This window comes from Ammospiza caudacuta, chromosome 12 (assembly GCF_027887145.1).
Source record: "Ammospiza caudacuta isolate bAmmCau1 chromosome 12, bAmmCau1.pri, whole genome shotgun sequence".
Taxonomy (NCBI): Eukaryota; Metazoa; Chordata; class Aves; order Passeriformes; family Passerellidae; genus Ammospiza; species Ammospiza caudacuta.
The window spans coordinates 4,172,217-4,316,395 of NC_080604.1; the positions used below are offsets into that span (position 1 = coordinate 4,172,217).

General features: G+C 38.7%; 2 protein-coding genes across 2 annotated transcripts; both read right to left on the reverse strand.

Moving 5' to 3' along the window:
- Window positions 1-3,351: 3,351 nt before the first annotated feature.
- On the reverse strand, window positions 3,352-98,131 carry ATG7 (autophagy related 7). The gene is given in 24 exon segments (XM_058812902.1): window positions 3,352-3,603; window positions 62,206-62,328; window positions 78,420-78,500; window positions 79,679-79,754; window positions 80,504-80,619; window positions 81,564-81,770; window positions 85,235-85,429; window positions 88,199-88,357; window positions 89,142-89,162; window positions 89,164-89,250; window positions 89,252-89,291; window positions 90,592-90,653; window positions 90,655-90,683; window positions 91,834-91,955; window positions 92,831-92,891; window positions 92,894-92,918; window positions 93,406-93,452; window positions 93,455-93,554; window positions 94,090-94,206; window positions 94,658-94,735; window positions 95,530-95,647; window positions 96,411-96,465; window positions 96,995-97,192; window positions 98,099-98,131. Coding segments are annotated over 23 exon segments (2,130 nt in total). The 5' UTR covers window positions 97,173-97,192; window positions 98,099-98,131; the 3' UTR covers window positions 3,352-3,570.
- Window positions 98,132-100,823: 2,692 nt separating this feature from the next.
- HRH1 (histamine receptor H1) lies at window positions 100,824-105,545 on the reverse strand. Its single transcript, XM_058813015.1, has 2 exons — window positions 105,395-105,545; window positions 100,824-103,920 (listed from the first exon to the last, which is right to left on the reverse strand). Exon 2 carries the CDS (start codon window positions 103,861-103,863, stop codon window positions 102,415-102,417), a length of 1,449 nt encoding a protein of 482 aa, XP_058668998.1. The 5' UTR covers window positions 103,864-103,920; window positions 105,395-105,545; the 3' UTR covers window positions 100,824-102,414.
- Window positions 105,546-144,179: the final 38,634 nt, after the last annotated feature.

The window sequence follows — 144,179 nt, forward strand, 5'->3', positions numbered from 1 at the left end:
GAGGAAAAATCTCCTTGGTTCTTGGGAATGGACCTCCTGTGGTTCCTTCTCAACCAACCTGTCTGGGCCACCATGGACATTCCTCCCTGGATCTCAGTGGGATTTGCAAATATTTGGGCAAATATCCCAGAGCTGAAGGCTCCAGCCTCAGAGTGGCCACAGCTGTGGTGGCACCAGGACAGTCCCAGGTGTCCCTGAGGGAATCCATCCCCCAGAATCTCACACTCCTCCCTCTGATGGATGTGGTTCCCAAATCCTACACCCCAGGCAGCAGAACACACTGCAGGGGTGATGGAGGAGCAAAATCCCAGCTGGCACAAGCGGGAAATGACAACAGGAGCTGCCATTCATTCCATCAGTTCCTTTAATGCTCAAGTACAAAAGTGCTGTCAGAGCTCTCCACTGAGACCTAATTTAACACAATTAATGTCTCCAGATGAGGCAAGGGGGTGTCACAGCTGCAGGCTGCCATAAAATGCCAGTAAATTCCTATTAGATAATGAGGAATGTGAGCAGGATCCTCTGAGGGCTCCCATTCCCTCCTCCCAACAGGTTGGGTCAACACCTGGAAAGCCCTGGCTGGGCTCTCCAATGGGAGTTCAGGTTCTTCACTGTTTATTGTTTATATTTACTGTTTAAAAGGAATCATAAACAACATTTTGTGAACTGTTGACTGGCACCAATGGAGAGAATTCAGTATTTTTCTCTTCCCTGTGCCATAGTGGAGCACAAATAACATTAAAATCCCAGGAAAGGGATAGTTTATCTTGTCCCAGTAAAAAGCAAGCACTGGAGTGGGCTCTGTGCAGAAATCCTGCAGCCAGTGATTACAAGGCAGCAAATAAATGTGTTTATCTGTTGTTAGTATTTGAATGTACATTCATTCATGCATTGGAATGGATTCTCACTCAGTAAATGCCCAGAAATTCAGAAAAAAGCAGTGATTTACAACAGCCTGCTTTGGAGAATCCATCCCTGCTAATGTGGGGGAAATCTGCCTCTGGAAATGGAGATGGACTGGGAATGGAGAGAAAAGGAAAGGAAATTTCAGGAAATTTCAGGGAAGGGAAGGGAAGGGAAGGGAAGGGAAGGGAAGGGAAGGGAAGGGAAGGGAAGGGAAGGGAAGGGAAGGGAAGGGAAGGGAAGGGAAGGAAAGGAAAGGAAAGGAAAGGAAAGGAAAGGAAAGGAAAGGAAAGGAAAGGAAAGGAAAGGAAAGGAAAGGAAAGGAAAGGAAAGGAAAGGAAAGGAAAGGAAAGGAAAGGAAAGGAAAGGAAAGGAAAGGAAAGGAAAGGAAAGGAAAGGAAAGGAAAGGAAAGGAAAAAGGAAAAGGTAAAGAAAAAGAAAAAAGAAAAGGAGAAAAGGAGAAAAGGAAAGAGAAAAGAAAGGACACCAAAACCCATCAAACCCCAGAGTTCAAATGTTACAAGACCACAGACATAGAAACTTTTCTGCCTCTTTTCCAGTGAGGAAACAATCCCAGCAGCTCTGCTGGAACAAGAACAATTCTGGGCCACAAGGAGAACAAAAACAACATTTCAGTGAGACAAGGGCAGATATTCCAAGGCAGAGTGAGGAGTTTCTGACATCAGGGCAGGACAGAGGCCAGGCAGTGGCAGAGGGAGGGAAGGACACCTGGCACTGACCCTGAACCTCCCTGCACAGACACCTCCCAGGCTGAGTTTGGCTCTCCAAACCATCATTAATGTTTACCAGGCCCAGAAAGATGTGCAGCTTTCAAGTCTCAGATAACCCCAAAGTGCAAAGCCATTCACACTCCACGCTCAGCAGCTCTCAAAGATAAAAAAAGCAGATTATTCCCTTTAAACTCTCCTGGCACCAGCTCATGGCTCCAGCTGGACTATGGCATGGCTAAAACCATGGCTGCAAAACCATGTTTAAAAAAAAAAAGCTTTAACATTGCACATTTCAGGGTTTCAGTGTCAGTCTTCAGTGCCTGACCACCAAGAGATGATTCGCTCTGATTACCAGCTCAGATTTACCAAATATCTTGCATTCATATATATTTTTTATATTTTCACTTTTATATTTCACCAGACATTCCCCTAGGTAAGAAATCATGTAAATATAATGATTACGATAATAAATAAATAGAAATAATAGCTATTTTAGATAATAATGTCTATTTTAGACAATAATTGTTATTTTAGACAATAATAACTATTTTAGACAATAATTGCTATTTTAGACAATAATAACTATTTTAGACAATAATGGCTATTTTAGACACTTGGTGCAAACCTCAGCAGGTTTCAATAAATAATTTCTGATGAGAAGATGGGAGTTGCATATTCTTGACCTGACTGAACTTGTTTTGACTGGGAAATTCTCTACAAAATAAAAATATTCACAGCTTATGTTAAGGAAGGAACTAAAATAATTGGATTGACCAACTAATTTTGATAATATATCTGGGAAATAGAGGCTGCTTGGCAGATAAAGTGATTTGCATTTCTTCTAAGTGAGTTAACTCATAAACCCCACAATATAAAGCTATGAAAGGGATTTCAATTTCCTTCTAAAACCTATTCCAAGTTAAGCCCAATAGATTCACTTTCAATTTTGCAGTAAAATGTGCTTTGAGATTTCAAAACTCCATTTTTCTCAAGCTGTTTTTAAAACTCCAGGATTCTCAAACTCCTGTTTTTGCTTATGGAGCCAGTTGAAAAAATTCAACCAACCAAAAAGGAGAAGAGAATTTCTCTTTTTGAACACCTGCAGGGTTCTGCATGAGCACACCCAAGAACAGCAAAGTCAGGGAACAAATTTCTCTTTTCACTGAAGCATTTGACTGAATCAGTGACCCACCACCTCCTAAAGTGATTTTTTACCATAGAACAGAGATTTCTCTGAGCTTCAGGGGAGCCTAAGCATTATATAAATGTATTTTGGTCTTTCCTGGGCAAAAATCAGCCAAACTGCTTTGTTCCCACAGCATGAAAAGATGGGATCTTCACAGGGAATCACAACAACTCCATGGACACATCCAGAACAACTGCACCTGAAATTCGTGTTTGCAAATAATTCCTGTGGTGGAGGCAGCAGGTTCAGCTCCTTCCCCACTCCTCCCCACCTTTAAACACTGAATTTAACTCCCAAGAGCAGAAATCTTCACAAATTCCCACTGAAGTGGCCCAAATCTGAGAGAGATGAAACAAGCCATTCAGAAATGCTGCTTGGACATGGCCACTGAGAAGCAAAATAAAACCTGGCCCAAACAAACCACCCAAAGTTACTTAAGCAGCATTTTTTAGATGTAAGCCATATTTAGAAGCTTAAAAAAAAAAAACCAAACCAATAAAAAAAAAGAGAGACCAGGTTTAAACACAAGGCCATTGCTGCAGTTATTTACACAATAAAAATGAAAACATGGTGAGCTCTGTCCATAAGAGAAGAGCTGCTGTTGCAGAGGAGTTATTCGTGGCAGGACGTGGGCTCTGTTTGTTTGTCTTTCCAGCAGCCAGGAGGGGAAAGCAATCATTAACTCCTCCAAGCACAGATAAAAGGCAGGGCTGCACCCCAGAGCATCCTCCTCCTCCTCAGCACCTGATTTCAAACTGTTTCATCATCGCTCATGTCCCAGATCTGCAACAAAAAAAGGAATTTTAGGTTGTGCACTTGAAATATGCTCTTAAAATGCTCTGGAAAATTCACATTTCTGTTTAAAAGCAATAATAAATAGCATTTTATGAACTGCTGACTAGCACCAATGGAGCATTACAGAAAATTCAGTATTTTTCTCTCAACAACCGTATACCAACAAGTATTTGTCATCTTGGGGATATTTTTAACACTTACTTTTCAGCATTTGTCACTTTGGTTATTTGGTATTTATTATCATTTACAGACAAGAAATCAATTTGGTTATTTTCTATTTATTGTCATTTACAGATAATAAATGTGGCTATTTGCAAATTTATTATCATTTATAGTGAGTTTTCTTTTTTTGGTAATCTTGGGGGGTATTTTTAACATCTATTTTTCAGCATTTGTCACTTTGGCTATTTGGTATTTATTACCATTTACAGGCAATAAATCAATGTGGCTATTTGCGATTTATTATCATTTACAGATAAATCAATGTGGCTGTTGCTATCTATTATCATTCAAAGTAAGGGTTTTTTATAATCTTGGGGGTATTTTTAACATTTACTTTTCAGCATTTGTCACTGGCTATTTGGTATTTATCATCATTTACAGATAATAAATCAATGTGGCTATTTGCTATTCATTGTCATTTAGAGATAATCAATAAATAAATTTGATATTTATTATCATTTATAGTAAGTTTTTTTTGTAATCTTGGGGGTATTTTTAACATCTACTTTTCAGCATTTTTCACTTTGGTTTTTTGGTATTTATTATCATTTACAGAAAAGAAATTAATTTGGTTATTTATTATTTATTGCCATTTACAGATAACAAATAAATTGGCTATTTGCACTTTATTACCATTTAAAGATTATAAATCAATGTGGCTCTTTGCTATTTATTATCATTTAAAGTAAGGGTTTTTTTGTAATCTTTGGGGGTATTTTTAACACCTCCTTTTCAATGTTTGTCACTTTGGCTATTTGGTATCTATTACCACTTACAGTTAACAAATCAATGTGGCTATTTGCTATTTATTATCATTTACAGATAAATCAATGTGGCTGTTGCTATCTATTATCATTCAAAGTAAGGGTTTTTTTATAATCTTGGGGGTATTTTTAACATCTACTTTTCAGCATTTGTCACTTTGGTTATTTGGTATTTATTATCATTTAAAGATAATAAATAAATATGCCTATTTTCTATTTATTACCATTTACAGATTTTACAGATAATAAATCAATGTGGCTATTTGCAATTTATTATCATATACAGAAAAGAAATCAATTTGGTTATTTGTTATTTATTGTCATTTACAGATAATAAATGCGGCTATTTGGCATTTATTATAATTTACAGTTTGGCATTGGCACACACTTCATGTGAATAATCACTTCCAATAAAAAGCTTATTTTACTAAACACTGCAGAGAAATTCGAGACATTGATAAAGAATTAATTGGTCATTTTCCACTTAGATATTAGATCTCACAAATAGCATCTGAAGGACAAGGAATTATGTGGAAATTTGGACTTTTTTACTGCTTAAAAAAGAATTAAACTACACCTTTTTTTTCTGCTATATAATATTATTGTACTTTTATTTTCTGACTTGCCCTTGGCCAGTAAATGGTTCTAGAGTGGGGAAAAATGAACATTTCCCCAGAATATCCAGGTGTCCTGTGAACACACTGAGGTGCAGTGGTGGAAATTCCCAGCAGGGATTTGCAGAGCTCTCTGGGGGGAGAAAATATTCTCATTAAATCTTCCAAGCTTTTCCTTCCTGAGCAACAGGGATGCTCCTAAAACACCTTTTCTGATATTTATTCTGATATTTGTTCTGATATTTATTCTGATATTTATTCTGATATTTCTCAGAGGTTCAGCTCATGGCAAAGCCCCTCTTTGCACCTGGCAGGGTTTAAGCTCAGGATTGACTTGGTACTGAGCCTTGTGCTGGATTTAATCCCACCAACAGCGAGTTCATAAAGCTGCATCTGTGGCTGGGAGCATTTCAAACTTGCCCAAACGATCTGCAACACTTGTGGAGTGCTGCAGATGACACATGACAAGTGGTTTGGAGCAGAAACACAAAAATGCCATTTTTGCAGAGCACACAGCCCCCAGAAATCCCCGAGCAAAGGAGCAGCAGCGTTCCTGTGCCCCGGGGGAAATCAAACACAACTCGTGCGCTGGCATGCAGTGGCCAGCTGAGTTAATCTCTCATTTTACATCCTGGCCACTAAAATCCATCCAGCCCCCCTGGCAGCAGCTCCTTGGGCTGTAAATTCTTCAGGGCACAAAGCAGGGTTTGACATGCACCCAGTGCCTGGACAATGGGGCACTGTTCTCACTGCAGTGGGCAGACAAATAAAAAATACAAATAACCCCTTTTCTACACAGGCAACAATTGACCTACAGCTTTAATAAACCCTCAGAGGGAAAAAAAAAATGGACTACTTCTGGAATTTAAAAACGTTCTGAAAAATCACTTCCAATCCAGCTGGGGAAAGAAATAAAATCAAAGGAAAACTCTAATGGCAAGGTTTTGTCTGTTCCTAGAAGAGGCACGAAATGGTGGTGTAAATCCTTATGGAAAATGCCAAGGAACAGTTTGCTTACAAAAAGAAAAAAAAGAGTTTTCATCCTGCCCTAGATGAGCAGCTCGGAGCCTGCCAAGGCAAACACAAATGTCCAGCTCGCCAGTCAGGGTCAAGGATGTGGAAAATAAATACAAAAACCCAAATCTTTAAATAGAGTTTAGGGATGATTCAAGGCAGAGAAAAGCAGAAATCCCAAGCTCAGACAGTCCCCCTAGCCCAGAGCCTGAAAAGAAAGCAGGACTGACAAGGAAACTCCCTCCTATCCAAAGCTCAGCTCTCTCTGAACAAAAAGGAGGCTTTGAACAAAAAATATTCACAAAAACACTGAAAATGAGGTTACCAGGTACTTAACCAACACTCAAACATCCTGGGTTGAGAAGGATGATTTTTAAATGCTTGAAAGTATTTTCTCTCCAGAACAGAGTTTTATAAGCAGTTTACACTTCATGCAATCCCAGAACCATTAAACCATAGAATGCCTTGGGTTGAAAGGGACTTAAAGCTGATTTTTATTCCATGGGCAGGGACAACTTCCACTATCCCAAATTGCTCCAACCCAAATCCAACCTGGCCTTGGACACTTTCAAAATTCCAGCACAGCATTTTCTATGATTTAGAAACAAGCAGGGTTTTTAATGAAAAGAGAACGCATTCAATTAAATTCATTTGTATTTTACTGAATATGAATATGAATATGAATATTTAATTAAGTAGATATAAATAATATACATAATATATCATATATCATATATCATATATCATATATCATATATCATATATCATATATCATATATTATATATTATATAGTATATAGTATATAGTATATAGTATATAATATATAGTACATATATTATATATTATATATTATATAATATTATATATTATATTATATTTTATTGACATAAAATATAAAATATAAATATATGATATATTTAAATATAAGTATAAATATATTTAATTAATTAAATAAAATCAATTTAATTTATATTTAATATCAATTCGATATATCTAACAAATAGATACAGAGATATCTTAACAAATTACACGCAGAGGGAAGAAGAAAACCCAAAACAAAAGAGGAAAATTCAATGCAGAAGTTAACAATTGCAAATTGACTTTAAGAAAACAAACTCCATGGGATTGTGCAAAGGAAATTGTGTGTAACACTGACAGCAGAATCATCACAGGCTCCTGACTAAGAGCAATAAATGTTTTCAAAAATGATGTGTAAACTTTAATAGGTGATGACTGTGCAAACTCTGGGGATGACTTCAAAAGAGTGAACCTTGTAAGAGAGGAAATAAAATACAGAAAGGCAAGAAAGACACTGTGTGAAATGACTGTCAAAAGAGTCTGGTTTGGATCTGAATGATGTGAATTTGGATTTTTTCATGTCTCCTCTGTCCTGCAGCACACCTGCTCTTATGTGTACTATCAAAAAATGGATAGTACAGATATAAAGGCAAACCCAAACCCAGCTCCAGAGCCACAATTCCCACTGATTTTCCACACCTCCAGACTGCACTTTCAATAAATCCAATGGAATTTGAAGTCTTGCATGTCCTGCCTAGCACAGCAACACCTGCAAACTGAATTTCCACAACAGCAGCTCCAAAACTGGTGCTCAACCACCCAGGCTTTGCATCTCCCAGTTAAGTTCCTTTTAAGAGAGGAAATCAAATACAGAAAGCCAAGAAAGACATTGTATGAAATGACTGTCAAAAGAGTCTGCTTTCCAAAGCAAGCTGTAAATTTGGATTTTTTTTCATGTCTCCTCTGTCCTGCAGCACACCTGCTCTTCTGTGTACTATCAAAAAATGGATAGTACAGATAGAAAGGCAAACCCAAACCCAGCTCCAGGCAAAGAGAGAAGTCAGGGAATGAGGAGATCATGGAGGAGCTGCCAGCCCCACCCAGCCTGCACAAACTTGGGCACATGAGCTGAATTCACCTCCTCCTTCCAATACCTGCTCTTCCGTTCAAGCTTCTGAAATTTCACATGCAAATTCTGGATGTTCAGGAGAAGGGAAGAATTCCCACATACGTTTCCTTGCAAGTCCAGCTATTATTTTTGTCAATAATAGGAAGAATGAGGAAGGAGAAAGCCACAATTCCGACTGATTTTCCACAGCTCCAGACTGCACTTCCAATAAATCCAATGGGATTGGGAGTCTTGCATGTCCTGCCTAGCACAGAACACCTGAAAACTGAATTTCCACAACAACAGCTCCAGAACTGGTGCTCACCCAGGCAGGCTTTGCATCTTCCAATTAACATCTGTGATTCAACCAGATAATGATTGTTTATCTTCTGAATAAACTTGCAAGAATAGAAATGGACCTTGAGGGGATTCTGAGGAGTTTCTTGCCTCCAAAGTGCCAACCAAGCAAGCAAACCCCACACGTGCTGTTTTCTACACACAAGTGAGGTTAATTTACAGACACATGGAGCAAAACATGGTGCTCAGGAGGACCTGGAGGAGATTTTTTTTTATGCAAACCACAGGGTTTGCTGTGCTGTGAATGCTTCACATATGGTGGGGAGTAAGGAGTAAAATTCTAAAGGCTGAAAATGAAATGTGCCATCAATCAAAGAGCACAGCTGAGGCTCACATGAGGCTTCACTGAGCAACCATCAAATCTCACTCTGTGATTTAGAAACAATCAGGGTTTTTAATGAATAGACAACACGTTCAAGCAACTTGTTGCTGCTTTACAGCAGTAAAATGTGAGTTTTTTGATAGCTATGAGGTAAATCATGTTCTTTACCACACAGAGGATACATCAGGATTCTGGCAGCCTAAATCCCTTTGCAGTGGATATCTGGCACCAGTGGGTCCTTGCTGGATGCATTGTGCAGCTGCAGGCAGCCAGAGGAGAAGCCCTAAAATGGGAAAATAACAAAGCCTGGCTGGGTGACACCAGTTTGGGGCTGTGCTTGTGGAAGTTCAGTTTGCAGGTTCCAGGTGTTCTGTGCTGGGGAGGAAATGCAGGACTCAGCTCCACTGCATTTATTGAGAGAGCAGTCTGGAAAATCAATCAATCTGTGGGAATTGGGGGCTTTCCCCTCCTCATTCTTCCTATTATTTATTATTCCATATATTCCTGTTATTATTTATTTATCTATTTGTGTGCACATGTGGCTGAATGTGCTGAGGTGCCCTGGCCAGGCTGCACCTACCCCTGTACAGTTCCACTGGATTTATTGAAAGTGCAGTCTGGAAGATCAATCAATCAATCTGTGGGAATTGGGGGCTTTCCCCTCCTCATTCTTCCTATTATTTATTATTCTAGATATTCCTGTTATTATTTATTTATTTATTATTTCTTTATTTGTGTGGACATGTGGCTGAATGTGCTGTGATACCCCGGCCAGGTTGCACCACCCGCTGTGGGACTCAGTTCCAGTGATTTATTGGAAGTGCAGTCTGGAAAATCAATCAATAAGTCAATCAATCAATCTGTGGGAATTGGGGGCTTTTCCCTCCTCATTCTTCCTATCATTTATTATTCTAGATATTACTGTTATTTATTTATTTATTTATTTATTTATTTATTTATTTTATTTTATTTATTTGTGTGGACATGTGGCTGGATTATTTATTTATTTATTCATTTATCTATCTATCTATTTGTGTGCACATGTGGCTGAATGTGCTGAGGTGCCCTGGCCAGGCTGCACCTACCCCTGTACAGTTCCACTGGATTTATTGAAAGTGCAGTCTGGAAGATCAATCAGTCAATCTGTGGGAATTGGGGGCTTTCCCCTCCTCATTCTTCCTATTATTTATTATTCTAGATATTCCTGTTATTTATTATTTATTTATTTGTTCATTTATTTATTTATTTATGTGGACATGTGACTGGACTATTTATTTATTTATTTACTTACTTATTTGTGTGGACATGTGGCTGAATTAACTAATTAATTAATTAATGTGGACACGTGGCTGAATTATTTATTTATTTATTTATTTATTTATTTGGACATGTGGCTATTTATTTGTTTATTTATTTGTTTATTTACTTATTTATTTGTGTGGACACATGGCTGAATGTGCTGAGGTGCCCTGGCCAGGCTGCACCACCCTCTGTGGGACCTCAGGAACAGCACCCAAAACCAAAGTACACCCTGAATTTATTAAATCCCTGCAAGCCCCAGCCTGCAGCCCGTGCAGACACACTGAGGGGGTGATTACAAAGCCCAGCACCCTCCTCTCATCCCTCCCTCTGCACAGGGATCCCTTCCCTCATTTCCCTCAAACCCAGCACATTTTGAGTTTTCCCCACTCAGCAATTCCCTCCCCATCCCCCTTTCCCACACGAAAGAAGCCCCAAAATCTCCCACTAAGGGGGGATTTTGCTTTGCTCAGACTGAGCAGGGCACTCCTCACTGTCCAAGATCCAGGAATAAATAATAACAATAAATAAATAAATAATAAATTTAAAATAAAGAAATAAATCATTAAGAAATATCAGGAATATATAGAATAATAAATTATAGGAAGTGCTCAGGGCACTTCTCACTGTACAAGATCCAAGAATTATCAATAATAATAATAATAATAATAATAATAATGGAAGGAAGGAAGGAAGGAAGGAAGGAAGGAAGGAAGGAAGGAAGGAAGGAAGGAAGGAAGGAAGGAAGGAAGGAAGGAAGGAAGGAAGGAAGGGAGAGAGGAAGGGAGGAAGAGAGGAAGGGAGAAAGAAAGAAAGGGAGAAAGAGAGAGAGAGAAGAAAGAAAGAAAGAAGGAAAGAAAGAAAGAAAGAAAGAAAGAAAGAAAGAAAGAAAGAAAGAAAGAAAGAAAGAAAGAAAGAAAGAAAGAAAGAAAGAAAGAAAGAAAGAAAGAAAGAAAGAAAGAAAGAAAGAAAGAAAGAAAGAAAGAAAGAAAGAAAGAAAGAAAGAAAGAGAAAGAAAGAAAGAAAGAAAGAAAGAAAGAAAGAAAGAAAGAAAGAAAGAAAGAAAGAAAGAAAGAAAGAAAGAAAGAAAGAAAGAAAGAAAAGAAAAGAAAGAAAAGAAAGAAAGAAAAGAAAAGAAAAGAAAGAAAAGAAGGAAGATATAACAGGAATATATGGAATAATAAATAATAGGAAGAATGAGGAGGGGAAAGCCCCCAATTCCCACAGATTGATTGATTTTCCAGACTGCTCTCAATAAATGCAGTGGAGCTGAGTCCTGCATTTCCTCCCCAGCACAGAACACCTGGAACCTGCAAACTGAACTTCCACAAGCACAGCCCCAAACTGGTGTCACCCAGCCAGGCTTTGTTATTTTCCCATTTTAGGGCTTCTCCTCTGGCTGCCTGCAGCTGCACAATGCATCCAGCAAGGACCCACTTGTGCTCCAAGACCTCATCCTACAGTCATTCCCCCAATTTTTTTTTTAAATAAAGACCTTCTAACTTCCTCTAATTCAGCCATACCCAGAATCAGGCCACAATCTGAATATTTACCTATCACATATTTCATCCTGACACATCGATTCCAAACTTAAACATACAGAAATTAACCTAAAAAAATAAAAATCAAATCCAAGGCTTACAAAAACTGCATTTCTTTCTTCAAGCTCTTTATTTAAGCAGCAGGTGCAGCAAAGGATGGATAATTTCTCCCTGCACACAGTGGCCCCATCCTGGTTGACAAATCCCTGGCCTCCCTTGTACCCCCACAAATTCCATTTTTCTGTCTCTGCTCCCCAGCCTTCCCTTCACTATCTTGCAATAAAATCAAGTCCATCAACCTTGCACATTATTTTTTTTGTTGTTTTTCAGTGTTGGTGGCCCTGACTGCTGCTTATTTTGCCATTCCAACCTTTCCAAAATTCTGTATTTTCAGCCCACAGCCCCAGCTTGCAAGGTCAGGGTGATGGGGATTCTCATTTCAATCTCAGCAAACAAACTCTTCTACAGGTTCCTCTTGTATAAATCTTTTTTTAAATACAACACTTAAAAGCACAGAATTTAGGTTGGAAGGGACCTTAGAGCCTAAACATCTTGTAGAACTGGCACCTGAAGGGCTTTGAAAGCTGTTTTTAAGAGCAGAACAGAAAAAGGCAATTAAACAGCACAGAAAATATTTATTTACAAATAAACCTTTAGCTAGAAGTTATTCTTAATATCCTCAGTTCCAAGCAGTAGCACCAAGCACTAATTCATCCCTCCTGGGTTCAGAGCAGTTTTCCCAGGTATTCACAGAAAAGGACATGAAAACATTCACAAAAAGGTTTTTTTTTGGTCACCACTAACAATTAATGAAACAATACAAAAAAAGAGAAACAAACAAAAATGCACACGGGGGTTTTTCTGGTATAAAAGTGCCCCAGACAGATTTCCTTCCATTGTTCCTTTTTTATGAGGGAAGAAAAGTCCCAAAGCACAGCAGCAGCAAACACAAACCCCATTTCTCTCCTGTTTTTGGGCTAAAAAGGGTATTTTTTAGGGCACAGCACTGGAACTGCTGCAAAGCCTCCAAGGGGAGACTTTTAAATTCCTTTCTTTGATAAGCATATCAAATCTTATTTAATTTCTATTACCAAGCCTTTTCTTCAGGCTCTTAAAAACTGCAAACAAGTGGGAAAATAAACAAACAAATAAATAAACACACCCCAAGCACGTTTGATGATGCCATTATTCTGTTTTGGGTGGGATTTTTAATTTCATTTTGCTACCACCAACAGGCAGCTGTCCAAGGAGAAGGTGTGCTTGAAGGAAGCCACAATTAATGGAAATTCTGTCAAAGGGATTATTAACTCTGGTAGCAAGCCTTTGACAGAAATGAAAATAAAATTGTAGTGTTGAATAGTGTATGTTTGAATTCTTCTATCACCTTCCCCCTTTGATGTGCCCAGGTTTGACATTAAAAATAAAACTCTAAGTTTATCATATTTATAAGATCTGCAGAAAAATTGATAGTACAGATATAAAGGCAAATTTCCTTTCAAAGCTTGTATAGGAAATGTGGATTGGGCACATAAAGGGATCTCAGAATAATCTCGGAATCCATTTCTACACCTGAATTTCTACACCTACATTTGAATTTGCTGTAAATCCAGAATTTGCCATGTCCCACTGCATCATTTTAACCCCCAGGTGATGCAGAACTGCTGTCAGAAGCCTCTAAATGAGCTTTCAGGCGATAAAAACCAAACATTTGGTAATTCCTGATTAAAAAGGAGCAGCAGATTAACTCCACAACTGAGCTGCAGGAATGAAATATGCACAAATAATGAGGAGATTTTAAAAGATGGGACTCAAGGGACACTCAGTGCTCCAAGGGGCTCAGAATCCCTGAGCTCCAGGACTCCTCTGGAAATCATTTTTGTCCACCCTTCACCCAAAGCAGGGCCCAGAGCCTCAGGGAGTTCAGCTCCTGTCACAGAGCCACACCAAATTCCAGAATGGTTTGTCCAATTTGGAGTTTTAACAATTCTGACATTTCCCAGCTCCTCCAAGAACCCTGACATGAGATTAAATCGTCTCTTGAAACAAGGATCATCCTGGTTAAATTAGCCCACAGCTGCCAGAAATTTATAAATATTTATTTTATCATCATCATCCTCACCATCCTCATCCTCACAATGCTTCTTCACAGCCCCTGACAGAGCAACACCCTCCTGCCAAGATCAATCTTCCCAAGAGCTTAAAGATGCTGAAATCTGGAATTCTGTTCACCTCAGAGCAGCTAATTCTCATTTATTCCAGGAATTTCATGGAATTAGGATTTTGGGTGGGAGAAGGAACTTGGATTGACATTTTAAAATCAGATCATGAGGGGACACTGCCCCTGAGAACTAAGCAAAAAACTCCAACTCCTTGGATTTGATTTTTTTTTTTAGGGTAATTTCTGTATGTTTAAGTTTGGAATTGATGTGTCAGGATGAAATATGTGATAGGTGAATATTCAGATTGTGGCCTGATTCTGCAATTCTGTTCACCTCAGAGCAGCCAATTCTCATTTATTCCAGGCAGGGCACACTGTGGGAGGAACCATCCTTCAGCCTTCATGGAATTGAGATTTTGGGGTGGGAGAGGAACTTGGATTGACATTTGTAAATCAGATCATGAAGGGGACACTGCCCCTGAGAAGTGGGCAAAAAACTCCAACTCCTTGAATTTGATTTTGATTTATTATTTGATATAATATATATTATAAATAACTTTTTTGGATCAAATCCTCCTTGGATTTGATTTTTTTTTTAGGTTAATTTCTGTATGTTTAAGTTTGGAATTGATGTGTCAGGATGAAATATGTGATAGGTGAACATTCAGATTGTGGCCTGATTCTGCAATTCTGTTCACCTCAGAGCAGCCAATTCTCATTTATTCCAGGCAGGGCACACTGTGGGAGGAACCATCCTTCAGCCTTCATGGAATTGAGATTTTGGGTGACAGAAAGAACTTGGATTGACATTTGTAAATCAGATCATGAGGGGACACTGCCCCTGAGAAGTGGGCAAAAAACTCCTCCTCCTTGGGTTTGATTTTTTAATTTATTTTTAGGTTAATTTCTGTATGTTTAAGTTTGGAATTGATATGTCAAGATGAAATATGTGATAGGTGAATATTCAGATTGTGGCCTGATTCTGGGTATAGCTGAATTAGAGGAAGTTAGAAGGTCTTTTAAAAAAAATTCTACAAGGGGAATAAAAAAATCACAGAAATGCTGGAGGGTTTAGTAACTGGTTGGAGAGCACAGATCATTTTCAGATGAGCAGAGATTCCCATATCAATAAAAAGAATTATTGGAAGGTCACCTAACCCAGACTGAGACAAGTTTCAGCATTTCAAGTTTGATCAATCCCACTCTACCCTCAGCAAACACAAGCAAAATATACATTATTCTAAATAATTCCAAACTCAACAACAGGGATCCTTTTCAGCTCAATTCCCACGATCAGAAAATAACATTTGGCAGGAAAAACGAGCACATGTCCCACATGCAGTTATGTCACTTAAAATGAGAATTTTGTGCACAGCTTTAGCATCACCCAACTCCCCCTCATGCACCGAGGAACAGAAAACTTGAAATGCACTCAAAATATGAATCCATGAAAAGCTGGATTTACCCAGTGACCTCACTAATCCCATCATTGCTTCCATGGAGATCCATGTGTGTGTACACAACATTTCTGTCTTGTGGGGGAGGCAGAAGGAGGCAGGGAAAGCTTCCTCCTCTCTCCTCTTTTACAGGAGGAATGCTCCTTATACAGTTAGAAACTGAAATAATTTCTGAAAATATGAATTGAGGGAATTAAATAACACAGTTTGCAGTGTTAAATGCTCAGAGGATAGTGGATTATCAGATTTATTTCATGTCGTATACTGCAGAAATTAGGGGAGATAAATCCATTTGTTTTAAAATCTTACTTGCCAGTTTCCCTCCTGATTTTTCCTGTCAATTTTCCCATCAGCTTTATCCAAATAAATACTACCCAGAAAACTGCAAGTTGCTGGGATAAAAGCTCAAAGAGGAAAAAACCCAGTAATTAAAGGTAAGGTAATGATGTTCTAGAAATAGAACAGGCAGATCAGGTTTCTGGGTTGGTTTGGTTACAAATGGACAGAAAAACCTGAAAACCAGAAGGTGCCTCAGCAGTGAGAGACTTCTGTAAGCACCTGCCCTGCTCTGGAAACATTTGCTAGGCTCTTGCAATAAATTATCAATATATTATCAATAAAATAACAATAAATTATCAATAAAATAACAATGAATGAATGATAACAATAAATTATCAATAATTGATAATTTATTGTTAATTTATTGTTATTTATTGATAACAATCAATTATCCATAAATTAACAATAAATTAACAGTAAACAACACAGGAAGCCTCAACTTCACTCAGAACCTTATGTACTGATTAAAAACCGTATTTCCAACCCAGGTTCTGCTGCAAACCTGTGTCCAAGTGTCAGATTTATCCCTGTGGCACTTCAATTAACACAGAAATGGAACAAACCAGAACTTTGATGAGACTGCGCAGAGATTTTGGGCCTGGAGGCTCTTGCAGGGATCTGGATTCTGCAATTCCCTTCAGAATTGCTTTTGATTTTCTGACCACAGAATTTCAACATCGGCTGGACTGACAGACTGTCTGCAAGCAGTTGTGTCCCAGCTATCAACTTTTGCTTAATTTGAATTTTTCTCTGGAGCTGCTGTGACCAAGTGGGTGCCCTCCTGCTCTGCTGCTGGTTTTTCATTCCCAGGAGCAGAACAATGTTCTCCCAAGCTCCTGAAGGAGGGAGCTGGTCCCTCAGCTGATGGAGACATGGTGGAAGTTGTGGGGAGCAAAGGATGGACATTGGATGACCATGGGTGGTCATTGGTGGCTGTGGTCACCAAGGATGGACACAGACGACCACAGATGACCACAGATGACCACAGATGACCATGGATGACCAGAGATGTCCATGTATGACCATGGAAGGATTGGCATTAGACGACCATGGGTGGTCATTGGTGGCTGTCATCACCAAGGATGGACACTGATGACCACAGATGACCATGGATGACCACAGATGGCCATGGAAGGATGAAGGATGGGCACTGGATGACCATGGGTGGTCACTGGTGGCTGTGGTCACCAAGGATGGACACAGATGACCACAGATGACCATGGAAGGATGAAGGATGGGCACTGGATGACCATGGGTGGTCATTGGTGGCTGTGGACACCAAGGATGGACACAGATGACCACAGGATGACTCCTCCCAAAGCTGCTGGAAGAGTCCATCACCACCCCAACCATTTGGTGTCTCTGAGGGCACTGAACTGTTCAGTGACCCCAAACCAAGCCCACCCTGCTGCACCTCCTCAGCTGTGCTCAGAGGGACAAACACAGCCCCTGGAGAGTGACCCAGCTCCAAAGCAGCCCTGTGATTCCAGGTTTGTCCTGCCCAGCTCAGCAGAGCCCAGCTGCAGCCCAGGAGCTCTGGGGCTGTCCCAGATGTGCCCCAGCAGAGCTCCCAGCTGCTTGCAGGGTTAACAGCTTGTTCTGGCTCACAATTCCCCCATCTGGGGTGCCTTTGATCTTCTGGCCTGCTCTGATTGCAGCTCCAGGAGTTTCTGGGATCACAGAGAACTCCTGAGTCCAGCTGAGAGGGACAGAGTGAAAAGCCACTGAAAATCTGATTGCAGGCAGCAAACAGAGTGAGAGTGGTTTCACAATACAGAATACAGAACTGGGATGTTCAATGGATTGGCCATAAATTGATCCTGAAACAAACAACAGGTCTCCTGTACTATGAGGACAAACTTCACTTCTTCAAGGCACCAAAACTACATTACCCTAAATATCTCATTTTTGTCACTTCACCTCTCCTTCCCCTGCAAAGAAAAATCTGGCAGACTCTTATGAGGTTTTTCTGAATAATTTTGAACAATTAAAGAGTTTGCATTTAAACAGAAAATGGTCAAACACTGCAGGGCCCTTAGGGCTATCCCTCTCTTGCTGGGATTCCCAGGTGATTCCAGGCTCCATCAGCACTCAGCAGGGACGTGTCCCAGAGCACCCACCCAGAACGGCCATTCCTGCTCCATTTGGTGCCAGGAGGAGCAGGCTCCAGCAGCTTTTGGAACATAGAATATGCCAGGAGTGACACCTTCAGAGGTGCCAAAAAAAATTTATATATATAAAACTAAAAATTTATATATTATAAAATATCTATTATAGAAATTATATATTTTATAGTATTATAATTATGATATATTTATATTTTATATTATAGAAATAATAAATTTATACATCTATCTATCTGTATCTATCTATATATCTATACATATCTATCTCTATCTCTATCTCTATCTCTATCTCTATCTATATCTATATCTATATATATACCTCCCCTATATCTCTATTTATATCTATATGTATGCATGTATGTATGTATGTATGTATGTATGTATGTATGTATCTATCTATCTATCTATCTATCTATCTATCTATCTAAAATGTACATCTATATATACTCCCCCCAACCTAAAAGCAGGTTTATACTCTTTTATAAACATTTAAAATTATATTACACTTCTGCAATCACAGAATCCCAGAACAGTTCGGGTTGAGAGGAACCTTAAATCCCACCCAGTGCCACCCCTGCCATGGGCAGGGACACCTCCACTGTCCCAGGCTGCTCCAAGCCCTGTCCAGCCTGGCCTGGGACCCTGCCAGGGATCCCAAGTTCAGCTCCAGAACCTCCTCATTCGCACCCTGATTCCACACCAAATCCCCACATCCCTTTTCCTGGCTCAATGGAACATCCTTGCAAAATGCCAGGGCTGCATTCAACAGTTGTGTAATGCGGAGACTTCAAAAAAACCCCGACCCCAACCCAAACAGCCCCATAAAGGACATGGAACACAGAGCAAAGATTTCCCAGGAGCAGGATTCCACCCAAACATCCTCACTGGGAGCTCAGAAGTTCTTTGTTCTCAAAACTGTATAAATTTTTTATATTTCAACTACAACCTGAGGTTTTGATTTCCTCCACACCAGGCATGGCTGCTTTCCCCCATTTCATTTTTCATTCTGGGCAGCAGAAGATCTTTTCTAATGAGCTAAATCTGAATTAGGGACAATCTTCTGTGCCCCTCTGCACAACATTTAATACAGTTTAGTTGCATTGTGAAGATGAAGCAAAATTTGCCTTCATCTTTAAAGTTACGACCTGTTTCTTTCACAGATAAAAGTTTGTAATGGCCAACATCTAGCACAGACAACCTTGATAAATCATTCCAGACACACACACAGAGAATAAACTTGTTTACAGGGGTGATTTTTACAAATCACAGCTCTATCAGTGCACTTTTTAAGATAAAGCAAGCTTTAAAAATCTTCTTGCTCACACATAATTCACCTAAAGGAATAACTTCCTTTTAAAAAGCAATTTCTTCCTTCTCTAAGACAAACTATCAATGTAACATTTATATATATATATATATATGCATATATATATATATATAAATATTATATATTTAACATATATATATAAAGAGTCTGCAGTGTTTGACCATTTTCTGTTTGAATTCAAACTCTTTATATATATATATATTATATATATAAATAAAAATAAGGTTATTAAACAAGTTAAGCTGTGCTGCCATTATGATGTCAAAAAATTTAATCTTCCAGTGAGTTTAGCATCTCAGCTGAATCTTTTTTATTTTAAAGCTTATTTCTTGCTGGCAGAGGGGGATTGCTATAGGCAAGAGGGGTGGCATTTGTTTTTCATGTGCAGCTCCAGCTGAAAAACCTACACAGCAAATTTAAATATTTAACCAAATGCTGTCTAATTATTTCAATAAATAAATAATCTATAATTAGTACAAACCCATGCTATGTAATTCTCGTTTTGAAAGTCGAGGAGATGTTTTTTTAGTTCATAAGGTTTCTGAAGGATGAAATGAAGCTGTCCTAGTGTGGTGTACTCATTCCCCACTGATCTGATCCTTAAGCATTGTTCAGAGTGAGCTTGGTGATGTAAGGCAGGAGCTGCTCATGGAAATTTCTGTATCTCTTTGTGCAGCCCCACTAAAATCCCAAGAACAACAGCAAAAGTTCCACCACATTAACCAGCAACACAAAACCCACCCAGCCCTTAACAATCCTATCTCAGGTTTGCATCTGCACGCTTCATTTTCTGGGATGAAGAGCAGCCAGGATTTCAGACTGGCTCAGAAATCTCCTCCAATTACCAGAGACAAGGAGGGATGTGAGGGCACAAAGCCCTTCCCAAAATCCCTTTTATCACTATCATCACCATCCCTGTGTGTGTCCAGCTCTGGGTCCTCCAAACCCCATCCTCAGTGCCAGGGCAGCAGGTGATCACTCATCCACCATGGAAAACCTCATTTTGGAGGATTTTCACTTCATTAACAACACCCATTTTACAATGGAAATATATCCCTGAGATACTCAATTATACAATTATGCATTCTCGTTTCTTTCCTACTCTCTGCCCATTAAAAACAACCTCAAAATTTTAGGCTGGAGAAAATGAGAACTTCACTGAAATTGAAGCAGAAATAACCAAGGCAAATAATAAAAACATCATAATTACAAGGTATAATAATCCCTAAAACTAATACTAGATAAACCTTATTTCTGGCTGAGCTTTAATTAGTGATTTCCCTGCTCCGTCTCTTATTCATTGTGCAAAAGCTGCCCCTGGGGATGTCCCTGCAGAGCTCCAGACTCACACTCAGGAGTCTCCACAATAAATAAAAACCTGAGCAGAGCTTCTCAGGGTTTTCCTGTGAGTCATGGTGTCACCAAAGCTGCTGTGGCCAGGAATAAACAGCACTGCATTTTCTGGCTTTGTTCTCACAAAAAGCAAGACCTGCTTCCAGGGAACCCAAAAATCTTGAGGCTGGCAGTGCAGACTGAAGTGTTGCTTGAAAAATTAAAAGTTCCTGAGCAAACCCCCCAGTGAAGAGCCCACGAACAGCTCAAACATCTGTGCACAAAGTGAAAAACTCCTCTCCCAGTTGGGAGCAAGCTGGAACTTGCGTGAGCCCTGCAAACTCCTTAATTGTTGGGAGCAGACAAAGTCTGTTTAGTCATGTCTGCTCAGGGGGAAGGGTATTACAACACATCTGCACTGCCTCTCTCCACACAGGTCAGAGCTGGTTTTCCACCCTTTTATTTCCATCTCAGAACCCCCTCAGCCAGGCTGTGCCCAGGAGCTCCCAAATGAGCAGGGAAAGGACAATCCCCACATGGCTGCAGGGATGTTGTGGAAGAAACAGCTTGTGGCTTTAAAGGTGAAGGCAAAGTTTGCTTCATCTTCACAATTCTATGTTAAATGTTGTTCAGAAGGGCAGAGAAGATTGTCTCTAATTCAGATTTAGCTCATTAGAAAATATCTACTGCTACCCATAATAAAAAATGAAATGGGGAAAAGCAGCCATGCTTGATGTGGAGGAAATCAAAACTTCAGGTTTTAGTTGAAATATAAAAATCTTTACAATGCAACTAAACTATATGTATTTGCCTGTGCCAGGTGTTGGTCACTACAAACTTTTATCTGTGGAAGAAACAGCTCATGACTTTAAAGATGAAGGCAAATTTTGCTTCATCTTTAAACTCTATTAAATGTTGTGCAGAGGGGCAGAGAAGAATGTCTCTAATTCAGATTTAACTCATTAGTAAATATCTTCTGCTACCTATAATGAAAAATGAAATGGGGAAAGCAGCCATGCCTGATGTGGAGGAAATCAAAACGCCAGGTTTTAGTTGCAATATGAAAATTCTATATAATTCTGAGAACAAAGAACTTCAGTGCAATAATGATGATTTTATTTATCACACCAGAAGGGAAATATCAGAGGTACACATGACTTTAAAGATGAAGGCAAACTTTGCTTCATCTTCACAATTCTATATTAAATGTTGTGCAGAGGAGCAGAGAAGAATGTCTCTAATTCAGATTTAGCTCATTAGTAAATATCTTCTGCTACCTATAATAAAAAATGAAATGGGGAAAAGCAGCCATTCCTCATGTGGAGGAAATCAAAACCTCAGCTTTCAGTTGCAAAATAAAAATTTTATACAGTTCTGAGGACAAAGAACTTCAGTAGAATAATGATTATTTTATTTATCACACCAGAAGAGAAATATCAGTGGTACATAACAGCTCTTAAATAACTTCTGTGCTAAAGTAGTAGCACTTGATAGGTTAATGCAGAAGGGGGGTCTGAAAATACAAAATTGACTTTTCTGAGCTCCCAGTGAGGATGATTGGGTGGAATCCTGCTCCTGGGAAAAGTGTGCTTTGTGTTGCACATCCTTTATGGGGCTGTTTGGGTTTAGGAATCCTTGGAGCCATCTCCAAACTGAGCTGCAGTGCCCACTGAGGGCCACAGACCAAACTGGGGCAGGAATTCTAACTGCTGTCTCCATTGCCAAGGGGATGGAGCAGGTAGCAGGATTCTTTCTAAAATATTCTAGCAAGGTTTTTATCCATGTTCCCAACCAGCCAACAGCTCTTCCTGCTCCACAAAGCTGGGTTCATGTCCCAAAAGCAGCAAAATATTTAATATTAGCACATTACACACATTATTTGGGTGCTAATTAGCAGATTACACACATTATTTGGGTGCTAATACATTAGCTCACAAATCTTACTGGTTTGGATCTCTCTGTCTCATTGGGAGCACGAGATGACCAAAGGTGGACTGATTCTGTTGGAGTTTTTAAATTTACATGGAAATTTCCATTCTTCCCTTCAGCTTAATTTTGCATTCTGGAGAATTTTAAGCTTTGCATGTGATAAAGACACAATTTATTTTACCAAATTATTAATTAATATATAAAAATACATTTAATAAATAGTTTAAACTTCATCCCTTCTGAACAAAAGCTTTGTCTAGGCTTCATGTCTCAATAAAGAACTAAGCAGGATTTATTTTTCACATACAGAAAACCCTAAAAGATCAGGTTCAATAACATAAATTATTTATCTCCATCAATGCCTCCAAGTTCTAATCTGGGCCAGTGATAACATCAGTGCCATTGCTTTGGAGACAATTGCTGTTTGCTTTATTTAGAGCAGCCAATCCAAAAGGGATTTATCTCCAGCCTAGAACTTTTCCCACACCAAGGAGAAATGAAATTCATGTGGAGCCCAAGTTCAGAGCTGGGCAGGCACATCCCATTATCTCATTGGGGGAAATCTGATTTTTCAGTTCTGGCACTGCTGCTAACAAAAGGAAGGAGTCAAACCCCAACAAATCACTCAAAAGGCAGCACAAGTAACAAGTTATTAGAATTATAAAAGTTCATGCAAAGATGAAAAGTGCCATAAAAACTTATGGAAAATTATGCAGTGAGTCAAGGGCTACTAAAAACAATGGGATAAGTGTTGCATTTCTATTTCTCCATGTTTGTAACAGAGCTCAAAGGACATCAGACCAGCAGAACAATGGGATATAATTGTGTTCCTTGACTTATTCACAATTATTATGTACTAATAAAGGGAATTTTTGTTACTCTGAAAATATGGTGGTGTCACTTTGATTTACAATCCATAAAAAAGGGAAATTAGAAGCATCTCCAGAAAGGGCAGCACCTAAACGGATGAAATCATGGAGCAGTGAGACAGGAGGATAAACATGTTTAGGTTGTCTGCTTATTGCTGACAGCTCTCTGAGAAAATGAGTTCAAGGAGATTTATTGGAAGTGTTTCATAGAAACTGAGATGAAAGATTTATTGGCTGGGTTCTAAAATCACTGCAGAGTGGAAGCATCCTGCAGGGGAAGGAAGGTGCCAGCACTGGGGAACAGAGCTCAAGAGGAGACTAAAATAAAATAAAATAAAATAAAATAAAATAAAATAAAATAAAATAAAATAAAATAAAATAAAATAAAATAAAATAAATAATTTTTGAGACAAGTTGAGAGTTTGGTCATGAGATGCACAGATCAAAACATGGAGGAGCCTGTGGTGATTGACAGCATAAAGGACAAAGGGGCTGGAATGAAAAAATCCCTTGTGCAAAATCTGGACCAGAATCTTTGAGAAATACTGGAATATGTGGGAATATTAAGATTTTTGAAGTTTAAGAAGCAGATTAAACAAAATAAGTGAGTTTTAAATATTGGGATGTGTGGCAATATAATGACTTTTGAAGTTTAAGAATCAGATTGAACAAAATAAGTCAATCTTAAATATTGTGATATGTGGAAACATGATTTTTGAAGTATAAGAACTGGATTGAACAAAATAACTGAGTTTTAAATATTGTGATATATGGGAATACTATCATTTTTGAAGTTTAAGAACTGGATTGAACAAAATAACAGTTTTAAATATCGGGATGTATGGAAATATAATGATTTTTGAAGTTTAAGAAACTAGATCAAACAAATAAGTCAATCTGAAACATCATGATATATTTGGAGTATTATGATTATTGAAGTTTAAGAACTGGATTGAACAAACTAAGTGAATCTCAAATACTGCGATATGTGGGAATATTATGATTTTTGAAGTTTAAGAAACTAGATTAGACAAAATAAGTCAATCTGAAATATTGCGATATATGGGGAATATTATGATTTTTGAAGTTTAAGAACCAGATTGAACAAAATAAGTGAATCTCAAATACTGTGATATGTGGGCATATTATGACTTTTGAAATTTAAGAACCAGACTCAATAAAATGAAGGAATCTTAAATACTGTGATATATGGGCATAATGATTTTTGAAGTTTAAGAGCCCAATTGAACAAAATAAGTGAGTTTAAAATATTGTGATATACGGGAATATAATGATTATTGAAGTTTAAGAACCAGACTAAGCAGGATGGGTTAATTCTGACAGCTCTAACAAAGCAGATCACAATTGCTGTGTTCAAGGACTGGTGGCCACGAGCTCATCCCCTCCCCAATGCAATAAGTAAGTTTTAAATATTGTGATATGTGGGAATATAATGATTTTTGAAGTTTAAGAACTGGATTGAGCAAAATAAGTGAGTTAAAAATATTGTGATATATGGGAATAGAATGATTTTTGAAGAATCAGATTAAACAAAATAAGTGAATCTCAGATATTGTGGTATGTAGGAATATTATGATTTTTTGAAGTATAAGAACTGGATTGAACAAACTAAGTGAATCTCAAATATTGTGATATGTGGGAATATAATGATTTTTGAAGTTTAAGAACCAGAATAAATGAGATTGGTTAATTCTGACAGCTCTAACAAAGTAGATCACAATTTTTGTGTTCAAGGACTGGTGGCCATGTGCCCATCCCCACCCCAATGTAATAAGTGAGTTTTAAATATCGGGATGTATGGGAAAATTATGGTTTTTGAAGTTTAAGAAACTAGATTAAACAAAATAAGTCAATATGAAACATTGTCATATATGGGGAATATAACAAGATTTGAAGTTTAAGAACTGGATTGAACAAACTAAGTGAATCTCAAAAATTGTGATTTGTGGGAATATTATGATTATTGAAGTTTAAGAACCAGATTAAAGGAGCTGGGTCAATTCTGACAGCTCCAACAAAGCAGATCACAATTGTTGTGTACAAGGACTGGTAGCCATGATCCTGCCCCACCCCAATGTAGTAAGTGAGTTTTAAATACTAGAATATATGGGAATATTATGATTTTTGAAGTTTAAGAAACTAGATTAAACAAAAGAAGTCAATCTAAAACACTGTGATATATGGGGAATATAATGATTTTTGAAGTTTAAGAACCAGACTGAACAAAATAAGGGAATCTTAAATACTGTGATATATGGGAATATTATGATTTTTGAAGTTTAAGAACCAGATTGAACAAACTAAGTGAATCACAAATATTGTGATATGTGGGAATATAATGATTTTTGAAGTTTAAGAACCAGATTAAATGAGCTGGGTCAATTCTGACAGCTCCAACAAAGCAGATAGCAATTGTTGTGTACAAGGACTGGTGGCCACAAGCTCATCCCCACCCCAGTGTAGTAAGTGAGTTTTAAATACTGGGATATACGGGAATATAATGATTTTTGAAGTTAAAAATCAGATTGAACAAAATAAGTGAATCCTAAATATTGTGATATGTGGGAACATTATGAGTTTTGAAGTATAAGAACGCAATTGAATAAAATAAGTGAGTTTTAAATATTGGGATGTATGGGAATATAATGATTTTTGAAGTTTAAGAAACGAGATTAAACAAAATAAGTCAATCTGAAACATTGTGATATATGGGGAATGTTATGATTATTGACGTTTAAGAATCAGATTAAACAAAAGTGAGTTTTAAATATTGTGATATGTGGGAATACAATGATTTTTGAAGTTTAAGAACCAGATTGAACAAACTAAGTGAATCACAAATATTGTGATATGTGGGAATATTATGATTATTGAAGTTTAAGAACCAGATTAAATGAGCTGGGTCAATTCTGACAGCTCCAACAAAGCAGATAGCAATTGTTGTGTTCAAGGACTGGTGGCCACGAGCCTGCCCCACCCCAGTGGAGCTCAGCTGCCCAAGCAGGGCAGCTTTTATCACTTGTGACTGATCAAAACCTGCTCCAGACTGCTATTCCCAAAGGGCTGCACAATGGGAATTCCAGCCTCCTGCTGAACCTCGTCCTCCCAAATTGCTTTGTCTGTTTTGGCCCCAGGCTGTGTATTAGAAATGATAAAAGTGCTTCTCTCCAAAAGCTCCGGTGCCAGTGTCAACATGACAGAGTGCTCGTGGCTACGAGGGGGAGAAGGAGGAAGGAGAGGGGCAGGAGGGAACTCTGCGCTCATGCTGGGCAAGTAGGAACAGAATTTCCCTCCCTGGCTGGAGCCCAGGCTGATCCCACCGTATTTTTAACCTTCTCCAAGTCGGCTCGACTGGAAGAGCTGCTCTGGCAGCAGCTGCAAATCAAACTTGTTGTAATTATTCTTACAACACAAAAAATTAAGGAACGTCCCTGGAAACGGTTCTGTGCCTTTGATATGTGCTCAGCGCTCTTTTAATCAGGGTTTGCCTCCTTCGGAGACGCTGGAAAGGAACAGCCGACCAAGAAATAAAGAGCAATTCTTGAAAAGAAGCCAAAATGCAATGTTTTATGCTGACCTACACACTGGGGTTTTTTCCCCCCCTCAATGAGTGAACAGAAGTTCAGTTTCAGGAGGAGAATGAATACCTTTTTGACAGCACATAAATTAGAATTTGGGACAGACAGACACACAACCCCAGCACGCTGTAGTGGCTTGTCACAGTGCTCAAAAATCACAGAATATTCTGAGTTGGAAGGGACCCACAGGAACATCCAAATTACACCCAAATAAGACTTCTCAAATATAATAATAATAAAAATCATGACCAAGATCATCAATTTTCAAGTATAATTAAAATCATGACCAAGATCACAGAATCATAAAGTGCCTGGGTTGGATGCACACAAATGTTTCACCAAGAGCCAGAATAGAAAGTCTGAACAGTCACTTATTTAATGCTGAAAAATTATCCCTCTACCTAAGGAGAAATATTTATAATTGCAGACATTATAAGGACATACAGGATGTTTTTGAGGAATTTGCAAAATTCAAAGGGAGTTCACAACACTGCAAGGCCAATTTGAATTTTTAACTGTTTGGACTCACGCTGTTATTAATTTTTATGAGCAGAAAACACTCTAATAACAAACACAGTCAAAACATCCTGCAGACAAATGCAGGTAAGATTCAATTTACAATAATACACTCTTAATTTACATGATGTGCACATCCCTGTGGAACATGGCAAAACTTTCCACAGAGCACAAAGCCCAAAACCAGACTGTGAATGCAAACCCAGCAAGTTACCTAGGTTATTTCCTTTAAAATTCAAACAAAATGCAGGATTCTTACCTTGGATTTTTGTTTATGTACAGTAAGCTCCCACAGATTTTATTTATAAACTCTTGCTTGGAATTTTCAATTATTTTATTCTCTACTGCTTCTCCTTTTATGGCCATCTGTTTCTTCCCATATTCTGCCCCAAGGCACATCAGCTGTCTCCACAGCTGAATGAAATCCCCATCTCTGGCTCAAAGGAAAACTTTTTATTTTTTGTTTATTTGTTGAACTAGAAAGAAGCCACCCATCAAAAGGAGAAACCTTTACCTATGAGTTGGGTCTTGGGATGCTGCACACATCCTCCCCACAAATCTCTGTATATTCTGACTTGGAAATGCAAGAAAATAAGCAGGTTATTCATTGTGGGAGACATAATTATTGTTACTAATGTTACAACTGCTCCTAAATGTTTTATAATAGAATTAATTTGTGAAAATTTTCTCTTCAATCCATGATTCTCAAATGGATCATTTCTTCCATGTAATAACTGAGTAGTGAACAGCAATGTGCAGAAGGAAAAATAATGATCTCAATCAGTGCAACTTAAAATAAAACAAAACCTGGTGCCTGGCTTGGCACAATGCAAGAAAATTCAGTTTAAATTAGAAAATTATAAATGGGCATGGCTGCCATCACTGACTCAGAAGAGAAAGTGAGATACAGTGAGACACAGGAGAGGGGATGTGCAGAATTTGGAAGGAGGAAGTTAACAAAGAGCTATATTTAGGCTTTTTATCTAAAATTTTCCAGAAAATGTTTTACAGCCAAGAGTCTCAAGATGAAAGAAAAGCTGCTTGGAACAAGAGAAGCATCCAGCTATGAACAGCAAAAGAGTTTCCATCAAACCATCCACAAATCCAGATCAGCCCAAATCCATCAATTCCCACCAAACCAGCCCAAAATCCACCCACTCCCACCAGATCAACCCAAAGCCACCAATTCCTACCAAACCAGCCCAAAGTCACCAATCCCCACCAAACCAGCCCAAATCCACCAATTCCCACCAGATCAGCCCAAATCCATCAATCCCCACCAGATCAGCCCAAATCCACCAAACCAGCCCAAAGTCAAAGTCACCAATCCTCGCCAAACCAGCCTAAAGTCACCAATCCCCACCAAACCAGCCCAAAGTCACCAATCCCCACCAAACCAGCCCAAATCCACCAATCCCCACCAAACCAGCCCAAAGTCACCAATCCCCACCAAACCAGCCCAAAGTCACCAATCCCCACCAAACCAGCCCAAATCCACCAATCCCCACCAGATCTCAGAGCCCACGCTCCTCATTTTGCCCTGACCACTCAATCCCCTCCAGCCCCTGCTGAATTTGAGCCCCCAGACCCTCCCTGGAGGGCCTGGGAAATGGGAGATGGAGTGGAAGGTGACCCAAAACAGAATCCCACAGCAGTCTCAAAAGGCAATGGGGATGGCTGAGGATGGAGCTGTGTGCTCAAGCAGAGCAAAGGAGTGAGCTCAGCCACCCCAGCTTTTGCAGCTTTTTCTTGGCACATAAATATTCTACACCAAGAGATTGTTCTGCTTTTCCAGCTACTCAGTGCCCCTAGGACAAGGTGTTTCCTTCTCTACTACAAGATTATTTCCCTCCCTACTACAAGGCATTTCCTTCTCTACTACAAGGTTATTTCCTTCCCTACTAGAAGGTATTTCCTTCCATAACACAAGGTTATTTTGCTCCCTACTACAAGGAGATTTCCTTCCCTACTAAAAGGGATTTCCCTCCCTACTACAAGGCAATTCATTCTCTAATAGAAGGCATTTCCTTCCTGAAAACAAGGGATTTCCCTCCCTACTACAAGGTTATTCCCTTCCTTGCTACAAGCTATTTCCTTCCCTAATACAAGATTATTTCCTCCCCTACTACAAGCTATTTCCCTCCGTAGTACAAGGCACTTCCTTCTCTACTACAAGGTTATTTCCCTCCCTACTACAAAGTTATTTCCTTCCCTACTATAAGGCATTTCCCTCCCTACTACATGATTATTTCCCTTCCTTATTACAAGGTTATTTCCCTCCCTACTACAAGGGATTTTTCTCCCTACTACAAAGTATTTCCTTCCCTACTACAAGGTTGTTTCCCTCCTTACTTCAAGGCATTTCCTTCCCTACTACAAAGTTATTTCCTTCCCTACTAAAAGGTATTTTCCCCTCCCTACTACAAGGCATTTCCTTCTCGAATACAAGGTATTTCACTCCCTACTACAAGGTTATTTCCTTCCCTACTACAAGGTTATTTCCTTCCCTTCTACAAGGTATTTCCTTCTCTAATACAAGACTATTTCCCTCCCAAGTACAAGGCATTTTCTTCCCTAATACAAGGGATTTCCCTCCCTACTACAAGGTATTTTTCCTTCCCTACTACAATGTATTTCCTTCTCTACTACAAGGTATTTTTCCCTCCCTACTACAAGTTTATTTCTCTCCCTATTACAAGCTATTTCCCTCCCTAGTACAAGGCATTTCCTTCTCTACTACTAGGTTATTTCCTTCCCTCATACAAGGGATTTCCCTCCCTACTACAAGGCATTTCTTTCTCTACTACAAGGTTATTTCCTTACCTTCTATTAGAAGGTATTTCCTTCCCTACTACAAGGCATTTCCTCCCCTACTAAAAGGGATTTTTCCTCCCTACTACAAGGTTATTTCCTTCCCTAATACAAGGTATCCCCTTCCCTACTACAAGGTTATTTTCTTCTCTAATGGAAGGTATTTCCCTCCCTACTAGAAGGTTATTTCCCTCCCTACTCCAAGGTGTATCCTTCCCTGCCAGCCCTGCTGTAGCACACCCATTTCTCCAGGTCACCAGCTCCAGCTGAAAAATCAGATTAACATGGATTGGAGCAAGCAGTCATGTGGACAAGGGTCACTGAAGGAGTTTTCTTGCTCAGTGCAAGCTGTTACACCCTGACTGCTCAACAACACATCTAAAGAGAGAAAACATCTTTAAAACCAGGCTCAAACCAGGCTAGGCCAGGCTCCACGTGCCTTCAGAGACTGGAACACTGAGGAATCACTCAGGTCCTGATTCCTGCCTATGAAAGAAACCCTGCCCAGAACTTCAACAATCACAATATTCCCACATATCACAATATTTCAGATTCATTTCTTTTGTTTAATCTGGTTCTTAGACTTCAAAAATCCTAATATTCCCACATATCACACAACTCCTCCTGCTCAGGAGATAAAAATCACTCTGTGTCTTTGGGGACTGAGATCTTCATTCTGCTCCCTTTGAAGTCAGCCAGAGTTTTGGCATTTATCTCCCCGATGAAGGATGGGATCCCAAAGTGTTTGTTCAGCCCTTCTGGAAGGATGCCAGCCTTCATAAAATCCATTGAAATGCATTTTAAAGACATGGCCAATCCAAATATTTATTTGCAGCCTCCCAGACACATCCCAGTATCTGGCATTTCTCTTGCAGCTGAAATGCAGGCTGCTGCTGCTTGGCAGAGGCACTGACATGCTCCCCACATCTCATGAGCCAAAATTCCTGTTCCTGCAAGCATTCAAAGCAGGAGCTTGTAAAGACTCAGCAGCACTGAAATGCTGCTCGTGTTCCCATCTTCACTCACAGAACAGTGCCTTTGATAATTCTGGCCCAGCAAGATTTTAATCCTACTGTTGGAAGAAGTTCATGAACTTAGCAAGGTTTTGCCCTGGAGGAAGAATCCTCCTCAAGATAAGCTATGATATTTATTTTTCCAAAAATTGCTTCTGTTGCTCCAATGAAAAACAAGAAGGCACCAAAAAAAGCTCAGGGTGTTATTAGCAATACTTTCTAAGAGTCCTGGGAACTAATTAGGATGGAAAACAATTTTTTCCATGGTGTGCTGGTTACCACCATGCCCTTATATTTTCACCACGTATTAGAACAATTTGTTTTTTCCCAGGTTGTTTTAGAATCACAGATGGAATTAGAAGCTCTTTCCAGGGGAAAGAGAAAAGGCAGCAACCATTTTCCACACCTGCACAGTCTGATGCATTTGCAGAGTGCACAGGTGAAAAGATCAAATAAAAGCAAATCCTCAGCACAAGCACTCAAGGCTTCTGAGAGGTCCTGCATGAACACATTTTGAAAAGACTGACCTCCAGCATTCCTTTTTTTGTAATTTTGCTTTTTTCTTTCTGGATTATTAACATGCATTGATTCTCCAGAATTGCTATTCCTGTAGTCTTTTGAAAGCTCCACGATTTCTATAATTTCCTCACCTTGCTGTCTCCATTATAGGCACAAAGTTCAGCACATATTCTTCATATTTATACTTAATTCATCTTTAAAACTTTCATTATGTCAAGAATTATTTGAGTTTTGCATAGAATTATAGAAAGAAATTAAGTTAGGGACACCTGGAGGTGATTTATTGTATGGGAAACTCATCCCATGGAAAAATCTCCCCTGGGATAATGTCACTGTCTTCACCTTTTTGCTTCCCCACCTCTTTTTCTGCTTAGAAAGACAGAAATGTTGGGTTCCAGGTGCAGTGTCTTAATTACAGAATTATTTTTAATTAATTTAAATTAGATAAAGGTGTGAAAGTGTGGAATAAAATGACTTTTAACCCAAACCCATTCCTCAGGATCCTATAAATTATCCTCAGAGTGAAGACCCCTCTGCTTGCACTGGAATTTTAAAATCAAAATCTCACCACACTCCTGGGGACAAAACTCAAAAGTTCTGCTTTGTAAAATCACAAATATTTATGACTAAAGAATAAATATTTATCACTCTGACAGCAGAGTGATTTTCCTTCAGCCTCACACAAACAAGCCTGTCCTGTAAATTGCCCCTTTTCTTTAAGTTTAACCTCAATCAGAAACCAGGTTTCAACACCAAGTCAAGGACATGACTTCCCTCTAAACAATATCATACAAACCCTAGAGTAAAGGAAACAATGCACAGGTGTAACCTTGCTTTTTTAACTATGAGAAAAAATTCAGTCAAACCAAACACTTTGGAGGTTGTTTTATTTAGTGAAGACTAACAAGTTCAAACAAGCTAAAGACACCTCTCAATTTAGGATTATTTTCCTCCTGGCAAAAAAAGGAAAAAAAAGAGTATTTTTACAGTCAAATGATATTAGATTTTTTTTTCTTTAAATATTAAAATATCCCCCTCAATTATTGAAATCCCTCAGAAGACAGCTTGGACACAATAAAGAACCATTTCCCGACTGCTATATATTTTCTATTCAAGACAACTAAAACTAAGATAGCATGACAGCAGAAATACTTCCAAAATCCAGCACTTTTCAGAGAAACTTTTCCCTGTTAAATTTCAAACCACCACACACAACAGAAGCTTGAGTTTCCATGTTCAAATATATTCTAATACACTCAATTTTGGTCAGCATCTTACACAACCCAGAGCCACAGAGGTATCTCTAGAAAATAAACCCAAGAATTCCATCTCTATCCCACATCCCAAGGCCCACATGCCACAACTCCAGTTCTGAGTCACAGGTAGCTGGAAAATTGACTAAAAAGTCAAAATAGAGTAGAATAAGCCTGGGTCAGGTCCTGGCAGCTTAGAATTGCACCAGGACCCTCCAACTATGTGGAGGAGGAGAGGAAGAGGAGAAGGGGGAGAAAAAGAAGGAAGAGGAGGAAGAGAAGGAAGAGAAAAAAAGAGAAGGAAGGAAGAAGAGGAGGAGGAAGAAGAGAAGAAAGGAAAAAGAGAAGGAAGAAGAGGAAGGAGGAGGAGAAGAAGCAAGAGAAGAATGAAGAGAAGGAAGGAGGAGGAGAAGGGACAAGAAGAGGGAAGAGCAGGGAGAGAAGGAGGAGGAGGAAGAGAAGGAAGAGACTGAAGAGAAGGAAGAGGAGGAGAAGGAAGAGAAAGAAGGAGGAGGAGGAAGAAGAAGAGGGAAGAGGGGGAAGAAAAGGAGGGAGAGGAGGAGGAAGAAGAGGGAAGCATTTACTCCTCATCCGCTCCTTGGGGAACACAGGCAGATGGATCTGCAGGAAGTTTCCATCACTGAACTGAATTTGCTGTTCAATCATCCCAGCACTGCACTGAGTTTATTCTGCAGCCTGTGCCCTTGCTGGGTTGGGGCTGTAATTTTGCTTTCCTGTGGTTCTCCCTGGAAATAGGAGAGGGCTGCTGTGGCATTCACACTTTCTGATAAAATCCCTTCACTCAGGATTTTTCTCCTGGGAAGCTGAGAAGCCTCAGAGAAAAGGAAAACAATTCTTATCTCATTTGCTTCTCCTGTGTTGTGCTCATGTGGAATGTGTTTGGAGATTGTTCACCCACAGGTGATTGTTCCATTGGATTCTGCTGGGAGTTGTTTTCACTCTTTGGTCAATCAGGGCCAAGCTGTGTCAGGACTCTGGAGAGAGTCACAAGTTTTCATTATTATAATTTTAGCTTTCTGTAAGTATCCTTTCTGTATATTTAGCATAGTTTAGTATAGTATTCTTTAAAATAACAGAGTATATAATACATAATATCACAATATATAATATATATTATATAAATATACTAATATATAACATTATATCTTATATCTTATATATATATTATATATATGTAATGTAATGTAATATATCATAAAATAATAAATTAGCCTTCCAAGAACATGGAGTCAGATTCATCATTCCTCCCCTCATCTGGGGGAACACAAATCCACCAGGCTGCTGCAGTGTGAGGAGCTGGAAATGATCACCCAGACTCCTCCTCTGCTGCTCTACCCAAATATTTGCTGAGTACCCCAAAGGCTGAATCCCCGTGCAGAGGGTGAGCCAAGCTCCAGCTCTCAGCTTTGGGATATTTGCCTGACATTTCTACATTCACAATTTTAATCACTATTTAAATCGGGGTAAGAGGCTCCACAGACACGAAACTCCAGCAGTTTGGCTGCAGAATGAACAACAAAATCTCCCCTGGAATAACGGCAGCAGGAATGTCACTGGGAGCACAGCTCAGGAGCTGAGTGCACACAAGAGGCTCAGTCCAAATCTGCAATTAGGGTTGTTTTTATCCCATAAAAACCCCAAAATATCTGAAGATGAGTATTTTAATGCATGGGAATTTTAATACATTTGACTGTTGAATGGATAAAAATCTATTTCAGCCACTTCCAACAGAGTTTTTATACTTTGATTTTTCAATTCCTTTCCGTAGCAACCAAGATAAATAACAAAGTGAATTTGTCACCTCCATCTTCACTGCTAGAGTGGCTTCTTTTCTCTCCTGTGCCAGATTTCCCTAAAGAAAAGCATTTCTCAGTGAACCGAAGGAGAAGTTTGGAATATTGGAGTCCCAGTTGCTGAAAATACAACTTTTTCTTTAATTTTTTCCTCCTTGGAGAGGGGAATGTGAGAAACCACGGGCACTCCAGGCAGGAGAACGGAGCTGAAGCGTGAGACAATGTAAGTGGGAATCACATTTTGTTGTACCTGCACTCTGGTAAGTCTGAATTTCCCTGATTTTCCCTAGAGAAGTTCTGGAGAACAGCTGGGAAAAGTCTGCTACACAGGCAAGAGCTCTCAAGACTTCATTAATTTCTGTCAAAACTCCATCATGCTAATTAGGAGCTAATTTATAACCTGAAGATATTGACTGGAATGGAGTTAACTTCAAGGAGTTCAAGATGCCTGTGTGTGAAAATTCTGATAGATATTGAGAAATCCCCCAGAGGCTTCAGCTCTAAATTAATCCTTCAAAAGGACACAACTGTACTGCAAGCACCACATCAAGACTGCAGATGTTATCTCCCCTAATTCCCTTCCACAGAACAAATCAAACAGAGCTGCATGTTGTAAAGTTCTCTGGAAATATGGAAATTGTTTGAAATTGTTCAAAGCACAGCCCTTGCAATGGGACAGGGGCTGCAAAGCGAGGAGATTAGAGGGAAAAACACCACTAAATAGATTGAAATTATAATTTTTCAGCATTTCATTGTTACTACAGATACCTCTCTTAAATACAAACAGGATCTGCCTGCTATTATTTATATAATTTATATTTATTTATATTATTTATTGCCCTTGGCTGCAAAGTTACTGCACCTCATGACGTTAGAGAGAAATACCATTAAATATATTGAAATTATAATTTTTCAGCAGTTGATTATTACTACAGATACCTATATAAATACAATCAGGATTTGCCTGCACTTTGGACAGGACTGCAGGAATAAATTAATTTAAGAGTTGGATTTATATCATTACAACTAAAACTTTAGATTTATATTATTAAAACAATTGCCCTTGTAATGGGACAGTGGCTGCAAAGTTACTGCACCTCATGACATTACAGAGAAATATCACTAAATATCTTGAAATTATAATTTTTCAGCAGTTGATTGTTACTACAGATACCTGCCTTAAATACAAACAACAGGATCTGCCTGTACTTTAGAAAGAACTGCAGGAATAAATTAGAGTTGGAGTTATATCATTACAACTAAAAATTTAGATTTAATCATTGCAACAATTGCCCTTGCAATGGGACAGTGGCTGCAAATTACTGCACCTTAAGACATTAGAGAAATGCCACTAAATAGCTTGAAATAATAATTTTTCAGCATTTGATTGTTACTACAGATGCCTATCTTAAATACAAATAGGATCTGCCTTTATAATTGATATTATTTACATTATTTATTGCCCTTGCAATGGGACAGTGGCTGCAAAGTTACTGCACCTCAAGACATCAGAGAAATGCCATTAAATAGCTTGAAATTAAAATTTCTCAGCATTTCATCGTTACTACAGATACCTATATAAATACAATCAGGATTCACCAGCACTTTGGAAAGAACTGCAGGAATAAATTAACTTTAGAGTTGGATTTATATAATTACAACTAAAAACACTCTTAAGATACTTTAATCACATATCTACTTGTCTGTTTTCACAAAAAGATTAATGAAGTTGATTTAAATACCTAATCCTGCCAGATAACATGATAATTTCAGAGAAGGGAAAACCTAGAAAGCAAGCAAAACCTAGCTTAGAATTTAAAATAATATGTTTACAAACATCCTGAGAGTTATGATCATGGAAAGACCTTGCCCTAAACCCTGACTTTATTCTCAATAACCACAACAGGAAAGCCTGAATGAGCATTTCTGAGAGCCACAGCCCTCAGCAGCAATTTGATTCTGATTTTTGAAATAAAACCCTTTCATAAAAGAGCTCATGGTACAAATTTTGTGCAAAGAGCCTCCAAAATCTCCCAGTATTTGCTTAGGAGCGTCCTTAACATATTTGATCAACAGCAGGTTCCTATAAAAACTACAAAAACTATAAAACATTCTTTTATTTGCTCCAATTGCAGATTGCCATATCCATTTCAGAGCGAAGAGGAGCCAAATTCACTTTAATTCACGGTGAATTTTTGTTGTGCTGCTGTCAGACTGAAAGTGCCCATGTCCAATCAGGCCCAGCTGCATTTCCAGCCAAGCACAGAGAGCACAGCAATGCTGAGATAAAAACTGGAAAATGCCTCTCTTTGGCTGGATTAGGGAAATAAATGGTAAAAGAATGCATCCCCCACTCACAATAGGCACTTTCAATGCCATTGGTTTTCTGTTTGGAACTATCACACAGCAAATAAAGATCAACATTTGGTTTTGTTTTGAATTTTATTTTTTTTTTAATTTTAAATTGGGTTTTGCTTGCTTTCTAGGTTTTCCCTCCTCCTTTGAAATGATCATGTTATCTGGAAGGATTAGGTATTTAAATCAACTTCATTAATCACAGTTATTCTGTGAAAGCAGACAGGTAGATATGTGATAAAAATATCTAATATCTAAATATTTTAAATAATAAATATTTTTAATTATTTAATTACTTTAAATAATTTTTATTACTTATTTAATTATTTAATTATTTTAAAATATTTAAATATCAAATACTTAAATCAACTTCATTAATCATAGTTATTCTGTGAAAGCAGACAGGTAGATATGTGATTAAAGTATCTAATATTTCAATATTTTAGACATATTTAAAACATTAAATATTTTTAATTAATTATTTAATTACTTTAAATTATGTTTATTAATTACTTAATTAATTATTTAAATATCTAATATTTAAATCAACATCATTAATCTTAGTTATTCTGTGGAAGCAGACAGGTAGATATGTGATTAAAATATCTTCAGTGTATTTTTAGTTGTAATATAATAATAATATAAATCCAACTCTTAAGTGAAGGCCCACACAGGGATCAAACCCAGAAATTTGGTGGTTTTAGTACCAGGCTCTGATAAACTGAGCCAATAATAAAAAAATCACCTCAGAATATCTCTGGGGGGTCACATAAATGCTGTGGGGACACTCCTGAATTGATTCAATACAACAGGAAAATAATCTTATCAGCAGAAGAAAGAAATTGTTGCCTTTCAACTCTGTTTTCTCCTCATCCTCAGCAGCTCTCAGGAGATGCTAGCAGGCATAATATTCTACATTTGATATATATTTATTTTATATTTTATACATTTAATATATATTTTATTTTATATATATTTATTTTATATATATTTATTTTATATCTTATTTTTATACGTATATAAATTTTTTTCCCCTCCCAGGGATCACTTTTCTCACAATTCTCAGGGGGAAGGGAGAATTTCTCTCACAGGAATAATTTCCCCTCCTCAGCCATAAATTCTCTGTGGGCCAAGCACGAGTGCCCAATTCCCCAGGACAAAGGAGGAGTTCCACCACTGAGAAACCTGGACTAAAACCCTTCCTGCTCCCTTCCAGAAGAGAGACCTGATAAACATCTGGGCTCTGCAAATCACTTTGGGATGTTTGGATTTGTAGCAAACTGCTCTCACACGCTGTGCTCCACCATCACATGATCCTGCCCTTTTCCAAGAAAAACCCAGGCAAACCCAAGCAAAAAGCCTCATTACCATCAACTCTTTTTGCTAAAAAACTTACATAATTACCCTGCAATCTCTTCTAAGATCTGATTTATTCTAGCTTTAATCACTCACTTCAATGAAAGGATTATTTCATATAAATCTATCTTTTCACTTCAATGAAAAACACAGGTCTCTTTCTCTTTGCTGCATGTATTTTGTTTACCACTTGCCAAGATGTCATTTCACATATGTGAAAAGAAAACTGGGCTGAGCACATGTGAAATAAACTCTTGGCAAAGGCACTTTGCTGAGAAGATGAGATTCACAAGAAAAGCCTTCTACTTTTTCCAAAATCAACAAAGGTATTAAATAATAAAAAAAAAACTCATAAAAAGGAAAAGAAAGGATTTTCCAGGTAACTCTGGATTTCAAAGTTATGAAGATTTTCCTCAGAAGACCTGAACATCTCAATTGTGTGTCCAGCAGAATGGCAGAGTTCCCATGCTGAGACGAGGCAGAATTATAAAATCCTGGTTTTATTCCAGGCTGTGTTCCTCACTTGTTTAACAAGATTGAAAACTCCTGATTAAATCATCAACAACTCTGATTAGAACTGGTTTTATTGATTAGAATTGTTGTTAGAATTCTGATTACAATCGTGGGAGAAAGCACTTAAATTCTGCAGCTTTCCTTGATTTTTGCACCATCTTGCAAACCCACATTATCGTCCATTTTTAACCATTAGAAATGCTTTAATTACTAATTCGAGAGCTCCAATTTGAGATGTCAAAAACCAAATTTCTGCCCTCCTGAATGCAGAGTTCCAGCAGACCAACACTGAATTGCAGGACAGGAATTTGTTGCACACACAACGTTTGCATCTCTCCAGTTCTCCGCTGGGGCAGAAAATTGTTCCCAGCCAAACAGATGCTTGTAAAATTGAAAATGAAATTATTTCATTGAGCAGCCTCATCTCACCAGATGTGCACAAATTCAGCCCCCAGGAAAGTTTTGCAGGTGCAGATTTACCAGAAGGTATCTCAAAGATGGAATTTTAGGAGACACAAGTTCAGGAAGAAAATTATTACAAAGCTGCTACGTAACTTCAATGTTATAAAGAAACATTTTCTAATATTTATTAAACGGTCATTTAATATGTATGGATATGGATACATAATATTAATATGGATAATCTAAGTATCTACTTAGTTTATCCATAAAATACTGCTAAAATCAGATTAAATTGCACCATCAGCTATGCCACACTTGCCCATAAGAGATCAACTCTGCAGCTTGGACAAACTTACATTTATTTCTTTCAACTTCCCAACAGCCAAAATATAAAAGTAAATGGCACAAACACCCATTAAAAACTCCCTTTTAAAATAATGTGAAGTCAAGCAATTTTCTCACAATTCTTAAAACTTTACAGGTGAAAAAACAGAGTGAGATTGAGCTCCTTGATAAAAACCCAGAAGAGGAGAACAAAACTCTGAAAGGATTTGAGGATCCCCAATTACTCTTTTTCTGCAAGAAATTCACATTTCTTTCTAACCTCAAACAAAAAAATATCAAAGCTCTGAGGAGATTTATGACAAATCAAACTGCCCTTTTATCCCTGTCACAAACCACAGATTTTGGTTCAAACCCAGTTATTATGGAAAAAAAGAAATCCAACTTCCACAGCCCAGCACAAAACACTGGCAGATTTAGAGCCCTTCAACGTCTTATTAGCAGAAATTGGTGCCTTTCAAGTCTGTGTTCTCCTCACTCTCAGGAGATGCTAGCAGGTATAAACATGTTTTTATTTTAATTACAGAACCGCATTAGTGCTGTAACTGATTCCCAGCCCCAGCAAATTCTAACCAAGTGCCCATTGTGCATAACAATCATTTAATGGCCAACAAACCATCATAAAGAAAGCTTTAATGAAGAAAGCTGGAAAGCTGCCAGAATTTTATGGCAGCACACTCCAAAAGAAAGAGTTACAATCTGTATTTAAGATTAAGAGAGCCTTTTAATCCAGATGGCCAGAATTAAATAAGGCAGCGCAGGGAAATTTTCATCAAAAGCCAGAGCAACATGAAAGTCCCAAAATTCCCCCAGTAAACCACAATTAATTATTTCAAACAGAGGCTGAACGTTCGTTTTGTGTTGGGAAGAACTCAGAGGGAAATCCAATGTGAATATGTTGCTTTTTCTGTGATAATTCACTTTGCTTTTCTATCAAAAAAGAAAGCAGCAAAAAATCTCGCAGGCAGAACTGTTTGGGCAGCTACATAATAAAATTAAAAAACATATATTTAAAGTTAAAAGTTTAATTAGATTTAATTAATGAAATTAAAGTTCAGTGTAATTAAAATTAGAGTTAAAAATTAAAAAATGAAATTCAAGGAGTTTGCAAAATAAATGAAAAATTCTTTCAGATTTTCAGCTTTAAGATACAGCTGAGTAAAACTGAAGCTGTTGGACTGGAAATTTGAAAAGGTCCTTAGAGTCAGTATTGTGTTGTTAATTAATAAAAGACACCCAAGTTTCACCCAAGTTTGCTCCCCTTTGCCTTAATTCTCCTGGAAGTGATCAGCATTGCTCAGAAGATGTTGCTTTCTCTGTGATAATTCACTTTCTCTGTGATAATTCACTTTACTAGCTTTTCTATAAAAAAAAAGCAGCAAGAAATCTCTGTAGGCAGATTTTATTATTTTATTATTTATTTAACTGTCGGGACAGTTAAATATTAAAATTTTCAAGGAATTCACAAAATAAATGACAAATTATTTCAGATTTGCAGCTTTAGGATACAGCTGACTAAAGCTGACTCTCTCCAATTGTTACTAAAAAGTATAAATCCCAATTTTTAGTAGGGCAATAAAGCAGCAAGAGGCTCTGCTTTTCAATGACTCCCTTTTTGCAGAAACCCCAGCGTGCAGAGGTACACAAAGAACTTGGTTGCTCAGCTCCTCTACAAGAAAAACACTTGTCTTTTGCAAAGATTTTTTTTTTATGTTGATGAAATAAAACCTGTGTGAAATTCATCAATTAATTAGAAATCACCGAGTCCTGCCAAGTTTGAACTTGCACAGACCCAGCTTGGTTTCACCTCCCAAAACCACCCAGGACCAGCCCAATTTGGACACCTTGCTCTGATCTTCACATCCATTCCTTTGATCTGTTTGCTGAGCTGCTGCTGAGCTCATAAATCACTTTATTTCAGTCAGAAATACTGATTCAGACAGGAAAACAAGGGATTCTGCTGGGAGTGGGTAAATCCAGGGAATAATGTTGTTATTCCACAGCATCCAGGGCTCCCTGCCTCAGCCCTGGAACACCAGAGCAGCCCTGGGAAATGGAGAAATAATCTGCTTTTTGCCACACTGACTTTCTGTTCTTGCAGAGTTGGAAGGAGATCAGGGCATCTTTGATTTGTGGTTTTTTTTTTCTGTTTCATGATTTTCTGACAGCAGCAAGCTTTGAAAGGCTGCCAGGCTGCCTCAAACGAGGAAGGAGTGACAAGGTCTGAGCACTGATGGCACTGCTGTCCACATTTATATTTTGTGCTATTGATGGAACTGCAGTTCCCTCTGCTCCCAAACATAAACAAAACTACAAAAGCTGCCAGTTAATCTGCTTTTTTTCTGTAAAAAACAGCAACATTTCTACCTCAGGGATTATAGAAGTTGAGGAAAAACTTGCTGAGAATGTGACACACGCAAAGGTTTGACAAAAAGGAAAATAAGACCCAAAAATCTGAAACCTCGGGTTAATTCATCCTGGCTTCACAAAATCTTTCAATTTCGAAATGTTATCATTTTCCCTCTGAGCTCTCTCAGGGTGAACAAAATATTATTGACATGACTCAAAATCAGAAAAAAATACTGCAGCAACAGAGTGGGAGCTGAATCCCAAACTGTGCTGCTCCTGCATTATCTGTAAATGGAGCAGTAAAAAGGAAATCCTATCCAAAAGAAATATGAGGGAATTGCTGCTCCCTGTGGGACAAGGATTGTTCATCCCCCTTATCCCAATTTTTCTAACAAGGCTCTTGTGCAATGTCAGGGTTTGTGCTGCTGTGGACACAAACTGGGCACTGGTTTTTGTGCCAGGAAAATCAGAACTGCCAAGGGTTCAGAAAATCAGAACTCACTCTACAGCAAAAGGCAAATCCAGTGGAGCTGTGGATGTGGGCAGCTATTCAGCAAAAACAGCCCTGAAAGGAGAAAAATCAAACAAAAGAAAATTCACACGTGACATTTATTAATGAGAGACACGGGAGGGAAATCTAATTGAGGAAAAAGAGATCAAAATTGCCAAAACAAGATGCAAAAGGAAGTTGAAAGCAGCTGGCTTGAACTATTCCAGCTCTTCCTGCAGGACTCCAATAAAGCAGTGAAATATCAGAGTCAGGCCTGGGTCTGCACTTGGGAATTGGCTCCTGCTCCAAAGCTCTGCTCTCTGCTGTACAAGGGAATTCTTAGGATAACTCAGTTAAAAATTACAACATACCATACTGAAATAAACACTGGAGAACAAATAATTATAAAATAGACATTAAAATGCCCCCCCAAATCAATGTATTGTTTATTTGTGGAATGTCTGCAATTGTTTTTTTAAGGGGGTCATAAAAATTCCTCGCTCACCAGGAGTCCATTCATGAGGGCAATGAATTTCCAGAAAATCCAATTTTTTATATAGCTCAAGAGAAATATTTTTGGATACAAACTTTTTAAAAAATACTGCTTTTAAACGAATGGTTTTATTCCTTAAAATGAACAAAGACTTGTCTGCAACGTAAGCAATGAAAATAAAATGAAAAGAAAGGAAGACCACAAGTCTTGTAACCTAAACACAATAGCCATTGTCTGGACTTCCCTATTTCCATGAAGAACATCTGATTTTCATTTGGGATTAGAACATTCTGCTAAAAATTACCAATGCACTGGGATAAAACTTAATTTAAAAGTTCCAGATGAACAGCTTTTCAGCTAGGATCTGATGGCTGCTCCATAAGTGAGAATTCCCATTGAAACTCTGGAACAATGATTAAAATGCAATATTGAATCCTTGCTGCAATAAGTTTTGATGATCTCAGAGAGAACAGCAGAAAATAAAAACCCACATAAAACTCAGATCCACTGGCAGCTTTTGTCAGTGCCTGGCCAGGGAAAGCCTGGCTGGTGGCCTGATATGTTTGTAATTCCAAGAACTTCCAGTATTTTTCTGTGAAGAGTTACTCAATTTCCAGGGATAAAAATTCAACTTTCAGCATGCTGGAGTTGATGGTGAGAACAGGGATGAGAAACTTCTCTCTGAGTTTTACTTCCTTGCATTTTCTGCTCAACAAAAAGCTATGGAGAGACCTGAGGTGGACAAAAAATGGGAATAGAAGGGGCTCCTTCTCCTTTTTGTTTGTGTGAGGGGGGTGAAAACAAATTTGGGAGCTGTTGGTGATGTCAGCATGCTCTGACATGTTTTTATTTTTGCAATAAAAACACACAAAACCCAAGGGCCCAGAGAAGCTTTGCTACAAAAGCTGAAATACAAGAGGTTCAGCCCAGCTTTCCCTTGTGCTCCACTCTTTCCATGGAATTGGGGTGGAATAACAGCAAAAATCCAGAAAAAATGAAAAATCCTGACAGAAAAAAGAGGGGCAGAAACAGATGGACTCAGTCTTGTCTGAATGAGGGCACACATCTCATTCTGACAGTGGAAATATAATATTTTTTTTTTAAGAAAAGGTATCTGAGGACATCAGTATCCTGTGGACAGCCTTAAATTTCCAAGAAATTACATAAATTTCAGGCATGAAGAAGGTAGAGGGGAAAATATTTAAAAAATCTTTTTTTTATATATAAATGTTAGGGTTTAAAGTGTAGCTTTTGATATTTAATTGTCAAATGTGGAGGTAGCGGGCCTTGGCAAGAGCTGTGGATTGCAATAATTCCCCAGGCACACAGGGGGCAATGGGCTGAAGGAATATTTCCCAAAAATGCCTCCTAAATGACACCTGATCCTCAACAGGCAGGAAAAACAGGTACTGGCAATTTCTCATTGCTCAACGGGGATGCAAATATTGGAAGGTGCATGTTTGTACAAGAAGAATGGAAAATCAAGCAGAATATTAAACTGACTTTATGGGGAGCACAGAATAAATGCTGGGCAAGGCACTCACCTCTCACTAAATGAGCAAAATAAAACACAGAACTTGAGCCTAACCTTAAATCCCGTCTTTGTATGGAGGAAATTTAAATATTTAAATGCAAACAAACAAAACAAGGGTATAAAAATTAAGTATAAATCAGTTACCAGCACCACAGTATTACTGATGTGATTCATTTGTCCAGTAGCTGTTTAAAATGGAAGTGTTTGCAAGCATAAATTGAATAAATGCTGCATTACTCAACCAGAGTATTGTGAAAGAGCAGAAAGACTGAAGAAAAATTATGTTTGTTTTTTTTTTTTTTTTTTTAACATGACAAGGCTCAGGAGAAGTGCAAGAAAGGGCCAGTAATGAGCAGCATTTTTATAATATTCTGCTAAAAAAAAGGTCCATTATTGAAAAGTGAATTGTGTAGAAGCATTCCTGTATCAGTTTACAAACAGCATTAGAACAAAAATACACAAAAAATAACAGGAAGCTGCAAGTGTTGATTCTGAGATTTTACCATGAAATAAATTTGCAAATCTGGAAGATGAGAAGGTTTTTTTTAATTTAAAATCCAACATGCAGAGAAAGCAAAGGAAACACTCAAAGCCAATGCAAGCAGGTGTGAACTAAACAGAAATTATTGAGCACAGAGGACATGGGAGCAGAAGTGTTGGGATGTGGGAAACCCAAAAGAAGCAAAAGATGGGATTGGATTGAGTGAATGAGGCAGGAGAATTTCATCACTGAATTCACAGCAGTGATACATTTGGGTAACTAAAGCAAAACTGAGAAAATGTTAAAAATAACAGGAAAAGAGGAAGGATTAAACCAAACTCTGTTGGATGGGGCTGGAGCTCTCCACAGTAAACTGGAGGAGCACAATAGGAGGATGGGAGGTTTTCAGTGCTTAACAGAAAACATTTGTGGCCCATGAATGAAATAGCTCCAGCTCCCAGCAACAACGACAAAATTGTCACAGCAAAAGGGAAACCAGGAACGTACTGAAGAGCAAAAATAATACCAGTGGCTTGCACAGCAGTAACATCTGTGACCATGGCAATGTAAGCACAATAAAGAATGAGAGCTGTCTTCCTTCAGCTTTAAAAATACTTTTGGTGGCAGACAGAGAGAAAAATGAGCTGAGGGCTTGCAGGGCTGGAGAAATCCCAGCTGACCAACAGATTTTTTTTAATTGCTGTGAATTTATAATCTGGGCAGGAGATTATTTCCATTCTTCCCTTCTGCCCTCCAACTCTGTGACATCCAGAACAAACAGATTTTTGCATTTGAAGGTTTTGATTCTGTGATGTCCTTCATAGCATGGAATGAGAAATCCTAAATTAAAATATTTCAGTGCCACTTGGCTAACGCAAGGCAACACCTTAGAGCAGGCCAGCCTGTCCACTCTCCAAAGGGTGAGAAACACACCCCAACACAGCTGGGACGGGCTGGTTTCTGAGCTGGGCTCCTGCAGGACCAGCAATGATCCCCTGAAGGACCAGAAATGATCTCTGCAGGATGAGAAATGATCCCTGCAGATCAGGAATGAAGTGTGCAGGACCAGGAATGATCCCCTGAAGGACCAGGGATGATCCCTGCAGGACCAGGAACGATCTCTGCTGATTTATACTTAATTTTTGTACCATTTTTTGTATGTTAAAAAAATGTCCTGTTAAAAAAATGATCCCTGCAGGACCAGGGATGATCCCCGCAGGAGCAGGAATGATCTGTGCAGGATGAGAAATGATCCCTGCAGGACCAGGAATGTGTGGAGGATCAGGAATGATCCCTGCAGGACCAGCAATGATCTCTGTAGGACCAGGAGTGATCTCTGCAGGACCAGGAATGTGTGGAGGACCAGCAATGATCTCTGCAGGACCAGGGATGATCCCTGCAGGACCAGGAATGATCTGTGCAGGATGAGAAATGATCCCTGCAGGACCAGGAATGATGTGTAGAGGATCAGGAAAGATCTCTGCAGATCAGGAATGATCCCTGCAGGACCAGGAATGATCTCCTCAGGACCAGCAATGATCCCTGCAGGACCAGGAATGATCTCTGCATGACCAGCAATGATCTCTGCAGGATGAGGAATGATGTGTGAAGGACAAGGAATGATCCATGCAGGATCAGGAATGATCTCTGCAGGACCAGAAATGTGTGGAGGATCAGGAATGATCCATCCCTGCAGGACCAGGAATGATCTCTGCAGATCAGTAATGATCTCTGCAGATCAGGAATGATCCTCTGAAAGACCAGGGATGATGTGTGAGGGACCAGGAATGATCCCTGCAGACCAGGAATTATCTCTGCAGGACCAGGAATGATCTCTGCAGGAGTAGGAATGATCTGTGCAGGATGAGAAATGATCCCTGCAGGACCAGGAATGATCCCCGCAGGACCAGGAATGTGTGGAGGATCAGGAATGATCTCTGCAGGATCAGGAATAATGTGTGCAGAATGAGAAATGATCTGTGCAGATCAGGAATAATGTGTGCAGAATCAGGAATGATCTGTGCAGGATCAGAAATGATCTGTGCAGAATCAAGAATGATCTGTGCAGGATCAGAAATGATCTCTGCAGATCAGGAATGATCCCCTGAAAGACCAGGGATGATGTGTGAGGGACCAGGAAAGGTCCCTGCAGACCAGGAATGATCCCTGCAGGATTACCGATGATCTCTGCAGGACCAGGAATGATCTCTGTGCTTCCCCAGCTGTTTCCTGGGAATAGGAGCGCCTTTGTGAGTGCCACATGTGTCACACCACATGGGGTGTGGGACTCCTGCAAATCCCCTAATTTGTTTTCTCACTGGGCTCCTCTCTCTGTCAATCCCATAACCCCAAAGTGCTCCCAGAGCTCACCTAGATCCTCCAGTTCCTCTGGAATGTGTCCAGCCTGTCACCCCAGCCAAGCACAAGGTGCACCTGGGTTCCTTTGTGCTCTCTGTCTGCTGAACTTGCCCTGGGAGCTGCTCCACAGCCCCCAGAGATATTTCAAAAGGTACAAAAGACAACAGGTATGAAAAATTACAGGTTTTACCCTGCTGGGAGATGATTTATTGATGCTGGGAGCTTAATTTAGTAATCAGACACTATCTGAAGAGAAAAAAAAAACCCCACTCAGCCATGGAACAGTTAGATGAGAAAGCTATTCCAACTTTTGATGTAGTTTTGTCCCAAATTCAAAGTTAAAAAGAGTGGGGAAGAAGTTATCCAATTTACTGAAATCCAATCTCACCCTGCATTTCACCCAGGGCTGTCCCTCAGTCAGATTTTTACATAACCAAATTCCTGAGTCACATTACAGAGGGGAAGAGTCAAAGGCAGCTCCAGAACAATCTCTGCCATTACATATTTTCTCTTTATAGTATTGCTTGTAAGGGATTAATGTTGTAAGACTTATTTCAAAACTGCAAAACCTTTCATCATTGATTGTGGCTCATTGCTCATTCAGACTCACATTAATTCCCACAGCACTAATTCTGCATCGTGCTATCAAGAGCAAATGATGACTGCTGAGCTCATTTGAAGAAAGCAATAAATAATTTGCAATTAATCATCTGTTAAAACAATAATCCTTTTGAAACATCTCTGCACAGAAAGGAAAGGAATGGAATGCAGCTGTCTAGAAAGCATTTCTGGATCTCCCAGCACTCTCTGAGCTGGGTTAGGGAAGCAATGTCAAAATGCTGCCAGTTTTATCCAGCTGAGATTAATGAAATGATGCTGTGGCTGTGAGATGCACTGAACTCCAAGCTCACACAGAAAAGAGCCCTTGCAGCAGCTCAGCACACTGCAGAGCTCTTTCAACCTGTATTTCTCCTCTATTTACACCACCCATGACCAAGTTTTGCAGGAAAAAAAGCCAATTCCTGTAACGCTGTTCACAGGGTCTGAGGATGAGGGAAGAGATGAGGATCTGACTCCATATTTCAGAAGGCTTATTTATTATTTTATCATATATATTATATTAAAACTGTACTAAAAGAATAGAATAAAGGATTTAATCAGAAGGCTGGCAAAGAATAAAAAAAGAAAGAATGATAACAAAGGTTTGTGGCTGGGTCAGAGAGTCCAAGCCAGCTGGCTGTGATTGGCCATGAATTAGAAACAACCACATGAGACCAATCCCAGATGCACCTGTTGCATTCCACAGCAGCAGATAATCAATGTTTACATTTTGTTCCTGAGGCCTCTCAGCTTCTCAGGAGGAAAAATCCTAAGGAAAGGATTTTTCCTGAAAGTAGTCTGTGACAAATTCCAGTCCTTGGTTTCTAAAGGCACGATTCCCCACTGCCCCTTGCCTTGGCCAGACCCACATGGCCCTTGCTGTCACCCAGCCTTGCTCCCAGCCCTGCAGCTCCCACTGCTCCCAGAATGTCTGATCCCAGAGATCCAGCCCATCCCAGCAGCTCAGGCCATTTCCTCCCCCACAAACTCAGCAATTACAACTCATTTCAGAAATATGAACCTGATCACATCAACTCTGCTGCAGCTCTCTGCACTCATTAAGCTTCAATTCCTTTCTGTACATTATCCAGTGATCTGGAGGCCTAAAGAATGCTCCCATAAAATTCATCAGAGGCTCAGTGTCAGTTCAAAGCTGTCAAACCTGCTGATTCATTTCAGCAGCATTTGCTGTGCTTCATTAATTCTAGATCTCAATGTTTTCAACCAAATAATGAAGTTATATATAACTCCAAGCAGCAGCAGCAGCACCAATAAATCCTTCAAGCCTTTGGCAACTCCTTTAATCCAAGGTAATCATGTTTCCTTGTATAACAAGTCTTGTGATGTCTGTAATAGCAGCTCACTATAGTAACAACAGCCTTCATGTTATAGCTCTCTGCATGCCTCCAGTATTAATCAGTTGCCAGATTTAAATATGAAATTAGAGAACTCTTGATACTCTTCCTGAAACAGATATGCTAATCAGAGCCCCCCCTTCCTCCCAAATTTTAAAAAAAAGTCCAATAAAGATCAGGCCTGTGGAGTTGTTGATGGTGGAGTCAAAGATTGCAGCTTGCTGGTTATTGCTGTGCTCTATTACCTCATCCCTTCCCATTAAAATAACAATCCCAAACAGCCAGGCTGTTCTATAGGCACTTTTCTCTGCCACAAGCTCTTTTTCTTGGCTCTTCAACAGAAGAATGAAAAAAAAATCTCACCAGAAGAGAGGATTGCAGATTCGTGCTAGAACTGGGCATATCATTGGCCTTCGAATGCAGAGGACACAATGATCAGAACATTTATTTTTCAATTTAGAAATTTCTTAATGAAAACAGCATTCTTCTATTTCACAAGTGAGTTAATGCTAGCAATTTTCCAAATACACTTTTGCTAGTACTGTGCATCCTCCAGCAGCTGTTACCTGAAGGGATGTTAGCCTGACCAACCTTGCTGGAATTTAACCTCATTTAGCAGAAACTTTGTGACCTTCATGCCTCAACCTTAATAAAATGATATTTAAATAAAATTATATTTAACTAAAATGATATTTAACAGAAAACTTTATGGCCTTCATGTCTCAACTTAAATAAAATTATATTTAACTGAAATGATATTTAAAAGAAAACTTTGTGATCTTCATGCCTCAACCTAACTAAAGTGATATTTAACAGCATTACTTCCTTTTCCCCAATCTCCTACAACCATCTCTCATTTCTACCATATAAAAATAAAAGTCACAGTCAGCTCCCTGAACCTTATCAAAATGTTTGGCTATAATCAAGATTTTACTTTGTTGAGCAATCCAAACATAATCTGCAGACATAGATCTACAAATTAAACCATATTAAATTGCATGTTAAATGCATTCAACAATTTGATCAGAATACTAAAATACAGATTAAATCCAGAAAGCAGAAATATCAAATGCAAAGAAGTTTCTTTTAGGGGCTGGAAATAACATCTCATTTTGCATTTGCATCTTCTCTGCCTGTTACCCTTTTCAGATCTAGTAAACATGAAAATCCTTAAATTAAAATCCTTAAATTCTAGTGAGAATTAAAAGCCTCAGTTTTATGACTGAAGCCCTGAAAAGAAGCCCAAGGCATCAGAATTTCTTCAATCTGAGCCTATTGCCTGTGGAGGAGGAGCTGCAATGAGTTTCAGAGCGTGAGTTCCTCTTGCAGAAAGGCGAGCACAGCACAGCCAGGCACAGCCCCAGCAGTGTTTTCACAGGCACCATGTGTGGCAAAGGCAGATGCAGAGATTAGCACAGATAAATCACTCACCCAGGCAGGGAAAAAACCCTCCTCCACTGCCAGCTAGGACAACTCGCACAAAATGCATGTTTTCACAAGGGCTATTCAAAGAAATAGCAGGAGTGGGGAGAATGACTCACAGGCCAGCAAGCTTCACACACTGCAGCTACTCACAGTGAGAACACAAAGGGAATTAGGACTCAGATGATGATTTTTTAAAAAAATAACCAAGAAGCATTAGCAAAACCAGCTGCTGCACTGTAATATTTCTAAACAGCTTTGTTATGCCTTCGTGCTCTCTTCCAGAAGGACTTCTCTCTTTCTGACTTGCACTGGTTGTTGGCAGTAGACATCAGACAAATAAACTTTTCAACAACATAAAGACTTTTAAAACTGTATCTCTTAACCCCTATCTATCCCCTTGAGAGAGGGTAACTCCTGAAACTCATTGCATCTCTTCCTCCACAGGCAATAGGCTCATAGCTAAGAAATTCTGATACTTTGGGCTTCTTTTCAGGGCCAGGCACTCATGAAGCTGAGGCTGGATTTTAATTCTCACTAGATCTGAAAAGGTAATGGGCAGAGAAGATGCAAATGCAAAATAAGATGTTATTTCCACCTCCTAAAAGAAGCTTTGCATTTGATATTTCTGCTTTCTGGATTTAATCTATGTTTTAGTATTCAGATCAAATTGTTTTTTTTTTTTTTAAATAACCAAGGAGCATTAGCAAAACCAGCTGCTGCACTGTAATATTTCTAAGCAGCTTTGTTATGCCTTCACGTTCTCTTCCAGTAGGAGTTTTCTGACTTGCGTTGGCTTTGCTGTTGTTGGCAGGCTGTCTCAGTAGACATCAGACAAATAAACTTTTCAACAACATAAAAACTTTTAAAACTGTATCTCTTAACCCCTATCCCCCTGAGAGCCTGGGAAGTGGTTGCTTAATTCTTTACAGGTTTGGTTGTGCCTCCCTTCTCTATTTCTGTGACTGACTTCCTTTAGTTCCCAAAAAATAAACAAGCCTCTGAGCAGTTATCTCCATCTAAATCACACTTTGTACCTATTTCCTAACCATGGATTTTTTGGATTTGTTGACAAACCTATTGGATTTCACACTTGACTTGCAGGGGATTAAATTCATTGCCTGGTGGGCTTGAGTCACTACTTTACAATTACAGGAATTTATTTTGTATAAAACAAATACTTCAACAGGACTCTTATTTTCAGATGACAAAGTACTGATGTGCTTGCACACTTAGAGTTTCTACCCAAATTTTATTATCTTATTATTAAAATATCTTATTATTAAATAGAATATTATTAAAATTATTTTATTATTTTATAATTATCAAAATGGTAATATTTTATTATTATGTATTATTTTTATTATTCTTATTCTTATATATTTATATTATGTACACATAATCATATTATTATTTATTATTAACGATTTTACTTATTATTTATTATGTATTAATTATTTATTTTTATTATTATACAATTATTTATAATTTTATTTTTAATTCTTCTTCTTCTTCTTCTTCTTCTTCTTCTTCTTCTTCCTATTATTATTATCCATAATCTCACAGCTTTAAGGTTATTCTAATTAGACTAATTTTATTCCATTTACTTTTGTGTTTTAACTGGAATAGAGTCAATTCCCCTCGTGTCTTAGAGAGCGCCATTAAATGGCATTTTGCAATATTTTACACTTCAATAATCAGACAATTCTGCACATCCCCTTCCTGCACAGAGATGGCAGCAGAACTGCTACACACAGACTTCAAATCACCTCTGGGAGCTGATCCTGATCACATTTTAGCCATGAATTTCATTTCTACCTAAAAGTTAGGCTTGCAGCTCAGCCTAACTTTTAAAAAGTTCTGTTGTTAGATTTGCAGGTCTAGCATTTTCTATTTACCAAAACACTCCTATTTATCCAGTAAAATGGCATTCTTTTAAGGTTGCTGTGTAACAATTAAATCACTAAAAATCATCACCACACCTGTAGGATAACAAAAAATTTTCTTGTATATGAAAATAACAAACTCAGTAACTCAGAAGCAGCTTTTGCTTTATGAAATATCACATGGAGGAAAAGCTTTGGTCTCCCAAACTCAACACTACAACATACAATAACAGCACTAATTTAAAGCACATTATTTAATACCTAGAGTGGGGTTTTTAAAGGTTGAGAGACCAAGAAAACAGAAACTCATCCTAAAACTTTTATTTTTTTTAATGTTATGATCCCCAAGCTTAAAAGTGAGATACTTTTCTCTTGGCTAATTTTTTATTACATGCATAACTTTTTTGATGTCTCTTCACGAGGTCAGGCACAACTTTAATTTACAATTTACAAGATTTTACTTTCCAACTAATTTGACTTTGAATCAACTAAGAGAAGTCACTGCTAAGGAGAAATTATCACTGAAGAGATAAGAGAGAACCAATCCTTATCTTCTCAGGCACCAAGTGGCTCATCTTGGAATCAAAGCTGGGTTTTAACTACAGAATTGGTCATTAATTTTTATCTCTATGAAGATATCAGGTGATTTCCCCAGGACTGCAGCCAATTCCATAAAAACAACTATTCTGCATGGCAGATTTCAGCTGGGAGCCAGGTTTTAATGTGTTCCAAAAAAGTGCTGGAAACAGGAAACTTCAGGAAAGGAAACTTCAGGAGAACCTGAACTACAGTGAGGGAAAGGAAACACCAGGAAAATATTCAAATAGAAAGTGAGCTCAAGCCAGTAAGAGGCAGGTTAATATTAATTTTAAAGGCTCCCAAATCTGCCTGTTTTATAAATTAGTGTCAACCAAAACTCAGTAGCAACATGGATGCAAATCTTTAAACACTCACTCTGGTAAAATTATTTCATGGTTCACAAAGGAAGAAAACCTGAGCCAGGGTCAAAATTGAAGCTGAGAAGTTCCTCACAAACAGTTTTCCATATGAGATTTCCACCTAGGAGCATGTCTTAAAACTGATGTTCTGTTCTTAAAATTTGTGGTGCTTAATTTCCTTTGTGACTTAACAACTGCTGGCATTGAAGAGAGGCAGTGCTGAACCCACAGGACTTTCCAGCAGCTCTTCACATTTCAGTCAAATTCATTTATTATTCATTTATTATTCATTATTCATTTCCTATATTCCTATATATTTACTGTATCCCACTTATATTTACAGGAAAATTGGCCCCAAAGTTGAAAAGAAGCTGGTGCTGCTTGTGCAGAGGGGTTTTGGGGTGACAATCAGCTGGTGACAATCAGAGAAGTCCAGGAGGTGCTTCCAGAGGAAATCTGGATTTTAAGGAGCAAATAAAATGAATAAAGAAAATAATCTGCTGGACATTTCACAGGATGATCAGTGGACATTGATCCCTATATATATTCTCATATATTTCCTATATTCCACCTACATTTACACATATCCTCCCTATATATATTCCTATATATTTGTTATATCCCACCTGTATTTACAGGAAAATTGGCCCCAAAGTTGAAAAGAAGCAGCTGCTGCTTGTGCAGAGGGGTTTTGGGGTGGCAATCAGCTGGTGGCAATCACAGAGCAGCTCACCTGGGGTATGGGATAATTGCCTGCATGGGCTCACCCTGACAGAAATGCCCTCAGAGAAGTCCAGGAGATGTTTCCAGAAGAAATCTGGATTTTCAGGAGCAGGCAAACACAACTAACAATGAAAATAATCTGGTGGACAACATTTCACAGGCTCCAGGATGACCAGAGCACATTGATCCCTATATATATTCCTATATATTTCCTATATTCTACTTATATTTACAGGAAGATTGGCCCCAAAGTTGAAAATAAGCTGGTGCTGCTTGTGCAGTTTTGGGGTGAGAATAGGATGACCAGAGCACATTGATCCCTAATGAAGTGACTTAATTAACCCTTGAGGGCATGCTGAGGCAGCCCTGCCCCAAGACATCCACAGCACCTCTGGGCAAGGCTAAAACAATTGGTGTTTATTGAAATCTGGCACTGATTTCCTCTTCTAAAATTTCATCAGCAAAATTTCCTCTTCTTTAAAATTTGATTTGATTTGAACAAGCACTCACGTACTCTTGGACTGAGATGCACATGGTAGAATTTATGGTCTTAATTAGAATTAAGTTCATCAGCGTGTTTGTGTTGTGTAATTTCTTATTCTTCACACGAGAATAACAGAAAGCATCTTGAACAGCCTATTCATTCTTCTTTGTGACAAAGTAAATTGGAATGGAAGAGATTTAATCCCTGAATTTCATTACTTCTTCTTTACTGGAGATTTTTTCTTCAAAGGAAGAAGAGTTAACAGAGTTTGAAACTCTTTCTAGAAGAGAACTGCTTCCCCAAAATAAAGATTTTACAGCTTCAGTCTAGCAAAATTTTGGGGTGCTGTGCTCATCATCAGCTAAAATTACTCTCAAATCTTCAATAAAGTAAAATTTAACATCATTTACCACCAGAGCACAAATCAAAACATTATTTTGTACTCCTTGTTTAGGTGCTGATCTAACCAGGGCAGTGAAAATGAGGAATGAAGAAGAGCAGGGCACCTCTGCAACTGGGCTGGAGCTGGATTGTTATTAAAAAAAAAAAAGCCCAAAAAGCCCAGAAATCCCCTCTGGGAGAGAAGAGCTGATATTGATCACATCACTGATCAATACTGATCACAAAGAGGAAAACCAACCAGCAATTATTGTCTGCAATATTATTCCTGAAGAACAGAGTGCACATTAAAGCTGCTCCAGGTTTGCCCAGGTTCTTCATGTAAAACAGAGAACTGGGATCCCATCACTTTTATCACATAAAAAGTGATGAAATAGTAGATTTATTCCTATTATAGATTATTATAGATAATAGATTTATTCCTATTATAGATTATTATAGCCACAGATTATTATAGATAACAGATTTATTCCTATTACTTTCCATTTTATAGTTACAGGAGATTGACTGTGGCATTTTACATAGAGATTTAAGCTCTATCAATGTTTTGACACTAAGACAGCAATTCATTTAAAAAATAACCCTTAATTGTAAATTAATTTGTGCCTGACCTCATGAAGAGACATCAAAAAACAACCCTATGAAAAAATATATATAAAAATATATATAAAACAACAAAATCTGTTGCTAACCCAAATGCCATTATTCCATTTCTTTCTGTTTTTTTTTTTTTCCCCATATATTTGACATTTCAAATGAAAATGATAACTGGATACCAACCAATTGTCCTTCCCTCCAAAGAAATAAATGTCTGCACAGCCCCTCCCTGCCCTGAAGGGACAAACTCACATTTATTCAGATATCCCCTGAAATAGGAGTATTTGTGCACATCACCCTCTGATGTCAGTCCCAGGAAGATAATTTGAATATAATTAATGAGAATAATTGAAATTATCATTGAAGGTATCAGGGGAAAGGCAAGGAGCTCATGTTTTGGTAGCACACAGAGGCACCACTTTACAGGTCCTTCTAAACCCTTCCAAAAGCAGCAAAAGGCATCAGCAGAAAAAAAAAAAAAAAAAAAAAAAAAAAAAAAAAAAAAAAAAAGAATTACCATTGTACAAAGAGCCAGGAAACATTACTTGATAAATGAAGAAAAATGATGACACTAATTGACATCATGAGAAAACTCAAAAAGAAAAAAAAGAAAGAAAACAAATTAAACTCTTAATCTCTTAAGAAAGAAATTCCAGGGCAGGCCTGAATCTGTCAAAATTAATTTCTCCAGATATGCACCAGATTAAAAACATGAAGGAAAACAAAAAAAGCTCCCAGTCACAGAAAAGTCTCAAATATTAATTTTGGGCTACCCATCAGTAATGATTTCTTTAGGAAGTTTTCATAACACCAAATAAAATTACATTCTGAATAATTCTTGGCTAACAGAGCAAAACTGCCAAGTTACAGAATTTGCTGTTACAATATTGTTGTAGCTGGTTTTTCTGTTTTGCTTGGAGTTTTTTTTTTGGCTTTTCACATGTTATTGTTTCAGCATCAAATACACTGCATGATATAATGCAGAATCAGAAACAAGCAGGATATTTTTAATAGAAAAGCACATTGGAAATTCTCAATTTTCTTCCAAAGTAGGACAAGCACAAAGTTTCTTTTTCACACCAGCTGCTTATTCTGCAGCTAAGCATTGTTCCTCAAGAAATGACTGAAAAATGCTCAGGCACAAAATAAGTGCAGAAATTATAAAATTGAGTTGTCTGTATTTTCTCTGAGTGTTTCATTAGCATTAATCCTTTTTTTTTCATTCATTAGGATTGTTTGGGATGCAGAAAAGGGATTTTGGAAATGCCAAACAGGCCTCATTCACTGACTGCAAGAACTTGTCACTGAAACAACAGATACCACATTTTTTGAGAGACAGAAACTTGAAATACAACATTACTGAAGTAAAATAACACAGACATGGAAATACAGCATTACTGAAGTAAAATAACACAGACATAGTGACCTGCTGCCACCACACCTGACCTTTAAATTCACATTCTAATATAGGAACTCTGCTACATTTTTTTTTTCCAAAGTTTTTTATGATCCTATTGGATTGCAGCTTCTGCCCCTTCTTGTTTTTTAATCAGAAAACCAAGTGAAAATGTTATTTCTGGCGTGTGTTATATAATCTTCTTTCATCCTGATGAAAGCAGGAAGTGCAGTAAAGCATCCAAGTAACTCAGGAATTGAAATGCAAAGTAAGAAAAGTATATTTATTTACACTTGTGTGTTACTGCAGAGAGAAATGAGAATTACAGAGAATTGCAGAGAGCAGTGAGTGGAGAATATCAGCAAAGCTGGGAATTAGGAGGAGAAAACTTGGAATTAGAAATTTTATGTGAATGAGGACGAGAAAACTTTGAATTAGAAATTTCAGAGGAAAAGCATTTTTACATCTATACATTATATTATATTATATTATATTATATTATATTATATTATATTATATTATATTATATCATATTACCACATCATATATTATACACAATATATAAGATATAATATACAAGATATAATATATACACAATATAGAACATATAAAAAATTATATATATTATATATAATAATATAATATATATTATAATATATAATAAATTGCATACACAGTATACAATACATACTATACACAATATATGATATACATTATATATTATACATTATATATAATATAACATATATTATATATTATACATTATATATTAATATAATATAGATAATATAATATAATATATAATATAATATAATATAATATAATATAATATAATATAATATAATATAATATAATATAATATAATATAATATAATATAATATAAATATTTACATCTATACATCTATATATTAACCCTTTGCAGGGCTCATCTGGAGCATGTGGGGAGCAAAGCAGTTTGGTTTAGGGACGCATTGATCTGGAACAGTCCTGGGCAGCCCAGCCAAGTTGTGAGCTGGAAATTATTCCCTTTTCTGCCTCCAGTTCCACACCCCAGCCCTGATGAACAGCCCGAGGATGCTCAGGCTGCCTCTGTTTTAAGCCCAGCCATTAAACCTGACTGCAGGGCGAGCAAGGGTCAGGTTTAAAAGTCGAGCTTTGCAGAAAGGAGCCTGAGCGGTGCGGAAAGCAGAAAGTGCCAGCTGCCATCAGCTCAGGCAGCTGCCCAGATGAACAAATGCAGGGGAAACAGGGCTGAGTGCTGACGGGAGTTTCCCACAGCTCCCCTGGCCTGGGGCATCACGGCCTGCTGCCCAAGCTGCGCACAAAGATCCAGCTGGGGAAAAAAAATTAAAAAAAAGTGTTCCAGAGAACCCAAATTAAAGCCAGATGTAGAAGGAGCAGATGCCTGAAATGTGCTGTCAGTTCAGGACAGGATAGGAAAGCTTGCTGGTGTTATTATTTATTAATTGGCACGCTAAGGAAGTCACAGAGAACATTTATGATTTAAGAAATAGGTGCTCTGTTGACTAAAAATCCTGCAATTTGTATCAACTTTAAACATATTAAAATGTATTCAAATTTTAAATATGTTTAAAAAAATGTATTAAGTGTTTAAGTTAATTAAATTTTAAATGTAGTAGAACTTTGAACATATTTAAATGTATTAAAATATGGTCAATAGCACAGCCCTGGAATAGGAATTAAACAGTGCAAGTAAAAAAAGATTTTCACTAAGTGAATGGTCTCTCATATCTTACTGCAAACTGTGTTCCTTAAATGTCACAGAGAACATTTATGATTTAAGAAATAGGTGTTCTGTTGACTAAAAATCCTGCAATTTGTATCAACTTTAAACCTATTCAAATGTATTAAAATTTAAAACATATTTTTTAAAAATGTATTTAATGTTTAAATTAATTAAGTTTTAAATGTATTAAAACTTTGAACATATTTAATTGTATTAAAATATTATGGTCAACAGCACCTGGAATAGGAATTAAACAGTGCAAGTAAAAGATTTTCACTAAATGAAAGGTCTCTCATATGTTACTGCAAATTGAGTTCCTTTAATCTGGGCAAACACACTTGGTGCTAATAATGTGGGGGCAGTTTTCATGGAAATTCAGGCTATATATCCAAAAATGTTGTATTTAACAGTCACTTCTACAGAACATGCACAACTTATTCAGATTCTCTTTTAGGCAAACTCAAAATTAGAAAAAAAATCCTCATTAAAGCACTTTTACACACACATCATAAAAGCAGCAAAGCATTTAGGTGAACTAAAAATAAAAAATAATTTTAAAAACTTTGAAACATAAGAACAGCACAACACTTTTTCTGACCACACCAAAACACTCTTGGCAAAATGTTCAATGAAATGCTCTGAGTGAATGCACATTTTAACAGAGAACCTTTTAAAAACAAGCACAAGATTGAGTGGTTCCCCTATCAGATGCAGGTTTATTAGGGAAATATTAGGGATTTATAAATGAAATTACAACCCAATTATGATGTTACTGGGTAAATAAGAGCTTGGATGACATCTAACTTTACGAGTCTATTTTCTTTATAGTTCTGGATAGGTTTTACTAGACAGGAGGAAAGGAAAATCTGCAGTTACCAGAAGCCATTTTATGGCCTCTAAACGCATCAATAATCCACAAAATCTCTCTGAGTGATGAAAAGCAGATAATTTCCCACCAGAAAAATGAAACATTCCCATCCCCAAGCAGGCCATCCACACCTGGTTAAACCTCTCAGTGCTTTTGCTGCAGTCTTCAGAGTGTATTGAGAATATCTCAAATCAAAGGAGCACCAAACTTAAAATCCAATGGCTCCATTTTAGGGAATAACCTGCCAAGAGCAGCTCCAAAGCAGCCAGAAACCCAAAAAAATCATTTTACAGACTCACAATCCCCAGCTGCAGCGTGAGAAAAAGGAGCTCAAAATACAAGAGAAAGGGAGCTCAAGGCAGAAGAGTAATTCTGCAGAAAAGATATTAATGGACAGCAATTCTGCAGAAAAGATATTAAAAGCACTCTCTCGTGCACTTAAAAAATTTAAGAATTGCCCCAGATGATGAACTGAGAGACTTGTGAAGGAGCACATAACAACCAGAGCCACAATGTAATGTTTTTCAGGGGCAAAATGTAACAAAGAGCTGGTTTTTAACCCAAAGCAAGCAGGGGGGCTCCAGAACCTCCAGAAATAATCTGCCTGACAGCCCTTGCCATTCAGAAACACAGATTCACCAAGACTATTCAACTGCTGAAAGAGATGGATTTTCCCAAAAATGCAGCAATCCTAGAGGGAAGAATCAAGCAAGCTCCCTGGTTTGATGGCAATTATCCTAATTTGAAAGCATGAGCTCTGCAAATAATTTGTGTATTTGTGTCAGATTTTCCACCTCTGAGCAGTGACTTCACTGCATAAGCTTCACTAAAATACCCCAGGATTTTTGAAAGGACACAAATCCTGTGTTTTAAGCAAAACTTTGAATTACAGTAAGTTGCAGTAAGTTCGACCAGACCCTGTATTTTGTAGAGAATATCTAAAACCTCATTAACAAACACCTATTGTGAAGCTGCAGAAGGGATTTATGGATTAATACCTGCAAAATAATACATGACTAATTTTAATTGTTTTTACATTTTACATTACCAACACTGAAATTCAGGCCTGGCAGTCAGACTTTAATTATTCCTACTGTTAATGAGTGGCATGTGTCAAAGGGTGCTTGTTTTCCCTTCTTGGATCCCTCTCATATATATTTTATATATATATATATATTTTATATATATCTATATATTTTATATATAGATATAAATATATATAAAATATAGAATATATACAACATATATAAAATGTATAAAAATCTATAACATTTTTAATATTATATATAATAAAATGTATAGATATTATATAAGATATAATATTATATATTATATTTATACTATATCTATTGTATTATATATTATTATTTATATTATATATAAAATTATAAATATTATAATATGATAATAATATAATACTATAAATAGATATATAATATTTATAGTATATAAATATATATGTGAGGGATATATATAGATATATATACATATATATTATATAAATAAAATATATAATATAAAATATATACAACACGTATAAAATATATATAAATATATAACATATTTATATAAGATATAAGATATATATTATATATATTTTATATTAATATATATTTTTATATATAAGGGATATATATACAAATATACATGAGCTAGATATACCTAGAAATAACTAGAATTTTTTTTCAAGGTATGCCCATGCTGATTTCAAAATTCATTAGGTATTTTACAGCTGTTTCCAGCATCTGCTGCAATTATTTTTCAAAGGTTTAACATGAAACAGAGAGCCGAGTCATCATGATCCACCCCAAATATTAAGAACCACTGTGGAGCCCTTTCCAGCTGAAAAAACAGCAGCAGCACTTGCACAGGCTGCAGGGACTGGATAATCACTGCTGCAGAAGCACCCCTGGCATCCAGCTGTGCCAAAATTAAATGGTGATGCACAAGGGTAGAGATATGGGCAGAGGGAGGAAGGAACACAAACCACTGTTAAATATAATATTAGGAGACACTTGTTTGATTTTTTATGGAACACAAGTCAATATTGAGTTATCACCAGTGCTGCTGTCCATGGGATCAAACATCCCCAAGTTTCTGCCCACGTTCCATTTTTTGGTCACTAGACAGGTAAACAGCATTTTTCCTCCCCATATTATAATCCATCAAGCAGCATAATTACATTTTAATTGACCTAAAATTGCAATTGATTTCCTCACACCACACAACCCAAATCACCTGCTTCCTTTAAAAATAATATTTAAAGACTCAGATAAAGTTACAGTTAATTTAGGAGACTGTCTAAATCATTGTGTCAATCACTCTGGAAATGAAATACCACTGCTTAATTCTATCATTTGATCACATGATTAATTAACATCCGAATTTCATTTGCTTACCTCAGCAGCCTGTGTCTCCTGGTGTAATAAAGTCAGACCTGTCAAGTCTTCCAAGAAGGAATGTGAAGAATTAAAAACTTTGGCTAGGAAATTAAACCCGTCTCGTTCATACTGCTCAAGGACCTGCAAAGAAACAAACAGAGAGGAATTTCATATGTAATACCCATCATCTGATTCATCCTCGTATGTGGCTCACAAAATAAAAGCAGAATGTTTCTGAGCACTCAGAAAATGCCTGGATACTGCAAACAGCTAAAAATGACAGAGAAAAAAATAATTATTTTTGCCAACTCAATCTCTATAGTGAGGAAAGATGGAAGCAAACGGGAAGAGAAATGATTTAAGTATTAATTATATTAAGTATTAATTAAACAATAAGGTTTAAGATTTCCTGCTTTAAATGCATTTTTTATGACATGATAGGGCAAGAAGGAAAACATAATATATATATATATATATAATACAAAACAATTGTATATAAAATATAATATATATACGAAATAAAACATAATTATATATAATTTATAAAATTATATTATAATATAATATAATACAACACACTATAATACAATACAATATAATATAATATAATATAATATAATATAATATAATATAATATAATATAATATAATATAATATAATATAATATAATATAATATAATATAATACAATACAATATAATATAATATAATATAATATAATATAATATAATACAATACCATACAATATAATATAATATTTCTAAATATTATATTATTTTTCTATAGTGTATTCTTACCTATATATAAAATATTGTTATATTATATTTATATTATTATATAATATAGTATTTATACGTTATACTATATATATTATATTATATAATAAGGTTTAAAATTTCCTGCTTTAAATACATTTTTATGACAGATGATAGGGCAAGAAGGAAAACATAATATATATAATATAAAACATCATTTTATATAAAATATAATATATATATTAAATAAAACAATTATACACAATATAATTTAAATAATTATATTCTAGAAATTATACTATATATAATATAACTAATGTAACTAATATAATACATTATAATATAAATTATATTATATATAATTTATATAATATTTCTAAATATGATATTTATCTAAATATTACTTTTATATATTGTATTATTATCTATATATACTATATTGTTATATTTATATTATTATATAACATACAATATAGCATTTATATGTTATATTATATATAATATATTATACAATAAGGTTAAAGATTTCCTGCTTTAAACACATTTTTTATGCCAGATGATAGGGCCAGAAGGGAAGCTTGGCTGCACAGCCATGAAAGGAGCATTTGAGCACCACCAAACACAGTAAAGCCTGTTTTAATATCAGGTCAAGGAAAGACCCATGCTGGGCCAGCCTGAAAAATTCCCTGAGAAGGTGTCCAAGCCCAACATCCCCCAGCCTCCAGAGATCCCTGATTCTGAGGCTTTTGTATCTTTCTCTATTTTTCTGCTGTAATTTCCCCAGCTCAGTTTTTATTTGGACAATTTTACAAGCTCCTACAAGAACTGAGAGGTTTTAGTTTATATTCCCCTCAAGCCCTGAGCATGAAGAATTTATTTCAGCTTTAGGGCAGGAGTTGCCAGGCTGATTTCAAAGCAGGGAGATGCAAATTGAGGGAAGAGAAGATAAATATCAAACATTACCCCAATCCTACATCTTTTGGGACAGCAGGCAGGCAGAAAATGGAAGGAACTTATGCCTGGGCAACCCCAGGATCCATTGTTTCCTTATTTTTGTTCCAAGTTCTCATCATTTCATCCAAACAGAACTTTTCCTGCAGAACCTCAAGGAGCAGAGCAGGATTGATGCAGGAACCTCAAAGCCACACATTTAAATAGAAAGCAGTAGAATGTGTGACAGGGAAAGGACCACCAGGATCAGCCTGGATCCATGTTCTCATCATTTCATCCAAACAGAACTTTTCCTGCAGAACCTCAAGGAGCAGAGCAGGATTGATGCAGGAACCTCAAAGCCACACATTTAAATAGAAAGCAGTAGAATGTGTGACAGGGAAAGGACCACCAGGATCAGCCTGGATCCATGTTCTCATCATTTCATCCAAACAGAACTTTTCCTGCAGAACCTCAAGGAGCAGAGCAGGATTGATGCAGGGACCTCAAAACCAAACATTCAAATAGAAAGGAGCAAAATGTGTGACAGGGAAATGATCACCAGGATTCAGAAAAGGCAGGATTTTCACAAGAATGGAAATACTCCCATCAGAATTCATGAAATCACAACTTACTCTCACAACAATCTCACTCCTTCCTGGTTTAACAATTCCTAATGGTCTCAAACACCCAATTCATTGATAAAACTGTGGGAACTTGCCCAGCCCAACAACATTCTTCAGCAAAACACATCTCATGAGCCCTTACACAGGAATTCAGACTCGTTAAAAAGCATATTTATATTTAACTGACAGGATTCTAAGCTTAATGAAAAAATAGACGGGGATCCTCACCCAGCTCTTCATGCAAAACTATCTAATGCATAATTAGGTTTCAAAAAACACAAACAGAAACAACTGAAACACAACTATGAAATGGAAGAGATATAAAAGGTGATTATCAAACATTTGGCACCTTCCTGACCACGCTTATTCTTCTAAAATAAACAAAATTAGCACTTCACATTCTCTTCCTGAATCTACATAAATTGTTCTTCATACTTGAAAGATTTATTTTGCCATAGGTGTTTGGTGTATGTGTGTGCAATGACTGATAAATATAATCATGAATTTAAAAAGAAAAAGGGATATAAAAAAACATTATTGGGAGCATTTATTTGTATTTTTCTTGGGTTTTTTATGCCTGAGATAAATGAGTAACATGAACATTCACAATGTAACATAGAGAACTGAGCAGCAATTTCGGCATTTTTTTTGGAGATGTGTCCTCTCAGTATTACCCACTAAATACAGTGGGGATTGCACTGGGGATTTACACATTCCATGAGAATTCTGGGTTCAAAATCCCACTAAAGCAACCCAAGTGCAGCAGTCTAGAAAATCTGGAGAAATTCTTCTTCATACTTGAAAGATTTCTTTTGCCATAGGCGTTTGGTGTATGTGTGCAATGACTGATAAATATAATAATGAATTAAAAAATAAAAAAGATTTAAAAAAAACAATATTGGGAGGATTTCTTTTTATTTTTCTTGGGTTTTTTTATTCCTGAGATAAATGAAATAACACAAACATTCACAATGCAACACAGAGAACTGAACAGCAATTTTCTGGAGATGTGTCCTCTCAGCATTATCCACAAAATATGGTTGGGATTCCACTGTGGATTTACACATTCCATGAGAATTCTGGGTTTTAAAGTCCCACAAAAACAACCCAAGTGAAGTAGTCTCTTGCACAGATACCAATTTCTGAGCCTGGAGTGTGCTCACAGCCCTGCCTGTGGGAATTCCTCACCCTGGCAGGGGATTTTGGCCTTTTGGCTTTTTTCCCCCGAAAATTTTTGGAGGAAGCACAACTCAGATTTTTGGTGCTGCAGGACAGATGAGAGTTCATGGCCCACTGGAACCATCCCCAGTGAACCTCAGCCTTATCTGAAATTATCACAGCACCTCAGAGAAACGCAGGGACAACAACACCACTGAGATATTCTGCTCTCGTACCAGGGGCAAAAATTAGTAAAAGATGCAAACCACCTTGGGCTATGCAAATATTATGAGCAGAGCAGGGAATTGAGGGCAAACTTCCTATGTACAGCTCATCCATCAAGGAGTTTTAAACCTGGCTGGGTTTGTTACTCAATCTCTGCTTTGATCCTTGCTCCCAAAAAGTGGGATTTGAGTCTGCAGTGAGGATTAAGTCCAAGTGCCCTTTGTGTTGTCATCAGTGTGGACAATGCCAGGAAGTCTCTCATTAAGTGCCTTTTAAAGTATTAATATCAATAAAATTAAAAAAATTAATAAATCATTAAAGAAAAATAAATTAAAACAAATTAAAATGTATATATAACTACACAAATTAAAATTTACATTATATATTATTGATATATTATATTACTTTATATCATATTATCCATATATAATATTATTTTATAGATTCTATTATTATTTACATATATTATATATAATATATTGTTATATTTATATAAGACAATATATATCAATATCTATTGTATTATATAATATAACATATAGTATATAATTATATATTATATATACTATATACTATAATATATATTATATAGTATATAATATATATTATATAGTATTTATACTATATTTATATTATTACATTATATAATACTATATTTTTATTTATTATTTATATAATATATTATTTTACATACTATTTATAGATATTAGAAATTATATAAATATAAATGCTTATATAAAACCACAAGATATAACCTTAAAATTAATACAGATATTAATAAAATTAACAAAATATTAATAAGGTCACAGCTGCAAGAGTTGCAGGCACGTTATTTTTAGATTTTTTTGTACTGGTACACATTAACATGACCAAATCTACTGCTATGGAAAGATTTAAACATTTCTCTCCCCTCTGTGTGGCAGAGACCTTCCATGGTGCCACAATGGCAAATTCAGGTTTGGGTAACAAATCTGACCATACACACAGGATTTTAAAAACTTGAAGCACAAGAATAAAGAACATTCTTTTCCCCTAGCAGCAACCACAGAAGCCTGAAAAGCAGCATTAAAAAGTGTACTTGCTGATTCTAATTACTTGTTTTTTACAATGAGGACAGCCTGCTGAATGGAAGTATTTGTGAAGTAGTTTTAAATCCAGAATTCCAGGCACATGAGCCAACAAATGTCACATCAGAGAGGCAAAAATCCACCTGCAGCAGCACATGGTAGCACCTGAGCAGGTACCTCTGAAGAAGAGACCCACTATAATGAAATCCTTTTGATACAGGCAGTGACTGGGTGTAGCCATGAGGTTTTCTGAAAAATTCTTTTTGCCAGGATTTTCCTCCTGAGAAGCTGAGAGGCCTTAGGAACAAAATGTAAACATTGATTATCTGCTGCTGTGGAATGCAACAGGTGCATCTGGGATTGGTCTCGTGTGGATGTTTCTAATTCATGGCCAATCACAGTCAGTTGGCTCAGACTCTCTGGTCAGTCAGAAGATTTTATTTTCATTTCTTTCCTTTCCTTTCAAGCCTTCTGATGAAATAATTTCTTCTATTCATTTAGTATAGTTTTAATATATCATTTTAATATAATATATATAATAAAATAATAAATCAGTCTTCTGAGACATGGAGTCAGATCCTCATCTCTTCCCTCATCCTGTGAACACCACCACAACTGGGAGAACATTTTGTCACCCTCTGAGATTTTATTTCCCAACTGAGATGATGGAAACCTTCCAGTGGCACAAAAGCAGGAACTCCACTGCCCACCTCCAATCTTTCCTCCCCAAATTCAGGAGCAGATTTTCTCTGATAAATGGAACAGGGCACAGATTTGTTCAGCAGCCACTGACCAGCCCTCAGGAAGGAAAAAGAATGAGGCAAAATAATCTCAGATTCTTATGCCAGGAGACCACACAGGGAGTAATCACACAGGAATAAAACCAGTCTGAACAACAAATAGAGACAAAATAATTCTAAAAAATCTTTCCAGATTCAATAAGTGACTAACTTGTTGCTGCATGGAAAGGAAATTTTCTCCTTTCTATTTCATCATGTCCAGCAGAGCCCAAAGGCCCAAGGCTGGCACGAATTTGCTTTTGCACTTCTGAACAATTCCCCACCAATCTTGGTCCCAGTGAGATCCTCCCGAGGAACAGCTCCACAGGAGCAGAATACTTGAGAGATGCTATAATTTGTACTGTTCTTGATCTCAAACCAGTCACCTTCCGCCCACAGATGTACAAAATCCCACCTGAACTTTTTCAGGAATAAACCCAGCCCTTCAGTGAAGCGCCACTATGAAGCAATTCATTTTTCCAGGCAGGAAAATAAAATATAGAAGCATAACAAAGAACCAGAAATTAATAATTCTTGCACCCAGCCTGGCAAGCTGGAGCAGGAAAGAATTTATTAAGGAACTCTTATTTTCTCCTCACCTGCAGGTCACTTCTCAGAGCTTAGGAGAGCTGGAAATCACCAATTATTTCTGGATTTCCTGGCTGCTGCAAACACTGCCAGGAGAAGCCACATTTTCACACCACCTCTCCTCACATGAAATCTCTCAGGTTGATGCCACAATCTTGATTTCAGCCTCCACTTCACAGAGCTCCAGAACTGTTTTTTTTTTTTTTTTTAATCAATGGCATTTTAACAGAACAAATCAAGATATGTGGGTGCACACCATCCCATCAGGACCAAATCCAAAGCTTTCTGAGTAAATGATACCCAGTAACTCATTTCATGAGCAATCTTTTCATTCTGGCCTGTTTACTGAAGTTAAAAAAAACCCAAATCTCATGGCAGAAGGAAAAAAAATACAGGCCTGGAGTAAAAGGACTTTGCAATGAGAAACAGATGTGCAGCCTTGGTGTTATATTCTTTTTAACAGCATTCTGCACAAAGTCCTCTCAATTGCTGGGTACAGAGAGAGAATCTGGCTCCAGGATTGCTTTACAGCAGAAAAGTTAGTATCTGCTTAGGCAAAAACACAAAAACCAAGCTCCAAACCCAAAGAAACTGGCTACTGATGCAAAACTGGCTCTTGTTTTATTTCTGTCACATCAATTTCAAACTTTTTTTTACCAGTGTTTACATTTGGTTCGGCTTTTCTTTTTTTTTCCTTTTCAAAGTAGGTTGCATCTGCAGAGCTTGAACCAGGGCTGTTTACTTTCCAGGAAAAATAAAACAAGGAATGAATGCTACCAGCTGGATTATTTACACTAAAGATTGCTGGGTAATTTACCCCCAAAATTACAAATTCCTGGATTATATACACTAAGTCAGATTTTTGGGTAATTTACACCCAAAATTACAAAATGGTGGATTATATACACTAAGTCAGATTTTTGGGTAATTTACACCCAAAACAATTTCCTGGATTTTTTACACTAAATCAGATTTTTGGGTAATTTACTCCCAAAACAAGTTACTGGATTATTTATATTAAATAGGATTTCTGGGTAATTTACCCCAAAACAAATTCCTGGTTTATATACACTAAGTAAAATTACTCAGAAATCTGCCTTAGAGTAAAATGCCCAGGAACTTGTTTTGGGGATAAATTACTTAGAAACTTACCCCCAAAAACAAGTTCCTGGATTATTTATACTAAATAAGATTTCTGGGTAATTTACCCCCAAAACAAGTTCCTGGATTTTTTACACTAAATCAGATTTCTTGGTAATTTATTCCCCAAAACAAGTTCCTGGATTACTTGCACTAAAAATTCCTGTGTAATTTACCCCCCAAATAAATTCCTGGATTATTTACACTAAATAAGATTTCTGGGTAATTTCCCTCCAAAACACGTTCCTGGCTTTTTACACTAAGTCAGATTTCTGGGTAATTTACCTCCAGAACAACTTCCTGGATTTTTCACACTAAATAAGATTTCTGGGTAATTTACCCCCAAAACCAAGTTCCTGGATTATTTACAATAAATAAGATTTCTAGGTAATTTACCCCCAAAACAAGATCCTGGATTATTTACACTAAAGATTTCTGGGTAATTTACCCCCAAAACAAGATCCTGGATTTAAACACTTCCCTCCCTCAAAGGGGGCAGGTACTTCACAGAACATTTCAGAGTCCCAAAAAAATCTCAATATTCAAGGCTCTGTTTAGAAATTGGATAGGTGTGGATACATTTTCACACACTGTTAACTCCCTGCTTATCACAGGCCAGGCAGCAAGGATAGAAAATTACTGTTCACCTGCTGAAAACACATTTGGAAAATAAGACAGATGTGAAAGTCTTGCCAGCTCCATTCTTCCAAATTCTATGTATCTGCTGTTAAAACAGCAATTTAATGAAAATTTTACGCTGTGAAGAATCCTCCTGAATGAGAAGAGAACAAGCTGAGCTACTGAGTTAATATTCTAAATTTTATCACACAACCCATAATTCTGGCTTCCATAAAAAATCCTCTGTTCCAGACTCTTTCCTTTTCACAAAGTTCTAAATTTTTATTTTATTGCCATCTGATCCTAAAAAGTCATCATGGAAAGTCTAACAAGGTGATGCTGTAAGATAGCTATGAAAAAGAAAGCAATAAAATTGCACTTTTGTGAGGATCATGGAATGACTTTTCAGGCCCTTTCAATTCATGGGTTTGGAACAGGAAACTTTGAGAATTTTACATGAGAAAAAAGAGAATACTCCAAAAATTACCTCAAATGGAATTATCTAAAACTGGTGCATTCACAAATGATTAAGTCTGAGAACAAAGTTCTGCAGAAAGCTGTGCTCCAGGTGTGCACTGAACAAGGCCACGCTGGAAACACTGGAAATTCAGAAACCATGAGACAAAAATGGCATAATTTTATAATTTTGGGCTCAGGTCCAAATCATGAAATCACCCTCTGCACACACACAGTTCTCTCCTTTCCTCCCCATCATCAGCATTAAAAATGAAAGCAAATCAGTATAAAAGCTTAACTAATCCAAGTACAATGTGCTGAAAAATCATTTAAGGAGGAGATTATTGTTTTAATTCAGAGTAGGAGAGGGGTGATACAAATGAGCTTTGCCTGTTGCTATTTCCTACCCTGATTCTGAACTGCTAGGGGCAGAAAATGGAGAATTAACTTGCTAAAGAACCAGCTCTGAAAGGTCTCAGCAGGGCTTTTTTTAGCTTGGGGTTTTTCAGTTTCTTCTGAATCATGAAAAGGAGGACAGTAGAGTTCTCAGAAATTTAAGAAATGCCAGTTTAAGCATCTTGGCAACATTTAGTGCTTGGGAGATGCATGCATTGTTTTCTGGAATACTCTTAATGTGCTTCATCAAGTAGCCATTTTCTCTGATAAGAATATCTGACAGATAAAACTGCAGGATTTTGATTTAAGATTTTAAATCTTAAGATTTTAAGATTTAAGATTTTTGATTTAAGACAGCTGCTCTTTACTTTTTAAAATATTTTTCACAACTTATTTCAAATGCAGCAGCATCCCCAGATTCCAGTCGGTCTAAGGGGGTTTCACTGCACAGCACACAAGCTGAAAGCATTCCCTGCCTGTAAACAGGAGTGTAGAGATGTGAAAGGAAATAAAAGGACCAAGAAAAAAAATCAACATCTCTATTTTAGTGAACAAGAGGCACTAAAGGGGTTTTGGGTAGCCAGCACCATCAGATCCTGCTCCTGACCTCCCTGAGCACGTGGGTACATCCCTCATTCCCCTCCCTGCTCACTCCACGTTTTCCACAGGATGGATGTTTACAACTTGGATATTTACAACTTCGTTTATCCCATTCTGCTTCCTGTCCTGAGCTCATCACAGCAGCCCCAGCTCCTTCTGGCATCACTCACCCTCTGCAGAAATCCCTGATCCCTCCCTGCCCCATCCCAGGGAAGGACAGCTCGGGGATTTTGGGTAAGTCATGCACAGGGACAGGCACCTCACCCCTAGTTATTGAAGGAGCAGCATCCACTGCCTGCAGAGAGCCCCTAAAGCTGGGAGAGAAGCAAGGGCACTTCCCAACATGTTAAGTAATGTAAAGAAATTATTGTTCTCTCAGCAAAGCATCTGCCTGATGCTGAGTGATGCTTTGGCTGCCTGCACAAAGTGTGGGTTTGCCAAAGGCAGGAGGTGTAGGGGGATACAGTGTGGATAAATGAAGGTGGTACAGAATGTAATCTCATCCCCTAAAGAGTTGCAGCTGAACCAATTACTAAAGATCAGGAGCAGGCCTGATGTTAACAGGCCACACCTGTAGCCAATAAGAAGAGTGTTAAAAAAGCGTGGATTGGTGGGATGTGGAGGCAGATGGTTACTGGACAAGGAGCAGTCAGTGCTTAGAGGAGCTGCCCACAAGAAACATTGAGGAGGTGTGAAACTGGTGATATGAAACCCTTGTACTATAATGATAACAGAACGCTTGATATATAAGACAACACAGGAGGGACCCAGCTCTGCAGGGCTGGCTGGAGCCAGAAATGAGTGGGTGCTGCCCAGGAAAAGTCATTTATGGCACCCAGCAGCACCTGAAGGAGGCAGAGCTGGCACACCCTGCAGCTGCTCAGGGCTCCCCAAAGCCACAGCTCCAGCTGGAAAATCCACATTTTATGGATTACCTCAGAGCAGAGGGGTTTGGAATCTGGATGTGCTGCAATACCTGTGAAAACAGCACTGGAGAAGCAGAAGCATTTTCTTCAAAATAATATTTACTAGATTTCATAAATTTCTATTTTACCATCTCTTAAAACTGAATTCCCTCCACTCTTCCAATTTCAAATAAAGCAAAGAATTCTGCAAGGACAGATATATCAACACTGAGGAAAAATTGCAAAAAAGTCAAACAGCTTAAACTGTTCAAAAATACTGCAAACAAAGATCAGCTTTCCCATAAAGCAAAGCTGGTGGTTAGTTACGATGAAGAAAACAGACAGCAAGGTAGACAGACACCTGTCAAAGACTGCAATAAGAATGCAGAAAAATCTAAAAAACAATCTACCATAATTAAAATAGAAAAGATCGCTAAAATGAGAAACAACTTAGATAATTAAAAATATTGTATCTCCATGAATATGCACTTGGAATCCTTGGAATAACTGAGTAACTTGGGAATAATAATAATTGAATAACTAATAATAACTGACTAATTTCCCAATAAACCAAGGAATAGAAAGCACTAGGCTGCAAAAATGCTGCAAAAATGCAAAAATCCTATGGAAGGAATAAAGAACAAATACAAATACTCATATCCAGCAAAATAAACAACTGATCTTTTGATTCCACGTGGAATCCTAGAGAATGAGGGCTGGAATTGATGGTGGGGTGAACACCATCATCATCATCATCCTAGCACCACACATTGAATATTCCTGAGTTTTAATTCCGTTTTCAGTGTTCTCCAAAGTTGGTTTTTGCAGTTATTCAAGCCAAAGTATTTTGAGCTTTAACTGACAGAAAAGGAATTGTGTAAAAGCTTCACAGAGAGATAACAAGACAGCACAGATTATCTCTAATATAATTAAAAATTATATTGTAGGCACAGGTAGATATTAAATATGTCAATATTAAAAACTGGAGTGATGCTGTCTTTTTCCTCACTGATAGTGCTTTACTTTTTCCTAATTTTAGTTAGAATTTCACTGAATTGGAAGAAGAAATTCTGGGAAAAATCCCAAACGAGACCCATACAATTTCATTTAAATGTAACAGAAATACAGTCTGTCAGAAATTATCCTATTGCCTGAAACAATGGCAGGTTTCCTCTTTTCTTTAAACCCTACTATTCTGAAATTTAAATATAACAATGAGAAAATTAATTTTTATTCATTTCTAAGAGGTGTCCTACACAGAACTCAGGATGCCGAAAATGTGCCTGGCTGTATTAACAATTCACTCTTCAAATCTCAATAAAATCTATCCAATATTAATTTGCACAGAGACTTGTCAAATGCTCACATATATAAATTCAGGAAATAAGGAAAGTTACATGTGGGCTCTGTTTCACTGACTTCACAGCACAGCTACAGATAAAACATTCTTTTCATTTTTGAGATGTTCATTCCTGAAGGACAAACATTTCCCCCCATTTCCTTCATCAATTCTGCAAGCTTTGCAAGTGATATTTTCTTTTTTTTCTTAGGATAGGAACCACCAAGGCTTTTCCCCCCCATAACTTTTATATCCACACAATACTTGATTTGAGAACTGTCAAGTGTAATGTAAAAATGCATAATATAAAGATGTGTATAATATAAAGATGTGTATAATATAAAAAACATTTGAAGGAGTTTCATTGACAGATCATCCATTGCTACTGGGAGAAAGCAAAGGAGAATGTCTTAGCGCAGTCAGGGTAAATCTGAAGGGCCTGGAATCAAAAAATCAAAATTATCTCAACTGAAAAGCATCAGTGAGTGATGGAATCTTGCAGGTTGCTGTCATAAGTGATCAGAACAATTTCAAATAAAAATGCAGGCCCAGCAGTGAGCAGAGGAGAACAATGAGAGCATTGTTGAGGCTCCATGATGACAGATTTCCAAACTGAAACACTCATAAATAACTTACACAACCCCAGCGCTCAGTAAATGTCACAGCAAAAGGGTCTCATGTATTCCTGAGATGGTAAAAAGGGAAAACATCTGCAAGGGCAGGGAATATTCTGAAAGCAGAAATTGTAATAATGCCAACAATGCCATCCCTGATCCCTTTGTGACATGCAGTGAAACTGAGAAACATCCAGCAGGAGCTCAGAGGGTAAAAAGGGGTAAAAAACCCTTTCAGCAGCTCCAGCTCCCAGCAAAGGGAGGAGAAAGTTGGGAAAGTACTGGAAAATCAGCAGAGAACCTTGTGCTGATTTTGATTTCATAGTGGGGGTAGTTCCACATGAGCATGGCTGTAGTAGGGGAAGGAGAAATCTCTTTAGGGAGAACAAGGCAGATTTCCAGCACGTGGGTGCTCAATTTTAACTCTGCAAGAAATGTGAGCTAGGGGTAAGACCAGAGGGTTTCTACATCTTTATATCCAGGTTGCTTGGTGGCAATTATCTTTTGTGACATTAAACTCTGCATCTGTGGGGTCTCCTCATTCATTCCATGATGCACAAGAAGGGGAGCAATAAAAGAAAATGTTCATTGCCCTCATTAAAATAGAAACACTTGCAGTTCTGCAATAAAATACTTTAAAATACTTTTTTAAATTTTAAAATACATATTTCAACATTCATGATTTAAGGCTTTAACCAATTTTCTAACCAGATCTGTTTTCTAAGGAATTGCAACACTTCTTACCACAACATAATGAGCAAACAGCCTCATTTTGCTCCCAACAGGGTAAACAGGTTAATTAGCCCAGTCAGTAATTAGCTAAATGTTCTCTCCTGTAAGTAAAGCAGTTGTTACAAATTAATATCTGTGGGAAATGGATTTGTAGTGTTTCAGGGCCTGATAGAAGGCTTACACAGTGTGTATTTGTATGTAAAATTTGAGATAAGAAATGCTGATTTAGAAATAATATGGAGTAAGACAGATATTGGTGAGGGAGAAATGGAGTTAGAAAAAAGTTTCAAAAGATGGCTTTGTAAATAAGATTGGATACTTTAGAGAAATAAAACTATGAAATATGCATTTTAGTAAGATTTATGAGGAGTAGTTTTAGATTATTAGTTTTAAGGCATCTATAATATGGTGTGGCAAAAAGCTGATACCCAAGAAATGCTTGTAGTGTTTTGTAATTAAAAATAGTTAACTTCTGATTGTGATAGTGTGAATTATAACATCTGCATTGTCTCACCCTTCTCATGAGACAGAAAATGGAATAAAGGATTTTAAAATGCCTCTCAGCTGCCCCATCTCTGGGTCAGAAAAAAGTATTGCCTGACAAATATCCATCCAAATATTGCTTGACAAATATCCATCCAAATGTTGCCTGACAAATATCCATCCTAAAGATTGTCTGAAAAATATCCATCCAAATATTGCCTGAAAAATATCCATCCTAATATTGCCTGACAAATATCCTAAATACTGCCTGACAAATATCCATCCAAATATTGCCTGACAAATATCCATCCAAATATTGCCTGACAAATATCCATCCAAACATTGTCCGACAAATATCCATCCTAAATATTGCCTGAAAAATATCCATCCAAATATTGCTTGAAAAATACGCATCCAAAATAGTGCCTGACAAATATCCATCCTAAATATTGCCTGACAAATATCCATGCAAATATTGCGTGAAAAATATCCATCCTAAATGTTGCCTGACAAATATCCACCCAAATATTGCCTGAAAAATACCCATCCTAAATATTGCCTGACAAATATCCATCCTAAACATTGTCTGACAAATATCCATCCTAAATTCTGTCTGACAAATATCCATCCTAAATATTGCCTGACAAATATCCATCCCAAAGAGCTCTGGAGTGTCCCTTGCTGGTGCCAGAAGAAGTCTGGCCCCAGAAGAGCTCTCAGTGCTCTCCCAGTGCCCTGAGCTCTGACAGGGATATTTGACATTCCAGCACAGCTCCTGCAGGACCAGAATAAGACAGAGGGGGAATCATACAAGGAAAAATTGGCCCAGAATAAAAATAGATTGGTTTCCTGCTGTGAGCATCCCAAAATTCCTGAACAATTGCCTGCAGGAAGCTTCTCTGGCACGTGGCCTGGGCAGGACAGTTCTGGTAGGGAAACTTGGCTGCTTGCATGTCTGGCCTCTGCAGCTTCTACAGCAGAGAAATGAAGGAATGACTGAGTCCAAATGAAAATTACCCCAATCTCCAAACATTCAGATCAGCAGCTTCTCCTGAGTCCTCCTGGATGGCTTCAGGCTGTACTGGCATTCTTCTAAAATTCCTAATTCATTCATTTTGTGCTTTAAGAGTTACAGACAGCTCAAGGAGGAGAATGCTGACAAAAGAAAAACACAATGCCAGCAAATTCAATTCTATCTGTGCTGAAAGTCTGAACCTCCAGTCATTCTGACACGGAGCAGGATGAAATCCTAAATTACCTTATTACAAAACAAACCCTCGCACAATAAACCAACACAGAGACTACTACAATGAAATCATAATTGGATTTGTCATTTCAAAGCATCAGCATCAGATTTCCACATAATGCAGGGTGACATATTCTTATGCTAATAAATAAAGTTAGCAAAGTAAACAAAGGCTGTGTTTCTACTGTAAGGAAATCTGTGAGCCAATGGAGCAACCTTTTCAGCACACAAGAAATTCAATCCCCAAACCACATGAAAAGTGATCTCTCTGGGAATAGCACAGCTGCTAAAATCCAAGGCACTTTTTATTAAATCATCAAGTCTGTTTATGCAAAATGAGGCTCTCTTAAAATGACCTCCAAGAGGAAATGATTTGCTAAGGAAAAATTGATCCCTGCATTGAATTTATCTGTGTGGATGTACGTTTTTATTGTTTTTACATGGCAGTGTTTCCTGAAGTGGAGATGAGGACAAAATAAGAGGAAAAGTGAAACAAAAAAGCTGCATTTAACAGTTTAAACTCTCCACCATCAAGGTTTCAGCTACTGCTCTTCAACAGGGTAGATCCAACTGCTGTTATTTTTAGAAACACCCAACTTCAGAGCTTCAACTTTGGAAGAGAAAATGCACATTGAGAGTCCTTCAAAACTTGTCAGATGTGCCCAGAGAGCCCAGAGGGAAAAAAAAGGATCACTGGAGAAGAATTATTGTGCAAGTTCTCCAGAAATTGCCCCATTATTGTTTGATGGTTCTTTGGAAGGAGGATGAGGACAGTGAAAGAAACAAAAAGAATTTTCTGCAAGCACTTCCTCAAGGTACAGAGGGTGAAATAAACTCATGGCACTCCAAGCACTTCAAACCATGAGGCAAAAACCCTCTGAATCTCCCTGCTGAGAGATCCCAGAGAAAACTTCTGGAAGTTGCACTCCACAGCCAGAAAAAACTCGCCAGAGGGAAATTTGGAAAGCCACAGGAGAGGGAAACAATGCAAGAGCTGCCCCAGAGAGCCAAGAAACAGCTGGGAACTCTGAGGTGACTCAGGACTGGCAGCACCAGCAGCAAAATGAACAATCTGCTCAAGAAAGAAATGGTAAGAAGCAATTTTTTCCCTTCAATTGTTCATTATTTGTCTGTTTTGTATCACAAACTTGAAATTTTGACAGTTTTGCCTGTTTGGAAAGACATGAAGCTGCAGAAGGCTAAAGGGATATTTATTCAATTTCAGACATCAGAAAGGATTTCTTAAATAATACCAACCTCATTTCTTCCTACAAAGCTGAAAGATAATGACAGTATTTTCGTGATAAGGATTTTTGTGATTTTTTCAGCAATGTCTTGGTCAGTCTCTGCTTGTAATCTTCAGCTGATGGCAACATTTATGTGGTGATAAAAAGAATAGCATGCTAAGAGGTGATGCCAAAGAAATTTAGAAAACAGCTAAAAAAAAAGATTATGAGGGAAAAAGAACTTTTAGCTGAAGTGGGAACAGATTCCAAGAATCAAAGAAAATGTTAAAAAGTTCCCCAAAATTGACCTAGAAATATAAAAATAATAGAAAGCACAAACTCAGCCTTACCTTGGCTGAACAGGCTGTGCACTTATCAAATGCCAGGCTGACTGGAAGAACATTATCAAATCTGGATAAAAATCCTCGGATCTAGAGGATGAAAAGACAAAAATTACATTACTATTTCCAAAATTCAACATGAACTGGACATTCCAGAAAAATAACATCTACCATGTTCTAACAGTCATTCCCAGTAAAACCTGTAGTGAATTTATACTGAGCACATATTACTGCCCTTTCCCGTGCACATAATGGCACAATAAATGCAGCATTACTTTGCCAGAAATAGAGGCACAGCACCATCTGCAGTTGGACTTTCCTGACTGCAAAGTTCCATGAAAAATAAAAAATCATGGTGTGACAGCTTAAAGTGATATTTGTTCTCCATCTCTATAACCTAGAGTCTGAACATTCAATTGCTGTGCATTCCTCAATTATGATGTTAACATGATATTGATGGGCAATTTTAAAATTCCAGGCCACTATTTCTGTTAACAGAGGGAGCTCTGACAACACTTTGCAGCAGGGCTCGATCACTTCAGTTGTGAACTCTTTGGAGTATTGATCATCCTTTTTATTCTGTTTATTTTAACCACTTTGCAGCAGTGTTTGATCACATCAGTTGGGAACTCTTTGGAGTATTGATCATCCTTTTTATTCTGTTTATTATAAAGACTAGATGTCACCAGGAACAGAACTTCAGTAACTCTGCAATATTAATAATAATACCTCAAATGTGAAATTTTGAAATGGAATTTTTGAAAAACTCTTTAACACATTTGAAAGTGGAATTTGGGTTGAGATGAAGAAAAAAGTGCTGTATGGTATCAAAACAATGTGAAAACTTTGTGATAACAATAATAAATAAATAAAATCAGCCAATTCACGTAATTGGGAGTTGGCTGATTTGTTTGAAAACTCTGAAGAGATTCAAAAAGTGGACTTAAAGATGCTCATATTGGCAGCTGTGATGGAGAAAAGAAAATTCAGAAATTGCTTTATTCACATGATTTCTGCTCCAAATTCCTGCTCCCAACAAATTCCTGCTCAGTATGTAGCAAGAATTTTGTGTCCATGAGCAGCACAAACACAATGCCAGGAACACCCTGCCTGGGCTGTGTGATGGGTTAATATTATTGATATTTATTTTTTAATAAACATGGAGAGTCAGTCCTCTGGGAAATAGAATCAGCATTTTTTAAGGAGACAACGTCAATGATGATCAGTTCCCAGCTCTTCAATAAAAGGTTTTACCACCAATGATTTACCTGGTGAGGAACAAGCCCAAGAGAAGTGGGTGGCTCATTCATTCTGTCATCACTGCTGCTGGCCACAGCATAACCACTGCCAAAAACACAACAGGGGAAATTAGAGCAACACAGCACACTCAGAATTTCCAGGCAGCTTCCAGACATTTTGCTACAGCTCAGAATGAGTCCAGGAATCTCTGTGGAAAGTCTGTTTCATAGGACTCAAGACTCAGCATGATAAATATATATAAAAATCAGTCTGAGACTCATCTGCAACTCCTAAGTCATTTCTTCTCTCCCAGGTTTTAAAGAGAGGAAACAAGTCTCATGTTCAGGGTGCAGAATTCCAGAGTAATTTCTGTGTCACACTCACTGAGTTTTAAATAAGATTTGCAAGGGCTTATCTCAAAGCCCTTCATGTGCCTGCTACACCTTACAGCATCTCCTCATCGCAGGCAAAGAAAAAGAAAAGGAAAGGGGGAAAATAAAAGGAAAGGGGGAAAATAAAAGGAAAGGGGGAAAAGGAAAAGGAAAGGGGGAAAAGGAAAAGGGGGAGAAAAAGGAAAGGGGGAAAAAAGGAAAAGGACAGCAAATCCAAGATTACTAATATGCTAATAGCAACATTTTCTTCTTTTGAAAGATTCCTAATACCTTTCTGAGGTTAAATTCAGAGAGACAAGAAAAACTTAAGACTTGTTGAAGCAGTTCCCTCCAACACTGCACATTGCATTAATTTACAGACATCACCCCTGACAGAATTGTCCTTCTTGAGGTGTAATTCCCCCTCCTCACTACAGATTTTGTTAGATTGGTGTGATTTCCCAGAGAACGGCAATGGCTCACCCTTCTGGATGCTGCAGCACAGAAACCATGAGCTCCACTGCCAGGGCTCCAGCCACCATGGCCAGCCCAGGCCTGCTGACCGTGCACTGCTGGTCCAGAGTCCGATCCCTGGTGGACTACAAACACAGACACCCCTGAAGGGAGGGCAGAATAACTCCAAAGGAACCAGCTGCCCTGTGCAAAACACCTCTAGTGCGGTCAAATTCACATCTGTGACCTTCCAAATAAAAATCTGCTATTTCTTTACCTCATGTGCATCAACATGGCGCACATCCCTTGAGGAAACACCATTAAAAATTCAAATAACAATTCAAATTGCAACAAAAGATAAATATACAATATATAATATACAATATATAATATATAATATATAATATATAATATATAATATATAATATATAATATATAATATATACTCTATATATACTCATATATATGTATATATGTTCTACTCACATCCCCTGGTGCCACAACACCATTGCAGAAGTAGCAGATCCCTTTAGGAAACACCATTAATAATTCAAATAAAACTTCAAATTGCAACAAAAGAGAGATAATATATACTATATAATATATATATTATATAATATATAATATATATAATATATATAATATATAATATATAATATATAATATATAATATATAATATATAATATATAATATATAATATATAATATATAATATATTAATAGTTTGCATAAAGTTCTACTCGCATCCCCTGGTGCCATAACACCATTGCAGAAGTAGCAGATCCCTTAAGGAAATGCCATTAAAAATTCAAATAAAAATTCAAGTTGCAACAAAAGAGACATATATAATATATAATAGAGAGATATATAATCACCATTTGCATTAAGTTCTACTCACATCCCCTGGTGCCATAACACCATTGCAGAAGTAGCAGATCCCTTTAGGAAACGCCATTAAGAATTCAATGAAAAATTCAAATTGCAACAAAAGACAGACTTATAATATATAACAGAGAGATATATAATATAGAATATAGAATAATATGGAATATATAATATATAATCACTGTTTGCATAAGGTTCTACTCACATCCCCTGGTGCCACAACATCGTTGCAGAAGTAGCAGCCCAGTTTGTAGCCAGGGATATTTGAGAACAGTGAGGATCCCAGCAGATCAGAAGGAGCAGAGGTGTTGCTGAAATGTGAATCACCAGCACATTCTTGCTGTTTTGGTTTCTTCAGGCCGTGTCTCATAACAACAAAAGTGTCAAATCCCAAGGCAGCATTGATGACCAACTATGAACAATAAAGAGAGAACAACAGATTTTAAGTGAGCCAAAAAGGGAGGGGAAGAAAAAAGCAGCCTTGAGGTTTTTATTCACTATAAATGCCAAAAAACCCACAGGCTGCAGATGGATGAGCAACCCATTAACTGCATATTTACCACCTTAGCCATAAACAACAAAGCTTCTGAAAGGTGCAGAATTCCAGCTGTCAAGCCCTTAGAAAAAAACCAAAACCAAAATAAAAGTCTCTTTCAGAAAGTCACAAGGCCTTGTCCTTTTCTGTGCCTTTCAGGGCAATCTGATCTGAATGAATAACTCCCTCTAGTTGTTACACAAACTTGTGACAAAAAAAAAAAGAAGCAACAGCAGCTTCAAGCAATGAAATACCATCTGTTATCCAAAGCAATTTCTGCTCAGTAAGGAAAGCAATTAATGATTACTTATGGGCTTCATCTGCATCTGCTTAGTCACATGGGGAGCAGGAGCAGCTGTGCTGCACAATTCCTGTGTCTTCATTTCCCCTCTCTCTCCACTTTGTGGCAAGTGCACAGAGGAATTTGGAGCACAAATATCAACACAATAATGACTGCAGCCAGTGAAATATAAAGGAAGATGCACTGCTTCCTCTGCACCTCCTGTTGGTAGAAATTCTGCTGCAGCACTTCCTTGTCTTCCATTCTTCCAGCCAGGAATTATTTAAAAGAAGAACTCTGAGGGAAGCTCTGTCAAAAATTAGTCATCTTAATTAACAAGCTTTGAGTCTCATCATCGTTCTCAGTATTTCCAATTATTTTTGCATATTGTTTCAGCCTTGGAGTAGTTTGTTTTTCCTCAGTCCTGAAGTGGAACCCTGCTGTTGAATGTGTGCAATTAAAAGATTGCATCTTCTCACTGCATCTACCTGTAAAACCTGAATAAAGTGTTCCACTACCAAAATATGAGTAAGAGCTGCTATTAGCAGAAATTACTGATATTGTTAAACAATTCCCACTGCAATCAACTGTTTCTTCTCAGTTTACAGGTAACTATTCCATTCTAACTGATCGAGCATTAATTAAAAAAAAAACATCTGGTTTTGATAAAGAGACAATGGAAAAGTACAAGAGACAAATGAAAAAGTATCTTTTGGCAAGGATACATTTTAACAAGTTCCAGTGCTCAGCAGGAGCAGAGATTTAATATCTGACATGAGGATTTAGCATTTGAGGGGCTGGTTTGTCTGAGGTGTTTGTTTTGGGGAAGGACTGCAGGAATGGCAAAGATCCCCAAGGCACTTGAATGGTGGAGTGGGGAAAAGAACTCTTGGCTACTCACAGACCTGGTGGTGTGAATTTCACACAAATCATCTCTCACCACCTTCTTTATTTTCATTTTGAGACCTTTGGGACCAAACTCTGCAGTAATTGAGATCAGCAGGTGCCACACAAACTCACATTTGGAGCAGAGCTCTCATTGGGTGTTTACCAACATAAAATATTGAGCATTTGTTTGGACACCTGGAGATTTCCCTGCTGTTTTTTCAGTGACAGAGTTCCATCTCCTCAGATCTAAGGGATGTTATCAAATCAACCAATTGTGATACAGACACACTGCATCACGGAGTAACAGAGAAATGTCACCAAAAGTTTCAAAATTTATCCTCAAAATTATACAAGTGCTGCAAGGAAAATGTAGAGGGGCACTGCTGGCTAAGAAAACATGGGAGGGAAGTTTTGGAGATCATAAAATCATTCTTTCCTGACTGATTAATATAAAATATGCACATAAAACTCAATATATTGCTGGAAATTCCCAACCATACCATGTGGAAGAGTAGGCTGGCCCTGGCACTTCCCAGCTTCAAACTTTGAAATTTTGAAACTGAAGTTTTGAAAAACTCTACTTTTAACACAGTTAAAAGTAGAGTTTGGGTTGAGTTGAAGAAAAAAGTTCTGTATGGTACCAAAACAACACAAAGATTTTGTGGTAATAGTAATAAAAAGTGATAATTAAAATCAGCCAGCTCCCATAATAATTGGGAATTGGCTGATTTGAATTGTTTTAAAACTCTCAAGAGATTTAAAAAGTGAACTTCAAGATGCTCATACTGGCAGCTCTGAGAGAGAACAGAAAGGTCAGAAATTGCTTTATTCATATAATTTCTGCTCCAAATTTCTGCTCAGTATGTAACAGGATTTTTGTGTCCATGAGCAGCACAAACACAGTGCCAGGAACACCCTGCCTGGGCTGTGTGATGGGTTAATATTATTGATATTTATTTTTAAACAAACATGGAGAGTCAGTCCTCTGGGGAATAGAATTAGATTTTTTATAAGGAGATAATAAGCTTTGCAAATTTGCTCATTTTGTCATTCCTGTGCTGTTTTCAAACAACTAAAACAGAAAGAAAGACCACAGGTGCAAGAAAGGCCAGGAGCCTTAAGGAGGAGCTGATGAATTATCAATTTACACACACTTATACCTGAGGCTGTGACTCAGTGAAGCCCTCACTGAATCTCTCCACTGGCAAAGGGAAACTCATTTAAGCTATAAAGAAAGAAATCCATTGCTCAGGGTCAGAAATTTAAAAGAAAGGAATTAAAATAAAATAAGAAGTAAATAATAATAAAATAAAAATAAAATAAATAAAATAAAATAAAATAAATAAATAAAATACAAATAAAATAAAAATAAAAAATACTTAAAATAAAAGGAGAATGAAAGGGAAGGAAATGAGTGGCTTGGTGGGACACCTTCCTCTTGCTGGCTGCAATGAGAACAGGAAAAGGGAAAAAAGGAGAAGGGAAAAGTGAAGGGGAAGGAAAGGAAATTTCAAGGATATTTCAAGGAAATTTCAAGGAAAGGAAATTTCAAGGAAAGGAAATTTCAAGGAAAGGAAAGGAAATTTCAAGGAAAGGAAAGGAAATTTCAAGGAAAGGAAATTTTAAGGAAAGGAAAGGAAACTTTCAAGGAAAGGAAATTTTAAGGAAAGGAAAGGAAATTTTTAAGGAAAGAAAGGAAATTTTAAGGAAAGGAAAGGAAAGGAAAGGAAAGGAAAGGAAAGGAAAGGAAAGGAAAGGAAAGGAAAGGAAAGGAAAGGAAAGGAAAGGAAAGGAAAGGAAAGGAAAGGAAAGGAAAGGAAGTGAATGGATTGGCAGCACACCTTCCTCTTGCTGGCTGCAATGAGAGCAGGAAAGGGAAAAGGGAAGGGGAAAAGGGAAAGGGAAAGGAAAGGGGAAAGTAAGGGGAAAAAGGAAAGGGGGGGAAAAGGAAATGAATGGATTGGCAGCACACCTGCAATGAGAGCAGGCAGCCAGCAGCTCTCCCAGGTGTCCATCAGCAGGAACCACCACATCTGGCCATTGATGGGGAAGGAAAGAGACAAAAAGGAAAGGGGGAAAAAAAGGAAAGGAAAAAAAAAAAAGAAAGGAAAAAAAAAAAAGGAAAGAAAATGCAAAGGAAAGGGAGAAAGGCAATGAGTGGCTTGTGGCCCACCTTCCTCTTGCTGGCTGCGATGAGAGCTGGCAGCCAGCGGCTCTCCCTGGTGTCCATCAGCAGGAACACCACGTCGTGGCTCTCGATGAGCTCCTCCAGCTGTGCCACGTCCTTCTGAGCCTGGGCCATGGTCACCTCTGAGAAGTTCACGGGGTGGCCTGGCATGGGGATGCTCATGTTGTAACCCTCAGAGCTCTGGAGAGAGGACAGAGAGAGAAATCAGTAGTTCAGAGGGTGATCTTGTGATTAAAGAGGTGTGAAATTCAGCACAGAGCAGAGGACAAATTCAATTCCCCTTGTCAGAATGCAGAACCTCTCTGTGGTACAGTGCTGGGGTTTCTCACTCTGGATTTAGGCAGAACACACTCAAAGTCTTAGCAGGATTAGTAAATCACTACAAGAACAGAGTGGAGCTGCTCCTGGGTCCCAGGGGTTACAAAACAGCACCCCAATGCCAAGCAGCCATATTTACACATGATTATGATCAGTGATTGAAAATTGTGTCCTGATTCTCCTGCCAGCCCCTTCCCACATGATTTTAACAGGCTGCAGTTTGTATTTCTGCTGCTAAATCCTGCCTCAGTCACAGCCACGTGCAGCACCACACACACTGCTCCTCATTTTCAGCTCCTCAGGAGGAGAACAGCCTTGGATGATTTCCCTGTAATTCCCAAGCCATGTGGGAATCTGAGACAGCAAAAAGCACTCTGAGACTTGTCACTGCAGAGCTGCAGGATTTGTTCCTGTGGCAGAAACATTTCCCTCTTTCCAGCCCATTACTTGGGCAGGACACACTGAGAGCAAATACTGAGCCCAAGAAGCATCTACACAGTGCATGGACAATGCAAATAATTCATTCACTCCTTCGGAAATGTGGCAGCACAAGCTGCCAGAATCTGCTGGAAGGGAAGGAAGGGAAGGGAAGGGAAGGGAAGGGAAGGGAAGGGAAGGGAAGGGAAGGGAAGGGAAGGAAGGGAAGGGAAGGGAAGGGAAGGGAAGGGAAGGGAAGGGAAGGGAAGGGAAGGGAAGGGAAGGGAAGGGAAGGGAAGGGAAGGGAAGGGAAGGGAAGGGAAGGGAAGGGAAGGGAAGGGGGCCCTCATTTATGTCACAGAAGGACAAGCCTTGCCAAAGCCTCCCTGTTTGGCACTGCAGGAAAAAATTAGGAACCAAAATACAAAAACTGAATGAACCAAGCATAAAATTCCATGGGAAGAGAGGAGAGGAAGGTTGGTGGAATGTGCTTTGGCACAGACCAATTAATGATCAGCACAACTCATAAATCAGGTGAGACAAATGACCAAAAGGATGAACACACATAAATAACAGACAGAAAAAACAGACAGAAAACACAGACAGAAATCACCCTGAGGATAAAAAGAACCAGGCCCATCCTAGCAGCTTGAAGAAATGACTGTGGGTAACAGCTGCATTAACCATACCAAAGGATCCACCTCTTTTTCCCCCTCTGTACCATCACCAGAGACATCAGGACATTTTTGGGCAGGCTTTAATTCCAGTGTCATTATCTCCTCCAAAATTCCTGGTAGGAATACAGAACTTAATCCATGTTGTGTATGAATAAAGTGTTCATGGATAACCCATCAAGCCTGTGCTGCTGAAATGCTGATTGATTAGATCAGCTCAATTCACACTGCTGGTGACTTAGGAAGGCAATTATTTGTTTAATAAATTAAAACAAATAAGATGGAATTAACTGCACCACAAAATGGTCAATGTGGTTTGTAAATACTAAAATCCTACCAGAATTCAAAAAAAAAGCTCAATCCAGGCATTGTAGCTGTAGGATACAGACAAGCCTGGCAACTCCAACAATTTTATTTGAATAACTGTCCCTCAAAACAAAGACAGCAGTCACCAGCCAAAGTGGCTGAGGTGCATTTGGCAACCAAACAATGGCAAAAAGAGCTCAAAGAGCACATTAGCATTATTTTAAAGAGGAGTAAGTGTCTATACATATCCCCAAAGAAAGATCTTGCTCATTCCACAGAGTCCAAAATCTCAGGAATCTAAGAAAAGTTTTAAAATGCCCCCCAAATTATCCTAAAATATTTAGTTAGCATCTCATAAAATATTAGAATGACATTTAAAAAAGGGGATTGTATGTTGTTCTCTCTGCTGGCTGTTAAAAAACCAAGCTATAGCTTCTAATATAGAAAATCAATTTAGAGAAGATTGCAAATTTGGGGTATGAAAATAATAGGAAATCTCAAAAATACATTTATTTCTCCCTCAGGACCTGCTCCCAGAGCAGACAAGTAATAAATCTGACCTGGCGTTACTCAAAGCTCCTTAGGACATCCTAGACAAGAAAAAAATTTACTTCACTATCAACAAGCTAAAAATTTACTTAATGATCCTTAATTATATTTCATTACTACAAATATTTACTGTCACCCTGCTCTTCTAAAGTTCTCCTACGCCTTCTGATGTTTACATTTTTGTATTGGAGTTTCTCATGCACTGTTTCATGTAAATAATGATTGGTTTGCATTACTTTCTGGAAGAGGAGAGTATTGATGGACTGTTGGTTTGACCAGTGTGGTTGGAGAGGTGGCAATTTCATCCTCCAATCCACGGTCACTTTTGGAATTCTATAAATATTGAGGTCCAGAAATAAACTAGTTTTATTTGCCTTGACATCTCAGCGTGTGAGTGCCATTCATTTTGTGTCATATTGTGACAATTTACCTCAACAAAATTACCAGGAAGAGAAATTTGAAGTAAAAATATTTCAGTAGCTAACTGAAATACTTTAGTAACCACCTGAAATATTTCAGTAACCAACTAAGATATTTCAGTAACCAACTGAAATATTTCATAAAAACCCTACGTAGTGTTTTTAACGTTTAACTACTACAACCCGGAATAGCAATTTAAAGTCACTTTTTTTCTTATTTTTTTTCCTTTCCCCAGTGACAGCAACATGGAAACTAATGATTTTACCACTCCTGGGAAGATTTTCTGCAGCCTTTCTGCTGCTGCCAGAGCCTTGGGCTTGCCCCCACTCAGGCAATCCTCGAACTCGTAGAGCGGCTGCCGCACGGGGTTGGAGTAGGAGATCTTTGCATTGTCCACAAAAGTGATTTTCCTCACCCCCCAGCCCTAAAGGAGAACAAAAGTTAATAAAGATAAGTACAAACAGCCTTGGGAAATGTTTTTGTGTAATGTCATACACTCAACGTTGGAGTTTGTTCGCTTTTTTTAAGCTACAAAAGTTTTTGTAGTTTTTTGAAGTGACTGAAATAAGGGGACAGAAAATGTGCTTGCTAAATATTCTATATATAATAAATATATAAATTTTATTATAATATATATATAAATAAATGTGTTTTTTAAATGCTAAATACAGCACTTAACAGAAATCCCTCCAACCCTACTGAATTCACTGGAATGGGGGTGAACACCCCTGAAAGGAATTACCAGCACAGTTATTTCAAGTGCTTCACTATGAATTTGGTCTTTGTAGCTTGGTAATTTGTTCCAGAATTTCTTTTTTTAATATAAAGTCAGAATATTCTGCCAAGGTTCCCTTACTTTCTCATGTCAGCAGCTATTGAGAGGTGCCCTTACTATTATAATTATATTATAATATAGTACATAGTATAATAATTATAATATAATATAATATAATATAATATAATATAATATAATATAATATAATATAATATAATATACATATATATTTTGTCAGCAGCAATTGAATTATTATTTCCATTAGGTACAGATCTCTTCCCCTGCAATTTCTAATATAACTCATGTGCATTCTGTATATTCTGATGCAGAGAATGCAATTTGGATCTGATGTGTCATGGCAGCTGGACAAAAGAATTAAATTAATTTAGATTTTATGAGAAGCAGGAGATTATTTGTGAGAGGAAGGATTCACCATCAAGGTCCTTGCCACACTGGCAGCCCAGGGTGGCCAGGCTCCCAGCAGGCAGACACTTGGCAGCCACAATCTTCTCCAGATCCAGAGTAGGCACCAACCTCCAGCAACATCAACTTCAAATTCAGATCCACGGATGATTCTGCCAACCTGTGCCATGGAATACATAACAACAACTTCTGAACCCTCCTGTGCTTCTCCAACAAAGGAATCACTCGTATTTCAGCTGAATTAGTTAGTTTTTTTAACAATTTTTTTTAAAGGAAAGAATTCAGCAGTATAATAAATAGGTAATATGAAAAACAGACAAGGGGCTTCTGAAATGTAACAATCTAAAACTAAAATTTCAGTAATAAAATTAATGCAAATATGAAAAATAAAAATGGTGTCTCAGCCAAGATTCTTGTTAAGCTGAGTGCTAAGACAGATAATTTGTCCATAAATTTTTGGGTTTTTTTAAGACTACCTGGGTTCCTGTATCCAGTTACACCTGTCCTTAAACTGAAATATTCCACTTGTGCCTAAAGCATCTTTGTGGAAGTTTGAGAAGAAAATGAAGTAGGAAATCTGTGTTCAAGCAAGGGGCAGATTTCTTTATATCCATCAGAGCACAGGGGTGTTAAAGCCCCTCACCAAGGCACACCACCACAGGTCTCAGATTCCTGCAACTTTCATTCCCTCACACATCATAAATAAAATCTTTTCAGCATCCACAAAATTCTTTGTCCAACAAGGATTTAAATCGCAATTGTCAAGGGTGGCATTTTTACCAACACCTCTTTGGGAAGCTCTTAGATAATTTAACCAAGTAAAGAAGGTCAAGAAACCTAAAGAATTAACAACCCTGAGATGAACTTTATTGAATATCTGTGAATACTCTGAGAATTTCCATAAATGCTTCATAAAAATGGCTTTGCTTGATGGGCTGAACCTGAACCATCAGACCAAGAGGTTTTTCCAAGGCAAGGACACAGATGCAGACACTCTGTAACCTCATTCTTTTCAATCCATTGCCCAAACAAAATGATAAAAATTATTAAAGTCACATTTCCTGAGCTCCCTTCCTGTCCCACTCTGACAAACCCCAAAGGATGAACTTTCCCCCATGCTCATTTTCATGAACACCCTGCAGGTTATGGAATTCAATGAAATTCCACAGCCTGTAACAATCTGACCTACATTTCACTCAATTTTAAATAAACGCACTCAGAATTCTCAGCTAGAGCCCAAAATTGCCAAGATTTCTGCTGCAGGCAGTGCACTGCATACCCAGTTTTTGGGTATGAAGACAAATTCTAAATATGTGCTCTGTGAAGGTCCTTCCCGCCAAAAGAAAGTCCAAACATTATCCAGTGGATGTTTTACTGCATATTCTTCCCTATTTCACATTTCAACTTGCTATGGATTAAAGTAAAGAAAACTGTGGGAATTTAAAAGATAAAAACCAAACCTTTTTGGATCCATGCATTCACTGAGATTCACCATCCTTGGCCCCATGCTTCCCTTTTGGTTCTATTTCCCATCCAACAGCTTTTGGACAATCTGTTTGAAATATTCAAACACAAAAAAAAAATTAAAAACCCAAACAAAACAAACAAACAAGTAAGTGGAAAGGAAAGGAGAAGGAAAGGAAAGGAAATGGAAAGGAAAGGAAAGGAAAAGGAAAGGAAAGGGAAAGGAAAGGAAAAGGAAAGGAAAGGAAAGGAAAGGAAAGGAAAGGAAAGGAAAGGAAAGGAAAGGAAAGGAAAGGAAAGGAAAGGAAAGGAAAGGAAAGGAAAAGGAAAGGAAAGGAAAGGAAAGGAAAGGAAACCTTAATATCCTAGGACATAAAAAAATAAATTTTTTTGGACTTAACCCTGTTGGAAAAAACCTTATTTTAAACCTGCCAGTAAATAACCTGTAGTTTAATCTTGCTCTCAGGTGTCCCCTGTGCTGCTTTTGCCTGTTCAGCTTCAAACCCAGCACAGAGCTGGCATCATTCCCCATCAGATCTTTAATGCCAAGCTCAGTAAATTCATAATTCAGTCAATGTTACTAATTTCAGTCATCATTTCATGGTCCCTAGACCCCATCTGCAAATTCAGTGGAGAATTATGTAACCTTAATTTATATAGAATGAAATGAATTTGGCAACAAGGACATTCTGAAGCATTCAGAACTTTTGGCTGAGGTAGAGAAAATGTGTGGTGGCTGTCCTGTACCTAGAAATTTAAATCTGAGATATGTTTTTAATATTTTAAGTTTACTGCTTTAAAAATACACCTGGATGTGTCACTATGGGATTAAAGGAACACTCCCATTCTGGGGCAGATTTTTATAATTTTAGAAATTCGCCAGAAATTTTGATCCCATAAATTCACTATCATGTTTTTCCTACCTGAGGGACTGTATACAAATTAGACAAACTGGTGTTTTATTTCGTTTTCTACGCCACCAGCAGGATTTTTCTTAGTTTTCAATTAGAAACACAATTACAGGAGGAACAAATTAAAGAGAGAGCATTCCTCTCTTCTTTCTTTGTTGAAAAAGGAACCACTTCCTTTAGAGATATTTAACAGAAATTGAAACAATTTCAAATCCATTTGAAACAACTTAGCATAAACAACAATTTTGTAGCAGTAATTTATTTTGCCATGTCAGCAGTGATTAAGAAGGCGAAAAAAAGGGGAAAATATAGTTTTTAATGGCTTACCTGAGCCCAGGGGTGCCTGTGGCAGTTTGATTTCAAAGATGATGCTGTGGGTGATGTCCCTCACCCCTTGCATGGTCCTGTCTCTGAAGCAGAGCACCTCAAGCCTCTGCAGAGCACTGCCCCTGCCAGCCAGATAAAAGAGAAATAGAGACAGACATGCAACTTTTTTAATGGAAAAGGGATTTGTTTTAGCACCATTTCACACAGGTTTAGTCCTTTGCAGATTCTGAATGAGCCTTTTTGTCTTGGTACTGACAGTGTTGTCTTTATTAGGTACAGAAAGAGAAATAATTCCTGAAGTGTCAGAAAATGACTGGTTTGGTGTGACACAGCTCCAAAGCATTGCCACTGTCCAGCCTGTCCTTGCATTCAATCCAGCACTGGACAAAACTGCAGATTCAGAGGAATAAAAAGCAGAAAAGTACCAGAGCAAACATCAGGTGACATGCTGGGACTTTGCTGCAGCACCAAGATTCTCTGAGTTCTCATATATATCCTTTTTCCTCCTTATGATTCAAACCCCCAAACAAAAAATGAGAATTCTAGTGCCTAAACCCTTCTCAACCCCAAGACCGTGTAAATGTAACACAGGAAGAAAACCTACTAATATCAATTTTTTAAAGTGTAAGTCTGCTATTACTTGACACTAATTAATTATTTAAATTCACAGGGTATTTTAAATAAGATTTGACACAGCTGGATGGTACTGGCAGGGTGTGAGGCTGGCATTCCCAGGCAAATGCTTCCATTTTAGGATTGTAGGAATTTGTGACTGACAGAAGGAAAAACCAGAATAATGCACAAAATCAGAATCACTCCAAGTGAATATCAAGGGAAAAAAGAAAATCTCAGGTGGGTGATATGAGTGAAACACCATGGAGAAAATTATCTCATTTCATATCAAGCAATATTGATATTAGTGAAATACCATGGAGAAAATTATCTCATTTCACATCAACCAATAAATAATCTTGGTGGGAAAGAATAAAACAGGTACCATTTGTGGGCTGCCAGGATCAGGAAGTTTCTCAGTGGCCATCCTGGATACTGGGATAAATACAAGGATCATAAACTCCAACTGTCACCTGCAAATGAAATTATTCAATTGAGAGAACTCCTCCATCCACAGTCAGGCAAAGGGTATTTGGCATTTTTATTTAAAACTTCTGGCCTACAGACACATTTTGCATATTTATAAATATTTAATCCATGGTCACACCAGGTTTTCTTCAAGCTTTTGCCACAGCTTTGAGATTTCTTCAGTTTGGCCTCTTCAGGGGCACTGGATGTTCCCTGCAGTAAATGCATTTTTATTACTTTAAAAACACATTTAGGAGGGAAGCCCAGCAACTGAAGCCTTGCTCCAAACCCAAAATTCTGCACTGATTTTGGGATGATCAAAAAGTGACAGGGCACAGGCCAGCAAGAGAACAAATCAAAGGGAAAACAGCACAAAAATCACTTTACAGCCACCCTCAGGACACAACCACCGTGCCCAGCTCAGTATGAAAGCCTCAAACCATTCACAGATTAAACATTTAATTACATAAAATTATATAAAATTCTCATTACCTTTTCTCCTTGGTCTTGAAAGAAGCCATCCCACTTTTCAGCAGGGATATCACGACAGAATTATCATGATACTTGATTAAAAAATAAGGCAGGGCTGTCACCCCCTCCTCCTGGCAGAGGTCATCATAGGCTTTCTGAAGGGCTTGGATCTGAAAGTGCAAACCCAACTGAACCAAGAGTTTTAACAATTCTGCACTGTAATATGGAAGAAACTAAAATTTTTTAAATTTTTTTCCGAAAAACTAAAAAAATAAGTTCCTTTTCTTGTCTAAACATGCATTTTATTAATAATTTTGTAATTTTAATGAGCTGGCTCACTCAAGGGATGCCCCTTTATAAAGATTTTTTAAATGAGTTTCAAAACCAAAGCTGTATCCATAACTACATATTAATATTCATTTTTATATACAGCTTAACATATATATCTCAAAAATAAATATAAAATATATAGCTTAGCATAATGATCTCTTCAAGAACTGTTTGCCATATCTGCACCTAAACTGAGATAATTTAAACAAATCATGGAACAAAAGGTAAATACAAAAACATAGAAATAAAAAAGTGAAGTTTTTAAAATAAATTAGTCTCCAATTAATTCAGGATGTGATGACAAAAATATTGAGTTTTAAAGCTCACAGGAGTTGTCAGTAGTGCAGAATTCACAATCTTTAGGATTTTGAGTACCTGATTTAGTGAGAACCTGTCCCCAAGACAGACAGGCTTCTGTGTGATCTCAATTCCATCAGGGAAGCAGAGAGCAGGGTAGCAAAACCAGTAATAGAAATGATACTTCTTTAAATCCTAGGGGAAAAAAGTAAAAAGTATAATTAGGTAATAAAGAGACATATCAAAATAAATTATGTAATACTAATTAAAATTAATGGTTTTTTATTTTAACCATGGGAACCACAGGGGTCTTCACCTCACAATGATTTTAGAAAATCATAAAAATACTACAAGACTTCCATTCTCTGTATATGTTTTAATTTAAGATGTAAACAATGTGTGTACAATCCTTCAGGCTTTGTTAGCAGGAGCATTTAGTAAAGTTTTCAATTAATTAAACATGAAACAGCTGCTCTACTTCTACTGATATCTGTAAGGCCATCAGGTAATCTTATAAATTTTTAGAAAATAATATAAAATATATTAATGCAGCATTATTATAAATAGAAAATATATTAATATTCCTAAAAAGAAACTATTTCACTACTTCCACTACAAGTAGGAGACACAAATTATCTGTACTCACTGCAAATGTCAGCAGCAGGAATCTGTTCAGGAGCATTGGGTTCTCCAGGGCAGCTCCAGATTTGATTGATTCCCAGATCTGCCATGGATTGTGGGAAGAATCCAAGGAGGAAGAAAAAGGGCAGAGAAACACCAAGAGAAAATGAGAACAGCTGCAAAAATCTATAATTCTTAAAGTTTGGAGATAAACATTCAGTGATTTTTTTTAAACTGAATTTATTCATACAACTATCTGCGTTAAAAGGATTTTAAAGGTCAGACAACAGGGAATTACAGGGCCACAGGAATGCAAAAAATTCCTAGTTTGGAGTGAGGATATGCATGAAAACTTTGTTACTCAAGGTAAGTAATTGAAGAATCAAGGACAGGTCAAACTAAAGCATCTTAAATTTGACTTTCACCTCTCCCCAGGCCATGACATTGAATTAACTGCTGACAGAGCAGGCAGACCAGCCCCTCTCACCCATCTTTTTCTGGCTTTATCTCAGGTTTATTGCTCCTGTGGAGCTTCCCCATCTCTCTGTCACACAGATAAATTGCATTAATCTGAGGTTTAAACCAGGCACTGCTGGGTTTTGGGTACGAACACAAATTTTAAATATGTGCTCTACAGAATTCAAGTCCCTGGCAGCTCCAAGAGCATTGCAGAGCTTAAAATGTGTGAAGTTCTCCATGTAGAATTAGTTATCATTAATTAAATTAAATCTTTTGTAGAGAACAGTAAAAAGCAAACACCAAACTCTTCCTTCCAGAATAAGCTAAATCTTGAGGCTACCCAGGACTGGAGTATCCCTAAATTTGGGGCAGAGTGTGAAGCACTTCAAGGGGTAGAAAGGATTTGAAAACACTCAGTGAGTTGATTTTAAATCTCACCTCATTTGCTTCCTTGTCCAGAAGTGCTTTCTTGTCACAGGATTTGAAAGTCTCAAAAGTGTTGGTGTTATACAACGTTCCAAAAGCAGGACAGCAACGTGCTGGTATTGAAGCATTCCTGGGAAAAAGAAGGAATATTTTAAATTCAGCCAGAAGGAGTTAATTTTTTGTGACTCAAAGCAGTCCCTCCACTGCTTTAAAGTTCATTATTAATTTATTCAGGAAAATTGCCTTTCCTGACCTTAAAATGTACTAATACAGGACAAAGATCATTGAAAATTGGTCTAAAAAGGATGGTGACTGTGAGAACAAAAATCTTTGGTAAAAAGATTTTTTACCAAAGGGAAATAAACTCCACTCCTGAAGAGTTTATTCTTATGTAGAGTTATTGATTCTCATGTAGAATAATTGATTCTCATGCAGAGTTACTTATTCTCATGTAGAATTATTTATTCTTATGTAGAATTATTTACTCTCATGTAGAGTTATTTATTCTCATGCAGAATTATTGATTCTCATGTAGAATTATTGATTCTCATGTAGTTACTGATTCTCATGCAGAATTACTTATTCTCATGCAGAATTATTTACTCTCATGTAGAATTATTTACTCTCATGTAGAGTTATTGATTCTCATGTAGAGTTATTGATTCTCATGTAGAATTATTGATTCTCATGTAGTTATTGATTCTCATGCAGAATTACTTATTCTCATGTAGAATTATCTATTCTCATGTTGAGTTATCTATTCTCACATGGAGTTATCTATTCTCATGTAGAGTTATCTATTCTCACATAGAGTTTCTCTAACTAATATATCAATTTTATGTCAGGAAAGTGTCTCCACACATAAATGAAGGCAAACCCCAGCCTGTACTTACATATCAAAGGCACTGAACTCCAGTGTCAAGCGAGCTGGCAAACCCAAAGGATCACCTGGACAAAAAAGCAGCAACAAAGCTCCTTTTAAACAAAAACATTGGGGTTACTTCTGTTTTTTGTTGATGTAAATTACAGTGAAACATACAAAACTCCCAGCCACTCTTGGTAGTGTTTCAGAAACATCTGAAATGTGCCAGAGGAGCAGAATAGGCTGAGAGGAGAGGCAGGAATTGGCAGGGCCAGTGGGATTGGCAGGGCCGGTGTAATTGGCAGAGCTGGGTGGAACTGGTAGGGCCTGGTGGAATTGGCAGGGCCAGGTGGAATTGGCAAAGCTGGGTGGAACTGGCAGGGCCTGGTGGAACTGGCAGAGCCTGGTGGAACTGGCAGGGCCTGGTGGAACTGGCAGAGCTTGGTGGAACTGGCAGGGCCTGGTGGAACTGGCAGAGCCTGGTGGAACTGGCAGAGCCTGGTGGAACTGGCAGGGCCTGGTGGAATTGGCAGAGCCCGGTGGAATTGGCAGGGCCAGGTGGAACTGGCAGGGCCTGGTGGAACTGGCAGAGCCTGGCGGTCGGTGGGTGCTCACCGTTGTAGTAGTAGCCCTTGATGAGCTTGGGGGTCTCGTCCAGCCGGTACTGGTTGAGTTTCCTCTGGGTCAGCTCGTGCCAGAAGCCCGCGTCCAGCGCGCTGCTGAACGGAGCGAACTGCAGCGGCACCGAACCGGCACGGCCCGGCATGGCACGGCACGGGGCTGCTGCGGCCATGGCCCGGGGGGAGCGCGGCCCTGCGAACAGAGACACTGAGGGGTGGGCACCGGGACTCCGGCACCGAACACGGCACAGCCACACGGGAATGGCACCGGGACATCGGCACCGGGACAGCCACACGGGAACGGGACCGGACACGGACACAGCGGGCACGGCACGGCACGGCACGGGGCTGCTGCGGCCATGGCCCAGCGGGAACGCGGCCCTGCGAACTGAGACACTGAGGGGTGGGCACCGGGACCGGGACAGCCACATGGGAACGGGACCGAGCACGGACACGGCACAGCCACACGGGAACGGGACTGAACAGGGGCACGGACACGGCAGAGGGACACCGGCACCGGACACGGCACAGCCACATGGTACCCGGACCAGCACCGGCCCTGCACAGCGACATGGACGGACAGAGGTTCAACACGGGAACGGGACCGGACAGGGACACGGGAACGGCACAGCCACACGGTACCGGGACTGGCCCCGAACGTGGCCATGGCACTGTCCCTGTACACAGACACAGGAACGGCACAGCCACACGGCACCGGGCCCGAACACAGACATGGGTCCATCCCCGCACAGCCACACGGCACCGGGACCCGCACAGTGACACGGACTGACAGAGGACCTACACAGCACCGGCACCGGGACCGAACATGGACATGGCACCGGCACCGGGACCGAACACGGACATGGCACCATCCCCGCACACCGACACGGCCCCGGCCCGGCCCGGGGCAGCCCCCGCCTCCTGTACGCCTGACTGCAGCCCCGGGAGCCGGTGAGGCCCGGGCACACCGACCGCGGGCTGCAAGGGGCAGAGCAGGCACCGTGCCGGGGCTGTGACCCGGCAGTGGCAGTGCCGGGGGCTGTGCCGGTGCCGTGTAGGCTCTCTGGACCCGTGGCGGTCCATCCCCGCTCGCCCTTACCGGCTGCGCCGCTCGCTCCGCACTTCCGGCATGCCCGGCCGGCGCACAGCGGTGATGTTACCGCGGCGGAGCGTGTGGCGGGCGGGCGGCGCGGGGTGATGGCGTGAGGGCCACGCTGGGCGGGCCGGTCCCGGTCCCCATCCTCATTCTCATCCCGATCTCCATCCCCATACCGATCCCGGTCCCGATCCCGACGGGATGCGGCGGTGCCCGCCCGCCCTCGGTAGCATCCCCCGCCTCGGGGCAGTCGGGCTGACCCGCGTCTCGCAGCGCTCGGAGCCGTCCGTGTGTCCGCTACCGTATGATGTTCCTACTTCCCCGGCACGCAGCAGAGCCCTCAAAAAATTTAATAATTTACTATAATTCCATTTTAGACGGCGGGAAAATGTCCAAAGGTGCTCCTGCACTGCTGTTTCCCCTCCTGTCGGCGGCGTTTGCTGCCGGTGTGGAAGAGCTCGGTGGAATTCCCGGCTGGCCGCGGCATCCCGGGCTCGCTGCTGCCCCGCCAGGTGTCCCTGCTGTCCCTCGGAGAGCTCCGAGAGCTGTAAACCAGCACATCTCAAACCCAGCGCACCTCTGTCAGAGATACATAGTATAATACTGGCTTTTCGCAAGTGTTAACATGGATTTTGTATGTGTGGTGTTAAAGTAACTTTGTTATAAAGACACAGGTTTTATTTCTGTTGTTAAATAAGCTCAGTAATAGCTGATTAGCTCTGTAGTTCTGATAACAGCAGAAATAGCTGATGTAAGTGTGCTTAAAAAAACCTGCTTGGATGGGATAACATCCAATGAACGCCTGCACAGATCTGCCAACTGTCAGCACTCACCCTCTGAAGAAAATATGGACCATATTTTGGACCAAAATATGGACAGTTATGGACCAAAGCCCACGACTGGAGTGAAATAGGAGTCTCCTCCAGCCAGGTCTCATAAGCTCTTGGAGATCTCTTTCACACCCAAGACAGCTCAGCTGCCTCAGAAGGCATAAAAGCAGCAGGATGGCTTCTGTGGTAGTGTTGGAAACAAAAAGTTTTGATAAAAGGCAAAATAACAAAACTCTTTACAGAGAAAAACCTGGTGCAAGAGGTTTTTGCTCCTGGCAAAACACCTCACAAAAGCCATTAGTTTCTTTGTTCTCTTCTTTTTCTAGTAAATTGCTCTTGGGACTTTGTGGCTCCAGTCCAATTGGCCATCCTTAAGTTGAGGTGAAGTCCCCCAGGTCCTATGAGATGTCTTTTTCACTATTTGAGGGAAGAAACTCCTGAGTTTATTTCCCTTTTGAGGAGACAACGGATAGTTTTGTCACTCCATCAACAGAGGGCACATTCCTGTACTGGATGTGATAAGAAGGGACCAAAACCACAGCCGAGGAATGTGCATGCTCTAAAAAGGTGGACCCGAGGAGGAGCCATGCTAAACAGTTCTTGGAACATGTAAATTAGTTTGGGGAACGTTTACCATGGGGGAAAGTTTACAAATAATTGTTTGTGAATATGCAACAGCTGATGCAATAGAAATGGTAAATGAAGGGTGTTTCCAAAATAGCAGGTGTGCTTCATGGCTGAGTGCCACATGATGCACCCGGCCATAATAACCTATGCTCCATGCTGCTATTGTCCTTTATTAAACTTTTTAAATTTTCACATGTGAAAAATGTGTATTTTGTGATTGGTTTTTTGCAAATATTAAAATTAATATTATATGTGTTATGTTAGAAAGTTATGTTGTATTAATTTTCTTTAGTAGTCTGTTAAATATAGTTTTAGATTATAACATAATGTTAAAATAGAAACTATGCTATGTAAAATACTTTTTTTAAAGAGAGGAATGAGGTACTCCCACTGAGATAGCAGGCACAGGACTCCTAAATCTTTCAGAGAAAGAGAATTTATTGCTCTCCTATCAGAAGAAACTAACTTCTTCCTGCCTCACTCAGTCCTGAAAATGCCATCAGGATTAAGAGGAAGAAGCTGACCCTGCCCAGACAGAATCCTGTATTTGAATGGAATTTATGCATCATGTATGAGGTGTATGATTATGCAACAAGTTATTGTTTTTAAGGGTTAATCCTCTGTTAACATGTGTCCTTTTTCAGGCTTATTTTGCCCAGAAAAAGGTACCCGGATGTCTGTAACTCTTTGTTTTTATTGTCTCCTATTGTCCTAAATCCAAATTGTCCAAAATTTTTATTACTCTAATTATATTGCTATTTTTGCAATCATTTTATTACTATTAAACTTTTAAAATTTTGGAAACAAGTGATTGGTGTTTTTCACACACAGGAGAGTGAATGTGTTTTTTACAAGAAATCCCCAGACTCTTGTTGTGTTCTCTGAAGCTCAGTGTCCTCTGACCTTGGCTGTCAAATGGAAAACACTGAAAGCATTTTACAGGAAACCACTCCTGAAATATTCTCTTGAGCCTTGCCCCACGTTGGTGGGAGGTTTCTCCGTTTCTTACCGTAATTTGCTTTCCTCTGCTTCCCTCACATCCAGAGCCACTGGAACTGCCTGCTAGTGAAACTCAAAAATTTTCTTAGATACTTGCTATTTAAAATATGCACTGTCCCATTTCCCTGTTTATTGTTATCTAATAGCTATAAAATTGGTTATCACAAATCCCCTGTCTTTGCTGGTAGCACAGTTACACAAAGATCATGGGTAAAATGGCTTGAAATTAAAAAAAATATTCAGGCATCTTTATTTTCCTGGGTTTAGCTGTTTGAATGTTCTTTATTTTTACCAAACATTTTTGTTGTTACAGTCACCATCATTTTTAGACCAATTTTCAATGATCTTGCTGAAGTTTTGTCATGTATTAGTGCATTTTAAGGTCAGGAAAGGCAATTTTCATGAGCAACAGGACAGATTTCTTGATAACTCTCAGCAGCCCATAGGTAAATGAATTTTTCAGCACTTATAACTGTGGCTGACTTTTATTTCCTCAGGGATCATCTAAATTACCATCCATTCTGGCCAGAATTGCTGCTGCAAATCAGAATAGGAAAAAAACAATTTAATGGCTGTGAACCTCAGCAATTGTTTGTGGAAGGCCAGGGATTAGAGAATGTGTTTCAAAAGGTTCTGTTCTCTACTCCAAAAAGGTGCATTTTACTACTTGTGCAGGTGTTCCTCCTGCAGTGAAAAAGTTGTCTGAATTCTGCAAAGAATTTTTTTGGTTTTAAGTTCTCTCTCTGCATTTTGCCTTATTTCTCCTAGATTTAAGTTTCCTAATTGCAATTTGTCCTGTGTGCAACTTGAAACCAAAGTCAATTAATATCTGAACCTTGCATGATACACTGATACAGCCTGAATTCAAGTTTATTCCTTTAGCACATTTCCCCAATGTACTAAAATGCAGATATATTAGGGCTTCATTTAATATTGAATCCTTTAAATACAATTAAGAAACTGTTCAGAATGTGGGAAATTCAGCAGCATAACAAAATGAATGAGAGGAATTTCTTTTTTCTTTGAAACATCAAAGCCAGCCCAGCTTTCAGTTGTGCTTCAACATCTTCTTGGTCTCTTTTCCAATACCAAATATTAAATTATTTTGTTTTTCTCCTGAAATATTTGGCAGCAAGATTTATAAAATACAATTAAATATAAAGGATAGAAAAGGTAAACATATTTCATGTATAATCAACTTAATTCTGCAAGTCTAGAAACAGCAACCCACCCTTCTGGAACAGATGATGACAGTATATTGAACATGGGAACTCTTTTGGGACATAAAAAAATCTACCTTTTTTCCCAGCAAAGTTAATGTACAGTTAATATAAGCATGATATCAAAGAGATACAGTAGGATACACAGTAAAACTTAACATTTGATGAAAAGTTTGTGCTTTGGAGGAAGCTATAAATAAATAGGGGAGTTTTTTTAAACAGGTGCAAGTTCTTTCTTTGACTGTGCAAAGTACCTCCACTTGCAAATCTCACTTCACAAGCAATGTGTTTCATGGAGTAAGTTGAAAGAGAAAAATGGTTTTGGCCAATGACAGAAATGTGATTTCTTCCTTTTGTGTAGCTGAATAATTTATAATCACTGAGGAGGTTTCTGTGATGGAAGTGGTGGTCTCAAATGGTAAACGTTGACAACAGTGTTACAGTTCATGTACTGACCTTGAGTTTTTCAGATTCTTGACCTGAAGTTGCTCTTTAAATGTGTTTAAACTATTAAATGCACATTTCCCACTTTTACAGATTACAGTTTGCCAAAGTCTTTCATTGTACCCATCCTTTGGAACCAGAACATTTTGTTGGGTCAAAATCCTGAGCTGCACTTGAGCTCCAAAACCCCAGACCAGCATCAATGAATGTGAAGGATCTTTTTAAAAGTCTTCTTGAAATTCTGGTTGCAGAGAGGGTAGAGGAACGGGTTCAAGGTGGAGTTGATGTAGCCCAGCCATATGGTGGCCCTGTGCAGCTCTGAGAGCTGCTTGTGGTCGTGGAAGGTTATCACCATGAAGAGCACGAAGTAGGGGATCCAGCAGAGCATGAAGGCTGCCATGATCACCCCCAGCTGCCTGGCTGCCTTCCTCTCCCTGTTCCCGTGCCAGTGGATGCTCCTGGAGTGCCCGTGCAGGGTGTGCCAGGTTTTCCTCAGGAATGCCATTCCCCTCGAGTCCCTGCGCTCCGTCCTCCCCTGAGGACAGCAGGCTCCTCTGGGGCTGGCCTCTGCCACCTCAGTGAAGGTGTGGTGGTCTGATACCCCGCTGGAGTCACTGTCCTGGCAGCCGGGCTGCTCCTCATTCCCAGGGTTTTCCGTGGCACACACCCCCCTCTTCCCTGCTTTATCCACGCCAGGCTCAGCCTCGGCTGTGCTGAGAGAGAAGCAGCTCCAGTTCAGGACTTTCCCATTACTCAGGGCCTTTGAAGCCCTGTCAGGATGGCTGAAACAAAGCTCTGCCTCCACTTTATGGGGCTCTGGAGAGCTTTTCTTTTCTGCACCGGGGGTGTTCCCACCTTCGACTTGCTCCTGGAGGCAGATATTTTTCCCATCCTTCGTCTTGGTCTGAGGAGTGGTGGCCTTTTCTGCGGAGCACCAGTAGGAGCCATTGCTGAGCTCTCTGTGCTGGCAGTGCTTTCGAACAGTGCTGAAGATTCTGCAGTAGAACCACAGCATCAGCAGCGAGGGCAGGTAGAAGTTGAGGATGGCCGCCAGCACTTTGAACCAAGTCACCTCGAAGAACTCCGTCTCACACTTGCTCCCCTGCACCGTCCTGTGCCCGTTGTTGGCAAAGACGTGCCAGCCCAGGATGGGGATGAGCCAGGTGAAGGAGAGCAGCCAGACCCCCAGGATGAGCAGCGAGGCCCTCATCTTGGTGCGGTACTTGAGGTACCGGAGCGGCTGCTGCACCGAGCGGTACCGGTCCATGCACAGGATGAAGAGGTTGAAAATGGAGGCCGTGCTGGCCACGTAATCCATGGAGAGCCAGAACAAGCAGGCTGCCAGCCCCAGGGGCCACTGGGGGCTCAGCAGGTCCACGATGTTGAGGGGCATGACGGCCGCCCCCACGATCAGGTCGGCGATGGAGAGGCTCACGATGTATAAATTACCCACGGTCTGCAGCTTCTTCTCCGTCCTCACGGCACACAGCACCAGGATGTTCATGACAATGGTGATCAGGGAGATGCTGCCCAGGAACAGGCCTAGGAGGGCTCGGGGAGCGCTGCTGGAGGCCTCTGTTGTGTTGTTGGACATCTTTTTGGTGAGGGAGAAGCGGAGTGGGCGTCCAGGCCTTGGGCGTTCAGTCATGGTTTGCACTCCTGGCTGAAAACGTGTTGGGCTGCTTGGGGATTTTTATTTCCACAACTAGAGGAAAGGAAAAAAACCAACTCAGTCACTGCAGTAATAAGATAATAAAGCTAATTTGTGCCTCAGCTTAGCACTGTCCCTTTTAGGGCTTTCCTAAAAAACAAATTTTTAAGACATTTTACATGTTGAGTTTGCTGTGTCTCTTGGATGAGGTGAAAGATGAGGAATCTGACTCCATGTTCTCAGAAGGGTGATTTATTATTATATGTTATTTATAATATATTAAAGAAATGCTACACTAAAATTATACTAAAGAATAGAGAAAGGATACAGACAGAAGGTTACAAAGGATGATGATGAAAACTCATGGCTCCTTCCAGAGTCTGACACAGCCAGAGAGTGATTTGTCATTAAGTCAAAACAATTCACATTAAACCAATCTAACAATCACCTGTTTGATAAACAATCTCCAACCACATTCCAAAGCAGCAAAACACAGGAGAAGCAAATGAGATAATATTGTTTTTTTTTTTTTTTTTTTTTTTCTGAGGCTTCCTAGCTTCCCAGGAAAGAAATCCTGGTGAAAGGATTTTTCAGAAAATATGACAGTGACATTTACATACAGGTGATTTGTGTTCTAGGAAACCCCACTAACCAATCCCAAACAGTTTTCATAGAGTTTCATCTCTTTCTGATCCCTCAATCTGAAGAAGAAATTTAATTCCTCACAGTTTTAATTCATCATATCTCGTTAAACAGCTGATTTTGAACCATAACATAAGCTCCATATTGGCAAACCAATTTAAAATATGCTAGTAAAAAGCAACATTTACATATTTTGTACTAAATAATTTAAACAAGCCAGTGCTTATTTACAGCCTCCAACAGTTTGGGAATCCAGCAGTTGGCAGTCAGTAGGCAGTCGTTCAAATTATAGGTAATGAGTAATCTCTTCCTACACAATTTAGGCTCACAGAGATTTCAAACACTTAAAGATGCCAGGCCTGTTTGAGATCAAATGCAGAATATTAGGATTTTTCAGGATTAATAAGCATCTTCTGCTTCCCAACTGCTAACTTCATGTATTGATTCACAGTGCAGGATCGATTAATGATATTTTAGATCTTGGAGCAAATGATAAGTGACCAAATTCTGCCTCCTATCCATTGATGAAAAATGTCTGTGAGGGTGACACACATTCTATGCCATTTTATAGCTTGTCTGAGCTTTTGTTCTGGTAAATCTCTTCAAGCAATAAGGAAGGAAATTGAGACTGTGCATATATTTGCTCAAATTATTTACACAACTAGCATTGAGGTATGCATGGGATTTCTCACCCTCATAACTCCAAACGTGTCCAGAGCAACACAATGCAGCAGGTTGTTCAATAATCAGCATTTCCTATTGAAACTCAGTGATGCAATACTTCATTTAACTTTATCCCTTTTATTCCAGTAATCAGAGTTTGAGCTCAAATGATTTGTGCTGCCTTGTGAGAGGTCAAATTCCTTCTTGCCTGGGTTTTACTCACAGGTGGGTGTTGGGAGAGGAGCTGTGTCCTTGGTGCCTGCAGCATCCATAGGCAGAGGAGACAGGAGTACCTGGGGAGTGCTGTGATCCTGGATTCCTTCAGGCTCTGCCTGGACAATTCCTCTGAGGCAGCTGCTCACAGCTCACGGAGCATATCCTGAGAACGAGGACAGAAATTATTCCATGAGTGTTGAGGACAGAAATTATTCCATGGATGGAGTCATTTCTGCGAACAGGAATTGCTGGACAGGAGCCATTGCTGAGGACAGAAATGATTCCATGGACGCTGAGGATCGAAATTATTCCATCGATGTTGAGGACAGAAATGACTCCATGGATGTTGGAGACAGAAACTGCTCCAAGGATGTTGAGGACAGAAATTATTCCATGGATGCTGAGGACAGAAATTATTCCATGGATGCTGAGAGCAGAAATGATTCCATGGATGTTGAGGACAGAAATGATTCCATGGATGTTGAGGGCAGAAACTGCTCCATGGATGCTGAGGACAGAAATTACTCCATGGATGATGAGGACAGAAACTGCTCCATGGATGATGAGGACAGAAATGATTCCATGGATGTCGAGGATAGGAATGACTCCATGGAAGCTGAGGACAGGAATTATTCCATGGAAATTAAACCAGCATGTCTGGAAAGTGGTTACATCCCAGTCTGTGTCTTTGTCTCCAGCTCTTCAGGTGTGTTTAAGTGCAGGGGCACGGCCAAGGCAAGGAGCTGATGTAAGAAGCTGGAATGACTGATCTTCACCCCCACGTACTCCCATTTAAATTTATGGCAAAATAATGGGAGAAAAGGCAACTTTAACTCTTTAACTCAGTCTTCAGCTGGAAAAAATACCAGCAAAGAAATCTGCCTGGTTAGCCAGCTCTCCTTGGCTGTGTATGGAATACATGAACTGCATTTGGGCCTGGGCTGGATGATCTCCAGAGATCCTTCCAGCCCTGACAATTCTGGGATTCTGTGAATAAACCAGCAGAATACAGTAAATGGTGGTCACTGCTTCCCAAACCTTCTCCTGGCACTGCTGAGGGCAGGATTGAGGAAGCAACGTGCAGAATTGATCAGGGGAACTCCTGCTCCAAAGCAGGTTAATGTGCCCTTTCTTCAGGAGCTACTGATGTCATTCCTTATCTCTAACCCAGTAGAAGAAAGCAATAATAATGAATAAATGGGCTTTAATGTTTGCACAGTTTAATTACACTGAAACAAAGTTCAATAAGAACAGATTTAAAAACAAAAAAGCAGCCCAAAACCTTGGATTGCTTTGTGGAAACTCTAAACCCTGACCTCACCATGAAATGCCTCCTTTATTTTTGCTGTCTGTGAAGAGCTTTTCCTACAGGGAGGCTCAGCAATCATGATTTGTTATTGTATTACATTTCCAAGGAGCAAGAATTTACTGGGAGATGCTGAGTGGATGCCTGGTGCCTCTTTAGGGCAGGTGCAATCTATTAAGCCCTGAGTGAGTGGGAGAAAGTTCCTAGAAACTGGCAAGTCTCTTGCTGATAGACTTTTAAGAAATTAGAGCTGCAAAGAGCAAAATTCTTGTTCATCAGACTAAATTCAAGCAGAAAGTGAGATTTTGATTCAGACTAAATTCAAGCAGAAAGTGAGATTTTGATTCAGATGGCCTTTACTCACTCTGTTGTACCTAAGAAACTTATTTATTTATGGTGATATTTTTCCCTTAAATTATCCTTGAGCTGTTGAAAGCACTAACATGTTAGGAGTTTGATTAATTTCCCTCTCAAAAACTCATTTATTTTTCAGTAAGGGAACAGTCTCTATTCAATGCCTGCCAATATTCAAGGAATATTTTTTGATAAAAAGTGAGTGAAAAAACTTGGTAAAGCTGCCTGTTGTTCCCACTGAAATGACAGTGTCTCAGTCCAGCCAGGACAGTTTGGAAGTGCAGCTTCAGTATCCTTCTAGCAGCATAAACAGCTACTTAATTAAACAATTTTCTACACACCACTGTGTTTACTTCATTTTTTTTCCCTAAGTAAATTTATTGTGTTTAAGTTTCAGCCTTAACCTGAAGTTATCAGGAGATAAATTCAGACTTTTTTTGACACTGGCTGGCATTTTGTAAACAACTCTCTTTAACACTTGGCCTATAGTCCATGAATATTAAAAAGAGTTAACAGAAGATGGCCACATTCCAAAGAATGTTTTGGCCTTCTAAATGTAAGCTCAGACTTCCATGAAAATCCTCTTTTAGCAGCTGAATTGTCTAGTAAAAATTATACTAAATGTCAGTTTTTCCATGACAAAACCCAGTCTTGTTCTTGTGATAGCATTTCCCAAATACGGGTTATTTTTACCAAGAGATTGGAGGAAAATCTCATCTTGACAAGAATCCCAAAGCTTCCAGATATGGCATTAATTTTCTCTGCTAGTCTAAATATTACCAATAGCAAAAAAATGGTCATTAATGTGATCTCTTAGCAAAAGAGTATTTAGATATAATTTTCTTCAAGTACTGCTGTGCTGTCTTATATTCTTTGCTCCATTACCTGTGTGTAAAAAGGGAATTTTCTGTAGGTGCCAGACCTGTGAAATCACTGCTGTGATGGATGAAAAGTCCTCTGTGCTGTGATGCAGGAAATAAACCCTTGAGCTGTAAAATCCCTTATAAACAAAGGGGAATTTCCCAGCAATGTGGCTCCTTTAGGGCTGAGCAGCTGCAGTGGTGCCTTTCGGCTCTGGGTTCTCAATCTAGAGTTATCCCAACTCAGTCTAACAGGACATTTTTCCTACAAGGATAGCAAAAAAACTTGGGTTTTTTTTTGGACTCCAACACCTGACAACTGTAAACCTTGGTGGGTTTAATCCCTCTGCATCAGAAATATAATTAACTTTTAAAAATGTAACTCACCCTGCCATTCAAACATTAAGGTCTGGTTCTTTCCAAGTGGCTTGGGAATCGCTACTCACAAAAGTAAAAAACAATGTATGAGAGTAAGAGCTGGGAGTTTTTTCAGTGGTGAGATTGATCACTACGAAAACTCTTTGGGGATTTACTTGAATTCAGCTCAAGTGAGCTTTTTATGCTTTGGAACTGTAAGAAAACCATCACAAAAATGCACAGATTTAGAAGCCCTAGTGGGTGTGAGGAGTCACTGTCTCCTTGTACTGGGAATAAAAGTAAAGCCTGTTACTGAAAGGTTTATTTTTATTTTAGGTCACTTTTTTTTTCATCTTTAATTTAGAAGTTGTATTTTCAGTCTCTCCCAAAATCTGGTGAATTTACTGCAGTAATTTGATGAGTTCCTTCATATTTTAGCAATAAATAATTGAAAATACAATTTTTTTCCTTTATAGAAATACTCATCTGACTTTATATATGTAATATATAAAAAGTTAAAACCATGCCTGATGTACAGTGTGCTACCTGAAACCTGTTTACACCTGTTTGGTTTTTTTAAATCTTTAATTTGAAATCTGTATTTTCAATCAATTCCAACATCTGGCAAACTTACTGTTCACCAGACCTGACTTAAACAAGGTTCTTTTTTTTATTTTTTTTTTTTCAGGCAGTTTTAACGTTTTTTGTTGGATTAAGCAGATGGTAAAGGGGCACAGAGTTTTTTAATAGTGCGAGAGCCTGGTGCCTTGCAAGTAAAAACTTTAAAAACATATTTCCCAAGAATTCCCATTCCTCTCCATCATTCCTGTCTGTAAGGGAAGGCTCCATCAAGAATGAGGTAAGGTTTAGGGCAGGTCCTGTCCCTGCTGCAGGGTCACCCCCCTCAGGATGTGCTGCACTTGTGTTTGAGGAGAGATCTCAATGAAATTAATGCATTTAGGATTTCTCCTCTCAAGAGCACAATTGTTTTCAGAAGGTCCTGAGGGTTTAAGTTTTCTCGTCCTCTTTCTTCAGCCAAGCCCCTCTTCTCCTTAAACCAGGAACCAACCCCTCCCTGCCTGTTTTTCCCTTCCCTCACCAGAAAGATGCTTGAAACAAGAGCAGAAATATTTTCTGTGCTGAAAGGAGCTCCCCTGAACCATATTAATTCAAGTGTGGCTGCTGAGTGCAATGGGGAACCTGGACTTTATCTGCTTCCCTTCTGACAGGAGTACTGGATTTGTCTTTCCAAACAAGCTGTGGGTCTGCAGGTGGATAAAACCAGCACTGGGAGATAAAAGAAACAATGGGAAGGGTTCCACTGATTGATGAATGGAAATAGATATTTGCTTTTACAAATAAACTTTAGGTTTGCTGATAAATGAAATTAGACATTGAAAGATGAAAGAAACAACGAGGAATAAAACCCCCTAAATTCCATAAGAATTAAAAATTAAAAGGGAGGGTTGTGCATTAGAGGGAAATATCAGGTGTTTTGGGAAGTCTGAACCACTCAAGTACCTCGGAAATGGGGAAAGAGAGAAGGGAAATGGGAAATTGGGATAAAAAGGAGGCTGCATCCTCCAAAAATTGGAGAGACCCCAGGAGAGTGCCCCATGGCCTCTCCCTTTACTCAAATAAAGCCAAAAAAGGACTCTTCTGTCTCCTTTTTGGATATAAACCTCTGGTGTTTGTGGGTTAATTTTCCTAACGCTTCCTTTCCTTCCCATTTCCACCTGAGCATCCCCTCCGTGCCTGACCCGCAGCGACTCCTCTGTGCCCCGGGGACCTTTGGGGCTGCTGGATCTTCAGCTGGGACAAATGTCCTCGGGGGGGAAGCTGGCTGAGCTCACTGCAGCCTATTGCTGCGCTTTTGGGGTTTTCCTCCCGCTTGGTTTGCCCTCAGGGAGCCCCTCTGCTCCACGCTCCCCTCCGCTGCTCTGGGCTGGGACGCGCAGGGTGAGGAGCAGCCGGAACCTGCCAGAGCTCCTGATTTGTGCTGAGGGAGAGCTCTCAAAAGCGGGGTGGGTTTGCTGCTCCCGATTTGTGCTGAGGGAGAGCTCTCAAAAGCGGGGAGAGCTCTCAAAAGCGGGGTGGGTTTGCTGCTCCCGATTTGTGCTGAGGGAGAGCTCTCAAAAGCGGGGAGAGCTCTCAAAAGCAGGGTGGGTTTGCTGCTCCTGATTTGTGCTGAGGGAGGGTTCTTAAAAGCGGGGAGAGTTCTCAAAGGTGGGGTGCAGACCTGTGATTTCATAGGTCTGGCACCTATAGCAAATTTGCTTTCCTCCCCCGCTCCTCTCGCTGCTCTCAGGGGGGACAAGCGAGCTCCGAGGAGCCTCCTGTGCTCCCCCAGCGTCCAACTCCTCCAATCTCTCCAATGCCTCCAGTTCCTCCAATCCCTTCAGTTCCTCCAATCTCTCCAGTCTCTCTAGTTCCACCAAACCCTCCAGTCCCTCCAATCCCTCCAGTTCCTGCAATTCCTCCAATTCCCCCAGTTCCTCCAGCTCCTGCAATTCCTCCAGTCCCTCCAATCCCTCTCTCCAGTCCCTCCAGTTCCTCCAGCTCCTGCAATTCCTCCAGTCCCTCCAATCCCCCCCGTCCCTCCCGCTGTCCCTGTCCCCGTCGCAGGTCACTCACCGAGGGCAGCAGGAGCAGGGCAGCGGCTGCGGCAGCTCGGGCAGCGCGGCCGGGGGGAGCCGCCGCTCCCGCCGGGGCTGGGCTGGAACGCGGGGGAGGCGGAGGATGCGATGGGAGGCGAGGCGATGGATGAGATGAGAAGCGATGGGATGTGGTGGGAGGCGGTGGGAAGGGGTGGAATACGGTGGGAGGCGATGGGATGCGGTGGGAAGTGGTGGGATGGGATGGGATGGGATGGGATGGGATGGGATGGGATGGGATGCGGTGCGAGGCGATGGGAAGAGGTGGGATGAAGTGGGAAGCGGTGAGAGGGGGTGAATGCGATGGGAAGCGGTGGGATCTGATGGGAGGCGGCGGGATGTGGTGGGATCTGATAGGAAGCGATAGGAAGGGGTGGGATCTGATGGGAAGTGATGGGAAGCGGTGGATGCGGTGGGATGCCCGGCTCCGTCCCGCCGCTGTGTCCCGGAACGCTGCCGAGGGATGCTCCTCTCTCCCCGGGCAAGATCCCGGCTCTGCCCGCGGTTCTGCTCTCCCTGCCCGCCGGAGAGCCCCGGGTGTGTCCGCAGAGCCGCGGGAATGAGAGCTGGCTGAGCTGCTGGGCTGTGAGCGCTCACCTGAGGTAACCCGAGAGTGTGCGGAGCATCCGGGAGCAGCCCAGCCCATCAGTCACAGCGCGGTCATCCTCCCCTGGTCATCAGCACTACAGAATTACCTGGAGTTTCTTTTAGTGCAGCTGTCTTACACAACTAATTCAAGACCTAGAAAAATCCCAGATGTGTAACACGTTGTTGCATATTTAGCTAAATTGATGTTTTTGTGATTCACGCAGGTCCAGCCCATCTGCTCTGTGTTAAACGTGCACGCAGGGCTTGGGAGATTTTATTGCAATATTCATTCCTTTCTTTAAGATCATGCTTATTTTTCCCTCATTTTAAACAATGTTTAGAAGTGTCTTGCACAAAACTCTCCGTGGGTTCAAAGGGGGAATTTTGTGATGCAAGTCACGAAGAGCTTGTGCAATGATGTTTTTGCAAACAGCATTGCTGGGCACTTGGTAACTTCATTGTTTGAGAAGCTGGTGCAGAGGAATTGTAAACTTTGCACAATTGCTCTCCACCATGAGCAAACAGGAAAATGCAGGAAATCCCCATGTTCCGGCCCTCAGTCTGAAAGGATAATATCCATTGCCACAAAGTGCAACTCTCAGCAAAGTGTTACATCGATTAACTCTTTTTTGGTGTTACTAAAGCAATCTTTTTGCTCTTGTGTTGTTCCCTGTCCCATTGCCATTATGATAAACCCAATCTGGGTTTTGGGAGCCTGCTTGGGTCCTGTCTCTGGGTGTCAGAGCAGGGACCTGGCTGTGCTCAGAGGAACAGAAGAGGCACAGGCAGGGACTGGTGCCCAGGAAGTTCCACCTGCACAGGAGGTGTCACCATCCCATTTTCTGAAAAATCCCTTCACCAGGATTTCATCTCCTGGGAAGCTGAGAGGCCTCAGAAAAGAATGAAAACCATAATTATCTGATTGTTTGGGAATGTGGTCTGGAGATCCTTTACCAACAGGTGAATCTTTGATTGGTTCCATGGGAGTTGTTTATAGTTAATGACCAATCACAGCCAGCTGTGTCGCACTCTGAGGAGTCAGTCACAAGATTTTATTATTCGTTCTTGTTAAGGTTTCTGATGTATCCTTTCTATTTCTTTAGTATAGTTTTAGTATATACTAAAATATATATTATATTATATTATATTATATTATATTATATTATATTATATTATATTATATTATATTATATTATATTATATTATATTATATTATATTATATTATATTATATTATATTATATTATATTATATTATCATATTCTATATTATATATTATATGCACTATATAGATGATATGTATAATAATTCATATTATTATAATTATAACAATAATATAATACTATTATATGTAATTTAATAATATTATAATATTAATATAATATCATGATATATTAATATAATATAATATGGTATTATTAGATTATAATATAATTATAATATTATATTATAGAATTATAATATATATTAATACGTATAATTTTATATAATTATATACATATATAATTATATTATATTATATTATATTATATTATATTATATTATATTATATTAATATTATATTAATATTATATTAATATTATTTTTATATAAAACTGATTTGCTACTGCTCTGTGTGTTTTTATTCTCCTTTGGACCTCTTCCATGCAGACAATGCTTCCTGCAGGCCCCCCCAGAGATGTTGGGCTTAGCCCCCTGCTGAAGGGTTTTTGTGAGATGTTCCTGTCTGTCACAAAACCTGTTTGTTCCAAACTAGATTTAACCTCCTTCAGAGTGCCAGGGGCTTTGTGCTGCTGAAGGTAGAACAGAAATTTGCATTTATATAGGAATTACCAAAGTACAGCACAGAATGCCAGCATGGCTCAGGCTTGGAGGGAGCACAGGGCTCAGCTGGTGCCACCTCCCTGCTCCAGCAAGGCCATCCCTGGGCACATGGATGGCATTGTGGGCACACAGCTCTGGAATATCCCCGGGGAGGGGAGCCCACGGCCTCTCTGCTCTCTGCTCAGGGCTGGGCATAGGGGCAGGATCCTCCAGATGTGCTCCCAGGGCTGGGGAAAGGGACAGGATCACTCCAGATGCGCCCCCAGGGCTGGGGAAAGGGGCAGGATCACTCCAGATGCGCCCCCAGGGCTGGGGAAAGGGGCAGGATCACTCCAGATGCACCCCCAGGGCTGGGGAAAGGGGCAGGATCACTCCAGATGCGCCCCCAGGGCTGGGCAGAGGGGCAGGATGGCTCCAGATGCGCCCTCAGGGCTGGGCAGAGGGGCAGGATCACTCCAGATGTGCTCCTAGGGCTGGGCAGAGGGGCAGGATCACTCCAGATGTGCCCCCAGGGCTGGGCAGAGGGGCAGGATCACTCCAGATGCGCCCCCAGGGCTGGGGAAAGGGGCAGGATCGCTCCAGATGTGCCCCCAGGGCTGGGCAGAGGGGCAGGATCCCTCCAGATGTGCCCCCAGGGCTGGGCAGAGGGGCAGGATCAATCCAGATGTGCCCCCAGGGCTGGGGAAAGGGGCAGGATCCCTCCAGATGTGCCCCCAGGGCTGGGCAGAGGGGCAGGATCGCTCCAGATGTGCCCCCAGGGCTGGGCAGAGGGGCAGAGGGGCAGGATCACTCCAGATGTGCCCCCAGGGCTGGGCAGAGGGGCAGGATCGCTCCAGATGTGCCCCCAGGGCTGGGCAGAGGGGCAGGATCACTCCAGATGTGCCCCCAGGGCTGGGCAGAGGGGCAGGATCACTCCAGATGTGCCCCCAGGGCTGGGCAGAGGGGCAGGATCCCTCCCTGCCCTCTGGGAATGCTCCTCCTGATGTCCCCAGGATGCTTTTGGCCCCTGTCCCCAGCTGGTCACACACCTGAGGAGCCCCAGCTGGCACAGGAAGGAGCTTGGGGGATGTGCCTCCATTGTCTCCTGCCCAGAGCTCTGCATTTATTTTGAAATTGTAATTTATACTGCCAGGCAAAGCTAAAAATTCGCCATAACATGAACAAGTTCCCAGAGGCTTGCAGATAGAAGTTTCACAAAACACTCTGACAAATTTAGCAGGCTGTTAACAATTTATCGCTTCTCAAGCTTTCTCCTCAAAACTTCCAACCCAGACTCCTGTGGCTGGAGGATTCTGAAGAAATCCTGTTTCAAACAAGCCCTGATGGAATTTCAAACAAAGCAAATGGATTATGGTCTGGGACACGGAGCCCTCTTGATTTACACTGCCATTAGTTTTTATTTGGGAAAACTGAGCAACAGGCTAATAATAGTGCAAGTGTTTGAGTGTTTGTCAGGGATTTTTAGACTTTGTTTAAATGTTCATTGTGTCTGCATGCTCACTACTCTTGTTTTAATTCTGCTTGTTAGACTTCAGGGCACTGCAAGCAATTATTAGATTTTTGATTGAATTTTCAGATTTGTCTTTATAATAAAAATTAAAAATTTTAATAAATTAAAAATTAATAAATAATACATAACAAATAACAAATAATACATAACAAATTCATCTGCCCTTGCCGATGAGTAAATCTTTGTGAATTCTATTTGGTGCCCATTATGCCAGAAGTAGTAATATGTAATACCTCAAATATGTGCTGGGGTTGTTTTTCTGTATTTTTTCTATTGATTCTTTTGGATACAAGCAATCTTCTCTTGCCAGCATGTATTTGAAATATCTGTAAGCTTTCTGTCTTTAATGATCTCCATGATTTGCTGCTTCCAGTGCACATAAACCATTGAGGTATTGTGGGTAATTTCCCAATTTGGGAGACTATTAATATCATTAAACTCATTTAACAGGGTTTTTTTCTCATTGAAAAACTTCTGTTGCATTGGCTTTATCCCCCCCTCTCTCTTTTTAAAATTACTAAAACATTTAGTTCACATGTATGCTATTTATATTTATATCATTTATGTTATTACTATTATTTCTATTATATGTATTATTTCTATTATATATATTATTTCTATTTTTTATATTTTTATTCCTATTCATATCAAGTTTTTTTCTTCTCATTGGAAAACTGCCTGTTGCATTGGCTTTATCCCCTCCTCTCTCTTTTGGTTGTCTCTCTTTTTAAAATAACTAAAACCTTTAGTTCACATATGTACTATTTATATGTCTATAATTTCTATTTTTATATTTTTATATCTTTATATCTTTATATTTTTATTTGTATTCATATTTGTGTGGCTATTCCTGACTGATCCCAATAAATGTGAAGCTGTGCACCAAAAGATTCTGGGAGTGGAAAATGAAGCCCATGTGTCTTAATCTCAAATTAAACATCTGCAAAGCAAAAGCTGAGATGCAAAAAATCAAAAAATCATCTTTAGAACATCCTAAGCATTCATGGAGCTGCAGAAGGAGACAGGTGGGTCCCAGCCCTGTTTGTGCTATTATAAAATATATATTATACGTATACATATACATGTATATATATACACATATATATATGCAGGTGAAGTTTGACACTCCGTGACCGGGAGTTCTGCTTTGAGGTTTGAATTCTGACTCCACATTTGTTTTGTGCTGCTTCTTCATCTTTTGGGTGTTATTTTTGTCCTTAGGGGTTGCTTTGTTATCAGTGGATCCATGGGATTGCTATATAAACATGAAGTATTTAATAAAGGCAATTTTTCTGGTGCTGCCTTTAATGTAAATCAATGAATAGAGGTATAATTGATATTATGGTGTCTTTGCTAATCTGTCTCCAATGATAATTTTTTGTTCGGGTTTCTTTTCAACAGTCTGGTGGGTGTTTTGTTCAGATAGTGCTGAGTTTTGAGAAATGGAGCTCTGGGATGTACAAATAATGTAAAATTATAAAATAAAATTATAATTTTATAAAATTAACATATAGTATGTAATATGTAATATGTAATATGTAATATGTAATATGTATTATATTATATATAATATTATATATATATTATATATATATATAATAATTATAATACAATTATAATATGAAATTATAATTTTAAAATAAAAGTTTATCCCACATAAAATTGCCATTATAGTTTCAACATTGCAGGTAAACCTGTTTAAGTGAATGCCCTACTGTCCGTTTGGGTCATCAATTTTTCAGCCATAGGTCAAACACATTCCCATGGAAAAGGTGAATCAAAGTTCCTGAGAATATTACCAGCAAGTACACCCTAAGAGATCTGTGATGTGGTAAAATTTCCTTAGAAATCTCAAAATAGTCTTCAGGAAGCACTTTAGAACTTGGCTTTTGGGACTGAAATTGCCTGGTTGTTGTCTTGCAGGTCGTGAGAGACCCTGTTCCAGACAAATGGAGTTTTATTCTATTTTATAAACACGCTCAGTCTTTCTTTGCACTTACAGTGAGGGATTTATTCTGGCACGGGATAAAACATTTCTGTCAGGGAAACTGCCCAGCAAAGATAAACCAGGGGAGATAAGGAACAGATTTCTACCCTTCAAAGGGCTCTGTTGTGCCACAAGGCCTGAATATACCTTAACCATAAGCAGGGAAATAAAAACCAGAAAAAAAAAGGAGTTTTGCTGTCTTGTGGTGGTGTTCGCAGGGGTCCCAGGATGAGGGAAGAGATGAGAATCTTGACTCCATGTTTTAGAAGGCTGGTTTATTATTTTATGATATATATTATATTAAAAGAAAATGATATATTAAAACTATACGAAAAGAATAGAAGAAAGGATTTCATCAGGAGGCTTGTAAGGAATAGAAAGGAATGATAATAAAATCTTGTGACTGACCAGAGAGTCCGAGCCAGCTGACTGTGATTGGCCATTAATTAGAAACATCCACACGATTATGGTAGTGTATATATTTAATAAATCTCCCACATTTTAACCAAGGGAATAAGGCTAAAAAAGTGTAATTACAAATGCCTTTAAAAATGCTATTCTAGGTATTCAGTTTAAGCATGAAGACTTTTTGGTGTGGGAAATCATGCTTTCATCCTGAACTCACTGTTTACATCTGTGGTTTAAATGCCCTTGCATGGTTTGGGGGTGGCTGTGCGCCAGGGAACACTGTCAGCCTAAAAAATTATGATGGTCACGGCTGTGGGGCTGAGTCACAGAGTAGTGTGGGAAGGATGGGCAACGTTTCATTGTCATTCATTTCTTTGGGGTCTTTCAACTCAATCTGAGCTTTTCCACAGAGGGATACAAAGGGTGGAGGGTGAATCTCTGGTGAAAATAAATTATCCTCCCTCCAGACCCTCCAACTTTCCTGTTGTGAACAGAACATAATTCAGAAACTGAAAGGTCACATCCGTGATTAATCACAAATAAAGACATCAGATTCAATTTTCTAATGCAATCAAAGTCAATATTTCCTAGTGAAAATACTTCCATTTCTCCATGCATGGATGTTGATAATGCAGAGTTTTCTCCAAAGGAGATGAGTTTATTTTTTCTTTTCCGACTGTGATGAGAGACAAGAAAAATCAGTTTCCTAAACATGGGAGCATTGTGGAAGCTCCGGAAAGGAACAACTAAAAGAACCTTGATTTATTTCAGATCTGTGACTCTGCAATGTTTTTCTTTTTATAGTTTTTGTAAAGAATGGAAACACCTTGTGGGGGGAATTTTTTTGGGATTTCCTTGGTTTGTTTGTGCTTTCTAGTGTTAAATAGAAACAGATAAAAGATAGATAGATAGATAGATAGATAGATAGATAGATAGATAGATAGATTATTCTTATTAGAGCTTCTGCTAAGGACTGTTCCAGCATCTCAGCTTTTGAGCTTCTAAGAGTTAGCTCTGCTGGAGATTTCCAGAAATTCTGGACTTTGATCGGTGTTTTACACTGTCTTTCTTTATTCTGGTTCTGTCATTGCTGTAACTTCCTACATAAATGGTATTTATGTTCCTGCCTCCACACTGGAGCTGTTGAGGTGGGTAATGGCCCATGAATTTCAGACAATACTGGAGGATTGTCTCTGTGGATGAATAGAAACTGGCCAGGGAGAGGATTCTGTTCCTTTCTAATTCCACTGTCTGCAGGAGAGGATCTGTTTTTAGCTGGAGCTGAAAGGTGAGCCTCCTTCCACACCAGGCACTGATGCAGAAATGCCTTTTAAAAACACACAAGTGCTTTTTTAGTGACCCACAGAGCTCTTTTTAGCCATTAAACAACCATAAACCACATGAAAGTGCTATAAGTCTGGTGCTTACACTTCTAAAATATTAATTTAAATCTGTGTTTTATTGAGACTGGAAATCATGAGGAGTTTTGTGTCCTGAAAAGCAGTCTGGGGGAATGTGCAATCTTGAGAAACTTCACTGTTCCTGCTCAAAAATCCTAAGTTTTAGATACTTGGGAAGTTATTAATGTTTGGTAATTGTGTTTTGTGAAGGAAGAAGAAAGGTTGTCATGTTCAAGATAAGGAAAACAAAATTATATTCAGCCGGTCTGTATTGAAGGAAGGTGGTGGAAATGAGAACATTCAATTGGTTTTTAGTGGCAGGGGGCCAGGGGCAAAAGAAAAGGAAATTATTTTAGATCCTGAAGAGGCTTGGAGGAGCTGAAACTTGAATTTGGCCTCAACTGAATTCAGCAAAGAAAAACTGAGTTGTTTCCATATATGCGTTTGAGTTTTTAGGCGTGAAAAGTTGCATCTTCCCCCTCCCTGCTTTTCTTTATTGAGAAGTTTTTGCAAAACTTTTAATCCTGAAAATTACCTCAGGAAGTCCAACACATCCTGGAGGTGTGTGTGCATGTGGAGAATATATATGTTAGATATTTATGAACTTAAATATTACTTCTGGGTGATATAGTCACAATTAATCATGTAGGGAACGACACAGACCTGCCAGGAGAGCTCTCTTGTTGAAGTGAGGGGAGAACGACCATCCTTTGATGCATCGAACTCCAATTTATTGATTGATCAGTCACTTTAAATAACAGTGTTAATTACCTTCATGCATATTCCAAAATCCAGGTTTACGATAGGCTAACAGAGAAAACTCTAACCACTCCTTTTGTTTTACAATACCGACAATTGTTTACACAAAACAAAACCAGTGTTCCCACTGTGATATGAAAGGTTCCCAAAACTTCCACATCTGTTCCCAGGGTGCCATCTTTTCCCAGAGAGGGTGTTACACTTGTTATGGGAAGACTGTCTGAGAACCTTATTGTTTATAAAGTGATGCCTGAGAAAGTCTTATTGTTTATAGAAATCAGGCTGGGAACTGCTTTTGGGACTGCTTTGCAACTACCTTTTACTTTTCTCTCAATTGCATGGCTTCATGGCCTTTTTCTTTAAGCCATGCTTGAACTAAATTCCCGACACTCTCTGATTTATTTATTTATATATAATTTTTAAAATTTTATTTATTTATTTATTTATTTATTTATTTATTTATTTTTATTTTGTTGCTTCAGACTCTTGTGGCGTGGTTTCAGTTGGAAGGAACAGTGGCTGATTGCATTTCCTGAGCAAGATTCCACACAAATCCTGAGCTCAGCTTCAGGGAATTCTGGAGCTCAGCACTGCAAGGGAAATAAAAAAAAAAATAAAAATCAGTGTTGAGGAGCCACTCTCCTTTGTGCCTGCAGTGGTCACAGGAGGAGCAGAGGAGGGAAGAATTCACAGTTTTTTCCCTATTTCAGGCGATTCTCAGCAGGCTGCTCCTGAGCTGTGCTCAGTTTCTTGTCTCAGCACCTGGAGAAGTTCTCCTGATGGCAATGAAGAGTTCTTCTGGTGTCTGATGGAAAATAATTAGTGATGCTCATTTTGGTGATGCTGAGAAACTCCCTGAGAAGTGGAAATGGGTGATTTTCATTGGCTAGGTCCAGAATTCCCAGGGAATAGGTACATTTATAAATGTTTTATTTATATATCTGTCATATAAATTTAAACTTTATATAAATGTTCTTAAATTTTACTTAAATGTTATATAAATGTTATATTTAAATGTTTTATGTGGAGCTGTGTGTCTATTCCTCTGTATGGCTTTATGGATGTCAGAAGGATGTGAGCATGGTTTTATTCCCATTACATAAATAAACGTAGTCATTCTCCCATTATTTTTTCCCTCAGGGCATCCTATTTTTCATACTTAAGTTTCTTCCTAAGCTCAGCTCACAGGATAAGAAGCAAATATTATGTGTGTGAATTTATGATTGCAAGTAAGTCATGATGGGTAATATATATAATATTTAATAATTTGCCTCTACAGACTTCTCCCACTCGTTTTTCACACACTCCATCATGACTCCTAATTGAATTTTCCCTTCTGCCCCATTTCCACATGAAAATATGGCAATATTTTGCAGATCCTAGGTTGAATCAAGTCTCATTTTACAAACACTAAAATACCCGTCAATTTGCAAACAAATCCAATATTTGCTGTGTTACAAGGACAAGGATCTCCTGCTCTCTGCTCTGTCAGATAAAAGAACTGGCAGCACATAGAATTATTTATCAGAAAGGCAGATTTGAGCTGGATACCCTGGATTCTCTCAGGTTAGCAGATGTGGCAGCAAGAAACTGCTCTGGGAACGTGGCACAAATCAGGTCTCTTAATGAACTTTTAGGCACTAATTGCTCTACATTTGTTGGCTGAGACGTGAAGCAATTTCAAACTAGAAAATGTACTGATATTACCTCACTTCCAAGAATTGAAACCTTAGCTGGTTTTAATTTCTCTGAAAAGCAGAAAGAATATTATTCTGGAAATATTGTTGTGAGTCTGAGTGCAGTTTTCTGTGGATGAGTGTTGTTGTGACAGGTTCTTAGTGCAGGGAATATTTTTTTTTTTCTCATTAGACATTTATTTTCCATAAACCAAGTCTTTAGGATGTCATCAGCTCAAATCAGGCTGCCTTTCTAATAAATGGTTCTGTGTGCTGCCAGTTCTTTTATCTGACAGAGCAGAGAGCAGGAGATCCTTGTCCTTGTGACAGAGAAAACATTGGATTTGTTTGCAAATTGATGGGTATTTTAGTATTTGTAAAATGAGACTTGATTCAACATAAGATCTGTGAAAGTACCCAAATTTAACTGGACTTAGCAAAACAACTTTAAATTAATTTTTATACTGGATTTGATTCCAAAAATGTGCAAATATTTTGAGTGAGAAAGTGAAATCTGCCCATACTAAGAATTATGGTTAAGGCTAAGATGCCCTCCTAACCAAACCAACAACATTTCTGAGGAAAAATATTTTATACAACCTCTGAACACGATCACTTGTGGGAAAGATGCTGTAGCTGCAACAGGAGTGATTAAAAAGAGGCACTCTGGATTATGTCAGATCTCTGTAATTTCTTAAGTGCAGGGTCAAAACTTTGAACCACTTAAACTCTGATTATTTGATTATTTCCCCCCTTTAAAATTCTTTTTTTTCCCCCTAATTATTACTTGGCTCTGGAGCAGCAATAGCAGGAAACCTGGCAGCCAGGATTAAATTAAAATATTTCTATTTTAATTTTCCATTAGGCTGTTTGTGACAGAGGAATAAGTGTGTTTGTCCCATTTAAAATGCAGCTGCAGGTGGCACCCAGGGACATGATTTAGTGCTGGACTTGGCATTTCTGGTGTAATTGATGCTCTTAGAGGTCTTTTCCAAGCTAAATGATTCTCTGAACACACATTTGTGCCTTAAAAATGCTTTAAGGGGAGAGGAAAACCACCCAAGGTGTTTGAAATGTTTCATTAATGCTTCTTGAGGGTGGTGATGGCACAAAAAGCATCTCAAGAACCTCAGGGCAGGTTGGCATCAGCTCCACCAGCACTTTGGGGGACACAGAGCTGGCAAATACCTTTATTTTCAGCTTCCATATCCTTCACAGAAAATGTATGAAGGAATACTGAGGGCAAAGCTGATAAAAATTCCAAAATCCCTTTTCAACAGAATTAAACTTCCAGTGAAAACCTGAGTCTCAGCTGTTCCAAGGGTTAAGATTATTGTGGAATTTTTGGAGGCAGAGATTGTTTTCCTCCTTGTTTTTGCAGCTCTTAGAAGGATTCTGAGTCACTTTAAGGCTTGGTTTTGGCAGAATTTTGCATTTTTCTGTTGCAAGTATTGTCTTTGGGGACGGTCCCTTCCCATCAATGAAATTCTCCCCGTGGCTTCTCCTCATAATCTTTTCAGGGCTGAAAGGTGAGAAATGCTAAAATATTTCCAAGTGGTTTGTATCCAAACAATCTGAGCTCAGTTTTGGCGAATTTGACAAAAATGACACCAAAAATCTGGTGCCAGCTTTCATTTAACATCCTTGCTGATTCTTACAGAGCTCTTGAAATGGAGACATGTAGAAAATGGGTAGAAATTTTTTCACAGATTCTTGTGCTACAGCCACAGAAATTCACTTTTCTACATGATTTAGGGCTCTTTCCAGTAAAATACATAAATTAATGTCAGGATAAGAGGAGAATATAAGATAATAAGAAAAATATAAGAATATAGGATGGTTAATATATAATATAAGGGTTAATATATAAGAATAGTGTTATTAAATATAATGCAATATAATATAATATAATATAATATAATATAATATAATATAATATACATAATATTATATAGAATGTATAATATTATATGCCTAATATTATATATAATGTATAGTATATGTATTATAATATATAATATAATAATATGATATATATTATATATAATGTATATATATTATATTATATTATATTATATTATATTATATTATATTATATTATATTATATTATATTATGTTATATTATGTTATATTATATTTTAGCCATCTTCTTACATATGATATATAAGAAGATGGTTAATAAATAAGAATAATATAAGAATAGGATGGTTAATATAAGATAATAAGAATAATATAAGAACATAGAACATATATTTATTATATAATATAAGGTAGCATCCACATTGTTTGATCACATGTGGGAATTGTTCTCCTCATGAATCACACTGATTTTCTGTGCTATGATGAAGAGCAGCCAGGCCACCCAGGAGAATCTGTGATGAACACCTCAGATTGTAATTGTGAGGGGAAAAAATTACACTGAGAAATGCCTTACACTCTTGAAAAATGTGAAAAAATAGCAGCAGAAACTGTTGCAGTGTTTTGCTGCTGTTTTGTGGAATTCATTGCCCTGCCCTGGATTTAAAAGTCTCCTTAAAAGCCATGTTGCCCTGGGTATAAAACCTATGCAAAAAAATAAATATTTCTGAGTGATAAAAAGGGTCCTTAAAAATTGCAATGTGGATTCAGGGAGAGAGAAGGGCTTTCAGTGGCATATTAAGTGCTTTTCCAATCACTTTATCCATTTGTTTTCACCTTCTACTGCACGTACTGTTTATTGTTTTGCTTCAAACAAAAACTTGGTCTCATCTGTGCACTTACACTTGGAGCCCTGGAGCTGGGAGGGGAGTTCAAGTGAAAACTTCTCTAGAGCAGCTTGGGCTGAGCTCAGAGAGGGATTGCTGGAACTCAGAATTCCTCTCCTCCCCTTCCTTTGCCCCGGTCCGTGCATTCACCTGAGGTTATTTTGTCATACGACTTACATTAATGTTGTGTCCTCACAGAAATTTGTTTTGAGACAAAGTTCAGCAGAATTTTAGTATTTCAGAATTTTAGCATTCTGAAAACAGAGTGCTCTGAAGTGCAAGAAATTGAGTTTACAAACCTAAGCTTGGCCTACAAACAAGTTTATATTATATATATATATATATATATATATATATATACACATATATACACATAAAATAAATTATATATTTCATAATAAATTAATATATAATGTATAATATATAATATAAATATATATATTAATATATATATTACATTAAGTATAATAGAAATATATATTTATATATACACATATATAAATATATAAATATCTAGATAAATCTAGATATATATGTACTGAAACGAAGTACAAAATGATCCCAGGGGGAGGAAAAGCCACTAAATAAACTTTGTCCACTACAAGTATGCACTTGAACTTTATCACATTTAATGTACGCCACGGGGTATGGGGAGTTAAAGAAATTAAGATATATTAAGCCAATAGATATGAAATAGAAGTATAATTTTAAGTTTTAAATAAGTGCCAATGTAAGTTATATTTTTAAGTAAGCAGAAATCCATTTTAAGTGCCTTAAGAAGCTGTGTTAGCTATAAAGCCCTAAGGCCCAGTTTAAAGTTCAGTAACTTAGCTCCAGACTTAAAACATAATAACATAATAAATAATAAACATAATAACATAGTAAAACTTTGCTTACACCTCTAGAACAGATAGCACTGTATGTGTAAATAAATAGAATTATTCATGTAAATAGATAAATTTATATATGTAAAGTTTAGATAAGAAAACAGATAGCATGTTTGGGTGAATAGATGATATTATTACCTATAAGAAATAAATTATTTCTTTAAATAGATCAATTTACAGAAATAATAAATATATAAAGAAATTTTTATAGAAATATTTATTTTATTTATATTTATTTCTACATATAGAAATAAGTATATCTAGAAATGATAAATATATACATTTATAGAAATAATTGATTACTTATATAAATAATTAAATTTAATGTATTTATATAAATAATTATACAATTTATATAATGAATTAAATCTATAAAATCTATTAATCTATATTAATTTAATAATAATCTATCTATTACAATTATATCTATTAAGTTAATTTATATAATTGAATCTATATTATTAGGTAAGAACTGTCCCTATTTTCATACTGCTTTCACACATCAGAATTAAATTCAGATTGGTTTAGAAAATGTTTTAGAATGGTGCTTTTAGCTGATTGCTTGTTTTGTGTATAAAAATCACCCTGTACTAGAAGGATCTTTAGCTTTTAGCAAAACCAAAGCTTTTAGGTTTAGCTTTTAGCATGGATTTTAATACTTTGGCACAGACTTTAAACCTTGAGCTCTTTGCCTTTCAGACTGATTTATTGATGCAATAAACAACCTTATAGCAACCAACAACTGCTTCTTTCTCCTTGGGGACCCCAGACCCAATTCCAGCCTGGACGGGGAGCAAAATCCAAAATTCCTCAGCTCTCCTTCCTCCATGTGAAGGCTGATCCCACGGATTGCTGCCTGCAGCTTTGTGTAAATGTTTTGTGTAAATGTTTGGTGTAAATATTTTGTGTTGTAAAGGGCTGTTTGAATGGAAGGGTTATATAAAGTTAGCAGCCCTGTGGAAGGGAGGAGCTGAGGCAATTTTGTTTCTGCACAAACAAAGTGTCAGAATCTGGACTTCACTCCAGGAACATCTGGGCTGTCACAGGTGAGCCAGAGCTGCTCAGTGGCTGTGGTGACATTGGAGATCTGTATTCCATTCCATGGATTCCATTGGAGATTTTTATTCCATTCCATGGATTCCGTTGGAAAATTGCCTTCCATACCATGTATTCCATTGGAAATTTGCATTTCATTCCATGTATTCCACTGGAAATTTGAATTCCATTCCATGTATTCAATTGGAGATTTTTATTCCATTCTATATTTTCCATTGGAGAGTTGTATACTATTCCATGTGTTCCATTGGAGATTTTTATTCCATTCCACTACATGTGTTCTATTGGAGATTTCCATTCCATTCCCTTCCATATTTTCTATTGGAGATTTGCATTCCATTCCATTCCATTCCATTCCATTCCATTCCATTCCATATATTCTATTGGAAATTTGCATTTCATTCCATGTATTCCCTTGGATTTTTGCATTTCATTCCATGTATTCCACTGGAAAGTTGCATTCCATTCCATGTATTCCATTGGATTTTTGCATTTCATTCCATGGATTCCACTGGAGATTTGTATTCCATTCCATGGATTCCACTGGAAATTTATACCATTGAAAATTTGTATTCCATTCCATTCCACGTATTCCATTGGAAATTTGCATTCCATTCCATTCCATTCCATTCCATTCCACTCCATTCCATTCCATTCCATATATTCTATTGGAAATTTGCATTTCATTCCATGTATTCCCTTGGAATTTTGCATTTCATTCCTTGTATTCCCTTGGATTTTTGCATTTCATTCCATGTATTCCACTGGAGATTTGTATTCCATTCCATGGATTCCACTGGAAATTTATACCATTGAAAATTTGTATTGCATTCCATTCCACGTATTCCACTGGAAATTTGCATTCCTTTCCATGTATTCCATTGGAAATTTGCATTCCATTCCATTCCATTCCATTCCATTCCATTCCATTCCATTCCATTCATTCCACTCCATTCCATTCCATTCCATTCCATTCCATTCCATTCCATATATTCTATTGGAAATTTGCATTTCATTCCATGTATTCCCTTGGATTTTTGCATTTCATTCCATGTATTCCATTGGAAAGTTGCATTCCATTCCATGTATTCTATTGGATTTTTGCATTTCATTCCATGGATTCCACTGGAGATTTGTATTCCATTCCATGTACTCCATTGGAAATTTATACCATTGAAAATTTGTATTGCATTCCATTCCACGTATTCCATTGGAAATTTTCATTCCTTTCCATGTATTCCATTGGAAATTTGCATTCCATTCCATTCCATTCCATTCCATTCCATTCCATATATTCCCTTGGATTTTTGCATTTCATTCCATGTATTCCCTTGGAATTTTGCATTTCATTCCTTGTATTCCCTTGGGTTTTTGCATTTCATTCCATGTATTCCATTGGAAAGTTGCATTCCATTCCATGTATTCCATTGGAGATTTGCTTTTCATTTCATGGATTCCATTGGAGATTTGTATTCCATTCCATGGATTCCACTGGAGATTTGTATTCCATTCCATTCCACTCCATTGGAAATTTATACCATTGAAAATTTGTATTGCATTCCATTCCACGTATTCCATTGGAAATTTGCATTCCTTTCCATGTATTCCATTGGAAATTTGCATTCCTTTCCATGTATTCCCTTGGATTTTTGCATTTCATTCCATGTATTCCATTGGAGATTTGCATTCCATTCCACGTATTCCATGGGAAATTTGCATTCTATTCCATGTTTTCCATTGGAGATTTGCATTCCATTCCATTCCATTCCATTTTATTCCATTCCACATATATTCTATTGGAAATTTGCATTTCATTCCATGTATTCCCTTGGATTTTTGCATTTCATTCCATGTATTCCCTTGGATTTTTGTATTTCATTCCATGTATTCCATTGGAAATTTGTACTCCATTCCATATATTCCATTGGATATTTGCATTTCATTTCATATATTCCATTTGGAAATTTGTATTCCATTCCATTCCGTTCCATGTATTCAATTGGATATTTGTATTCCATTCCATGGATTTCATAGGAGATTCGCATTCCATTCCATTCCATTCCATTCCATTCCATTCCATTCCATTCCATTCCAGTCCATTCCATTCCATGTATTCAATTGGAGATTTGCATTTCATTCCATGTATTATATTGGAAATTTAATGAAGGAATACTGAAGGAATACTGAAGACAAAGCTGATAAAAATTCCAAAATCCCTTTTCAACAGAATTAAACTTCCAAGGAAAGTGTGAGCCTCAGCTGTTCTCGAGGTTATTTTGGAATATAATTTCATTCCATTCCATTCCATGTATTCCATTGGAAATTTGTGTTTCATTGGAAATTTGTATTCCATTCCATTCCATGTATTCCATTGGAAATTTGCATTCCACTGTAAACAATGGAATACAAAGTAGAAGCAGTGCTCCCTAATGAAGGATGGTACATCCCCAAAGCAACTTTTATGCACATAAAATCATAAAAATTGGAAAAGATCTCCAAGGCTACCAAGGCCCAGCTGTGCCCACCTTGTCCCCAGCCCAGAGCACTGAGTGCCACATCCAGGAATTCCTTGGACACTCCAGGTTTGGGCACTCCAAACCCCCCAGGGCAGTTCCAATTCCTGAGCTCCCTTTCCATGGGGAAATTCCTGCCTGAGGCCGTTCCCTCTCCTCCTGTCCCTGTCCCTGGGCTTGGATCCCAAATCCCCCTGGCTGTCCCCTCCTGGCAGGAGCTGTGCAGAGCCAGAAGGGCACCCCTGAGCCCCCTCTGCTCCATTCTGAGCCCCTTTTTCACCTCAAAATGTGAAAACTCAAGACCCATTGTCCATTTTTGGGTGTATCCCCTGGGGGTCTTTGTCTGCCCTAAATGTACCTGAAGGCCCTTCAATAAATAGAACTGCTTTAAAATGCCTTAATTTTATCTGGCCTCTGGTTTTAGGTAGCCCAAAGGCATCACCTCAGCCTCTCATGGGTCTTACATCATAATTTCATCATTCCCCTTTGCAGCTCTTGCTCTAAATCCAGAATATTCACAAACTAGGAGAGTTTTCCCTGAGTGTTGTCCTTGCTCTCTCTCAGTGAATTAGCAGGGATAAATCACCTCACTTTTCCAGCCACGGAGCTTTGGGCTCCCACATTAATTAATAAATGACATTAATTTCCTTCCTGAGAGCCGTCCAGTCCCGTTTTCTTCCTGGGCACTGTGAATCAGAAAACAAAGGAGCTCTGGGTTTGCCCCAGGGAAATCATTGTGCTCCTTTAACATGAGTGATCTCCTAATTCTGCTGGGTCACAGCAGAGGTGGAAATGTGTTTCTCTTCACATATTTAGGTAGCTAATTATAGAATGCTCTAATTTATCCAGGAGTGCACTGGAACAGGCTTTGAATGGTCACTAATTCCATCAGGTGTTCATGAAGCACCATTATAGGGCAGCATGAAACTGCCCCACAGGGCGCTGCTGTCATTTCTTCTGTATAAACACATTATTTCCCAGGCAATACAAGAAGTTATCATTATAATTGTAATTGTAAGACGTCATCACCAGCAAATACAGAGAACTTTCAATTATAATCCCTCAGGTGAACCTGTTAAATAGAAATAAATCAGGTATATAATTCCCTTTTAGCTGCTTTCCTAGAACTGAGGCAACATCTTTACAGGAACAGGAGGATTTTTATAGGATTTTTTCATCTTTGCAGGAGGATTTTTCCCTTTTTCCCATGAGAAGAAATTCTTTGGTAATGCTCTGCCCAAACTGAGATGATGTAAAAATTTACAAGAGCAAATGACTTGTTTGAAAGATTTACACAATAAATAAATAAAGTATATCTGTGTGAGTGGATTTATGTCGTGGAAATAATCAGGAAAAACTGAAATAAAATCAGAATCCTGGTCAGGACTGTGTGGAAGCAGCTTTTGCTGCTGTTCCCACTTTTAATGGGAACCATGCTCAGTGCAACACAAATCCTGTCCCAGGATTACCTCAGGATCTGTAAAAATCCACAACTTCTCCAGAGATGGTGGCCATGGTTCACCTGAGTCCTGCTTGTGTCCTTAAAATTGGTCATTTTTGGCTACTTCTGGATGCAAAGAAGGAGAATTCTGCTTTTTCAAAACTTAAAATGAACCTAATTTATTTCTTTCTCCATTTGCCTTGTCATAATGATGATGATGATGAAGACATGAGAGGAAGACCAAATTCTGGGAAAACAAAACAGAGGGAGTGGAAAGAAAGCTACAGGAAGCATCAAGAAAAAGAAACAGAATAATGTATTGTTATTATTGTTATTATTATTATTACTAGTCTCTGTAACTACCAGCTTCAATGAGGTGACAAATCCAAAACAAAGAGTGGCTGAAGGGTTTACTTTGAGTTTAGAAGAAGAAACAGCCCAGCTCTGTTTGGTTTTTGGAGCAAACAAACCAAAGTGTTGGTAGTGAAAGGAAATAATGGGCTGTCAGCAATATCAACAAACCCAGCAATGTGGTTTGCCACTGCTGCTTGAGTCAAACAAAGAATATCTCTAAAAGCTGCAGAACTGGAAGGTTTTAATGCTGTAACCTTGAAGTCTTGCAGTTAGAAACCTGTGTGTGGATGCCTTTATGCCTTTCCCTGGTTTTTGTGGGGTCTGTTTGGGGCAGGCACTGATGCTTTGAGAAGGTTGAGCTATAACAGAAGCTGGACAGAGTTAAAGAATAAAACAGGGATTTATTAAAAAGATCTCCTCCATGGATCCAGCTTGGGCAGCACAAGAGTCCAGCCAGGGCTGCAACCAAATTGAACCAAAATGGTCCCAAAATGAACCCAAGATGAACCAAAATGGCCCCAAAATGCACGACTGGGCACGGGGTCTGTCACTGGATCAGTTCTGCTCCATTTGCACCTTGCAGTTCATTGTCCCATTCCAGCTTTAGCCCCTGCAGTCCCACCCTGCTTGTTTTTCTCTCTCCAGCCCACGGTGTTTGTGCTCCTTGGCTGAGATTTGGGTCATTTGTCCTTGGTGCCCAGCTGGAGCAGGAATTGTTTTGTCTCCCTGCTCTGTGCACAGAGCTCACCGTCCCTGATGTGAAGCCAAGACCTGAAAACGTAAAGCAGCACAGAACCTGAAAATATAAAAGCTAAACCTGAGGCATCAGCCCATGTGCACAGAGTCATGGCTGCCTGTGAGAGTCTGTCCGAATTTTCCCTCATCTGCCTCACGATCGTCCTTGGGAGACCACTGAAGAGAAGACCCTCCTGTCTATATCTGGCTCTGAAGGAGAAAAGTCACACGCCACGGGCCCTGAGACCTGAAAGCTCAGTTTTGAGCTGTTGTTTTCCCAGGAGTGTTTGCTGTATGCTAAGAAGAGGGCACCATGCCCCGTTTGCAACAATAGCAGCTCTGGAAGCTGTCCCGCCTCTCGGCCTGGCTGGGCTTCTCCTGACTTTCAGGTGGTCTCCTACTGAAGACCCTCATCTGTTTTATAACCACCGTGACAGACAGACTGAGATGTGAGAAGCTTTTCCATCAAGGACTGAGACATGAAACTCCTAACAGGCCCCTCTGCTCCTTCCAAGGACTGGGACTGAAGCCCCCAGCCCGGGGGAGTGTGTGGGGAGGCAAGCTGACCAAAGTGAGATGTTTGCCTGCAGATTGTGACCACTGGAGCAAGAAAACAATGGCTCTCGCTTACTGCTGAGAACACCGACTACCTGTTACATCTATCAAGCTCATTTACTGCTGAGAACATGGACTACCTGTTACATCTGTTCCCTATTGTATCTGTTTCCCGCCCTCGCAATTTTTCAGTAATAAAAACCTCTGAGTTAGCCAGAGCCTTTGAGATCTCCCCAGCGTAGCAGGCGGACCCTCGGCTGGACTGCACCAAAGGACTTCATCTCTGCGTTGGTAGCTATATCCCCTCTCTCTCTCTCTTTCTCTCTCTTTTTCTCTCCCTTAATCCCTCTATCGCATTTTTGCTGTAGTTATTTCAATTAAACTGCATTTGTTTTGATTATCACTGCAAACCCCCTTGTACCGTGTTGGTGTTTTGCACTCTGAGATCATTCCTACGAATCATCAGGTCATCTGTCCACTAGGACGGACCCTGACACTGCCCTGAATTCTTTTTTCTCCCAAAATTTGTTCCTGTAATAAGCTGGTGATGAAAAATCAGTGTAGGAAGTGTCTGGGTTGAAGCAGCGAGCAGGTGAACGAAAATCTGGCATGGTGTTCAGGGACAGCAGGGATTTCATCCTGGAAGTGACAGACATTCACAGATTTTAGCCCATTTTCTCTACGTTTGCACAGGAACTCAACCCTGGAGGAAATATTTTGAAGAAATAACTTTAAATTCCCTGCTAATTCTCACAAAAAGGGAAAATAGATAAAAGCATAAAAGCACGAGCAGGGATTCTCTAAATTGAAAACCTGTCTGACACTTTTTACACAGAGGAGTATCTTCTCTGTGATGTTTCATTAAAAAAAAAAAAAGGAAAAAATATGTAAAAGTACCTTTTAAACACTCACTTTCCCCTCCATTCCTGTTGGTCTGTCATTTATCATGGATTCACTGAAAGTTTCACCTCTCAGTGCCTCTTCAAAGAGCTGCCAGTCCTGTGAGAGAGCATCCTGCTGTCCCTGCCAGGTACAGAGCCTAGGGGCGAGGGAGGAAAGGAAAGGATAAAAAAGGAAAGGAAAGGAAATTTCAGGAAAGGAAATTTCAAGGAGAAGGAATTTCAAGGAAATGAAATTTCAAGAAAAGGAAATTTCAAGGAAATTTCAAGCAAAGGAAAGGAAGACATCTTTTATGGAAAATCCTTTCTTTATGATTTTCCCTCTTGAGAAGCGGAGAAGCTTCAAGAACAAAATGTAAATATTAATTATCTGCTGCTGTGGAATGCAACAAGTAGATCTTTGATTAACTTATATTAATTGTTTTTAATTAATAACTAATCACAGCCTAGCTGGCTCAGACAGAGAGCCGAGCCACAAACCTTTGTTATCATTCGTTCTTATTCTATTCTTAGCTGGCCTTCTGATGAAATACTTTCTTCTATTCTTTTAGTATAGTTTTAATATAATATATATCATAAAATAATAAATCAGCCTTCTGAAACATGGAGTCAGATCCTCATCTCTTATGTAAACAATATAGGTAAACAATATTCTCATCAATTTTTACCGGCTTCCAGAAAAACTGTGTGGCAGAAAATACCTTGCTGACAGATCTACATCAGCCAGGCACAGGGTTTTGTAGATAAAAAATGAAATTTTTGATGCTTGTGCAGAACAGAAGGCTGAATTTATGGGGGGAAGGTGCAAAGGATGGGTTTGATTGAATACTTTGCAAGTTACAACCTCATAATCAGGTTGTTAGAGGAAATCATAACTTCCTAAATCCAGGCAGAAGCATTGCAGGTAGGGAGAAGAATTCTCTTTTTCATCATGTCCTGCATTTTTCAAAGTAGAGTCATGCTTTAAACACATCTGTACATACACAAGTATGTAAAGCATGGCTCAGAGGTGAAAATATGTGTTAAAAATAAGTGTGCGAGGAAAAAGAGGGGGCTTTAAAAATCCTTCAGGATGAGGATGAGGAATTCCATCTTTGTTTGATGTTGTGGGGAAGTTAAGGGGAATAAAAGCCATAAATACATGGATATATTTTCTCCTTGCTGTGTTTGCTTCCCTAAGTTGCTGCAGAAGGGGCATTTTCCTGGTGTCTCTCACTGGAAGGAATAAAGTTCATCTCCCCCAAAACTCCTTCAGTACATGGAATAATGAGTGCAGGTTCTGCTGCTGTGGATTTCTACAAGGATGCTTCATCTGGAAGTGTTTACAGTTAAAAGAAATATTTTCATGGGGATACTCAGCAGGAATAATAAAGGAAAACATGGATGATGATAATGTGGAAAATCACTAAGAACTAGAGTTAATTGCTGAAAGTGAAGGATTCTTGTTTCCTTCTGTTTTTTCCTAGGAAACATTCAGGGAAAAATAGAATTGACGTCATAACCTTTGGTTAATGCAATGTTGCCCTCTTTTTCTTGTTTGATTGTGTTTTCCTGTGTTCCTGAGCACTGATGGTGAACATCTGCTGTTCTGAAGAAGCATCAGCACACTTCTGAAGGATTTCTTGAAGTGCTGAATAAAATAATTTTTCTTCAGATGCTTTGAATACCATGTATTATTTCAAATGATAGCAAGAGATTGTGAGATGGGAATTTCAGAATTCAGTTCTGCGAGGAAAGCTTTTCCAGGCTTCAAAAGACAATTCAGGAATTGATAAGAAATTCTGAAAGTTTGGAAAGCTCTGCTGACTTCAGAACTGTTCTGTGCAATTTTTAAATGGTGAATTAACATGGATGGGCAGAGGTGGTGGATGGAGAGGATGAGGGAGACGGGTGATGGAGGATTTGATGTGTGCACACAGCAGGGCTGGGAATTTTGACTTGCTTCACCTCCTGACACACAAATCCCTGCTGTGAACCCCTCCCAGACTCTGCAAAAGGACAGGTAAATAACCCCAGAGCCTGCCAGTCCCTGCACCAAGGTGAAAGTTTGGCAAAAATCTAAAATTCCTGTCACTTTGGGATTTCCTGAGAGCTGCAGGGTTTCCCTTGCAGCAGCCCAGCCCATTTTTTGTCAGCTCTGCTCTTTGGCCTGGCTGCTGGGAGGAATTTCTGCCCCTCTGCAGACACATTCTGCTGCTGCTTCCTCACTCAAAAACCCACTTGTCACAGGGATTTTATAATTGTTCTCAAACAATGGGAGCTGCTGCAATAGAAGAGATATTCCTTAAAAATCAATGATGAATTCTTCAGATCCTCAAACCTAAAATGAAGGGCAAGCAGTGAGTGGGGTGTATTTGGCTCTAATGAAAATGGAATCATGGTTTAAATCACTGCCTTTATTTCTTAATTTCCTCTCTGTGCCTTGTCTTTGTTGGATTTGTTACCTTGCCATTTTCCTGGGTAAGGCAATTCTGGGGTCAGTGTAAACTCCTGGGCTGTTCAGTGATTTTATAATTCTTTCTAAAACAATGACACTGCTGCAATAGAAGTGATATTCCTTAAAAATCAATGATGAATTCTTCATATCCTCAAACCTAAACCAAAATTATATTCCTTAAAAAAATCTGATAAATCCTTCAGATCCTCAAACCTAAAATGAAGGGCAAGCAGTGAGTGAGATTTGGACACCTGGATTTTTTTCCAGACTTTGCAAAGATGGATGAAGAATTTTCTCCATGCTGCAGAGCTGAGAAAATAAAACTCTCTTTCTCCTGAGGTGCATAAATATCTCAGCAATAAATATTATAGAAAAGCTGATAAATATTGTTGAAATTAATATATTTGCTGAATGAAGTTGCAACTTTTAAATTCTTTGACCTGAGTGAAATAAACAGAAATTATTAAACTTTTGCTGAGGAGCATTGGAGGATAAATGAGGGGGGTAAGATTTAGAGTAAACCACGTGTTTGTTTGCTTAATTTCAAGTGTTCCTGATTTCATTAGGAGGAGCAATTTCCACAGGATGTCATTCCCTGGATTGTTGTGTTTATGGGGCTGGTGTGTGTTTTCTGAGCTAAAACAAAACAGCAGCCTCTGCTGGCAAAAACCCCAGGTGAAAACAACAACAAAAATTAATAAAAACCTACCCGCCCTTCCAGAAAAAGGCACTTTTCAGCTGCATATACCAACTTGTGGGGCTGAAATTGTGAATAAAACAAATAAAATGTGGAATTCTCTGTGAGATTTGCTATAATCTCTTAGGCTAGCTCAGGGTCTGGGTTAAAGCTGCCCTGCAAATTCCCAAATTTCTGAGCAGCTTTTCCCCAGCTGCCCCATCACAGGCACATCCTGCTCAGCTCACAGGAGCTGAGGAACTTTGGGAAACTCATGGATATCTCAAGATTTTGAGGCTGCAGGGAAAGAAATGGAGCTTTTCAGCAGCACCACTAAAGTGCAGTTTGAATATTTATTCCTTCCTCCTTTACTCCTTCCCTCCCTCCCTTTGCCCTCTCCCAAAGGAAAGTTATATTCTGCATTTTTTTGGTGTGTCTGCGTTAAATCTTTTGTTCCCTCGAGGTTCTGCACCCTGTGAGAGGTTTAGCAGCACAGCATCCACCTCTGCCAGCGCTGGGCTGAGGAAAAACTTTCCATTTTAATGTGTAAATGTGTAAATGGGTAAATTCACTTTCCACTCTGTTTGGCCCTTTAATGTCTATTTTTAATCTTATTATTTGGAGGAAATCTTTGTGTATTTTGACAAATTGCTGTCAAGTAAAGGTTTCAAATGCTGATAATTCAGAATTTGTGCTGCAGGTGGAATTCCAGTTGAATTTGTAACAACTCTTTTTTTTGTCCTTGTATGTGTGTGTGAATTAAACAACCAGGCAAAAATCCCACTGTGCTGGGATGTAAAATGCATATTTTTTTTTTCCTAAAAAATAAAAAGCACAGCATCCACCTCTGCCAGCACTGGACTGAGGTAAAAATTTCCATTTTAATGTGTAAATTCACTTTTCACTCTGTTTGGCCCTTGAATGTGTATTTTTAATCATGTTATTTGGAGGAAGTCCTTGTGTGTTTTGATAAATTGCTGTCAAGTAAGGGTTTCAAATGCTGATAATTCAGAATTTGTTCTTGTTATTTGGAGGAAGTCTGTGTATTTTCACAAATTGTTGTCAAGTAAAGGTTTCAAATGCTGATAATTCAGAATTTGTGCTGCAGGTGGAATTCCAGTTCAATTTCAACTCATTTTTTTTTCCTTGTGTATGTGTGAATTAAATAACCAGGCAAAATCTCGCTGTGCTAAGATGTACAATGCACATTTTTTCCTAAAATATTTTTCCTAAAATAATAGATTTTGTCCTAAAAAAATAATTTTTTTCCTAAAATAATTTTTCCTAAAATAATATTTTTCCTAAAAAATAAAAACAAACTGCCAAAAATCTTTCTGCTTCAATTGACCACTTCCTCTCCTTTCTCTTGGCTGAAATATTCCTTCTCAGGAAAACCAAGCACCAATTTTTAGCAGCAAAATGCCCCAGGAAATTTAATGGGATGTGGAAGGAATTGAATTGTTATCCCACTCAGAAAAATCAACATCTGCAGCTGCTCAGATGGGAATAATGAATGGGAATTTGGAATATGGGAATAATTAATTATATGGGAGCAGTGGAGAACTTTGATGAATTTGTAGTGAACAATTCCAAGGATTCTAAGGATTCTAAGCCACATCCAGATTGTTAAACGAGGAAAGAGGACTGAAGCTTAAATTATTGGGCTGAAACCGTGAATTTTGCTGCTCCAGCAGCTTGTTCTGTAAAAAACACAAGGCAAAATGAGGGATTTGATGCTTTTCCAGCCATGCTGGGAGCCCAGAACTTGTGTGATGTTCCTGAGAACCTCTGAGCACCTTTGAGGATGTTCCTGAGCCCCTCTGAGGGTGTTCCTGTTCCTGAACACCTTTGAGGATCTTCCTGAGAACTTCTGAGGGCTCCTGAGCACCTCTCAGGGTGTTCCTGAGCACCTCCTGTGTTCCTGAGCACTTCTGAGGGCTCCTGAGCACTTCTGAGGGCTCCTGAGCACCTCTCAGGGTGTTCCTGAGCACCTCCCATGTTCCTGAGCACTTCTGAGGGCTCCTGAGCCCCTCTGAGGACGTTCCTGTTCCTGAGCATTTGTGAGGGTGCTCCTGAGCATTTCTGAGGGTGTTCCTGTTCCCAAGCAACGCTGAGGATGTTTCTGAGAACCTCTGAGCACCTCTGAGGATGTTCCTGAGCACCTCTGATGGTGTTCCTGTTCTTGAGCACCTCTGAACACCTCTGAGGGTGTTCCTGAGCAACTCTGAGCACCTCTGAGGACGTTCCTGAGCCAAAAAAGAGCGATTCACTCATCTTCCCTCGTTTAACAACACCCCTGAGGGTGCTCCTGAGCACCTGAGAGTGTTCCTGATCACCTCCTGAGGATGCCCCTGAGCACCCCTGAAGGTTCCTGAGCACCCCTGAGGGTGTTCCTGTTCCTGAGCACCTCTGAGGGTTCCTGAGCACCTCTGAGGGTGTCTCTGAACTCTTCTGAGGGTGTTCCTGTTGCTGAGCACCCCTGATCCCCTCTGAGGGTGTTCCTGAGGACTTCTGAGGGTTTCTGAGCACCTCTGAGGGTGTTCCTGTTCCTCAGCACCTGTGTGGGTGTTCCTGAGGGCTTCTGAGGGTTTCTGATGCCCTCTGAGGCTGTTCCTGAGCACCACACACTGATCAGGGCCCTGGGTGCAGATTCACTCCCTGTGATCTTTCCTTAACAACAGTAATGAGCATAATTAGAGCATTCTGCTGAAAGGTTAACGACTTGCAGGACTTGTGGGAGTTTTAAAACGTGTGGATTTTTCATTTTTTTTTTTCCCCCCAAGTTTCTAATTAGAAATCTCATCTCCTGAATTTTTTTCCCTAGGATTATCCCACCAGGACATGACTTTGTATGTTAAGCAGAATGCATATCCTTGCTTAGCTTTTTTCCCCTATATTTTTTTAAATTGTTTAATTTACAGCAGCCCTTTAATTAGTGGCTGGTTAAATGCTGTGAGGGAAAAAGCTGAGCTGGGCTTGATTATGATTTCAGTAAATTGCAGAGTGGGCTGGGGAATAGTTGGGTCCTGGAATCTGATGGAATCTGGTGCAGGAGAAAGAAATGAAGGGCTCGGTTCATATTTCCATCCCAGAGTGGGAGTTGGGACAGACTCAGAGCTGCCTCAAGTGCCAGGGTAGGATCAGAAAAGTCCCAGCTGAGCTTAAACATCGAGGAAAATTTAAACAAATGCTTTTCAAATCTCAGCATTTGCTCTGATGAGCTTGCAGAGAGGAGCTTTTTTACCTACATAATCCTTCTGCTGTCTAATGTGAAATTAGAACTGAATGTGGCAGCAGGAAATAAAATTACCAACTTAATTTGCCTGTGTCGTTCTGAGGCCAGGTGGCACTGGAAAAAGAGATTTGTTACTTGGCAGTGCCAGCAATGTTCTTCCTGCCACTGGATGGCAATGTTTGACTAAAAATTTAAATATTTGTGAGGAAATAAAACTGATTCCCTCTTTTCATGACACGTCTTCCTTTGGGTCTGTGGCTTTCTGAAATCTGAAGGGGAGGAAAATATAATATTGCATTAAACTGCAGCTAAATTTCTTTGCTCTGTTTGTCATTATTAACAGGACTTAAAACCTCTTGGGCTCTGAACTTCAGTGGGTTGGATGTTGAAGGAAATGTTGGATGCTGTAGAAAATTCCCATTTTACGTAAGTGCAGCTGTCTGTGAACTCAACACTGTGAAAAACACAAACCCCAGTGCCCCCTTTACCATCCTGCCTCTTGCTAGAAAAGCAGGTTGATAATTAATTTTGCACATTAATTTTTCCACAATGAATATTTCTGCTTCAAATGGCACAGGTGCTTTAAACACTGAAACACTCTCGTGTGTCAGGCCAGGTTCCAGTGGTGTTTGTCAGACAGGATTAATTTGAGGGAAACAAATAAGGGTTAATAGAGCTGTTTATTCCTGCTTAAATGGGGAATGTTTAATTGATGGTGGAACTCAGAACAAGTTTAATTGGGTGGGTCAAAAGAAGTATTTAATTTAACACTGCATCTTCAGCAGGGAATAAAGTAAGAGCTTGGTAAAAAAATTCAGGGGCCTCCTCTTTGGAAAGGCTTCCCCCACAAATTTGTTGGAGGCATTTTTTGTTGTTTTTGCTTTTTAAAACTCTTCAGAGGTGTTCCATAGCTCTATTATATTTTGAGCAAACACCTAATTTCTTGGAGGTTTTGGACTTATTTAGTTGTATAAAAAGCATGTCAGAATCGTAAAAAAACCTCATTTTTTGTAGCTCTGCTCTGCCATCAGCCAGAATTTATGTGGATTTCTGGGCTTTGGGCCAAGTCAGCGGTTGCTTGGGGACTCATTTTGTTTGATTTATTTGCAAATGGCCAGTGAGGAAGGAAAAAGTGGATTGCAGTGGAGACAGATTGAAATTCTGTGACTGTGTCTGGAGCAGGGCTTGTTTGCAGGATAAACTTGAGGAGTCTGGACATGAAGGAAGAGAGGAGTGTGAGCAGGGCAGGCACCCACATGGCTGAGCAGATAGAGAGGAAATTCACAGTTGCTTTAACAGGCCATTTTTCTCAGTAAGGGATTTCTTTTTACCACTGCTCTTAGTCCAACCTGCTAATTCTGGGGAAAGCACCAAGAGCCCTGTTCTGCTTTAAAAGCACAAATCCCAGACTGGTTTGGGTTGGGAGGGACCTCAAAGCCCATCCAGTGCCACCCCATGCTGTATTAAGGTAGAAGAATTACAAAGAAAAGCCTTATAAAATCAGGCCTGCTCTGCTAGCCTGTCATTTCTTCAAAGTCAAGCCAGCATTTTGCGAGTTCCCATGTAAAAGCAATCCTGGTGGGAGCAGTTTGTTAACACAACAATCTATTCCTGGGTGAAAAACATCTTACACCTGTATAAACTGGTTTTACACCATCAGACAGAAAAATGAAAACTGTCTGTCACAAACAACTCTCCCTGGACGTGCACACCAAGGGTTTGAGTGACCAATACAGAATAACAACTTGTTAATAACCAATAAAGTAATTGGCCAAAAACTACTGAACGATTGGAGTCGCACACGGGTGTCACCATGATATTTTCTGAAAAATCCTCTTTGCCCAGGATTTTCTCCTGGAAGGCTGAGAAGCCTCAGAGAGGAATGAAAACAATAATTATTGATTATTGCTGATTGCTGCTCCTGTGTTTGCTGCTTTGGAATGTGCCTTGGACATTGTTTACCAACAGGTGAATGTTTGATTGGTTCCATGTGAATTGTTTTTAATTAATGACCAATCACAGCCAGCTGTGTTGGACTCTCTGCATGAGTAATGAGTTTTTATTATTCATTCTTGTTAAGCCTTCTGATGTATCCTTTCTCTTTCTTTAGTATAGTTTTAGTATAGCTATAATATAATATAACATAACATAACATAATATAATATAATATAATATAATAAATATAATATAATATAATCCTTCTGAGAAAATGGAGTCACATTCTTATCTCTCGCCTTGTCCTGGGGGACCTCACAAAAACCACATACAAGGTCTGTAAAACTGCATAAAAAGGAGTTATGTGAATAAAGAATGGGTTTTTCCACCATGAAGAAAATGGAGTCTGATTTATTCCTATAAATTTCCTAAATTCCTAAATTTACTCCTATTCCTGATTTATTCCTGCCTGTGTGATTTGAGGTGCAACTTCCTGTGGAATATCCAGTAAAATCAGCCAGTTTGCCAGTCTGACTCCCTTTGAGGGACATGCATTATTTGGCTTACATATAAAAATTTACACTCTTCCCACAGAGAATCATATTTGATGAACTCACAGCTCCTTCAGAACTCTCCCTTTATTCCAGGGGGTTTTCCCTTCCTTGCAATATTCTGCTCAAATATAGAAGTGTCAGGGAGGTTTTGAACAGATAAATTATCTTTAAACTCCGTTGGGGCTGTGCATGATCCACTGTAAATGTGTCTGCTTCCGTTTGCCTCTCCAGCTCCTGAGACACGGAGCAGGGAACTGGAAAAAAAGCAAGGGCAAGTGTTAAAATTTTTATTTGCTATCAGCTATGACACCATGGAAACATTTGTGTTTGAAATCAGAGGTGTTGGGAGCACCAAGAGGACAGAAAAAGCTGGTGTAGCATGAAGGATAATGACACTGAATTTGTGGTTTGTGTTCTATTTAAGAAATATTTAAATGGTTGTCAGATATTATTATTAGAAACTTTCTGATATTCATCCACCTACACCTGGATCCCTTGCAGCTCAAAGGCACTTGGTAAAACAGCACAGATTTATGGGGATCTCCTGTTTTATTTGGTTTTATTTAATTTCCCTTTGCATTTCCATTTAAAATTCCCTTGGATTCACACTGCAGAGAGAAACCTCTGAAGGGCTTTCAACAGGATGCTCCAAATCCCTGTAATCATGGAGCAAGGAAGAGAAGATTCTTCTAGAAGGTGTCTAATGGAGATAAGAGCAATGTTATCCTTTGCTTTCACTCTGATGTGTTACTTTTTGTCCAGATCAAAGTGCCCACAGGATTTTATTCTGTTCAGATGCTGCTCCAGTGCTGTGAAGTGACATTTTTAAGGTCAGGTTGCCACAGCCTGCTTGGGTCCCCTCCTTGGGGTACAGAGATGATTTTTTTCCCCTTTCCTTTTTGTCTCTGTATCTAAGCTCTAACTGCATTTTGGATCTGGGAAGCATGAGGTGTGGGAAGAGAGCATTAACAAATATATTTCTCGAGAAATAGAAGGATCAGACAGCTTTCCCCATGCTGAACTGCTAATTCTATTTTCCCATTAATATCTATTTATTCTGTGATGATTTTGGTAGGCTTTTCTGCCAGCTGCACATTTTCCCAGAGGATTTAGGAACATCTACCTTCCTGGTTTGAGCTTTCCAGTACCCTGGCCTGGGGAAATGCTGGTTTTGGTAGCATTTGCTGTTTTTGAAGCCTGAAGGCACCAGGCTTCACTCTGAGCCAGAAAGGGAAGCTCTGACCAGTCCATCCCATGCTCCAGGTTAATAGGACAGGTGTAGGTCACTTTCCCCAAACTTTTTTAAAGCCATTTATCATTAAAATAATGGTTTTGGTCAATTTTCACTTCCCACCTTGGATTAATTAAAAAGAATTGGTGTTTAGGAGAAAATTGATGCTTCTCTTTGGTTGTGAGGTTTGGTGGCTTTTTTTGGGTTTTAATTGGTTGCTGGATATTTTTTTGGTAAGGGGCAGAATTTACTCATCTGAATGCTGTTTCCAAAGAGAGAGAAAAAAATCTGAAATATTTTAAAAGAAGCTTTCCTAAGTAAAAGTTCAATTTGCCTATTTTTTTTGTTAAGAAAATCAGACTGAAAAAATCCCCAAGCAGCAGCCTGAGCCCTTGGAATGGCATCACTGAACTGGGACATTTCTGTGGGTGGTGCCACTCGCCAGGATTTCCATCCCAGCTGCGTCCTGAGCATTTTCTGATGTTGAAATAATCTGAAACTGGTGGTGTGTAAATACCAAAGGCAGGCTCTGTGACTGTGCACGTGGAAAAACCTGAAGGGAGCATTCTGAGAGGATCTGAACTTTCCATGACCTGCTACCTGTTGATTGCCAGCTTGGCTGAACTCTGAGTCTGCTCCCGAGCTTGATTGGTGGTGTAGGAACAAAATTTTAATTATTTATGTGTAAAATAAGAAATGTTAAATAATATTTTTAATCCTGGTGTGAATGTAAGAATCTGTTACAGAAATACTCAGTGTTAAGTGTAATATGAACTTAATAAAAGTCTTTATAAAGTGAAACTGCAGCACTGTAAGAAAAGTTTTGCCACCCTCAAAGTAAATTCTTTACCTCTAAAAGTGGTTGCAACTTATCCCAGTTTGGTTATTCATGATCAAATATTTTTGGCTGTGTTGTTCAAACCACATCAAGCAGTTTGATAGAAATAGATATATATATAAAAGATATAAATTATATTATTATAGGACATTATTATAAGAATACATTATTAATAATATAGTATATTAATTATATATAATAATGGTTATATGAATTACAATTAATTTTCCATCTTAATTATGTCAGGAATACATTAATAATATATAGTAATTATATATATAATCATATAATATATGATATATAATATATATTATGATATATGATATATGATATGTTATATACCATATACTATATACTATATACCATGTTATATGTTATATGTTATATGTTATATGTTATATGTTATATGTTATAATATATATTATAACATACTTATCATATTATATATATTGTAGATGACATATAATATATATATAACATAATACTAAATATACTATTAAAGATAATACTAAATATTAAGCATTAAACAGTAAATATTAAATATAACAAGATAGAAACATTGTAATATAGTAATATAACAATATAGTATATATATATAGATATATAAAATAAAGTATAAATAGTGATATAAATATATATAATATTCAATTATTGTTATATATCCTGGGGAGGTGGGAGAGCTCCTGTTGGGAAGAGCTGCATGGAGCAGCAGTTCCCCGGAGCAGCAGGCACCGTGTGTGCCAATGGTGCTGCCACAGAGGAGCGCAGCAGGGTAATTTTTTTATCCATCACTGTGTGTGCCAATGGTGCTGCCACAGAGGAGTGCAGCAGGGTAATTTTTCTATCCATCACTGTGTGTGCCAATGGTGCTGCCACAGAGGAGTGCAGCAGGGTGATTTTTCTGTCCATCACTGCGTGTGCCAATGGTGCTGCCACAGAGGAGTGCAGCAGGGTGATTTTTCTGTCCATCACTGCGTGTGCCAATGGTGCTGCCACAGAGGAGTGCAGCAGGGTGATTT

Coding starts and splice junctions, on each gene's coding strand:
- HRH1 (XM_058813015.1), bottom strand. CDS start 103,863: ATGACTGAACGCCCAAGGCCTGGACGCCCACTCCGCTTCTCCCTCACC.